At 37.9% G+C, this 142,658-nt stretch overlaps 12 protein-coding genes, 1 long non-coding RNA gene, 1 other non-coding gene and 1 pseudogene across 23 annotated transcripts; 6 read left to right on the plus strand and 9 right to left on the minus strand.

Moving 5' to 3' along the window:
- The first annotated feature begins 5,762 nt into the window (after nt 1-5,762).
- LOC126625948 (protein RGF1 INDUCIBLE TRANSCRIPTION FACTOR 1-like) lies at nt 5,763-8,002 on the plus strand. The gene is made up of 4 exons (XM_050295075.1): nt 5,763-6,040; nt 6,267-6,464; nt 6,638-6,853; nt 7,266-8,002. The coding sequence occupies exons 1-4, from the start codon at nt 6,038-6,040 to the stop codon at nt 7,515-7,517; spliced, it is 669 nt and encodes a 222-aa protein (XP_050151032.1). The 5' UTR covers nt 5,763-6,037; the 3' UTR covers nt 7,518-8,002.
- A 15,063-nt stretch (nt 8,003-23,065) lies between these two features.
- On the minus strand, nt 23,066-24,576 carry LOC126625951 (uncharacterized). Its single transcript, XR_007624543.1, has 2 exons — nt 24,268-24,576; nt 23,066-24,205 (listed from the first exon to the last, which is right to left on the minus strand). It is a non-coding gene; the product is annotated as an uncharacterized LOC126625951 (long non-coding RNA).
- Nucleotides 24,577-44,232: 19,656 nt separating this feature from the next.
- Nucleotides 44,233-46,246, minus strand: LOC126625947 (protein TORNADO 2-like). Its single transcript, XM_050295074.1, has 2 exons — nt 45,516-46,246; nt 44,233-44,693 (listed from the first exon to the last, which is right to left on the minus strand). The coding sequence occupies exons 1-2, from the start codon at nt 46,011-46,013 to the stop codon at nt 44,382-44,384; spliced, it is 810 nt and encodes a 269-aa protein (XP_050151031.1). The 5' UTR covers nt 46,014-46,246; the 3' UTR covers nt 44,233-44,381.
- An 11,184-nt stretch (nt 46,247-57,430) lies between these two features.
- Nucleotides 57,431-60,290, plus strand: LOC126626772 (29 kDa ribonucleoprotein A, chloroplastic). The gene is made up of 4 exons (XM_050296167.1): nt 57,431-57,895; nt 58,060-58,158; nt 58,857-59,147; nt 59,862-60,290. Exons 1-4 carry the CDS (start codon nt 57,524-57,526, stop codon nt 59,994-59,996), a joined length of 897 nt encoding a protein of 298 aa, XP_050152124.1. The 5' UTR covers nt 57,431-57,523; the 3' UTR covers nt 59,997-60,290.
- A 2,346-nt stretch (nt 60,291-62,636) lies between these two features.
- LOC126626771 (RING-H2 finger protein ATL51-like) lies at nt 62,637-64,626 on the plus strand. The gene is made up of 2 exons (XM_050296166.1): nt 62,637-63,026; nt 63,181-64,626. Exon 2 carries the CDS (start codon nt 63,263-63,265, stop codon nt 64,370-64,372), a length of 1,110 nt encoding a protein of 369 aa, XP_050152123.1. The 5' UTR covers nt 62,637-63,026; nt 63,181-63,262; the 3' UTR covers nt 64,373-64,626.
- A 1,137-nt stretch (nt 64,627-65,763) lies between these two features.
- LOC126625220 (transcription factor bHLH71-like) lies at nt 65,764-67,944 on the minus strand. The gene is made up of 3 exons (XM_050294308.1): nt 67,261-67,944; nt 66,458-66,898; nt 65,764-66,108 (listed from the first exon to the last, which is right to left on the minus strand). Exons 1-3 carry the CDS (start codon nt 67,681-67,683, stop codon nt 66,007-66,009), a joined length of 966 nt encoding a protein of 321 aa, XP_050150265.1. The 5' UTR covers nt 67,684-67,944; the 3' UTR covers nt 65,764-66,006.
- A 7,202-nt stretch (nt 67,945-75,146) lies between these two features.
- LOC126627117 (uncharacterized protein At4g17910) lies at nt 75,147-83,348 on the minus strand. 3 transcript variants are annotated; one of them, XM_050296542.1, is made up of 17 exons: nt 83,187-83,348; nt 83,016-83,079; nt 82,874-82,919; nt 82,353-82,471; nt 82,018-82,091; nt 81,793-81,868; nt 81,602-81,691; nt 80,937-81,010; nt 79,352-79,429; nt 79,028-79,115; nt 78,571-78,697; nt 78,364-78,468; nt 76,506-76,635; nt 76,360-76,411; nt 76,228-76,272; nt 75,844-75,942; nt 75,147-75,712 (listed from the first exon to the last, which is right to left on the minus strand). In XM_050296542.1, the coding sequence occupies exons 1-17, from the start codon at nt 83,234-83,236 to the stop codon at nt 75,560-75,562; spliced, it is 1,470 nt and encodes a 489-aa protein (XP_050152499.1). In that variant the 5' UTR covers nt 83,237-83,348; the 3' UTR covers nt 75,147-75,559. The 3 variants fall into 3 exon arrangements, with proteins under 3 accessions (XP_050152499.1, XP_050152500.1, XP_050152501.1); XM_050296543.1 differs by lacking the exon at nt 79,352-79,429; XM_050296544.1 differs by lacking the exons at nt 82,874-82,919; nt 83,016-83,079; nt 83,187-83,348 and having other exon boundaries at nt 82,018-82,081; nt 82,353-82,477.
- Nucleotides 79,539-79,679, minus strand: LOC126627594 (small nucleolar RNA snoR136). Its single transcript, XR_007625080.1, has one exon. It is a non-coding gene; the product is annotated as a small nucleolar RNA snoR136 (small nucleolar RNA).
- A 912-nt stretch (nt 83,349-84,260) lies between the features above and the next one.
- LOC126626835 (RING-H2 finger protein ATL29-like) lies at nt 84,261-86,027 on the minus strand. The gene is given in 2 exon segments (XM_050296239.1): nt 84,261-85,915; nt 85,918-86,027. Coding segments are annotated over 2 exon segments (1,209 nt in total). The 5' UTR covers nt 85,937-86,027; the 3' UTR covers nt 84,261-84,725.
- An 844-nt stretch (nt 86,028-86,871) lies between these two features.
- Nucleotides 86,872-91,464, minus strand: LOC126626838 (zinc finger CCCH domain-containing protein 56-like; annotated as a pseudogene).
- A 7,933-nt stretch (nt 91,465-99,397) lies between these two features.
- Nucleotides 99,398-103,412, minus strand: LOC126627124 (cinnamoyl-CoA reductase-like SNL6). Its single transcript, XM_050296550.1, has 4 exons — nt 103,169-103,412; nt 102,914-103,068; nt 101,130-101,327; nt 99,398-99,963 (listed from the first exon to the last, which is right to left on the minus strand). The coding sequence occupies exons 1-4, from the start codon at nt 103,281-103,283 to the stop codon at nt 99,532-99,534; spliced, it is 900 nt and encodes a 299-aa protein (XP_050152507.1). The 5' UTR covers nt 103,284-103,412; the 3' UTR covers nt 99,398-99,531.
- A 10,727-nt stretch (nt 103,413-114,139) lies between these two features.
- Nucleotides 114,140-120,061, plus strand: LOC126625091 (uncharacterized). Of its 8 annotated transcripts, none has more exons than XM_050294168.1 (7): nt 114,140-114,348; nt 116,146-116,185; nt 116,403-116,670; nt 116,793-116,931; nt 118,754-118,797; nt 118,960-119,103; nt 119,685-120,061. In XM_050294168.1, the coding sequence occupies exons 3-6, from the start codon at nt 116,407-116,409 to the stop codon at nt 119,086-119,088; spliced, it is 576 nt and encodes a 191-aa protein (XP_050150125.1). In that variant the 5' UTR covers nt 114,140-114,348; nt 116,146-116,185; nt 116,403-116,406; the 3' UTR covers nt 119,089-119,103; nt 119,685-120,061. The 8 variants fall into 8 exon arrangements, with proteins under 8 accessions (XP_050150125.1, XP_050150119.1, XP_050150121.1 ...); XM_050294162.1 differs by having other exon boundaries at nt 114,140-114,304; nt 116,132-116,185; nt 118,712-118,797; XM_050294164.1 differs by having other exon boundaries at nt 114,141-114,304; nt 118,712-118,797.
- A 3,220-nt stretch (nt 120,062-123,281) lies between these two features.
- LOC126625090 (uncharacterized) lies at nt 123,282-125,110 on the plus strand. Its single transcript, XM_050294159.1, has 3 exons — nt 123,282-123,812; nt 123,912-124,084; nt 124,663-125,110. Exons 1-3 carry the CDS (start codon nt 123,378-123,380, stop codon nt 124,793-124,795), a joined length of 741 nt encoding a protein of 246 aa, XP_050150116.1. The 5' UTR covers nt 123,282-123,377; the 3' UTR covers nt 124,796-125,110.
- A 3,748-nt stretch (nt 125,111-128,858) lies between these two features.
- On the plus strand, nt 128,859-132,038 carry LOC126625086 (uncharacterized). Its single transcript, XM_050294154.1, has 6 exons — nt 128,859-129,750; nt 129,838-129,896; nt 130,246-130,315; nt 130,428-130,553; nt 130,676-130,804; nt 131,481-132,038. Exons 1-6 carry the CDS (start codon nt 128,977-128,979, stop codon nt 131,940-131,942), a joined length of 1,620 nt encoding a protein of 539 aa, XP_050150111.1. The 5' UTR covers nt 128,859-128,976; the 3' UTR covers nt 131,943-132,038.
- Nucleotides 132,039-134,115: 2,077 nt separating this feature from the next.
- Nucleotides 134,116-136,649, minus strand: LOC126625089 (uncharacterized membrane protein At4g09580-like). Its single transcript, XM_050294158.1, has 4 exons — nt 136,247-136,649; nt 135,136-135,406; nt 134,885-135,055; nt 134,116-134,576 (listed from the first exon to the last, which is right to left on the minus strand). Exons 1-4 carry the CDS (start codon nt 136,465-136,467, stop codon nt 134,451-134,453), a joined length of 789 nt encoding a protein of 262 aa, XP_050150115.1. The 5' UTR covers nt 136,468-136,649; the 3' UTR covers nt 134,116-134,450.
- Nucleotides 136,650-142,658: the final 6,009 nt, after the last annotated feature.

Below are 142,658 nucleotides of genomic sequence, written 5' to 3' on the forward strand. Positions count from 1 at the left end.
ATAGCTTTTCCGCTCCAACCGTTCTGGCCTAAAATTTTAGCCCGAGATTATTAAAGAATAAATTTAGGCTATTTTTTTCTTAAATTAAATTAAAAAAAAAACAAATATGTAAACTATCGTAAATTAATTTTATGAACATTTTAATCTAAAAACATTTGAATTCCTATAAATATTGAAAAATCACTAAATTTTCCACAAAGCAAGTCTTCAACTTTCACCAATCTTTCAACTCTAGGCTAACTTTCAATTCACCAATTTTTTTTTAATTATTTTAGCCGTTGAATTTAAATTTGGGCCGTTAGATCTTTTTTTTACCGTTAGATTTGATTATATTCAATCTCAGTCGTTGGATTCAATAATATATAAATATAAAAACAAAAAAACAAAATTGAATCTAGGCCATTGGATTAACCAACGGCTTGATGATCACGACCGTTGGATGCAAGGCGAAATGTGGCTGACAGGCCCACGTGGGTGGGTCCCTCACGGTCGGAAAGCTTGCGCGTTAGGCGCGTTGGGGGTTGGGTTGGGCTACGTTTGGTGCCCAAACATTGAAAAGCAAACATTTCGGTGGGGCCCACACCGACTTTTGGGCTAAATTTTGGGCGGAATCTGGCCTCACTTCCCTATTTAGCTTTTAGCCCAAAATTTCCCCTTGGGTTAGATTGAGTTTGGGGGGAAATTTAGCCCATAGCCCACCATTGGAGTGAGTCTTAGGGGCCCAACGTCCTCATTAGCACATTTCCAGCCAGGGATTGGCTCTGATACCAAATTGTCACATCTCAGCTCAGGACCCCACCACATTCCGGGCTCGACTCCACCGTAGCACGATATTGTCCATTTTGGGCCCAGACCACGCCCTCATGGTTTTGTTTCTGGGAACTCACACGAGAATTTCCTAGTGGGTCACCCATCATGGGATTGCTCTCGCACGAACTTGCTTAACTTCGGAGTTCCGATGAAACCCGAAGCCTGTGAGCTCCCAACAGGCCTCGTGCTAGGTAGAGATGAGAATATACATATAAGGCTTACAGGATCCACTTCCCTGGACGATGTGGGATGTTACAAACGTGACCACTTTTGCCCGACCAGAGTTTTATTCTGTCGGGCAAACTAATTTTATCTGACAAAATTTGGTTCGTCGGACAAATGACAATTTCTAGTAGTGCACATGGTTTAACTTAAGTAAAATATGTTTTAAAGGACCACATTTGAGATGTCTTGTAAAGTTCATGATGATTTATAGTGAAGTTTCTTGTTATCTAAAACCTTAACAATTGGAGAACGTAGAATTAATAATAATTAAAATAGAAAATTCAGAAAGATTATCTCAAAAGCAGGATTCTCCATAAACTCTTATGTTATCATTATAAAATATTATATCAAAAACATGTTTGAAATTATTCGTATTTTGCCGTGAGTCAAATTATTTTCAAAGTACATTGATTATTTCAAAGAATTTACTGTTCAACTAATACCAAAACTACTTGCCAAAACTAAAATGGTCTTCATTGACCTTTTCAAAAGGATATGAAATGGTGTGCCATCCGGAATAAATATCATTTGGTAGCATCAGTTGGTGGATACCAATTCAAGGCCAGAGACTCCTTGTATCCTCAAACGTTTGTCCACTGTTGCCTGTTGGAGAGATCGTATCTCACCATGGAGATATTCAATATTTCTTGAAAGCAAATGTTGATGGCAATAAAAATAAAACAAATTGAAATAACTTAATCGTTAATGGGGAAAAAATACTGGAAAAGTACGTTTGTGTCCTATCTCTTTCAATGAACAGAGGAAAATAATGTGTACCAATAAAACTGAGAAAAATAATGCTTGATGACATTTCCCCCTATTATTTTGACGAATAAATGGCTTTCTTTCAGAGATGGCCAATCGAAACCAAACTAACATGGTTAGGTCAAACCTTGACATAAACTTGTCTGTCTCACCCCTAATTCATATATGCCTCCACTCTCATCCGTTCAAATTATTTTTGAGACAAATAAAGGCAGTCTCATTCACTAGATATCTTGTACTTAGAATTATGAATTTTAACTTTATCTCAAAGTTTATATCAACTTGCGACTATGGGATATATGTTTGAGCAATAAGGAATCTGTTACATTCTTGTAATTGTCCTATAGAAAGAGCAATCCATGGTAACCACTTGAAGATCCATCTCAAAAATCTTTGCTGAGTACTTTCTAAGCAACCTATGGTTTGTAACAACCGTTTCAACATGAAATGCATCATAGTGATCAAAGATATTCACATGTGATTTGACACTATTTCATATCAAATAAATCTTGATCATGATATGGATGATAAAAGAACCAAATTGCATTTAACTACAACCAAGGTTCGAAACAATATCATGATTAAATCACATATACTTTTATTTAATTTGGATAGCCCTGATATACTGCGAGATGTCATTCATGGCTAGTGGAATTAAATTAATCTATTAATTTACTGACTGCCGGCTTTAGTTTGAACTTAAGAAGTCACACACCTATGATAGTTCTAAGAACGTTATATGGATAATGATGAATATAATTACTTGTTAATTATATTGGATTAAAATACTTGAGCTTGTTGAAATTATTTTAATTAATATAAATTTTAGATTTTAGTGTAGATATATCGTTTGTTCAAAAAAAAAAAAGTTTGTTAAAAAAAAAAAAAAAAGAGGTCTTTGATTTTAGTTAATTAAAAGGGTACAAGCCACAAGCTCAAGTGGGTCAGAGAATTGCATTTGAAGCGAGGAGCAAAACCCTTGGCGTCAAGCCCAATGCCAGGGTGTGGGTATGGTATTATAAATACTTCGTGTTCTCACACATATTCCTTACAGTTATACCATCTCCAACCCTTAGAGTAAAACTTAAGATTTTCCTCAGAGAAAGCGAGAAAACACCCTAGCAGAACTCTCTCAGTGTGCCGCCCACCCTAATTATTTAAGTGATCTTACTAGCTCAATTCAATCAATCATGAAGGGTTAAATACCTTGATCATGTATCATCTGTTGTTAGTTTATCAGTGTAGATACTCCTAGAGGCTAAACACTTTTGAGCTCTACCTGAATCGATTGTGAAGAGGAAGAAAACTAGTACAAGGATGATCCTAAAAAGCAATGCTTGCAAGGCTAAGGAATCTTGTAAGTAAATCTCCTTTGCATTTGTTTGTTGTTGCAATCATAACCAACCAAATATGTAATTGAGATTACATAACACTGTTCTAAAAATTCCTGCCTAAAGCTGCCTAGGCTCTAGGTGGCTAGCAACCACCCCAATTAATCCCTAAGTGTTTACAATTTAAGAATGTGCGCCTAGCCTCCTGCCTAACCCCGCCTAGATCGTAACTCTCACTAAGACAAAAAATTGATAATTTTCATTCTGCATTTTATTTTTTCAATGAAATGTAAGAGACTTGTTGAATACTAGGATGAATACTTATTATATGTCTATTCCCCATGTTTTCAATATGTTTTAACACTTTATAATTTATATGTCATTTTATTTTGTAATTTATGTATACAATTGTGTATTTTTTAAGTACAAATAGGAACTTATTTATACAATATATAATCACTTTACTTATATCCGCTTAGTCTGCTTAGGCCTCTGCCTAACTCCCACTTAACCGTCTAGGCATTAGGCCCCAACCCGACTATTTATTTTCTGCTGTGTATTTCATTATTATAAATAAATTTATTCGAATTATATGTTTGGAACCCCAACCGTGAAATTCACCATTCTTCATTAAGTTTTTCACTTTGCCCTAGTTGGGATTACGGTTTTACCCATGCCCTAAAGCATAACAACTAATGTTCTAAAAGCTGTTAGGCCATAGTTGGGTGGTGAGTAGGGGGCTTAGTCCTAGGGGCCTAAGCGGTTTTTATTTTAGGGTCATTTTGATTCTGGTTTCTAGTCAATCTAATTGTTAGAATGAAACCTTGTGCATTTAAATAGTTTGATCGAGGTCCCTAACATCATTTAATTAAGAGATTTAACAGCTGCATTTACTCATTCAAATTTAAACAAATTTAAATAATATTTTTACAATATAACAATTACTTAAAAATCAATAATAGAGTTATATTGTTCTTCACATAGTTCAAGCAAAAAAATAATGTACGCATATAATTATTAATATATTGTAAGACATAAACAAATACATGTAATTAAATTGGTACATTCACAAAAGAATATGGGTACATATTAAAATTCAAAATTATGGTTTCAAAGTAAATTAAAAAGAATATTGGTACAAATTTAAAAAATGGGTACGAATTAAAAATAGATATATGTGAAAAAAAAATCCTAAAAAGATATATTTGAAAATGATCAATAAGTTTTCTAATTTCAAAATTGATATATGATGACTTGCAAATAATTAATATTCGAATAATGACATGAAGAAAATTCAAAGGACCTTGATAAAAAATGAAAAATGAATAAGGTTTTAATTAATGAGAAAGAAAATTGAGGTTTTATTTAAATTTAATAAGTAACATATGAATAAGTACCTACTTATACTTAAAAAAAATACAATTGTATGGGGAAACATAAATTGTAAGTAGAATGATTTATAAATTGTGAAGCACACTAGAATATATTGAAAACATAGGGAACAAACATATAATGAGTATTCATCTAGGTATCAAACAATTGCAATTTATTGAAAACATAAAATGCAAAGTACAAAATGAAAATGATCTATTTTTCTATCTAAACCCACTTAAGCATATAGTGAGAGTCTGATCATAAACCATTTTATTAAATTAAAAAAATTGATAAAAAGGTCACAAAATTGCCTAGCCCATCTAGGCACCCTTTTTTATTTTCTAGATGCCTAGGGATAAAACGTGGTGGTCATCTGCGTAACGTCTAAGCATAACGTTTTAGAACAATGGTAACAACTAACATGGCCATTTTGAGGGCATGATGCATGTGACACGTTCTAATTAGGTCTAATGATTTATATTTCCACCTATGTTGCTTGATATAAATTCACCGCGAAGGCTTAAAAGCTTTCTTTAGTTAAATTGTGTCATCAATGGAAAATTTTTGAAATAATTAACTAAAAAACGTGAATTCAAAATAGTTTTTAGTCATTTGATTTTGGTTGTCTCTACTTAAAAGAAATCTCATGAGCAACTCACATGAATACGATGCCAAAAAACATTTTACTGATTAATATTTAGTTGTGACCATCCCCATTTAAAATAATATGAACAAAAAAAAATCCCCATATAAATAGCATAATTATATTGTGGGTGCACTTATTCATAAATATCTTATTCAGTTTTGTCAGTTAGAAAATCAGAAAACAAAAATAAGTGAGATTAGCGTTTGGGACAAAGTTTGATTAGGACAATAGAGAATAGGGACCTCAAAATACGTGAATTAAAAAAAGAAACAATAGATGTCATGTCTCGTGTCACATAATTATTAAAAAATAAATAAATAAAAGAAAAAAGAATAGGTACGCCTCCAACAAATCGCTAATAATTAGTGACAATAAAAGCTTTAAATAATAATAGAATAAAATTAAAAAAGAAAATGGAAAAGAAAAGAAAAGAAAAAGAATAATATATGAAAATGAAAGGGAAATTAAAAGGAAAGAAGGAGGGTGGTTCCTTGCGCCCAACGCATCTCTCTTAGGTTCGGATTCGGGTTCGGACTCAGCTTCGGTGGTAGACTTCGTGAGGATAAGAACGACCCATCTCTCTCTCTCTCTCTCTCTCTCTCTCTCTCTCTCTCTAACGCCATCCACCACTCTATACAAGAACCCATTCCCTCCCTCACCGCCTCCACTCTTGCTTCTATAAACCAAAAAACGCCTCTCTTTCTCTCTCCAAAAGCCTTGCCTTTTCACTCGCAAGAACACATTTTCTCTCTCTACTTTCTCTCCTTTCTCTGTGTTCTCTCATCTCAGCATTGAGCAAACCAGTGTTCATTTCTGTTCATTCAAGCTGGCGATCGAGAATCAAGACACCACGGTCAGAGAAATCAAGCCCAAGAGCAGGAGAATCATGGTAAAACCCCACACTTTTACTTCTCATTTCTCTGATTTCTGCTTTTTGGTCTCACTCTCACTCTCTCACTCTCTCTCTCTCTCCCTCTCTCTCTCTCTCTCTGCATTCAGATTTTGGGTTCAACGCTCTGTTTTTCTAGGTTCAAATTTTGGGTTCAGATTGTTTTTCTCACAGATTCTCGTGATATTCCTTGTGGGTTTTCGGTTCTTATTGAGTTTCTTTACAGGGTGCTGGAGGTCCTGACGAGGACGACAATAGGTGGCCGCCATGGCTGAAACCTCTGCTAAAAGAGAACTTCTTTGTTCAATGCAAGCACCACGCTGACTCTCACAAGTCTGAATGCAACATGTACTGCTTGGATTGCATGAACGGCCCTCTCTGCTCTCTCTGCCTCTCTTACCACAAGGACCACCGTGCTATTCAGGTACCCAAATTTGCCACAGCTATTTGAGCTTTTTCCCCATCAAATTTGCCACAGATATTTGTGTCTCAATTATTCGGGAAACCCCAGTTCCCCAATCTGTTTCTAATTTGTTGTTAAATTTTGAATTTTTTTGACAAATTTGATGGATAGTTTTTTGTGATAAATTTGTCCAGATAAGGAGGTCGTCTTACCATGATGTGATAAGGGTGAATGAGATTCAGAAGCATCTGGACATCAGTGGAGTCCAAACCTACATTATCAACAGTGCCCGAGTTGTGTTTCTGAACGAGAGGCCACAGCCTAGGCCTGGCAAAGGAGTCACAAATACCTGTGAAGTCTGTGAACGCAGCCTCCTCGATTCCTTCAGATTCTGCTCTCTTGGTTGCAAGGTAATTATATTGTTCTCCTTTCCCTTTCCATTTTCCAATGTTTGGTTGGTTGCTGAGAAAATGGAAGAAAGTTTCATACTTTTGTTTTGTCTCCAAGTTCCAACCAAAAATCAAACCAATGAGCTCAGACTAAATGTCATGCATTCATATGAGGTTGACTTTTCACTGCCTTGAACACCATAAAGCTTTTGAGTTTCAATGTGAATGTCACACTTTGAATTTCCATTCCGTTTTATTTTACTTTCCCTTCCATTTTCTCACCAACCAAACACCCCCCAACCAAAAAGTAAGCATTTGTGTAAATGTTGGTCATTGGTTCAGGTCAACCCCGCATTTGATCGAATCCAATAATTCCAAACTTTGGGGTAAATACCATACTAATTAATCTCAATCCATTGCATTTGCAAAGCAGATTGTGGGGACATCATCCGGTAATCCCCAGAAGAAGAACAAGTACTCGAAGGCAATGGGGGGTTCCGATTCAGATGACTCGTACAGCAGCAGCAGCCACGGAATTGCAAGGTTCAAAAGCAGCAGCCACAACAAAGTCCAGAGCTTCACACCGTCAACGCCGCCCCCAACTTCCACTAATTACAGAACGGCCAAGAGACGGAAGGGCATTCCCCACAGAGCCCCAATGGGAGGGCTAATCATCGAATATTAAGTCAAGCCCTTGCACTTTTAGTATATTTACCTAAATGCCTCACTTATACAGTAAGTCTATCACAAATGCCCCTCCAATCGCTTGAGCTTTTTTCTCAAAAAGGCCATGTTTTGGAGAAAATTAGAAAAACGCCCACTTAGCTTTCTGGTATTGTACATAGAAGCCGTATAGGAACAAGTGCAAGTGTTGGAAAAGTTAGAGAATAAGACAGTAACAAAAGTGGACGACCGGGAAAAAGCTGTGGACGGTGGAGGGGTCAGAACAAGAAGAAAAATAACGTCTTTTTACTGTTTCACAGTTTTACCGGTCTCCCTGCATAAATGTAGGATGGTTCTTGAAATATGAAATATACGTAAGTTTTGGGGGTGAAGATGTAAATAGAGGGTTTTGGTTGGGGAAAAGTCAATCTACTCCTCGGGAGTGGGTTGTGGAATATGTATATATGTGGAAGGTGAAATAATAGTTTTTTATATATTGTATTTTTATTCAGTGCCATTAATTCTGCCTTTACAAGTTTTTGACCAGGCGATTAAATAAAAAATATAAAAGATAACTTAAGCGGGGCCCACGCCGGCCGTCTCGTGTGGGGTGGGTTCGTGACGCGGCTTCTCTGTCACAGCGGGACACGTGTTGGGATATTATTTGGTGAGGGAAAGGAAGGCTAAGGCGGTCTTGATCCTCGGAATCATAACGAGGTCGCAGCCGCCCTCCGCTTTAATATGTTTTATTGGGTCAGAAATTCAGAAAGGCGGTTCCTTTAGCAAATTGTGTTACGTTTCTTGTGGGGTCCCACTGGTGTGGAGAAACCTGGCCGTTGATTTGATCGTGCACTGTGATGCTGGGCTTTGATCTGTCCACTTATGGCAATCTTGGTGGGACACGTGACGACGACTCAAATGGATTATAGTTCTTGTGAATTATTGGGATTAGATCCTCTTAGTATCTCACGCTCTGAAACTTGCTTATCGAACAATCTGAACTGTTTAATTTAAATCATGCCGTCTTTATTTGTTTTTTTTTTACAAGCCTACTTAATGCACAATCTCTCTCTTCAAGATTTTTTTTTTTAAAGAAGAAACGTTATTATTTGCATTAAAGGGATAGAGAAGTGAGGTAAGTTTCACAAACTAGCAATAATGTAATTCAAATTTACTTTTGGTAAGAATCAAACAAAAAAACCTCTTACTTACAAATGAATAGAAATACCGCTAGACAATAAACTAATTGTTTAGATATCTCTCTTGAATTGTCCGATTGTTCGGTTTTAAAAGGGTAAATTTATAAAAATGCCCCATCTTGAACTACAAACTCTAAGTCGTTAGTCATTGTGGGTTGGAGGAGGGAGGGGCGTAAATGTACCCTTGAATGAGTTAATATAACCTTTTACTGAATTAAGGCAACATTGCATACTTGGCGATTTCATAACATTAGCAATACTCAATTGCCTATGCTAAGGGGCAAGATGTTACTTATGCGACCCATAAAATAATGCCTTTTACTCAGTTACCTAGTTGTTTGAGGTGATTGAAGATGGCACGGATAGGTGTGATTACTTTATTAGTAATAGTAGAATGATTTTTTTTTTTTATCTATTTGAAATACGAGTTGGTACATGACGTATCTTAAAATAATTATATATATTTTAATGTACATCACTAACATTTATAATATATGGTACATGGATTTTGTTTCAGTACCTAGAAAAGTCTTGTAGTAGTACTGTTGGGCCAAATGGACTGTTGTGAGCAAGAAATTTTTAGTGTTACGAGCAACATGGTTTGATACATCAAGTATTATAATACAATTAATTGAATTCTTTTTTAAATTTCTAATTAATTATCATATTATACTTGATGGACTTATAATTAAAATATCAAGTTGTATTCATGACACACTAAAGAATATCTCGATGTGAGAAGGGTGTTTGCGCGTGGCATTCGAAGGCGTATCATCACATAATGAGCTTACAGACATTATTAACCAGATTTTCTTGGGTAATTAATCCTAACCACATATTAAATCGCAATTTTTCGATAGCCTAACTTTTTTGTTGTCCAATTATGACAAGGTCCAAAAAGAAACTTATGATTTTTAAATAGTTCGGCACGAACCCAAAAGAGCTCAAAACAAGGTAAGAAAGCTGAGCACAAAACAAAGTTCAAGACACCATTTATCGTAGCGATACACCCATTTCACACAAGTTGCTTTCGTGAGAAAGATGATGAGCAGGACGGGGGGTGACAGGTGGTGGTGTTCATTTGCATTGTTAACCAAATGCCTTGAAGAAAACGACTTGTACATTATATGTTTATATTATATTATTAGTATAAGACGTTTTATTACGTGTCTTTGTATTATTGCTACAATACACTATATGTTGTAGCGATACACACATTTCATACAAGTTGCTTTCGTGTGAAGGCTGCTGAGGAGGACAGGTGACTGGTGGTGGTGTTCGTTCATTTGTTTTGTTAACCGGCTTTTCCGGTACGATATTTCGTTGTTTAAGAAGGGAGGAAAAGCACTCAGGCTCAGCAGCAGTGAGTAGTTAGTGACACCTTGCTATGTTCGTGCAATGTGGAATGCGCTCATATCGTTCCTCACATTGGGTGAAATATATGCAGCCACGTGTCAGTGAAAGTTCCCAGCAACTTGCATATATTTATATTTGCTTGTGAAAGTTCCCAGCAACATTCTCCGTATAAAAAATTCGAATCAAAATGTCGACATGGGATTGAAATCGTTTAAATAAGAAGAGATGAAATGGGGTAGAAATTAAGAGGGAAGAGAATCTTATTTATAGACGGAACCACCTTAGGCTTTTTGGGGGTGGATGCCCCCACTCACATTGGTTCTTAAACAAAAAAGAGTACATGTAGTATCAAATTTCAAGCTAAAACCTCACTCATTAACCACTCTAATGAAATGGAATATTCACTTACATTTTGCGAACAACACCCCACCCATTATTTTATGCCATACACAATAGAAAAGGCAATGACTACAATATTTATATGTATTTAATATAATAACTATCGAACGATCAATATAATTCATGTAATTAAATGTATTTAATAGAATCACTATCTAACTATCGAAGTGGGTGATTTGTATTAAATATATGTAAGGATTGTAATTTTATTGTAATTTGGAGCTTTTCGTTCTAATTGATTTATGTTATCATTTTTGTTTACTTGCTCTATTTGTTGTGTTTCTTCTTCTTGTTTGTGCATATTATTTATTGGATTTTAAAATGCTTTTGATTTATCAATGTTGGTTGTTTTTTTATAAAAACAGTGATTTCCACAAACATAAAACACTATGACCTAACATATGAGTGGTTCGTTTGTATACTAGGTTGAACTTTTTAATTTTACTTTGTTGTTTTAAGATGTCCCCATTCAAAAAATATATCTAACCCTGTCCCTGATCCTACTCTATTAATATTTGCTGTGAACCGTTCAATACGCTGCTTATCTCCTCTCTCTCTCTCTCTCTCTATATATATATATATATATATATATATATATTTATTTATTTATTTATATATATGTCTAATTTCTTATTCGTTTCAATCCAACTTTCTCTTTCTCAAAGTCTCTCAGGGTCAGTAGTCGTCGTAGGTACGTAGAACCAGAACGTTCTTGTACAATACAGAAGCCTAACTTGGCTGTGAAGATTGCTGGTAGTGGGTCCCAGTCTTCTTCAAACCCCTAGCTAGGGTTGAGGGTTCCAAATCACATACAGAAAATACAGCAAAAATAAAACACAAAACTAGTTCCCCTGAAGAAGGAGAAGGGTACAATTCGGTGTTGTCTGCTATCAGAGGAAGTAGGATTCTCTCATATTTAAACGGTTGCGATTACACCACGTCTACATCTTGTTTTGAATTTTTTATATAGAGAATAAGACAAAAATAAGAGTGTGAGAGAATGGGTTAGAAGGGGATGGTAATAGAATGGGAGAGAATCATATTCTTTATCAAAGAGAACGTTGGGGATTTGTAAAAGGAAATTTTATCTTCTTATATTACACATGTGTATAAATTTTCTAGTAAAAAATTTTAACTGAAAAAAATCATCATCATTAGATTTTATTCATAGAGACTTGAGTAGACTGATAACAATCCCAGACTTTCTCCACTTTTATTTGGCAATAAAAAAACAAAAGTGTCAATTACTTTATTCTACAAATATAGACGTATTTTCGTATCTATCTTTTAGTCGTGCTCTATTTTTTTAGTGATGAATCTAAATCATGCTTCATGGTGATTAGACATTATTCAATTTGTAAAAGTGAGATGCTGATTTCATTAAGTTTGAATATTGTTGAACTTTGTATAAATATATTATCCAAAAATATTATTATGTTTTTAAGTAAGGAGGATTTTATTTTATTTTTTTTTTAAATTTGCACAGAACCTTCAAAATGTCAGAGACGACTTGTCTTAAATGGTTTGCTAAGAAAAACCGGGGAGGTTCAAACTTGTACAGCTAGCTGACTCAAGACACAATTTACATAAATGATATACATATGTCTCTGCTGGTCTGTGTCACTTCATGAACTTATTAATCTTTTGCAAATATCCAACAATTGTAGAGAGGAATGCACGTGACATCCACCAAATTTTGAGGAGTATATTTTTTGGGTACAGAAAACTGTTCTCCAGTCAACTGTATAGTAGTACAGAAAACCTAATCCCACCTGAATACAATGTCTAAACAATGTATTTAATTGTTGATCACGGAAAAAAAAAAAAATTTAACGAAAAGTTCTCGGTACTATTTATTTTAATAAAAAATTATATTTTTAAAATAAAAAATTAATCATGGTACTATTCACTTTACACTTTATTTTGTCCTTATTATTAAAACTCAAAGTTTTTAAACCCTTTTCATTAGTTTTCCTAAAAAAATAAAAAACCAGTGGGGTGTATCTGCAAGTTAATGAATAAACATGAAAATGCTCAAGGGTCTTAGGCAAAAAATAAAACTGCCCTTACATTTATGTGGCTTTGCCACTGCAATTTATTTTTATATAAGCTGAGAAAATTTGCAGAAGTATTTTAGTCTTCTTTTAGTTTCATTTGTGCGATTAACCAGCGGCATAAATTAAACAAAAGATGTACCGTGTTGAATACGCGACTGAAATTCGTGCCCAATGACTGAATTCCCTCGTGGTGGTCGGTTTGCTACAATTTGGCTGCTCGCTAATGTATGGCGGAGGATGACTATACTTTAACAACGTTCTAGACTTCACAAGAACAAAACAATTTGCTTTTCCTCACTATAATCACGTGTTGCTTTTCATCAAATAAAATTATAAAACATCAGACGCATTTATATAGGTATTTTGATATGGGTTCAAAGTAACTAAAAATTGGACTTATTTCAAAAGTTAAAAGTCACTAAAAATTGGACTTATTTCAAAAGTCAGCCTATAAAATTAGACCTATTTCAAAATTTTCCTTTTTATTTTTATTTTTTATAGCACACGTATTTCCTTTAACCCGTCAGGGATCATCCCCTATTTTATAACCCAATATTCCACATTTTCTCTTTTGTATTTAAATGACGGTAGGAAGCTTCCTTGTTAATATACTTTTGAGTTCCCCACAAATGTTCATCTTTTCTTGATTTTTGCAATATCTAGTGGCCCTTGAAAATAATTAAATCATCATGTCCTCAACTTAATCACTTGTAGCCAAGAGCTGTAGAGTTTTATTGTAAAAGCATCCGTGCAATTACAATTGAAACTATTGTATATAATTGATTATTTATTTTGTTAAAACTCCAACGTGGGATTTTTAAACAGAGAGGCCAACACTTATACACAACATGTTATATGGGTCTAATACACTTTTTTTAATAAACAATATTATCTACACTAAGGAAGAAATAGTGGCTTAGCCTTACAATGGACTAGCAATAATGTGGATTAAATTCGCCTTTGGTGATAATCGAACCTAACACTTCGCACTTACAAGCGAAAAGGAATATCACTATACCGTAATACTAAATGACGGGTCTAATACATTTAATTCTTAACTATTTAAACTACATCACTCTTCATTTTAAATGTTATTTTAATAATTAATTTAAAAAGGAGATTACAAAATTACTTGTAGAGCGTGAGAATACAAGAAAGACAACTATGAGGTTGGTGAAAAATTAAACAAGGAAAGACCTAATTAACTCCATTAATCTAATGTTTTACACGTAGTGGTAATGCCGGGAGAAATTTTTAATGCTCCCCTCTAGACTTGGTAGTCATGTCGTGTTTTTCGTTTTCGTATCATTTTCGTGACATACCCTCTATCTTAACGAATCGTGTTGTGTAATATCTGTTAAAGTAAACGGGTAATATTACTTGACCCGAAATCGACCTGTTAATATTATCAGGTAATATGACCGGAGTCGTTACCCGTTAAAGTAAATATATTTTAAATTAATAAATAATGAAAATGAAAAACATAATTTGCAAAAAAATAAATAGAAAACATAATACTAAATTAGTATATGCATACCACATTATCACATAAATATTACTTCAAAACATAAAGAAAACATTTGTCTTTTAAGTATTATATACCCCAAATAAGAGCCTAATGAAAAAACATTAGTACATTACTACAAAATACCAAATGTTCAAGAATATGCAAAATGAAGGGAGTTGCTTTTCAAGGTTGAGGAACCTTGCACTTTTTTACAACAAAACCCTTCAATTTTAATTAATCACTAAGGAAAATGGTATTGAAATTTTGGTTTAATATATTGTCTTCAAGAGTTATATTGGCGATGTTTTCATTAGGCTTTAACGTGTTTTATAATTTTTTTTCATCTCACTCTTTGCCTATAATATACTATAAAAATAAATAAATAAAACTTAAATTTTTTAAATTTATATAGAATAATACTACAATAATACATATTTAATATACAATGTACACATGTATTGTTGGCTATTGTATTTTATAGTAAGGTCTTATAGTATAAAAAATTAAAATCATCAAAATAACTTTTTTATTAATATGTCGAAACGGGTTACTCCAGTTTCACCTTCGTGTAAATCTGACACACCCCGACCTAAATCAGGGCATACTGCCCGTCACGTGGAAGTTACGTAACCATGTGCACAGTGCGGAAGCAATAGAGATATAAGGGAATTGCGAAGGAATAAAACCAAACTACCAGTAGAACTAGTTAAGATAGAGTGCTAGTGCGAAATTAAGTGTGAAATACACAAACAGAGCATAAATAGTCTAAGTGCAGTCAAGCAGGATAAGTACTAAGAATACAACACTCGAGGGTGATCCTACATGGTGATGTTCTATCAGAAGCCCCGTCAAAATCCTCGTGATCCACCAAAGCACTTCTATCAGAAGAGAGCATAATATCTTCTTCATTTCTTAACCAAATTTCACGAATTTTATACCAAAAATGAAGCTTAAGACAAGTAGAACAAATCCTTACCAGTTTTAGGACCTAAAACTCACGGGATCTCACCGGAAAAATCCACAATAACCAGCCACCTCTGCAACTCACTATTCCCGAGCTTCTTGAATTCCAAAACGTCTCAACTCTCTTCTCCGAGCTTCGAGGGAGTGATCTAAAGCTTCCTATAACCTCAAAACTCCCTGAAAACTACACATTCACGTGTGCATGAACAATGCAAGAAATCGATATTCGAGTTCTCACGATCCCGACGTCCTCATGACCAACCAAGGGTACCAATGTGTTCCTGGGCTTGCAAGGAACACAAAACCAACCTTCAAGTCTTCGATCCGTGAATGAAATGGATACTTGAAACTTGTTCGTATGATTTGTACGGAAAATGGGAAGAAAATCGAGAGGGAGAGTCAACGATATTGGATGAGGGTGAGTGTGTGTGGTCCAAATTGGGTTACCAACCAAAACAAATAAAACTTAAAAATTTGATTGGGTCCAAATAGTTAGGAAAGAAAATAATTGGTCCTAAACCTTAGCTCATTTACACACACCATCACCAAATGCTCAAGGGCAATTTCGTCAACTCACGCTATCGATAAAAATAATTCAGGACGGGCTGTGACAAAATCTGTTAAGGACCCGTTATTAATAGGTTCTTATCGTGTAACCCGATTAGTTATCGTGTCAACCTGAAACTCGTTATTTTCGTATCGTTCACATGTTGTGTTAACGGGTTGTGTAGGAAATTTCTAGGTCTACTCCCCTCATACAAGTTGATAGATGAACACTGAATTGTATATGACCTTTAATTTGAGGATTTACTAAAACATGTTCAACAAGACCTACACTAAATTGTTTTAGAGTAGATGAAGTTTTCCACGTGTTTAAAGTTCAAACTCTTTTTCCTCTTTGTAGTCTCACTTAAGATACGTAGTAATATTGCTTACATATGAGTTAGGATTGGGAGATACCCATTTTTCTATACACTTTTTGACACATTTTTGTAGGGCCAATTCCATAAATTTATTTCAAGATCTAAACCGTTTATATTTCAATTCATAATTTATAGATCATATTCTCATAAGAAATAGACATATCTAGGATCACTAAGAGATTCATTTGTACGAAGAAAATTGACGAATACGGTCATGCAAAGAAACACTAAAATGACTACCATTTAATCTAACGGTCATATGGAGTTGGATTTTGTTGTTTTTCTGGAGACATAATCTTTGAATGAAGACCTAAAAGATGCGACCGTTGGATTATATGGTAGTCATTGTAGTGTTTCTTTGAAGAACCTTATTCGTTCATGTTGTTCACTAAAAATAAATGTCCTAGTGGTTTTGAGTTTGTCTATTTTTTTTTTAAATGATGATCTATGAATGATAATTGAAATATAGACGGTTTGGATCCTTGAAAAAATTGCGGAGTGGGTCTTACCATATTTGTATTTGTTTCCTCATACAAATACAAATGTCTTAGAATTAAAATCATTAGGAATAAAATTTGGTGTGACCTTATTTCATGTATCAAATTTAAATGCCCTAATTATCATTTTTATGACTAAAATTTGAGAACATTTAGAAGATATAGTTGATAATATTTTTCAGAAATTATTATTGACACTTCAAAAATTTAATTGTGCATTTTAATTTTCTATATTTAGAAAGAAAACTATACTTCTAAGAAGTGTATGATTAATTTTTAGAGTACTAAATTTTTGGAGTGCCAATAAAATTTTCAATTATTTTTTTTGTTTTTTGTTTTTTATGGTTGGACAAAATAGGATTTTTTTTTCTTTTCTTTTCTTTTTTTTTTTAAATAAGGGTAGTCATCATTTTGTTTTTAACGAGTCTTAGCATATAATATCATATATAACACATGAAATGTGACAAACAATAACAATAAACGGCCATTGGTTTGGACTAGTTGCTGTGATTATTTATTGACATTTTGATCTCATCAGAAACTAGAAATGGCGATTGGCCAATGCTACTTCTAACGTATATATGGCCAAATGGGTTTTCTATGGTTCCTAGAGTATGAATAGTCTAAAGTGCTTTTAACTGTTAAATTTTTGTTATAAAGTATAAAAATAAAGGTATACAAAAAAAATAGAATATTACAAAATTTTGAGAGAAAGTCCCTTACAAAACTTTTTTATCGAAAAAACACTTGGACAAATTTTCTTTTTATTAATGACTTTTTTGTATTATAAGAACCCCCCAAAAAAAAAGTCACACTGCATGATGTTTTGAATTAAAACAAATACCTTTAACAAAAAAGAAAGTATCCTTAATAATAAAAAATGTTACGAAATATTTTTAATCAATTTTTCATAAAATGGTTGTGGGCTAAAAGGCATCAAGTTATAATTTACCATTTCTCTTTTTATTGGTGGTAGCCAAGTAGGAGCACACAAGAAAGACTCCACCATCTCTACTTTATCTTGAGTTGAGATAGATTAGCTTCTTCCTTTTTCATGCAAACGCCCATCACCACCTTCTCCTTTTTCCCCCAAAATAATCAAAGACTCCCAACTTTATATAATAAGATACTACACATGGGCACACACAAAATGTGACAAATTTTTTTATTTTTGTTTTTGGAGTAGAAGGAGAGCGGAAGAGAGTGATAGAGAATGTGGGAGTGATAAGTTTTTTTTTTTTAATTTTTTTAATTAGATATATGTTAGGATTACATGTATGTGAGGCTTTGAAAAAAAAAAAACAGCAAAATTTGGTTGTGTGAAATTACATTTTTGCCTCATATTTCTTATTCATGTTATGTTTTAATTAGAGGGTTAAACTGGTAATTTCATAGGGTTTTGGTTGACAATGAGTGTTTTATTAATTAGTAGAGATTATTACTATTATTTTATTAGTATTATCATTATTCGAGAGGAGCTTTTAAAAAAACTTCATGGCCTGTTTACGGAATTTTGTGCTTATGATCGGAACTATTTATATTATTATCATTATGTAAAAATCATCTCTGCAAAAAATTAATTAAAACTAATATTGTTTAATCAATCAATTATACCAAATAGATTGATGGTTGACAATACTTTTACCGAATTTGTTCATTTGTTTTTATATAGCTCAATGCTAGTTTTAATTGTTTTTTGTAGATATGATCTTTACATAGTGATTAATCATATAAATGGTTCCGATTATAAATACAAAGTTCTGTGGATAGGCCACAAGGTATTTTATGGATGATTTTCTTCTGTCCTTGAAGATCCAAGTCTTTCTCGCACATGATATATCATTCACATGAAACTGAAAGCATCCATATGAATATGAGAAGAGCTTGGCTCCTTAAGGTTAAGGAGAGTTTCTCCTCAAAATACTTTGTGACCTATTTACAGAATTTCATGCTTATGATCGTAACCGTTCATGTTTTAATCATTTTGTAAAGATCATCTATGCAAAAATCAATTGAACTAAGACCGTTTAGTCAATTAACTGCACATAGATAGACGGTTCCCAATATTTTTACGGAATTCGTCCATATGTTTTTTCATACAATACGATGTCTAAATAATCTTAGTTTTAATTGATTTTTTGTAGAAGTAATCCTTACATAATGATCTATAATATAAACGGTTGCGATCATAAATACGAAAGTTTGTGAATAGACCGGAAGATATTTTAAAGAGGATTTCCTCTTCATTCTTTGAGGAGCCAAATGTTTCTCACATATGATATGCGTTTTAAACCCTTCTCTAATATTAGCCAAAAAAAAAAAAAAAAAAAAAAAAACCCTTCTCTAATATTGTTTGTCCTATATGCGAAGATGGCCCCCTCCTTAATCAAGTTGCCTAAGCCATGATGTAAGTTGTTTACCAACTCTTATCTGATGATACCCCAAATCATGCCAACACCATGCTGTTACTGATGATCCTAAATTTTTAAAGTTTCGTTTTATTTTTCCTTAATCAGCAGCTCGAATGGCTAAGCTTTGACTGATCTCGTGTCAGGTCACCAACATTACCTGATTTTTTCACATTTGAAACTGAAAGCTGCTCCCATATGACTTCTTCTTCTAGAAAAATAAAATAATCATTTTCCAGTGATGAATTATTTCTACTATTTTATATTGTTGGTCATTGTTTGGCGGCATTAGGACGGGGTTTTTCTATATACGTGGACATATATGTGTAAGAACCTAAGAGGGTCGTTTTCCAAAGGGTTTCTTAATGAACAATTAATTGCAGTTTTATATGTTTGTAATGTTGTTTCAAGTAATTGCAAGAGAGGTCTCTAAACTAATCAGGAAGAATACAAGCCAGTTAATTTATTTATGGAATATCATATGACACAGTTAGATAAACTAAAAACCAACATCGATCTGATTATCTCTTAATCCAGAAATCGACAAGAGTAAAACCAACATCAAAAGGATTTAATTGTCTGAAGTGCTTAAAAGGGAAGTGAATCTCATACTCCTTTTTTTCTCATTCGTTCCTAGCTAGACTCTTGCTTAGCTCGTAATTTATTGTTGATTGATTCAATATTGTGACTAAAAACAAGACAGAATACAAGGGAATAAAAAAAATGTAAAAATCACTTCGCCCAAAATATTTTCTGATCTTTGGTGTGCAAGTTTGTGTTTTTTTGATACGATAATTTCTACTCGATGACCCCAAAATGAACAAAGAATAAATGTCTATTCCTCTTTATTTGTGAGTAAGAGAGTTTAGATTCAATTCTCGTCAAAGGTAAAGTTTTTTTTTTTGGGTTAAAGCCAAAGGCGAAATTGAATTACATTATTAGGACAAGCACATTGTTAGGTTTAGCCTACTCCCCACTCCCTTAATGAGATACTATCATTTGTTCAGAAAAAAAAAACATAATAGAGCATCTCTGATGTTTTGGGGAGATTTGTGCGAATGTTATAAAGGACCCTCTATAAGATTTCTTTCTCTCTTTTTTTTTATCGGATGTCCCTGAAGGGACATGACCCTCCATGAGATATTTTCTTTAACAATGTATTCATGCAAAATTTAACAATCAACATTCTATCTTAATCGAAGTCGACATCTCAGTCCAACAAATTGAATAGTCACACTCATATGGGTTTCTCAACTGACATGAAATTATGATTTAGGACTAATTCATAAAAAAAAATACGATTAAAAGAGAAATATAAAAGGACGCATGTGCTTGTGGGAGGCAGTAATAGACAAGATTTTTTTTTTTTAATTTTTTGAGAGGATTGGAAAATTAATATAAAAATTATAAGCTCCTCTTAACAATTGTAATATTTAATGACCAACAAGAAAAACTCATCGCCATATGTAAACTGAAAACTTTTTATCAAGTTTTTAATAGAAAATATATGTACACATGTAATATAGGATGTATATATATGAGGTGCAATTTGGGTTGGGTCAACTCGAATCCATCCATGCCCAACTCAATTTTAAACCCAATTGAGTGGATTAAATTGAAGTAAAAACTCGCTCAAACCCAACTTAACCTCAACTCGATCATTTATTGGGTTGAGTTGATTCCTTGCCTATGCATATCAACTTAACCCAACTCGATTTCTAGCCCGAATTCTCTCAAACACATATTACTCATTCAACTTCATATTATATAAGCAAGGTACAGGTTTAGGGATGACTAAATTGAGGATTGTTGTTGGTTTTGATTTGTACAATGGATGATAATGTTGCTTTTATGTTTCTCTTGGTTGAAACTTTGGTATTCTCTTGTACTTGTATTTCAACTTCACATATTTGAAAGATTAAAACTGATCTCTACGCTATTTGGCTGTGTGTGGATGATGATGTGTAAAATTAAATAATAACTAATATATATTGATGTTGTTTACAAAGTTTAATAACATCTTGCAAAATAAGGTTTTAAGATTTAGCTTTATAAAGTTGGACAAACTCGAACTCAACCCAATTAAGCCCAAGCCCTTTAATTTAAATCCAAACTAGAATAAAACCGTATGAACTCGAATCCAACCAAAATCCAAACTGTGAATGATAATTATACAAAATTGAAATTTTTTGAGCCCCTTAAAAATTAGGGTCCATGGGTCGATGCACCCTTTGCAATATACCCAATGGCACCCTTGTAAAAGAGCTCATAATTATTTTTGTGAAAGCCGAGCGTATTTCTTTATACACAATATATATTTAGATTAAAGGGATGAGGAATATTGATATCAAACTCGTCATCTACGAAATTGAAACTTAAGACATCTCACTTACAAGTGAAGAGAAATACAAGTAGACCCTTATATATATATATATATATATAAATTCCGTCCAGTAAAACAAACATTTTCTTGATATCAGCTAAAGTGTGATTAAGAAGCCCTTATGGGAGCTTTTCAAAGGAGTGTTATTATTAAAAACTTGTTAAAATTTTAATTAAAAGTACAAGTTCTTTTCTCGCGGGTTCTTTCCTAGAAAGCGTTACGCTTTTATGTACTTTTGCCAAACCTTAAGCCAGGAGCATTTTTAGTTTTTTCAAAAACATTTTTAACACTTTTAGAAGAAATTTCAAGCCAACCCTATTTACAGAAGTACAAGAAAACATGCCTTTCTTTTTCTTTTGCATGTCGTCCAATCTTGTTGTGGATAGCATGTTGGTTTTCTACATGCGTCATACGTTCGAAACTCCTGATCCTCTAAATTATTGTAATTAGTTTCGAATCATTCTCTCATTATTTAAAAAAAACAAGCCTTTACTTTTCGTTTTATTTTGTTTGTACATTTGATTATAAAGCATTGTTGCAAGAGCTAGTACTATTTCTGATTCTTAATTTGGTGTCAGTCATAGCAAGAACAAGGATTATATTCTAGTAAATCTGGACAACTATTATTAGAACAGGGGAATTGTATAGTAGATGCACAACAGGCCAGTGTTAAAGTGGAGATAAAGATTCTCCATATCTGAAATTCCAATGCCAAAGAGCATATAAAATATAGCACCTTGTAGGTTAAATTTCTCCCCCCACCAAAGAATGGAACATTGAAAATGAAAATGGGAGTTCCAAATAATTGAGAATCTGAGATCAAATGGCTGTGCAGATATAATCCGTGGGCCGAAAAAATAAGCAGGCAGCAGGTGCGGGTGAGTTGATTGAAGTGGGCCCATTAAAATTCAAGAAACAGAAGAATAAGGAGGATAAGAGCTTTGCTAGTTGCTAGTTGCTGCAACTACATTGTGACGTGAAGGTGAAGTGACTCTAATTTAGGTTATGCAGAAATTGTTAGTCAAAGCAGTTAAAATGTGTGATGCATGCAAGTTGCAATCCCATGCAACCCATGTTGAATATTTCAAGAATATATATATATATATATATATATATATATATATATATATATATATATATATATATATTGTTGAATAACCCACCCTTAACCCCACCTGCTTACGGCCCACGCCACGCCCGATAGGGTCGCATTGTCTTCCAGCGTGAAGGAGAACTGTCGCTTCTCGAGTACAAGTTGGAGGGACCATCTTCATCTGCAACTTCAAAACTAGTTTCATTGGACTTGTACATGGATGATGGATTCAATAATAATCTAGCTGAATCATAGGATATTTTGGGATTTTTAAAAGTCCTACATTCTAGATTTGTATTTTAAAACAAAAATCTAACTGTTTAAACACCCGAAGTATCTCATACTTCAGGGTACCAAAAAATTCCTTGAGTGACAAATATTTTATTTTTATTTTAGATTATGTAACGCATGTTATCACTTTGTCATTAGCAACGACGTAGACCCAAATTGTTATTAATTTCTTGGCGATGGAAATACTAGTTTATAAATCGTAGTTAATGGGACAACAAGACTCAATTCGATCGATGTATTGTTCGTTTAAATTCTTTGGTCCTTCTAATAGACCTTAATATGAAGGTTTTCTTCTTCCCTAGTTCACGAGATCAATAAATATCTTTCTTGAAGCTCCAAAAGATTCATAAGAAATCCAAGTGCATTGAACGGCCCAATTTGTCACATACCGGTAAGGATAGCAACCTGACCAATCACACGCAAAAGTACAAGGTGAGAACTTAATTCATAAATAATTAATAAATGGACATGCCAAAATCGAACCTCGCCAATAATAAATCGCAATCATGTAATAGCAAAGCATTGTACAAATTAACACTGGTAGAGAAAAATTTGCGCGACCCAACTTTATGTGACGCATCAAATTTTGTCGCACAATGTCACTTTGTGCGATGAAATCAGAGTATCGTTGTACGAAAACATCAAGGCTATAAAAAATAATTGAAAACATTAGGCCACGAAACCTTTCACCGCGCAAGAAGGCTTAGCATGACAAAATGGATATTTCATTGCACAATATCTGGGTAAAAACGCAGTAAAATGAAGGTTTTGCGCCATCTCGCACGACCAACAATTTTTCGTGCAAAAATCTTGTGCCATGAACTATTCACCACATAAAGAACTTTGAAATGATCGGTAAGACATTTAAGATGGTGTAATTACTGCAAGCTTTGTGCGACGGGGACTTCGTGGTTCAAAGGTTCCATGAGTTCTATTAAATCACAGATCCACTATCCCTTTTAAACATACAATTTAAATTTGAAGACTTAAGTGGCACTTTGACCCTTTTAAAAAATTTCTTCTCCACTCGATATGTCAAACTATTATCTACTTTTCATAATTGTAATAAGTATTTTTAAAACAAAAAATAAAAATAAAAATGATGAAAAGCACTTATTTCCTAAAATTAGATTTGAAGTTGCTGTCAAATTTGACAGCAACCATCTTTGATGTCAATCCGCATCATGTCACATATGAGTTGACATTTCGGTTGAAAAACACTAATGTTGTCTTTTTTTACTGTTATTGTTAATGTGTACTTTTTTACTCTTCCTTTGGAGATGCTCTAAAGTAGTAGTTAAAATGGGAATTTGACTGTTTATTATTTTATTTTATAATTTGTTTTGGTTCTAATTCTTTTTTGTGCGTTTAATACATAGTTATGTTTTGTTTTACAATAATTTTTCCGCCAGTTTATGATGAAAAAAAAAACTTTAGTTATTATATCTCAATCATTTTATAAGCATAAATACCCTCAATTTGTAATTCCGGGAAAAAAATGGTGAGTTATCATTTATTTTAGCAATAAGAGTTGATGCCAAGATAAGGATTAACTTGGAATAGGGAAGTGAACTTCCGCAGGGGTGATTCGGTCGCTTACAGTTACAATCCTTCAGCTTGTGTGTCTCGGAAACCTGCAAGGAAGAAAGGAATAATGACCTTCTTCTATAGATGTATAGCTGGGAGAAGTTATTACCTTTGGTTGATGTGGGACTCTTAAGATATTGTTGTGGGGTTGAGACGTCGGAGTAAGTGAGCTCCATGTAGGAGGAAGTGAGAGCTTACGATTGGTTACAGAGTTAGTCGGTGGCACCTGTTGCCACACGAGGTAGTCAGCCTTGGCATGTGGTGCGGGAGCTAAGTGTCGAGTGAAGAAGAAAGTTGATTCAGAAGGCGTGCTTCGATAGTATGGCTTTAACAAGTAGTGAAGGCTTGACAATTTCGAGACCGATCACATATATATATGCTACAAACAGAAGTAAATAAAAGAGAAGTGGTGAAAACTGTGGCCACATTTTTCTCAAATTAGTTGGACAAATGTCCAAGTTTAATACTTTTCTTGTTGGACAAATGTCAAATTATTTCAAATCCAGCCGTCATATTTGATTTTGAACACATTTGAGTAGTCGTATTGGATACAATTGGTCAAAAAATTGCTAAGAAGGTGAGTGGAGTTGAAGGTCTACAATCTTTGTCAAAGGAGAATTATTAAACCAACTTAGTAAATCTTTTAGAGATGTATTTTTCAGGTCCATTCACTACTAGGTAATCTTGGAGATGAATAAGCTGTGAGGCAAAACTAATTCCTTTCTATTAGTCTCAAATGATCCGTAAAGATTGTTCTATCCCAAATATAGAGACATTTGACAAAATGACCATACTTAGTCATGACATTTGCCAGAAAGTTTGTCTCCCAAGAAATAAAAACAAAATGCTTCGCTGAAAATCTAATGTCTTCAATTCAATGGTTGTCTATAACCTTCAAGTTATGGAATTCACTTCCTTGACATGACTCAATCACTCTATATTCACCCTTATAATATTCTTCCTTCTCGCATGTATTCAAATAATTCAATAGACAAAAAGTGTAAATTGATTCAATTTCAAAATCTTAGAGGGCAATGTGAGAAAATTGAAACCTCGTGACCTATTTTGATAATCACCCAAAACATAGAGGGTGTAGTTAGCCTCCAAGTTTATGACCAAAATAATCACCTCAAAATGAAAACTTTTTAATTCAATTTGGATTAGGAACTTCAATTTTTCTTCAATAGTTTGAAAACTCATACGAGAAATGAACGATCAAGATCGAGTTTAGAAAATATTATTTTTGGGTTTAGGGTTACCCAGTAAATAATAAGAGTTTAACCACAGGTTTGGTTAAACTCTCTTCATCTTCCGGTGTACAATGTAGGAACTGGGCTCATATGATCGAACTTTCCATACAAATGGTGTACATGTCCAGCTTTCTCAGCAGGTCATAAAGTTTACCAAACACAAGGACCTATAGTAACTTGGTAGAAGACACAAGACAGTGCACAGTCAGAAACCCTAAACCTACTCATACTCCAAAGATGGTTTAAAATTGGCAAACTCTTGAAACATCATTGCGAACAACATAACACACAACATCTTCAAATTCTCATTGTGATTCCGAATAAGGAACTGAAGCTTGAAGTCATCATTCTTCATGACAGTAAACATCTTTCTCCTCTTCAGTGCAAAATAACTCACTTGCAAACCACCACAAATCACTCGCAAGCTCTGCCCCAGGTAAAGTCTCGACTACTTTCAACACTTCCTCAGTGCTATAAGGTTGTGCAACTTTAGTATTCATCGATTTTTCAGCATTCTTACTCTTAGCCATGCCAATAAGTTCAATTTGTCGTGACAATTCTGCAGCACCTCCCACATTCTCTTTCTTTTGTTTCGTAGCAGCTGTACTCAGTGGATGAGAAGCTCTCTTTTTTCCTCTCTCTTCAGTACCTATATAGTAACTTGACTCGTTTCATCAGAATCGCCACTTTCTTCCAATGTAGTGACATCATTCTTGGAAGCCCCTCCACTTTCAACTCGGAGTACTCCAGATGAGGGTGCGCAAGAATGTTTACCGGTGGCAGTGGCATTCATAAACATCTGATCTAAATTCTCCTCTAGCTCAATGCCAACATCACGAAATTTTGCAAAGTCTCCGTTTCCCTAATAAAACTTGCATACATATTGAGATTAATAATAAACTCATAACAGTGAAAAAAATATGATAACTCATAAACTAAAAATAGATTCACACCTGAGTTTTATTTTCCCACCATCCTTGAGATGCATCAATAGTACTCTTAATATGATTCCAACCAAGACCAGTTTCCTCTCATTTGAGTTTTATCCACAATGTCCATCCTCTTCTAAGTGAATCCCATTTATTTTTCAATTGTGTTCTATTGAACTGTCTTCCAAGTTCTGCACTACGGTTGTTGATCAAATTTGCGTACCCATCTTTATCCAAGTGTGTACCAGGACGCCTTCCTGCCTCCACCTCTTTGATGCAACCGTCACAGAATACAGATGTTGTATAAGTATTCAAACCCGCCTTTTTCTGTTTTGAATCTTTTGATCCATTCCCATCTTATCATTTTGTCCCCATCTGTGTGCAAAAGAAAAAGTGACAGGTAAAATATAAAAACATATTACAACAGGGATGCTTGCTATTGTTTCACTCAAGTACATGTTATTAACATGATTGCCAACAAACATCAATTTCAAAGACAAACATTTCATACCAGCAGAAAGGTGTATTGTCCCCAGAGCACTGAATAATTTCTCAAAAGAATGACAAGAATTTGATTGTTAAAGAGTTCAACATTTTGAGTGATTGATGCAAAAGTTAAGAATCACATAAATTATGACAAAAAGTTTGGTAAACTGGCACTCTGAAGTTATAGAAATAGTTAAAAACAAACAAACAGTATGGTGACACCGTTGATGATCTTTTCAGGACAAAAGGGAAAACAAAACTTCCCAATCATAAAGAAACCACTAGTATTCCATTCACAAGATTTCCCAAGTCCAACTTCTGTTATATTTCTCCATGATCATGTATGACACTGATCTCTAGAGATTCAGAACAAATTTCTCTCCCCAAAGATATATATTTTTCGCCTGATTTATAAGGGAACATAATCTGATGGATCCCAAAAACAGGAGGAATAATCATGCTGTGAATGCACCGTCGTTAATAAATTTTCATGTCACTAACACTGAAGAACACACATCCAAGAACTACATATGAAAATGATTTCAATTACAGAACAATTATATATGTCAAAAAAGAGCTATTAAGTGATTACCAAGCAGTCCTTATGTGGTTATAAATTCATCGTTCTCTTAAATTTGAGTAAAGAAAAATTATTAATTTACAACCATCTCCCTAGCATGATTGTGCAGAAAAATGATACACAAGTTTGGTAAAAAAAGATGTATCTTGTAAAGTTTCATCGACTTATAAGTCGGTGGTTTCCATTTCATGTAAAGGAAAAGACAAAAAAATGCACAACATAGTGAAAGCCAAGTACAAAAGAAGCAAACCCAGCAACCCAAAACACGATGAGCAGTATGTACCTAACCAAAAACAGTAAGCACCTGGAGGGTGTGAAATTGAGTTAGCTGTTGTTTAACATGGATTGCAAGATTGTTTCATTGAACGAATTTGTGTACTATTCTTGTGTTGGTTTTATTGACAAAGCACAATTTTTTAACACATCCCACTTAAAATTTCAATATTGAATGATATAAATGCCTTAATATAGAATGAGTAAGTGTTACACTCTTAAGTTAATGCCTACCGAAAATATGCACAGCTTTGGTAGGAGGCTAACTATATATAGTTTCGACAAATACTTGTGGAAAACTTGCATTATTTTGGTTCCTAACTACTGATGTTTTAAAACAATTTTAATATTGATATGCTGAAACCAAGGTGCTAAAGATGTTAGTTGCTAGTCGGACGTTCAGCTGGGGCGTAGTGCCTAAGCGGCTAGGTGATGCCTTATCGGATTAGGCAGATTTATGTAATTTCTTATATATTGTATAAATAAGTGTCTATTTATACTTAAAAAATACATAAATGTATACATGAATTGCAAAATAAAATAAAATAGAGATTATAAAGTATTAGAACATATTGAAAACATGGGGAACAAGTATATAATGAGTGTTCACCCGAGTATTCAACAAGTGTCTTACATTTTATTGAAAAAAAATAAAATGCAAAATGAAAGTTATTGATTTTTTGTCCAAGCGAGAGTCGCGACCTAGGCGGGCTTAGATGGGCGGGCACCTAAGCGGGATTAGGCGTACTTTCTTAATTTTCAAACTCTAAGGACTAATCAGGATGGTGACCAGTCACCTAATGCCTTCGCAACGGTAAGTAGAGATTTTTAGAACAATGGCTGCAACACCAATTATTTAGATTCTTAACGAGAAATGTAAGAAGTTTTGGGAAAATATTGTTGAAGCTTATGCAAATCCAATTGGAAGCTACAAAAGTTATAAAAAAGCAGGGTGTGAGTGTGAGAGTAGTTTGGATAAGTTAAGTGGGTGTACAAAAATAATTATGTATTTAAGAAAAAGATGAGGAGTGATTTCGGTAAGTAAGGTTCTAAAAGACGCTAGGCTCTAGTCGGGCGTCGGACTGGGTTCTAGCGCCTAGGCATCTAGGCGGGGCTTAGGCGGGTGGCTAGGCGGACTAGGCGGATTTAAGTAAATTTATTATATTTCATGTAAATAAGTGTTTGTTTATACTTAAAATATATATAATTTCATCATAAACTACAAAATAGAGTGATATTGTTTGGGCCCAAAATAATAGTTTCGGCCGAAGGAAGGATCATCCTCGGCCCGGGAGGCTGCGCGGCGAGAGGGCCATGGATCGTTCAACTCGTGGGCTTCCAAGCCTAGGTCGGGTAGATCATAACGCAAGTCAAGTCCTAGTACAATAAGGAGTCTCGGCGGGATCAGTAACCTAGAAAGCGAATCCGGCTCAGTTAAGGACTAGGTTCACAATCCTAGTGAAGATAGGACTGGTCGAGGTGGTGTTGATCCGAAGAGGAAGACCTAGTCCGAGTAGGATTTTAACTCGGATTCAAGATACAGCGCTATAAATAGGGGAAGCTGTGCGTCAGAGAAGGCCCCCTGCAAATCAATACAAAATTGCCCTGCGTAAATTCTCACAACTTGTGATTTTTCTTTTTCCTTTTTCGCTGACACATCTTCCGTTGGCATCAACAGCACTGTGGAAGCAACCGGTGATATCTTAAGTCGGCATAGATAGCTCTGTCACCGTAGAATCAGTCGGTCTCGCAGTATCTTCCGTTGGCATCAACAGCACTGCAGCGAGAACGATTGATTACCTATCCAAGTCTTGGTCGAGAAGGATTTCTGAATCCTTGTTGGTCGAGGTCATCTCATCAGCCTTCTCGGCGAAGTGAGGTGTCACAAGTGATTACATTCGGCACGTTGAAAGCCGAATTTGATATTGAACTTCGTAAAAATAGTAACCTTGTCTTCAGGTTCGAGAGCCCAAGAGGCCGAGACGTGTTCCTTTCTCGGCCGCAATTGCAAGACGCAGAGGTCAGCCGCGCACCCAACGCAACATCAACAAATTTACTCCTCTGCTAGACTCGGCCGACGAGTTGGCACGCCCCGCAATCACCGAAGGACGTAGTTAGCTTATAGATTACTCGGCCTACGCGCCACGTAGGCTTTGTAGATTCTAGGGTCAACATTTTGGCACGCCCAGTGGGACCCAGTGCTAGACTACGAAGTTCATGCCAATTGAAACACGATCGGTAAAAAAGAAAACAACTATGGGAAAGTCGACAGTCGATTTGCCGAATCAGAGCATAGGACAAAGTGTGCCACAGGCGCAGAATCCCCTTAGCGCTGTGACACCTGAGTCCACGAGCGCGACTCGCCGAGAGAGAGAAGTTAATCTCGGCGGTCAACTACGCGGTCTAGAAATCCCTAACAAAAACACTTGCGTTCTCAATGAAGGGATAGTAGAGGAGTGCGATGAGGATGGTGGTGAAGGATCTGATCCGCCAACAAGGTAGTTTCTTCGAAAGCGACTAGACGAGCAGTCTCGGTCAGTCGAGCAGACGTTTAGTCGAGGCATTGACAAGCTGCATGACGTGATACTCAGTTTCAATGAGCAACAAACCAGATTGTTCGAAATGCTGGTTAGTAAAGTCAGTGACAGCAGGCCTTTCGATCTTCTCCAGCACTTACCACCAGGAAACAATCCGTTACCAATTGTACCGGCCGAGCCTATTCCTGTTCGGTTCAAACAAATTGACTTGGAAAAAGGAGGAGGGTCGAATAGTAGGTCAGACGGAACCGACCAGAGGGTCGAAGCAACACCTGTTGACATGACCGAAGTTCAGCGGATGATCGACTCAGCCATGAAGAAAGGGCCGAAGTTTCCTAAGTTTATCCATCCGTACCCGGCCTACGTGGAAACGTTCGGATACTCAAAGGGTTTCAAGATCCCAGATTTTAGCCTTTTTGCCGGTGAATCGTCTCTGTCTTCGTTGGAACACGTGGCTCGTTTCACCGCGCAATGCGCGGATGTTAATAGTGATTTCCATAAGTTACGGCTGTTCAACTTCTCATTGACCGGTTCAGCATTAGCTTGGTATATCAATCTCCCTCCTAATTCCGTCCAAAACTGGGAGGAATTGGTTGAGAAATTCCACGAGCAGTTTTATCGGCCAGGGATGGAGATGTCAGTTTCCTCATTAGCAAGGATGGCTCAAGCATCTGATGAGTCACCAATGGATTATCTTACCAGGTTCAAATCAGCCAGGAATTGGTGCCGAGTACCTTTACCCGAAGTCGAATTTGTCAGGCTTGCTTTGAACGGCCTCGACGTCGAATACAAAAAGAAATTCTTGGGGGCAAACTTTCGGGATATGTACGAATTAGCCCAGCATGTCGAGCAGTATGATTACTTGCTCCGCGAGGAAAAGATTTCGAAAGTTCTAACTCGGGGGACGATTTACAAGAATCCTACTGTCAATTATGCATCAACCGAGGATGAATGCGTTAGTGTGGATGCAGCTGAGATAATGATAGATAAGCCATACGTCTGCAAGGCACTGACTCAAGTTGATTCTAAGGAAGTCAAAACCCGCTCGGCTACTGAAGGAGCACAGAAACCGTCAAAAGTTTATACTTTTGATATTACAAAAGCCGATGCAATTTTTGATCAACTATTATCAGCAAGGATCATCAAACTTCGACCTGGGCATAACATTCCCAAGGCCGAAGAGCTTAAAAGGAAGATATATTGCAAATACCACAATTCAAGCAAACACACGATAAACAATTGTGTCGTGTTTCGAGACAACGTCCAAAGCTGGATTGATAATGGCAAACTGAAATTTCCAGAGAAGAAGATGAATGTTGATACTGACCCATTCCCCACGGCAACAGTAAATATGGTTGATGCATGCCTACCTAAAGACAAAGGGAAAGGGAAGGCCGAAGATGTTGCGACGCAACGCTTTCGGAATCAGAATTCTCGGCCACGTTTCATGGCCGATTTTCGTTCAAACAAACCGCCTACAGCTTTAACGGGACCCGCTATTGTCAAACCTATGATAGATTATACCACCGATGAAGACAGTGGGGTAGCAGTTTTATGCAGCAAATGTAGAGCCAAGGTCGGCAGTGAGCCAGAGGAGAAACCCTTTTTGCTTGTAACCGAACGACCTATGGACGCAACCCGGCAAAAGGTAGCCAACGTAGGCCAACATCAAGGGGTTTTTGATAGGCTCAGTCCTAAAGTACGGATGGAAGAGACACCCCCGGTCAGGCGGCGCCTCGATTTTGATGCTTCATTCTATGACGATGATTACTATAAACGCAATTCTAGCAGTTCAGAATCATCGCGGAGCCAAAAAACCTTCAAACCTCCCAGCCTAGAGATCAACGTTGGTATACATATCATTCTTCGAAAGGCGTCTACACCGCGTTGTCCAAATCCCAGAAACGCCGGCATCAAAGGATAGATTGCATGGCCCGCCGACGGGCAGCCTAAGAAATTTCGGTCCCTAAATGGCGGCCGAAGGACACAATTGCTACTGATGATGAATGACCACCTCCAGCCATTATGACAGAGTTGGCTCAAGGGAAACGGCTGGTCGACCAAGATGTCGAAACCACGTTTGAAGAGGCCGATAAACGGATCATCTTCGACCAGGGGAGATGAAGGCGCGCCTTGAACATTTCAGGCAAGAGGCCGAAAGAAAATTAGCCCCGCCGGCTATACAAGGACCTTTGATCAAGATCTGACGGAATTTGCACCCCCCGTTCCTTGGGGAGGCTTTGGAGTACATGCGAGAATTCCATAAGAAACATTCGGTCAATGATCTGTATGGCTTGCCAAAGGCATGCCAGGACACCATTGATCTAGTCCTGACTTGTCCTGATGCCGAGCGAATCATCCAGAAAACCTCAGACCCAGGATTGAAAGCAAGGTTCCAGCACATACGAGAAGCTCGTGTCCTTGGATTTGAAGTCGACCCATACACTGATATTGATGCAGCTGACCTTCCTTTCTCAATGAAGGACCTTCAGTATTTACGATATCACTTCGAAGTATTCTCGACTATTTCGCTCTTCGGCCTTACGACCGATGAAATAGCACATGTTGCACGTCTGGATGCTTATCTTGACACTAGGGATACCCGGCTACACTACCAGGAGCAGGTCCTGACCTCGAGCACACTGTCGATCTCAACCTCACATGAGGTAGGTACGCAGAACCAACAAGTTGCCGAAGCAGCACCACAGGATCAAACCATCGAAGAAGGAACAGAAGAGTCTCGTTGTCCAACCTTGACAGCAACAGAGTCCGCGGTTGCCGACCAGATAAGAGATGAGGCTAGTGAGGAGGGTCCTAACCTGATGGGCCCGTCAGTCCTGGATAACATGGAAATCAGTATGGTCCATGTGTTACCCGCTGATTTTCAATCAAGCACGACCCAACCGAATTTCCTCGATGGTGACGTAGTCGCCGAAGAAGTCGGCCATGTTGATTTTGTATATGTTGCTAAAGTTGAGTCAACGACAAAAGATGATAGTCTAAAGGCGGCTTTGGCCGAATTGTTTCCTCGTTCATCATCGGCCAAACTTCACCATTTAAAGCCTTTGTATGTGACAGCCCATATCGATGGGTATCCAGTTTCTAAAGTTTTCGTCGACTGTGGAGCTACAATCAATATTATGCCTCTGAACATCATGAAGGCCTTACGTCGCTCGAATGACGAACTTATTCCGTCAGGGATCACAATGAGTAGTTTCGTCGGCGACAAATCCCAAACCAAAGGTGTACTTTCGTTAACTATGAATGTTGCCGATCGCACTCACATGACTGCCTTTTTCGTGGTTGATTCCAAAACCGAGTATAATGCACTGCTCGGTCGAGACTGGATTCATCAAACCAGCTGTATTCCTTCATCATTGTATCAAGTGCTTGTCTTTTGGGACGGCAACTCGGTCACTGTTCACCCGGCCGATAGCCAGCCCTTCGAAGCTAACATGATCCAAGCACGGTATTATGATGACCACGTCGGCTACATTACATTGCAAGGCTTCAATGAAGAAGGACGGCCGACTCGGATTTCGGTTCAGAAAGCTATCGAGGTTGGCGCCGAGACTGTCCAGCAGGATTCGGCAAGACTCGGATTAGCCAATTTCCTCCCCGAAGCTGATGTTTGACATCGATCGGGAAACACGTAGGGCCGCGATTTCATCTACTATGGAACGCCTGCTGGCCCATTGGTATACTATATCTAAACAACCAAATTCGGGCGTTAACCTCGTCGAGTTCCTTGCCGAAGGAGATAATGGTCCTATCTTATCTCTTGATAAAATTCAAGCCGCCCCGGCCAAGCTCGAAGATCATCGGCCCCAAGTTAAGGACCCCTTGGAAGAGATTAATGTTGGGACAGCCGATGACCCACGACCTTTGTTTGTTAGTGCGTTACTTCCCCAACAAATGAAGGACGAGTTTCGTGCCTTGCTTACGGAGTTCAAAGATTGTTTTGCTTGGAGCTATCATGAAATGCCCGGCTTAGAGCGTACTCTGGTCGAGCATGAATTACATATTAAGCCCGGATGTAAACCTTTCCGTCAGCCACCTCGTCGATTCTCGACCGAAGTGCAACTCGGCATCAAGGACGAATTGGTTCGGCTTTTGAAAGCCGGGTTCATTCGGACAGCTCGATATGTTGAATGGTTGGCAAATATCGTGCCTGTTTTAAAGAAAAATAGTGCACTACGCATCTGTATCGATTTCAGAAATCTGAATCTGGCAACTCCCAAAGATGAGTATCCAATGCCGATTTCAGACCTGTTAATCGATGCTGCGGCAAATCATGCAATCTTATCCTTTATGGATGGACACGCCGGGTACAACCAAATATTCATTGCCGAAGCCGATGTGCACAAAACTGCTTTCCGTTGCCCGGGGGCACTCGGCACTTACGAATGGGTTGTTATGCCATTCAGCCTCAAGAATGCCGGCGCCACATACCAGCGGGCGATGAATACCATCTTCCATGATTTAATTGGAACCATCATCGAAGTTTACATCGACGATGTTGTCATCAAATCTAAACGCCGACAGACACATCTGGACGATCTCCGACAGGCTTTCCTCCGCATGCGTTGGCACAACCTCAAGATGAATCCTGCCAAGTGTGCCTTCGGCGTATCGGCCGGGAATTTTCTTGGTTTCCTCGTGCATCACCATGGGATTGAAGTCGATGAGAATAAGGCACGCGCAATCATCAATGCCCCGCCCCCAACGACGAAGAAACAACTCCAGTCCTTACTCGGACAGATCAATTTCCTCCGCCGATTTATTGCCAACTTCGCAGGTAAAATGAAAGCGTTTTCCACGCTTTTGAAACTCAAGGACTCAAATAAATTTGTGTGGAACGACGAGCATCAGGCGGCGTTTACGTAAATCATCAGGCGGCGTTTACGTAAATCAAAGTCTCCCTCACGAATCCACCTGTCCTGGTTCCTCCTCGGCGTGGTAAGCCTCTTAAGCTCTATATCTCGGCGGCCGAAGAGTTCATCGGCTGCCTCCTTGTGCAAGATAACGATGCCGGACGGGAGCATGCTATTTTTTATCTCAGCCGCAATCTCAGTCAACCGGAGATCAATTATCCAGCCGTTGAGAAGCTGTGCCTGGCCGTATTTTTCGCCGCTTCCAAGCTTCGGCATTATATGCTCCCATCGATCACCCAAGTCATTGCTCAGACCGACGTCGTCCGCTACATGCTCACCCGACCAATCGTAAAGGGCCACATTGGGAAATGGACAATGGCACTGTCCGAATTTAGCTTGGAGTACGTAGCCCAGAAAGCTGTCAAGGGCCAGGCACTGGCTGATTTCCTTGCTCAACACCCCTCCCCATACGGTTTTGGGGGCAACGACGTTGAAATCGGCATGGTCCATACGCGCGACAACCACTGGACAATGTACTTTGACGGCTCCAGTACGTCATCTTCGGCGAGCATGGGAATTGTCGTTCAATCCCCGAACCACGATCGCTGGTTATTTTCGCTTAAGTTGGATTTCGAATGCACCAACAATCAGGCCGAATACGAAGCCCTAATCGTCGGCCTTGGAATCCTTCATGACCTGCGGGCGACCCGCGCCCTCGTCTTCGGCGACTCCGAACTTGTGATTAACCAACTCAATGGTTCTTTTCGTTGCATGAGTTGTACCCTGGCACCTTACAACATGGTCGCCAGCTATTTGGCCGAATCCTTCGACGGTATTACATTTAAACATGTTTCCCGGTGTCACAATACCGACGCCGACGAATTGGCTCAAATTGCCTCCGGCGCACAACTCCTGGGGGGCAAGCTAGGCCGAGATATACCGGTGTTACGACAGTTATATCCGGCCTTGGTTAACCAGCAAATCCTCCCACGCGACGACGTGATACGCACCAGGGTTATGTCCTTACCTTCGTTGTTGGATCGGCAGGACTCTGTAGAGATTTGCACGACCGAGGTAATACCAGATGATTAGAGAACACCCATTATGCAGTACCTTGATAATCCTAATGGAAAACATAGTTGCAGGACACGAGTCCACGCCACGAACTATGTCACGTACCAGAACGAGTTATACCGAAAAGGCGATGATGGTTTGTTACTGCTATGCCTCGGCCCCCAAGAGAGTGCTCGGGCGATTAAAGAAGTCCATGAAGGGGTATGCGGAGCTCATCAATCCAGACGGAAAATGCGATGGTTACTTCGACGACACGACTATTTTTGGCCGAGAATACTAAAGGATTGTATCGAGTTTGCACGAGGATGCGTACAGTGCCAAATCCACGGGCCTATACAAAGGGTCCCGGCCGAATCACTGCATTCGGTCACTAAGCCATGGCCGTTTAGAGGATGGGCTATGGACGTAATCGGCAAAATCACGCCATCTTCTGGAGCTGCTAAGCATGCATGGATAATAGTCGCAACTGATTACTTTACTAAGTGGGTCGAAGCAAAATCATATGCCGAGTTAACATCTAAGGAAGTTTGCGACTTCGTGGAGGAACACATTGTGATCCGATTTGGCGTACCGGAAACGATCATAACCGATAATGGAACAATCTTCACAGCCGAAAGGTTTAAGGAGCACACGGCAAATTTGAAAATTCAACTGGAACAGTCCACACCGTATTATCCACAGGCAAATGGGCAGGCCGAGGCAAGTAATAAAGTGTTGATCGGCATCCTCAAAAAAATAATAAAAGAAAGGCCTGGCATGTGGCATTTGAAGTTAAACGAGGCATTATGGGCATACCGAACGTCGCCCCGATCGGTTACTGCAACAACCTCATACGCATTAACATACGGACACGATGCAATGTTGCGAGTCGAGTTAAGTATAAATTCGTTGCGATTGATCGAACAAAGTAGTTTGTTTAGCGCCGAATATAATCAGTCCATGAGACAAGAATTAGAAGATTTGGAAGAAGGGTGACTTAACGCTTATAACTTACTGGTGGCACAAAAACGGATTGCCGAGCGAGCATATAATCAAAAGGTGCGACGGAAAACATTCGGCGAAGGTGAATTGGTTTGGCAAACGGTGTTACCCATAGGACTAAAAGATCCTAGGTTCGGCAAGTGGTCGCCAAATTGGGAAGAACCGTTCGTCATACATAAAGTATACGGAAAAGGGGCGTATCATCTTAAAGACCAGACCGGTTTGGTTCACAGATTACCAATCAACGGGAAGTTTTTGAAAAAATACTACCCGGTCATGTGGGAAATGAGGGAATAGAAAACCATTTCATTAAGATTGATAAGTATATACAAAATAAGCAAGTCGGTCGGTTTACATTCAAGTACATTCAAGGGGAAGGAGGTAGAAGAGTGCTGAGCAGGGCCTTCAACTCCAACCACCGCACCTCGCCCATGATGACCTCGGCTTGCCGATTCTTCTTGTCCAGCTTCAACCGCTCGACTCGTTTTGTGGTCACCGCATACTCGGTCAGGCAATCTTTTACGCCCGATTCGAAGTCCTTAGCAAGATCGGAGGCAATGGCCGACCTACGTTTCACTAGTTCCACCATTTGACGGTCAAGCTCGACCAATGCTTCTCCTTTTACCTTTAGGGTGTCGATTTTCGGGCGGAGAGTGTCTTGGACAGCCGTGGCAGCTTGCAGGTCTTGTTCGGCCTTTAGAGCGGTCTGGAAGATACTAAATGTCTCCCGAACCCGCTCCAAGGCCGACGATGCCCGAACGATAGCATCTCCGCTCAGACGACCGTCAGCTCCGAGGTCGTTCAGACATGCGTCAAGCAGATCAAGACCATTACGCTCGAGCACTTGCGACGTTAAAAGCGACAAGACTTCTCGCAACTGAGACAGAGCGGTTGAATCGGCAGCTTCAGTCGTGGGGGTCGAAGGACCAGACCCGGTAATTGTGCTGGAAATGAGGGCTTTGAATTCGACCTCCCACGAAGCCTGCACATACAAATTAGGTTAAGCTCAAAAGAAGTCATGACAAGGATAGCAAGAAAGTTGCATTTTTTTAACCTGCCGAGATGAGACCTCGGCCATGTCTCCAGGATCGTTGCTCGAACCCAAAGAACTCAATGGCCGAGCCCAGTGTCTTAGATTGCTTCTCAGTTCACGCGGCCGATGGAGGTTATCTACGTTCGATGGCCACTGAGGCGGCCAAGAAATATAGATAACGCCATTCGGTGTGTAGAATTTTCGGTGAAAAGAGTGTACAGGCACCTGACATTTAGTATTTTCCTCGTTTAGAATTCTAAAGCAGAAAAACAATCAAGGAAAGACGGTAGAGGGTACTTACGAAGGCTGAAGTAACCTCATGCGGATGAATGTGGAAGCCCTGGTCTTGAGGATGAACGGGCGTTTCCGCTGTTGCCTCGGGTTCCTCGGCCGGTCGTTTGCCACGGTCGGCCGCGGAAGGGCCGACTGGGACAGTCGCTTCGGACGCAGGATGGACATCCTGGTCCTGTGGAGGAGCAAGCGTTTCGGTCGCCGCTACTGGTTCCTCGACCGGTCGTTTACCACGGTCAGCCATGGAAGGGCCGATTGAAACAGCCACCTTAGACCCAGGAAGAGGGTGACGGCGGGGATGAGGGCGACTCACCACTGGAACTTCGTCACTCCTTTCGCTCTCTTCCAGAACGACGACCGAAGGCTTTGGAGGTGCGGGAGAAGTCTTCTCGGTCGCAGGGACTGCCCTTTCTAGGGCAGACGTAGCCCCAATCGATGGAGCTACGACTGCTGCACCAACCTCAGAAACAGGCCGTACTTGGACTGTTTTTGCGGTTGGAGTTGGTTGTTTCTCGACCTGGCCGACGGTGAGAGAAGGGGAAAAACTGGGAGTCGTTGCCTCCGGAGTCTGACTGGAAATGACGTGGATCTCCCGTGCTCCTTTCTTCGCCAACTTTTTGACCCGCTTGGCAGGCCGAGGGAGCTCGATGGTCGGCTCGGCCTCTTGACGAGACCGTTTGCTCGGCAAGACAGGCCCAGCGGTTTTAGCCTTCTTCGAGGTGACCGATTTTTTCTCAGCTGCAGCTGCAGCGACCACTTCCACATTTTTCAAGGACCGGCTACCTGAGGAAGCAAAAGCAAGTCAGCAAAGCAGATCAGTAGTTCAAAATTGAAAGAAAAAGGTAGAAATAAACCATTACCTTGGGTTTGGGGGGCAGAAGCCTTTTTAGGTCGACCACCGAAGAGTTTGGCGAGAACAGTTTCGACCGGGGCACCAAAGAACTGTTGGGTATATTCTTCCCACCAGGCACCGAAGGTATCAGTGCAAAGAGTTTCTGGAGTGGCCGGTCGAATGCGGAATTTCTGGCACCGCTATTGGAACTCCCTCTTTGCGTCGCTGCATTCCTTCTCTGAAGAACCAGTTTCGCGTCCACGGCTCAGGACGGACCGAGAGGAGAGAAGGGGGACCGGGCAACCTTGGAGGTAGCCAAGCTGCCGAGCGAGGAAGTTTGGGTGATACACTTCCCAACTCGCTCGGCGGCCCTCACAGCCGAGAGGAAGGTCGCGGGCAAGCACGAAAGACCCCCAGGATTGACGAAGGTCAGCCTCTTCGTCCGCGCCCCATGCTGATGTTAGAAGTCTAATCGACGAAGGGTATTCTCGACGACGACAGATCAAGAATTCGTCATCAGAAAGGTCGTCGAGAGCGAAAAAGTATCTGAACACTTCTTCAACTTGGTGGGGGGGATTGGCCGAAGAGCCAGTTGGGGGCCAAGCGCTTCCTCGGGCGAAAAATCGGCCATCGTTGGCCGAAGAGGGGCAAAATAGACCTGCAACCAGAGCTGGAAGACCCTGAGGGGCCCATTCTGCTGCGGATCGACCTTGTCGAGAGTGACTTCGGCCAAGCAGCGTAAGAGATGTGCGAGTATGGCCGGGCTGAGGGCCAAAGTGTGACCACTAGCTAAGGCTTCGGCCACTGGCATATTCTCGACCAGACATTTGTTAGATTTGGTACAACAAATAAATTTGTTGTACTAATAAAAGAGGAAAGCCTCGTGCTCCCATTCTCGCAGAGCCTCATCTCTTCGGCCGGCAAAATGGAGGTAGAGGGTGTTGTAGTTGAAAAAGTTCTTGTGAAGCTTGTGGACCTCTTCCTTCGAGGGTGTTTGGCCATCACCGCTCAGCGTCTCAAGGGCCCGCTTGTCGAAGAGCACATTCAAATTTAGGTTCGACGGGTGCCCAGGGAGGGCAGCATCGACTGGAATTCCAGTTGGGGAAGTCCCCAAGATGGCAGTGAGGTCGAGGATGGTGGGGCCAATGGGGCCGAGAGGGAGAACCATGGTGTTAGTAGCCGAACACCAGAAACATGAGGCCGCCAGGAGAAGCTCCTTGTCCAGGATGATATCCATAGACGAAAGGCGAATGGCATCATAAATGCCTAGGGCTTTCCATTGCTCGCCGAAAAGCCTCTCCATTCGTACAACCCAGGCTGCCCAGGCTGCGGTGGTCGAGGGCCAGGAGCCCTGAGGCCTCGCCACCTCCCACTTCAACCATTCAAATCCTTGCAGCAAGGATGACAAGCAGTGCTTCTGGAGAAGCCCGGTGATGGTTGGTGGCACCGCCGCCTTAAAGAGAGGACCCAAGATTTGGTGAGAGGTACTCATGTCACTCTCAAATCGGATAGTCTTGATTGAACTCCGATCGATGATTTTCTGGCATTGGTTGCACTCCTTAGAAAGCTTGGAGATAAAGGAGGCCATGGTGAATGGTTTAACAAGAAGAGAATTTCCTGGGTTTAAAGATTGAGGAACGAAGACTTGGGGAGAAGAAATATGTGCTGGAGAACAAGGGCAAGAAATTTCGGAGTGATTTTGGAAGCGTAAAGTATGAATGAGGGATTTCAGTATTTATAGGATTTTGGCAGGAAGGGCAATCGTTGGAAATTCAAAACAGAGGGCAAAATCGACCGAAGGAATTGCTGATCATGATTAACATTTGGGAAATGCAGTTGAGAAGACCGAAGGTCTCAGGTTTTGGGGGCGCACGATTGCGTGTGACGGCGAAATTAATGGCGGAAGACGTTTCGACGCCTGCACGATGACAAGTGACTCACGGATTGAGGTAGTGGCTCGCGGATTGAGGTAGTGGTTAAGTTCAGCCATAAGATCATGATGGCAGGACGGTTCAGGCAGCCGCACGCCTTAGACGTCATTATTGGGGATTGGCCGTGTTGGAGGACGCCACGTGGCGAGTTTAGTTAGCGGGATCAAGATCGTGCAATCATGTTCAATAAACGCGCCTTGGAACTCGGGCACTAGGGTTCTGAGTGGTAGATTCGCTTCTTCAAGGCCGAAACTCGGCCGAAGAATTCAGGCCGAGGACCTCAGAAGCGAGGGGGCAATGTTTGGGCCCAAAATAATAGTTTGGGCCGAAGGAAGGATCATCCTCGGCCCGAGAGGCCGCGCGGCGAGAGGGCCATGGATCGTTCAACTCGTGGGCTTCCAAGCCTAGGTCGGGTAGATCATAACGCAAGTCAAGTCCTAGTACAATAAGGAGTCTCGGCGGGATCAGTAACCCAGAAAGCGAATCCGGCTCAGTTAAGGACTAGGTTCACAATCCTAGTGAAGATAGGACTGGTCGAGGTGGTGTTGATCCGAAGAGGAAGACCTAGTCCGAGTAGGATTTTAACTCGGATTCAAGATACAGCGCTATAAATAGGGGAAGCTGTGCGTCAGAGAAGGCCCCCTGCAAATCAATACAAAATTGCCCTGCGCAAATTCTCACAACTTGTGATTTTTCTTTTTCCTTTTTCGCTGACACATCTTCCGTTGGCATCAACAGCACTGTGGAAGCAACCGGTGATATCTTAAGTCGGCATAGATAGCTCTGTCACCGTAGAATCAGTCAGTCTCGCAGTATCTTCCGTTGGCATCAACAGCACTGCAGTGAGAACGATTGATTACCATCCAAGTCTCGGTCGAGAAGGATTTCTGAATCCTTGTTGGTTGAGGTCATCTCATCAGCCTTCTCGGCGAAGTGAGGTGTCACAAGTGATTACATTCGGCACGTTGAAAGCCGAATTTGATATTGAACTTCGTAAAAATAGTAACCTTGTCTTCAGGTTCGAGAGCCCAAGAGGCCGAGACGTGTTCCTTTCTCGGCCGCAATCGCAAGACGCAGAGGTCAGCCGTGCACCCAACGCAACATCAACAAATTTACTCCTCGGCCAGACTCGGCCGACGAGTTGGCACGCCCCGCAATCACCGAAGGACGTAGTTAGCTTATAGATTACTCGGCCTGCGCGCCACGTAGGCTTTGTAGATTCTAGGGTCAACAGATATATATATATATATATATATATATTATGAAGTATTGGAATATAATGAAAGCATATGGGGAACAAACATATAATGTGTGTTCATTTAAGTATTCAACAAGTCTCTTACAATTTATTGAAAAAAATAAAATGCAAAATAAGAGTTATCTATTTTCTATCTAAGTAAGTCTCAACCTAGGCGGGTCTGGGCAGGTTAGACAGGTGCCTAGGAGGTATAGGCAGGCGCCTCAGCATGTCTAGGCGTCATTTCTTAATTTTCAAATGTCTAGGCATTAATCGGGACGGTGACCAGCCGCCTAGCACCTAGGCGACGCTAGGCAAGGATTTTTAGAACAATGTTGGTAAGTACTGTGCATTCAACAAATTATGAGGAGTAAATAAAACAACTTGATGTGTGCTCTGTTTTCTCAATGTTTATACCAAATTATTAGAGTTTTTATGACAAATGGTCCTTTATGTTTTATATATTCATCAGTTTGTTACTCAATGTTTCAAATTCATCAATATCGTTCATTATCTGTCGCTCTACTCATTAATGTTGTCTCTAACAGAGTTAGATACCAAGAACAATATTGATCTGTAGCGCAATAGATAAGGGACCACAAATGAATTTACAAAACATAAAGGACAAATGAATTTAAGAACCCCGACATTATTTTACAACATTATGTACCAGCTTTCTCATACGTAGAGCCCACGAACAAAGTACGGCTCTGCTGAAGATGTGGTGCACAACATAGCACAATCATGCACTCTCTTTTCATACGTAAATGTCTTTTTAGCAGCTATGGCCTACAGTTGCACAAATTCTTACATGCATAGTTGATTTTTACATAAAAAGCATCCCAATTTCAAAAGTAATAACCTGCTTTCGGTTCCCTCCGCAAATCATGCACGTACACCTTTGTCAACATTACACAAAAATCGAAGTTGGGCAGCTCATATAAATTAAAATTAGGCTTATTTCTAGTTCCATCTTTAAAACTTGATTTTTTTTTTTTAAATTCATTTTATTTATATAACTCAAAAGTTATCAATTTACTATTTAAAACTTAAAATTCGATACATTATTTATAGAATTAGATTTTGATCTCATTTTGTCCTTTAAAACTCAAAAGTCGTCATTTTACATTATAAAATTTAAAAGTCGCTCCACATTGCCTTAATTCTGTTAATTCCGTTGTGTTGGCTTGATTTGAGTGCACCAAGCTAATCAATTTCTTTTTTATTTTATCTCTGCAACTCAAGCACAACAACCCAAAAAAAAAATCAATTCTTAATTTCTTATTTTAAACTTAATATTTTTTTATTGATGAATGCTAATGGATAGTGGATATTTATAATCCAATTCATTGGTTCATGTGACATAGGCTTATTCGGTAGTGGGTCCCATATATAGGTTTCAAGGGTGACTTTTTAGTTTAGGGAGAAGAGAAGGGACTTGAATTGTCTACCCTACCATTTCGGTGCCCTCCCCGTGCCCTCCTGTTTTGTGTGGTCACGGTTAAGCCACGTCAACATTTTATATATTTTTTTTTATAAAAATAATAAAACAAAAAGAAATAGTAATATAAAATGTTGACGTGGCTTAACCGTGACCACACAAACAGGAGGCACGAGGAGGGCACCGAAATAGGAGGGTAGACAATCCAAGTCCGAAGAGAAGATCTACAAGTCAAAGTAAAATAAATTTTAAATTTTAGATAATAAAATTGTGACTTTTGAGTTAGAATGAGTAAAGTGTGATCAAAATCGAATTTCATGGAGCATAACTAAAAGCAACCTTAAAATTAACCAATATGATAAGACCACACCACCTAGTAATGTTCATGTCACGAGATAAATAAAATTAATTAAACAAGCTAGAGAAAGAAAAGGACTGAATTATTCATCCTAATTAATATAGATTATATGATAATTAGGTATAGCCTTGCTTGTATTTGCGGAAAAGGTCTTCGGTTTTGGCATTCCGAAAGGCACAGCAGCCTATCAAATAAACGGCAACGAGAGCAATGAGAGTGATGAGCAATATAATGTCGGCTCTTCTCCATTCTTTCTTGAGATTAGCAAGTAATCCAGCTTTGCAGGAATCGCAGTTGAAGCAAAGTTGGGTCTGGTCGTTGTTCCAATTCAGGCAGTCCATGTCGGCTGCGTTGTTGATGGGACTTATCCAGTACGTTGGATTCACGAACGTGTAACCACATTGTGTGGGTGGCTTACAGCATCCTGACTGTAAAGATAACAAATTAAATTAAACGAAAGAAGAAGCATCGCCACGAGGAATAAAGCATAAAGATGTATGAGGAGTTGCACTAACACAAGGAATAAAGCATAAAGATGCATGACGATGAGGTTAGAACATCTCTAACAATCTTGATTAATTTACAGTTTAAAACAAATTGATTTTTTTTAAACGATAATATTAGTGGGTTAAATTGTTAAGTATTAGGAGGAGAAGGATCGGTGGAGATCGAATCTGCACCAAGTATATATATATTATTGTTTTCCGCCATTTAATAAAAAACCATCTCCAAAACACATTGAACTGAAGTACTTAACAGTTAAGTTTTTGGATCAAACAGAAATGAAAATAATCATCGTTAATTAATTTGAAGACCTGGAAATTATAGTGGGAATTGGAAAAGAAAAAGAATTTTCAACTTTACAGAAATCCAATATTGGGCCTATCAAATGTGAATAGGACTCGAAAGAAAAAGAAAATTAGCGGGATTAGTTTTCTAGCTTGCCACAATAAATTGTACAATAAATTACAAAAAATAGCTAACAAAGAAAGTATGTTCAAGATCTTATAGTATTCTCTCATTTAACCGATCTTATATATATACACCTACGAGATTAAAACTATTTTTCTAAAATCTCTATTTTTATAAATAAAAAGCCCAATTCCTTAAGCACTCCAAACACGTAATTGTTTCATTAGAAATTATATTCAAGCTGACTTTACATCGGATCCATATGAAGAAAAACAAGTGAAAAAGAATAAAAATTTAAATTAATTGATGTTGGAAGAAAATGATACAAAATTGTTTACCTGTAAGGGGGTAATGTGAGCGTTAAAAAAATCTTGAGCCATGCTGTAACTCTGATTCAACTCAGCGCACATATTTGTAGAACTAAGACAAGTTCTTATGCGTTCCCACTTAAAAGGGCTTCGAACTCTACGGCGAAGCCAACCGGAGTAATCATCAAGATGATATTCTAGGTAAGACCGGCTCGGTTCAAGGTGGCCGGAGCCTCTAATAGTGACCATGTAGATGAAAACCACCAAAGCAGCAAGCAAGATTATAAGAACCAGCATGGCAATGAGGTAACAGATAAGGAGCCATGGGATCCTCCAAAACGCTCCCACAAAGCCGGCGATGGCCACAACCAGGAACAAGATGCCTAAAATTATGACAGGCCATTGTAAAAGTTTTACACAAGAATTGTCTGGCTCTGTTGCGAGCCAAATTCCTGTACCAATGATTGGGATTGAGAGGAGCATCGCAACGAAGTTGATGGCTCCGATGACATTGTTGCTAAGTGCCATTTCGGTCTCTAGATCGATATGTTCCTCTTCTGTTTAAAAAGAAAAAATCAAAGGGTAGGGAAAAGAAATTAAGGTAGGAGTAGCAAAAGCCAGAAGGGCCAAATTCTTTTATTATACAAGGGACTATGGGAGAGGAAAATCAAGCGCAGAACCTCGAGTTCAGATTTAACCTTTAAACCCTATTGGCATCAAAACCAACACTTTTTGTTCCTTCCCTTGGATCCATGTAAAGATAGTAAAGCAAGTGGGAATGATTTCTTTTAAAGCGGGTTTTGATCTTTAGGTTGGACAATGTTATTCACACATCTATTTTTATTTCTCACACTCTTATAAATTTTTTGTTATTGATATTCTTCAATACATTCAATACGACTACTAAAATTAAAAGAAATGTATGTAAAAAGTAACAATTGATGTGTGGATAGCATTACCTATTAAGTTTTATCTCATACTTTGAGTGTCACGTTTTTGAAAAAGAATACCTTGAACAGGATGAAGGAATTAAATAAAAAAGACGAGTTGCAAACAACTAATGCATAATCGTGGAAAGATTTAGAAGGAAGTAGTTATCTCTGTAGAATAATGCTTTTGGCAGCTGCATTCACATGAATCGGGCTTTGCCCTAGAAATTTTGCATTGCACAAGGAAAACAATTTGTATGGGTTTACTGTCATCGTGGCTTCCCATGCATTCCAATAAAATAATGATATAAATAAGATTTAAAAAAAATACATTATACCATTAGAACATGACATTATGTGACAATAAATTCGTTTTATTTAAGTCATCTGCACAAGACCCCAACTAAAATAACTCATGGTTTTAAACTTTTCAAGTCTTTGGAGTTGGCCCAGGTGTAGAACTTGATATTAATATTTTCAAATTCCTTTAGATATGAGGGATTACATTCTTTGTTTTACCATAAATGTTACGGTTACGGTAACATACTAAAAAAATATTTTATTCGTCCATAACAGCTAAATAAAACAGCTACCGTGGTGGTGGTGTTTGTGCACCTTGGTCAGTATGAGGCTTCTATTCTAGGTTAATTCATCAACTTTTATTATAATAATGCAATAAATTTTTCCAACAAAAAACAACTATAAAATTCATACAAAATTGAGTATTACCTATCCGATATCCTTCTCCTTCATATGTCATGATTGGTTTCTGTCTGATGCATGTTCGGTTGGAGCAGCAGCAGAATTGAGTATCTGCAACATCATAATTTCCATATATTCGAAAATGCACAACTTATGAGACACCATTTAAAAATAAAATTAATTACTAAAACAAATTTGTTCTTTATTTGGATGTATAGAGACTTACCTTAGAAATCGAAGATCGTCGACGGTGAAAGTATAGGAAAAAGGAAACGAGAATTGGGATATGAAGGGAGAGAAAGTTTTGGAGTTTGGAGGATAGAAAATTTTGGAGTTTGTTGATACACAAAATCAGCGAGGACTTTGGTACAACAGAAAGTGTTAAGTTTGTGACCTTCGCTAGATTGCTCCGGTCACTAGTATGGATATGTATGTAAATAGATAGAGACATGGAAGCAAACACAAGATGTACGTGGTTCACCCAGATTGGCTACGCCTACGGAGTAGAGGAGTTCTCAATAATTGTGAAGGGTTTACACAAGTACATAGGTTCAAGCTCTCCTTTAGTGAGTACTAGTGAATGATTTAGTACAAATGACATTAGGAAATATTGTGAGATAATGATCTCTATTTATAGAAGAGAGTTTCTAGTTTCATTTTGACATTGACACGTGTCGTGTTGTGATTGGCTTCTGATGTTGACACGTGTCGCGCTATGATTGGCTTTTGATGTCGACACGTGTCGTGCTGTGATTGGCCTCTTGGTTGGAGGGAAACTCTTCTGGGTCCTTGACGGTATAACGTTGACCGGTGCTCAGTAGTTTTGGGATTGGTCAAGTATGGTACAAACAATGCTCCCCTAAGTTCCCGAGTGAGGGAAACTCCTCGGTTGGGGACTTGCAAGATCCAAGCTATTGAGTAATCATGAAACTTCTAAGTATCGAAGTGTGGTATCATTTTCATTTACCTTATTTGTCTCATATGTAGATGTGACATCTTCTTTGGAAGTACTTTTCCTCCATACAGGGGTGGTATCTTTAACCGATGAAGATGCACAAGGTAATGTATCAATTTCACTTGAAGCTTACTTGTAGTTTTAGGCTTGGTCAAGTGCGATACAAACCCTATAGTATGAGTCCCCCAAGTTGTCGAGCTAGGAGATTTGTTGAAGGAGGCAACAGACAAGGTAAGCAATCAGACTTCCAAGCAAGAAACCTGGATCGGAGGTTCAACTTCGGCTTCCGGTTGATTGTTCTCCTTCTCCTTGTGTCGTAAACAGCAACAAGGATAAGGAGAAGCAAATGGAGAAGAGATGATATGAGATACTTTTGCTTTTGAAGAAGTAACTTTCCACAAGCTTATTCTTGAACTGGGCTGGAGGGTTTTCTGGTTTCCTCCAGAGTATAAGACCGACTCAAGAATTTGAGGGTCAAAACAAGTCCATCAAATCTAGAGTACGTTCAACCCTGATGATATTGGATACTTTTGCTGTTAACAAAGTAGTGGATGTATCGGCACGTGTTCTATTACGCTTGTCTCCACATGCTTCCTTGTATCCTTCTCACTCGCACTATCTGTTCCTCAGGCAGATGTGGTATCTTCTCTGGAAGCATAAGATGTTGAAGATGAGTGCTCGAGAGCAATGCCAGGTAAGTAATCAGGCAAGGGGTTCCAGGCAGTCAGTTCCTGACTAGAAGCTTGATTCCAAGTGCTGACTGATTACTCTCTTTCTTCTTGTCTTGCAGGTAAGAACAAGGTCAAAGGAAAAGATAGGGAAAAAACATGATATGGGATACTCTTGCTTTTAACCCTGATGATATGAGATACTTTTGCTCTGGTGTGGCTTGTTTGTAGAGGTATTATCGAGAGGAAAAGAAGCTGAGTATTTCGAGAGACTCTGCTGAGAGTGCCTTCTCAGATGTGAAGAAAAGTTGAGCATTTTTTTTATTTACAAGTCTGCCTGGCTATGGAGAATGAAGGTCGACATATATAGGAGTCTCCCTAACAACAAGTAGTAGTGTTATTCCTTTACCATTCTTGGTCATAGCAATGTAGTGGGAGCTGCAAGCTTCACGTGTTTTAACTTTGTCAAAGCATTTTGAAAAAGTGGTATGTGGTATCTGGAAAGCTAATGTTGCGTGTAAAGATTGTAGACAAGCTTTATCCAAGGAAATCTGGCTTCAAAGTTTGGAGAGCGGTGCCTCTTTGGTTTTCGAACAAGCAATCCTGTCCGGAATCTAGCTCTCGAGATTCAGAGAACGGTGCCTCTTCGATTTTTAAAACAACAATCCTGTTGGGAGTCTGACTCTTGAGATTCGGAGAGCAATGTCTCTTCGATTTTTGAGAAAATAATCTTGTTGGGAGTCTGGCTCTCGAGATTCGAAAGGCGGTGCCTCTTCGATTTTTGAGCACGTAATCCTGTTGGGAGTCTGGCTTTCAAGATTCGGAGAGCGGTGCCTCTTCAATTTTTGAGAAAGCAATCTTGTTGGGAGTCTAACTCTTGAGATTCGGAGAGTAGTGTCTCTTCGATTTTTGAGAAAGTAATCATGTTGGGAGTCTGGCTCTCGAGATTCAGAGGGAGGTGCTTCTTCGATTTTTGAGCAAGCAATCTTGTTGGGAGTGTTTTCTCGAATGTGAGTAAAGGTTGGGCATTTTTGCCAGTCTGCCTTGCCACGGAGGACAGAGGTTGACACACATTGGGACTTTCTAGTTATCAAGCAGTGGTGTTGTTCCTTTACCCTTGTAGGTAATAGTAGGGTAGCTGGACCTTCAAAATTTATGTGTCTAAACTTTGTCAGAGATCTTTGGCAAAGTTATCTGTGGTACCCGAAGAGCTGATGTTGCATGTGGAAAGTGGTGCCTCTTCGAAATCCGGAGAGTGGTGTCTCTTCGATTTTTGAACCAACGGCCATATTGCCCTTTCTTTTATAAGGGCACCAATTGTGTGCAAGAAGTACATTCAGAGAGTTATTGCTTGTAGGAATTTTCCCCTTACTTCAAAGATTTATTGCACCTCATTTCTCCTTCATCATTTATGAGAATGTCTGGCCCATCCGACCGTCGTTTTAACTTGAACTTTGGCGAAGAGGTAGCCATGCCTTCTCAAGACAACATATGGTGCCCATCCTTCTTATCCCATACTGGTCCTCTTACTGTTGTTAGGGACTCTGTGATGAAGAATGATATGACCGCTGCGGTGGTGGCCAGGAACCTTCTCACTCCCAAAGATAACAGACTACTTTCCAAACGGTCTGATGAGTTGGCTGTTAAGGATTCTCTGGCTCTCAGTGTTCAGTGTGCAGGTTTTGTGTCTAATATGGCCCAACGCCTATTTGCTCGAACCCGTCAAGTTGAATCATTGGCGGCTGAAGTGATAAGTCTCAAACAGAAGATCAAATGGCTCAAGCATGAGAATAAATAGTTGCACAGGCTTGCACATGACCATGCTACAAACATGAAGAGGAAGCTCGACCAGCTGCATGAATCTGATGGTCAGATTTTACTTGATCATCAGAGGTTTGTGGGTTTGTTCTAAAGGCATTTATTGTCTTCGTCTTCTGGGGTTGTACCGCGTAATGAAGCTCTAAATGATCAACCTTCGATGTCTCCTCCTTCTGGGGTTCTGCCTAGTACTGAGGCTCCGAATAATCACCCTCTAGTGCCTCCTCTTTCTGAGGCTCTGCCGACTGCTGAGACTTCTCCTGAGTAACCTTTGTGAAGGCTCCCTCTTGTTTGTTTATTTTGATTCATGTATATGTACATATTTGTAACTTATCGGAGATATCAATAAACACGTTTTGCTTCATTTCAACGTATTGTGTTAAATACACCAAGGCATTCTTCACTAAATTCTTTGAATTTTTCCTTTTGTTGAATCTTGTATGTTGAAGCTTTGTGAGTGAAGCATGTAGGTTGAGGTAGTGCTTCCTTAATTTCCCGAGTGAGGAAAACTTTTCGGTTGGAGACTTGAAAAAATCTAAGTCACTGAGTGGTCGTGAGACTTCCGAGTATCAAGGTGCAGTAGCATATGGTAGGAGTCCCCCAAGTTTCCGGTCGAAGGAGTTGACGAAGGAGGTGTCTTGCTAGTAGCCAAGTTTTCAAAGTAACAAAACTTCATCATTTTCCTTTCTAAGTCGTAGCCCAAAACTCCTCCTTCATATATATTTGTTATGAAAGTTGTTAGGCTCAAAGAAGAGGAGGCCTAGGCATTTTTTTTTTTTAATTTTTTTTTTTTTGAATTTTGAATTTTGAATTTTAAATTTTCGAATTTTCGAATTTTCGAATTTTTGAATTTTCGAATTTCCGAATTTCTGAATTTTCCAATTTCTGAATTTTTAAATTTTCGAATTTTCGAAAAAATATATATATTTTAAGCTTTATAAGTGAAGCTTTAAGGTTGAAACTTTGTTGGGTACCATGAATTGATTTTGCTTCACACTATCTTGATCAAGATAGTGTGAAGCTTTTATAGGTGAAGCTTTGTAGGTGAAGTTTTTGTAGGTGAAGCTTTTGTGGTGGGTGAAGCTTTTGTTGGTGAAGCTTTTGTTGGTGAAGCTTTTGTGGTGGGGGAAGCTTTTGTGGGTGAAGCTTTTGTTGGTGAAGCTTTTATGGGTGAAGTTTTTGTAGGTGAAGCTTTTGTGGTGGGTGAAGCTTTTGTGGTGGGTGAAGCTTTTATGGGTGAAGCTTTTGTAGGTGAATCTTTTGTTGGTGAAGCTTTTATGGGTGAAGCTTTTGTAGGTGAAGCTATTGTGGGTGAAGCTATTGTGGGTGAAGCTTTTATAGGTGAAGCTTTTGTGGTGGGTGAAGCTTTTATGGGTGAAGCTTTTGTAGGGGAAGCTATTGTGAGTGAAGCTTTTGTAGGTGAAGCTTTGGAGTTGAAGCTTTGTAGTTGAAGCTTTGGTTTGTTGGGTACCATGAATTGATTTTGCTTCACACTATCTTGATCAAGATAGTGTAAAGCTTTTGAGAATTTGTAGTTGTCCTCCATTGATGAAGCTTTTGTTGGTGAAGCTTTTGTTGGTGAAACTTTTGTGGTGAAGCTTTGTTGAGTACCACGAATTGATTTTGCTTCACACTATCTTGATCAAGATAGTGTGAAGCTTTTGAGAATTTGTAGTTGTCCTTCATTGATGAAGTTTTGTTGAATTTCCCTTTGTTTTTTTTTTTTTTTAGGAAACTAGAAATTTGAAAATGTGGGAGAGACAACATATACAAATTTTGCTTCCACACTGTTGAGCAAGAGATTATGATGCAAGCCACACCTTGTAGTAGTCGAAGGTTTGGATGAATCATATAAATTGAATTTGCTTCGAACAGTCTTGAATTTGCCTCGAAGGTATGAGAATTGTAGTTGTCCTCCATTGATGAAGCTTTTGTTGGCACCATAAATTGGTTTTGCTTCACACTGTCTTGATCAAGAGTGTGTGAAGTTTTTTAGAATTGTGGTTAACTCTCTTGATGAAGCTTTTGTTGGCACCGTAAATTGGTTTTGCTTCACACTGTCTTGATCAAAAGTGTGTGAAGCTTTTAAGAATTGTGGTTGCCCTTCATTGATGAAGCTCTTGTTGGCACCATAAATTGGTTTTGCTTCATACTGTCTTGATCAATAGTGTGTGAAGCTTTTGAGAATTGTGGTCGCCCTTCATTGATGAAGCTCTTGTTGGCACTATAAATTGGTTTTACTTCACACTGTCTTGATCAAGAGTGTGTGAAGCTTTTGAGAATTATGGTTGAACTCTTTTGATGAAGCTCTTGTTGGCACCATAGATTGGTTTTGCTTCACACTGTCTTGATCAAAAGTGTGTGAAGCTTTTGAGAATTGTGGTTGCCCTTCATTGATGAAGCTCTTGTTGGCACCATAAATTGGTTTTGCTTCACACTGTCTTGATCAATAGTGTGTGAAGCTTTTGAGAATTGTGGTTACCTCTATTGATGAAGCTCTTGTTGGCACTATAAATTGGTTTTGCTTCACACTGTCTTGATCAAAAGTGTGTGAAGCTTTTGAGAATTGTGGTTGAACTCCTTTGATGAAGCTCTTGTTGGCACCATAAATTGGTTTTGCTTCACACTGTCTTGATCAAGAGTGTGAAGCTTTCTACAAGTTGTAGTGTTTGCATTGTTACAGAGGGGAAATGTTTGAAGCAGATGCAAGAGGGTTAAATAGCTTGATCTTCATATGCCATGCACTGAAGTTGTTGTTGGCTTGCAATAAGACTTTGTTGGTGACTATAACTCTTGTTGGGCATAAGTGCTCCCCTAGTTGAGTTGTCAAGCTTGAGGGTTTTTTATTATTTATGAATGCTAGGAGTTCCTATGTACAAGTTGTACCACTTGTCTTCTCGTAGGTGGAATGAATGGTTAGTTGCTTTCATCACTTGGTTGGTGGTACGAATGTGAGTTCCTTCATCACCTTTCATCACATTTCATCACCTGGTTGGTGGCACGAGGATGAGTTACTTCTTCACTTGGTTGGTGGCATGAATGGCAAGTTGCCAAATGATATTAGAGTAGGGTTGTACATTTCATCACCTGGTTGGTGGCATGAATGAGAGTACAGGTTGTACATTTCATCACCTGGTTGATGGCATGAAGATGAGTTCCTTCTTCACTTGGTTGGTGGCATGAGTGGCAAGTTGCCAAATGATATTAGAGTACTGGTTGTACATTGCATCACCTGGTTGGTGGCATGAAGGAGAATACGGGTTGTACATTTCATCACTTGGTTGGTGGTATGAAGATGAGTTCATTCTTCACTTGGTTGGTTGCATGGGTGGCAAGTTGCCAAATGATATTAGACTGGTTGGTGGCATGAATGAGAGTACGGGTTGTACATTTCATCACCTGGTTGGTGGCGTGAAGATGAGTTACTTCTTCACCTGGTTGGTGGCATGAGTGTCAAGTTGTCAAATGATATTAGAGTACGGGTTGTACATTTCATCACCTAGTTGGTGGTATGAAGGAGAGTACGGGTTGTACATTTCATCACCTGGTTGGTGGCATGATGATGAGTTCCTTCTTTACCTGGTTGGTGGCATGAGTAGCAAGTTGCCAAATGATATTAGAGTACGGGTTGTACATTTCATCACCTGGTTGGTGGCATGAATGAGAGTACGGGTTGTACATTTCATCACCTGGTTAGTGGCATGAAGATAAGTTCCTTCTTCACATTTCATCACCTGGTTGGTGAGAATAAGGGCAAGGTGTCGAGGCACATTGTAGCAAGTGTCGAAGACACAAAGTATGTTGAACCCTTTTGAAGCACAGTTGGCTTATGTATGGATGTGTTGGAATGTATGATGTTTATGTATGAATGTGTTGGAATGTATGATGTTTATGTATAAATGTGTTGGAATGTATAATGTTTATGTTGATTGATATGAGTGATGCTTATGAATGTTTTGCTATGCATGAAGGGATCCATGCTTTTGATATGTGAACCATGTTGGTTGTAACAGTTAGTATCACATACTTTGTCTCAAAGTACGCATGTTGAAACTCTGAGTTGGAGTATAAGGGTAGGTCAGCGTACCTAAGTGCAATCGGCTCTGTATTATACTTGGTTCAATGCACTACACCAGACATCTTATTCGCTGTGAATCTTTTGGCAAGATACATCAATGCACCTACATGCAAACATTGGATAGGTGATAAAGTCATCCTCCATTACCTTAAGAGTACAATGGGTATGGACTTATTCTATCCCTACACATTACCGAGTGAATCCAACCCCTGATCCACCGAGTGATGTTTGTTTTATTGGTTATGCTAGTGCTGGTTATTTATCTAACCAGACAAGAATCGTTCTCAAACGGGTTATGTCTTTACTGTTAGAGATATAACAATATCCTGAAATCAACCAAAAATGAGTTTGTTGCTATGTCTTCAAATCACGTTGAGATTCTTGCCCTACATGAAGCATCACGTAAATGCTTTTGGTTGAGGGGTGTGATTGATCGCATAAGAACCTTATGTGGTTTTTCTTCCATCATTGTTGTTTTAACAACGATTTATGAAGACAACGTTGCATGTATCGACCAATTAAAGAAAAGATACATTAAAGGTGAAGATACCAAGCACATTGCTTTAAAGTTTTTCTTCACTGATAAGCAACAAAGGCATCACAAGGTCGAAGTTAAGCAGATCTGATCCCAAGACAATCTTGCCGACATATTCATGAAGTCACTACCGAAATCTCTTTTCATAAGGTTGTTCACGAAATTGGATTGTGCAAACATTCAGATTTGTATCACTGGAAGTTCTCATGGGAAGTTTTGTTGAACTCAGAAAGAGTATCCTAAAGCATACTCACATGATCTTAATGTATTATTTTCCCTACGGAAGCACTTTTTCCCATTGCATTTTTACTAACTTGACGAGGTTTTGATGAGGCACCTACTTTAAACTGGTCATACCTTTGTGTGCATCAATGATCATCCTGAAGCTGTGATATTGACATCAAATATTAACTCACTTTTTCTCCTTAAGACTGTAGGATTACTATAACAAGGTTTTTGTGAGATTTTTCTTTTGATTTGCACCCGTAATATGAGACACGTGTTAGCAGTTATTGTACTTGGCAAGAACTGACGACAACAACTACCACCTCTTAATCATATGAAGACCTGATGCGATTAATTCTTAAGTTATACACACTCAAGAGAGAGTATTAATTAGGAATGTGAATGTGTAACTTAAGGTAGAATCCCAATATTATTTGGAGATCAAATCCTCATAGGTTTATACTTGTAAGGCAAGAAAACTCATCATGATTACTTTGGGTATAATGCTAGGGAGATTGAAATTTTAAACCAAATTTTGTGAACCAAATGATATGGGTATTGATGATTGGATTATTACTTAATTGTTGATTAACGTACTTATTTCCTATTGGTGGAGAAAAACTTGTGCGGGGCTTTGCTTGCCACTGGACTTTATTGAGTAACACTACAACCCACTCAAAACTCACCACATGGCCAATCTTATATATTTTTTTATATTTAAAACTCCCATAAATATTTTTTGTACTAATTATTATTCACTATAAGATTAATCTAATAGTTAAATTTTTTTTTCCTCTTAGATATGCATTTGAGTGTTTAAATTGGAATGCCTTTTAACGCTCTGCTAAGTAACTTAGTTTTTGTAATAATTCAAGTATTTTTGGAGTAATCAATTATGAAGAAGCGCCATAGTTAGGCAGTCTCCCACAACATCAAGAAGAGGCAAAATACTGTTTCCACGATTTTGGAGTTAAATTAGATGTCTGCTTTACAATGATAAAAAAAACACAAAATAGTTGTGAAACAGTATTTTGTGTAAAATATGGATATGTAATCGTTTTTTTTTTTTTTTGTAGCATCGATCATTTTGACCAAAGAGCATTTCAACGAGACATTTGGAAATTGATAGCTCTTCTTCGTTATGTTTCTTAAATTAGCTACTATCATAATACTTGATTCAAATATTGTTATTCAAGTATAAATGCTTTCGTAGAAATAGCAGGAAATGAAATCCCACATCCGTTGTGCTATGATTCAAGCATAAACATCTACCTCCATTTTGTTGCCCTTGTGACCATATTAATTAGTAGGAAAAATAATTATAGGAGTTTTAAATATAAAAGATTATATTTAAGATTTGCCATGTGGCGAGTTTTGATTGGATTGTAGTGCTACTCAGCAATGTCTAGTCGCAAGCAAAGCCTCACATAAGTTTTTTTTCATATTGGTGACATTATTTGGTTTAAACTTTTGATTTTCCTAGCACTATTCTTATTATAAATAAAGGTACAAGATTAAGAGGTGAAAACACAATTCTTATACATCTAAATCCTTCTCTCTGTGTCATCCCCTCTGTCTCTTACCCCTTTTTATAATTAGTTTCACAACATAAGAAGTCATGGAAAGTAATTTTTTTTTAACTAAATGTAATTACAATGTCGACTTCGAGCTTCCACCTATAAGAAGAAGTAATTATACGTGGGGAAGTACATATCATTATTTGTAAATAATGTATCTTAACTAAATAAATTCAATGATCGAAATCATTCAATATATTAACTTTCATTTGAAGATCACTCCTAAAAAAAATTGAATTAATGATTATTTAATCATCCAAACATATCAACAAACAAATGGACGCACATCATGAATACGTTACTCGGTACCCTACACCTCGATTTGTTCTATACATTTCAAATGACTAAATAATCTTCGATTAAAATGATTTTTTTTTTTTGTATAAATGATCTTCAAATAAAAATTAAAAAATTAAACAATTTCAATTATGATATTGTTCAAGGGAATGAGGTCATTCGCAAGTATTGTCCGAATATGAAATAGTGAGTGTCCACCAGGACCGCCCCTTATCCACTCCCTCCCTACTCTTCTGCACACAACATTCAAAACAATGGCGGCATTTGAGGCTGCACTCTCTGTCCCCTTCCTCTACTCCTCTTCTTTTCCTTGTTATGCCTCCATACTCAACTCGTCCCCCAGACAATCGGCTCCCCTCAAGCTTCATATGCCCAATTCTACGCCTCCCAATTCCCTCAATTTTCTTCTTTCCGGTCCCCGACGCATCCCCACAAGAAAGCTCCGTTTTGAGCTGCTGTGCTCTGCGGTGGAGGAGATTACAGCAGAAGAAGAAAAAGCAGCAGTAGAAGAAGGCCATCAGCAAAACCAGAAGAGAAAGCTGTACGTAGTGAATTTGCCATGGTCTCTGACTGTGGTGGATATCAAGAACCTCTTTGGCGAATGTGGGACTGTCAAAGACGTCGAGGTGCTTACATTTCTCTCCCTGTTTTGTTCCTCAAGATTTGTAATTATTGTCAGGGGGTGGGATCGAACTGCACCAGAGTGTATAGGCATAATTGCTTTGCGTCGCTTTGTAGTTGAAAAACTGAAATGTTGGGTAATAATATTAGTAAATGTTGGATTTTTCAGATTATAAAGCAACAAAATGGGAAGAGCAGAGGCTTTGCGTTTGTGACAATGGATTCCGGGGAAGAAGCTCAGGCCGTCATTGATAAATTTCACTCTCATGTAAGTTATTCAGGTATTCTATGATTGCCTTCGTTGTTGGTATTCTACTCGCAATCTCAAATGAGGTTTTATTAATTGGAATGTTAAGCATGTACTCGGGCGATATCAATTGAATTATGGGTTACAGAGCTTGTGCTTTTGGGTTTGATAAGGAAAGTTTAGGTAATTTACGAGATTGGAGTGGCGTGCGATAGCTACAAGTTTATCTCCTTCTGTTCAAATGGCCAACACAATGAAATTAATTGTTTCTTAAGAACTTGAAAGTTTTGTTCTTTTCGAGTTCTCTTTCATTCATTGAAGTGGTCTAAATAAATGAGTTTGGTAATGGTTCGAACTGTATCAAAGTATCCTTGTATGATATTTTCATTGCAGAGACGGAAATGATCGTTAAGATTGAAAAAATATAATTACCGGTTGTTTTATTCACAGAGGCGGTACTATGTTGGGTAATTTAGCAGCTATTTTGTTGCACGCCTGACATGCACTAGGCTTTCTGCATTGGCTGTTCTTATTTAGATAGAGTTTATCGTTTATGTTGTATGTTAGCTAGAGCTTTTCTGCATTGGCTGTTAGTATTTAGTGGATACCTTGTCCACAAGAATTGTAATAGTATTGACTCATTAAAATTCTATTTCTTATCAAAACAAGGTATCATATATCTGTAAGCATATTTTTCACTTCCGAATTATTTGATACAGGAGGTGTTGGGTAGGACTATCAGAATTGAGTTTGCAAAGCAATTTAAGAAACCTTCCCCACCGCCCTCCAATCCCCAAATTGGAGAGACACGATATAAGCTTTACGTGTCTAATTTGGGATGGAAAGTAAGATCAAGCCATCTCAGAGATTTTGTCTCTGAAAATTTCAAAGTTCCAGTTTCAGCCAGGGTTGTCTTTAGTGGCCCTTCTGGGAAGTCTGGTGGTTATGGATTTCTTTCTTTTACAACAAAGGAGGAAGCAGAGGCTGCAATTTCTTCTTTGCAAGGGAAGGTAAGAAATGTATATCTACTTTGTCGGTCATTGTCATTCTTTTTTGTTTCTCTGCTCAAGCTTTTATAACAGCAGCTCATATGGATGTGTCATTTTGCTTCCCTAGGTGATATAAGTTGGTTTAGTATCTTAACTTTCAAAAGAAGACCGTAATATGGATTCCTTTTATGTTGCACACATACATCTATAGGTTCTGGGTGTCTGCACTTATTGTAGAGAAAATTGTACCACTTATGTAAGCCAGGAGTTTACTCTTGGTTCAAAAAGTTGGGGTTGGTAGTATCTGCTCGGTAAATACTTGAAAGCATGATATATGGAATTGGAATCTTATTAATTATCCGCAGAGCACTATATTAATGTGTTGTTCAATATTGTCGCTTGTTTTACTTTGGATTCTGTTACTCGAAAACATTTTAGACCAAGAAGAACCAAGAAGAAAAACGACAGTGCATTTGAATGCGAGGCTTTAAGTAAACAGATTCAGATTTCAGCGGTAGTCTACATTGGCAGAAAGAGTCATTAATATACAAGATATATGGATAGGCTAGATGCAGTGAATAATTTGGCAGTATACATCAAATATGTTACCAAAGGAATTACTAACCGGAATATTTTATGTCATTAACGTTACAGTTAACTATAAAAATATTAAGTGAAATTCCTACATTTAATGTTTTACATTCAAAATGGCACATAACATTTTATCTTTGGCAGGAATTGATGGGCCGACTAATTAATCTAAAATTTAGTGAGAAGAATGTTGGTGATTCTGGAAGCCAAAATGTTGGTGACTCTGGAAGCCAAAAGGAAGAGGGAGATAGTTTTGAGGGTCAACCTGAAGAATCGTAAGTCCACAGACAGTCTTTTGACCAAATTAATCCGTTTTTATTGCAGATTATAATTGGATTCTTGGGAAAGCAGAAATTTTGACCTCAACCCCCCATGTAGAGATGGAAGGTGTCCTCCTGTTGTCTGTACATTTTTCATTGTCATTTCCTTTCATCAGCTTTTCAGTTCTTGGAACAATGGTTGTTTTCTCTGTCTTTCTAAAATGTTGACATACTTGTTACTAGATTGTACCACATAGAGAGTAATTATTTAACCTTTGTGATTACTCAATGAAATCCTCTTTACAGAGTACAATTTAATCCTACATTTTAGGGTTTAGGGATAAATTTCCAACATATTTCTCTTTTCTTCTAACATATACTTTCAGACGTTTTCTGGACAAAACTATTGTTTTGGATGCTAATTGTATGCATAACAAAGTTGACCCTTTCTTGGGACAGAATGCCTTTGGATACTAGAATATTTGAGTGTGCACACACAGGTGTCCATGTGCTTTGTTATTTATCTTGTTTGGACAGGAGGTAGACCTTCAGATTTTACAAATAGAAAGATTTTTGTTCGTTGTGTTTCCTTCTTGGGGATTTAATTGATGAAAAAAAGCAGTCGGAGGCTGCAGGGTTGATGAGCACTGAAATGGGCTAGCATAACCTAATCATAGCTGTATCAAGGCGGGAGCATAGCTTAGGGTAGTAGTTGATGTTTTCTTTGCAAGTCACAATTGATCATATATTGAAGGGATTCATTTTGAACTTTTAAGTTACTTGTTAAATTGCAAAAGTTCCACAAATCAATCACTTTGTTTGTTGTTTTGCATTTTAGAATCGTAAAAATTCGATCAAAAGCATGTCAAATTTTATTCAATGTTTTTTTTTTTTTTTTTTTTTTTCTGTAAATTTTTTTTCATAGCAGCATTTCTTTCTATTAGTTGATTGGAACCAAACTCTCTTTCTCACATCTCATCCCAACTGGACCACGTGAAAGGAAGCTAGGGACTGACATTATGTTGCTTGTTGTACTGCTGCAGTCTTGAGATTAAGATCTTTGTGTAAGCTCGAGCGGTGAGAGATGGGTTGGGATTATGATAGGTCGAGGGTTCTTCGATTCCCTCCAATGCAATCACTTTTTTTCTCCTTCTGAAATTGGAGTCACCTTTGAGGACATTCTCATTGGTAGGTTCTTTATATTTAGTAAAAGGCGAAACAATAGTTCGCTTTGTGTTCAAAGCACGGCTCCGTCTAGGTTCTCAAAATTTAGATTTTGTGTGAAAGAAGGTACAAATTGTTTACAGGCTAAGATGAATCTAGGATTGGCGTGACTTTGGAAAAGAGGTGGTCCAAAGTTTAACGAAGTTGTATAGCAGAGAGAGAATTAAGTCGTCCTTTGTGACGAAAGATAGCTTCGTAATCGTCTCATGATACCTTAATTTAATGTATAACCTCTTATTAAGGTTTTTACTCTACCTTCACATGGAAACTGGAGAAAGCAAAAGTTTGCCAAAGGTTGGAAAGTTTGGTAGAGAAACAAGTCTTCCTTAAGTCTTAAGGCTCCTGACACAAGTCAGCTTTTTTAATACAATATCACATTTCCTTCAGTTTTTGACTTGCTTGACCAATAATATGCTGGGTTTTACCCAATTTTAAAGTCATGCTTTATTCTCGTTTTTTTAGGGGACTGGGATTTGTTCAACAATATGTTGGGAAAAAACGTTGGTCCCTACAACACTCTCTAAGCCCCCTTTTTTGAGACCCACATTTTCACGTTTGTGGATTTTGAAGAGAGAATGGAGCAGCATTACATATCCCATTGGAGGATGCTAACTAATCTTCTCAGTCGAACTTTCTCATTCTACATTCTCGGCTTTCCTTCTCATTTTGTAAAGTTCAACCATGATGAGAATCGTTACTTTCTCCTTCACTCTTTAAAGATAAACCCTGCAAAAATTAATCAAATCAGAAATTGTGCTTCTCAGTTTGTTCTACCTTCTCAACTCCTTTTTTTCTTCTACAATGTTGCATCATGATCAAAATCATAGACTTTCTAGTGTTGACTGAAAATTACGGTTCTTATCTTTATTGGATAATCGTTAAATGACCAAAAGATACCAGATTTTGTTGATTTTTGGCAGAGTTGATTTTTAATGGATGGTTCGGATCATCATGCAACATATGAAGATTAGAAAGAAGAACCGAGAAGGTGGAACATTAATGTTTAAATGAGAAGGTCATCTTTGCGATATTGTTTCTAACATTATGTTCTTCCTTTTTCTTTTCTTTATTTACCCAACCTAGAAAGGCTGTGTCATCATTGACTCATATGTTCTCTTTGGTCTAAAGTAGAGAATAATCAATGTTTGTCACAAGCCATGTAGAAAACCTTCCCTGCATACTCCCATTGTGTCACTCTCTCTCTTCTCACAACACTTTACACGATTCACGGAAGGACAGAGAGAGTAGCAAAATGGTGATATGCAACCGCGATATGAAAGGTAGTTGTGTAGATTTCTTGCAAGAATGCAGTTGAAAGTTTGGTACACCCATCATGGCGGCTCTAGTTTTAGTTTTTGGTACAATGCCTCTTTCACCTATTTAATGGAATGCGATATGCTCACTTGCAAATGCATTACTACCTTAATTTAATGAAACTCCCAACCAACACCAGCACGTTAGTCCACAAGTATATTATCTCCCAACCAAATTGAAAAAAAAAAAAAGAAAAAGAAAAAAAAGAGAATGAACAAAGAAAAAGAAATGAAAAGAAAAAGCAGAAAACAGCACACCTCTCGTCTCCTAGTCTTTGAATTTTGATCTGCTTTTGCTTTCCAAGCTGCTTTTTTCTCCCACAAGTCCCAACCAATCTTGTCTCCCTTCAAATAAACTTAAATAGCAGAAACTCTCCTATTGTGTACTTGCTGTTCCTGCCTTGACAACTCTGCAGAATCTCTACAAATTCAGTGTCTGTTTAGGGTGTGCTCATAGCTAGCAAAAAAAAAAATCCCCAACAAATCCAATCAAAACAAGAAGCAATCTTCAGGTAAAATTTTGGTCATTTCGACAGCCTTTTCCTCGACTTTGCAGTCTTAAAACTTAGCACCTCCGCTATATTAATTGTCGAACAACTGTTTTAACCTCAATTATTTTTCTTCTTGTTAACATCATTGTCTTTTAATCTTTGTGCTGATCTCTAGGGCAAATTGTATTGACGAATGAAACAAATGATATTGAGAGTGTGACCAGAAACTTGGGCGGGTTTTAGAATTTAGATTAGTGATGGGGTCTCAAGGCAGCCATAAGACTTGGATACCATATATGAACACCAAAGATTGTTCCCAAGGCTTTTGTAGTTTGTATTGCCCACAGTGGTGTTACATGGCAGTACCACCCCCACCTGCCTTTGAGTTTCCTCAAGAAGATTCATCATCTCCCATTTTCTCTCCTCTTGTTATTGCAATTATCGGCATTTTGGTCAGTGCTTTTCTTCTTGTGAGCTACTACACCGTAATTTCCAAGTACTGCGGTAACGAGGACCGGAGGAGAGCAAGAAGAGAAAATCATGGCCAGAATGAGGAGTTCGATGACGCTCACACCCAGTCGATCCATATGCCGTGGCATATCACAACGGCTGGCTTAGATGAGGCTTTGATTAAGTCATTAACAGTTTGCAAGTACAAGAAAGGAGATGGATTGGTCGAAGGAACAGATTGTTCGGTTTGTTTGAGTGAGTTTGAAGAAGATGAGAGCCTGAGGTTGTTGCCGAAGTGCAATCATGCTTTCCATCTCCCTTGCATTGATACATGGCTTAAATCTCACTCCAATTGCCCCTTGTGTCGTGCTACCGTAGTTTCTGCAAATGCTTCTCAGTTGCCTCCTAATGCAGTGTCTGAAAGTCCTCCATTAACCGATCGCGATACATTATCATTTGCTGAAAGCCAAGGAGCATATGAAAATGTGGTAACGGCACAAGATTCAGAGAGGGGTTCTTCTCAAAACGTGGAAGCAATACATGGAGATCATACTATTCCGAAGACATCACTGGGACTTGCTTTTAGTGATTTGGGAAATGCAGAGGGGAGAGATAGCACCATCATTGAGATTGCAGGAGATCATGAGGTATATCATCAAGCAGTTAGAAGGTCGGTTTCCATGGACGGTTCAAGTGGGTACCGTGTTTTAGTTGCAGATATTCTTCGCATGAATGACGAAGATGATGAGGAGGACAATGATATTGATCATGTGGGAGGCTCAGATGACGTTGCCGGTTCTTCGAAACAGTCAGCTGGAGGAGCTGGAAAATCTAGCCATACAAAAGGAGTACTCCTGCATTGTGTTATGAGTCCAGTTGCAATGAGGAGATCATTTTCAAGCGGAAGATTCTGTTAAACTAGGTATTTGGATTAAAGTGCAAAATCAAAGATTTTGCTCTGAAATAGGTATTATATTGATCTGTTTACAATCCTTTGTTAGACTCCGTGAGCTTTTAAATCCATAAATTGTTGCATATGATGAGTGTATAGAACATCATTTTTAGGGTATAAAACTAGTACACGAAGTGTGAATATTTTTTAGACGGATTGATATACACTCGTGGTATGCAAATATTTCTCCGATTAGTATATTGTTGCTTTTGGAGTAAATTTTACTGTTTTCTAGCAAATTTAATTAAGTTTCACGGGCTCTAAGTGACGGGCTTGGACTTTAACGTTCCTAAGTCAATTAAAGTATATACATTATCAAAGAATTTTCTCAGGTCTTACGGACCTTTGTAGCCTTTCACACTTAACCTCCCTGGCAAGCTTGTGAAACCACCTTTTGGATATCTGGATAGGTATCTAGTTTAAAGGAATGTATTTCCCTTGCCGTGGTGGATATTTACATGGTTGATAATGGATACTAGTAATTGTACACATGATATGCATGTGCTTATTAAAATTTTGAAAATAAAATTTACAAAGAGAGAAAATATAAAATGGTTGCTAAAGCTTTTTAGTTACGACCTTCAAACGATTTTTCGTTGCTGAAGGGGGTTCATATTTTTAGCGGTTGTTCCTTGATAACTATTTCATCACTAAAAGTTATTTTATTTGGGAGAAAAACGTGAAAGAGAAAATGGAGGCAATTCATATGGTTACCTGGGTGTGAGGCTTTGAAAAAAAAAAAAAACATTAAAACTATTTTGTGTTTAATTTACCATATTGACCGTAACTTTTATTTTGGTTATTGTTCTTAGTTTGGTTAACATGTTTAATTTGGTCTTTTCACCATCTTGTAATTGACAAAGAAGATTTTGTTAATAGGTAGTTTAGATTAACAATACCAATTCGAGCCTATAGGATCGACCAATAATTTGAAGTCCAACATAAGCTGAACTACTCGATGCGCACCCCTACTCCACGCACATATATGGCATACTCTCAGGCAGGACTCCCTTCTATTTGTTAAAAGACATGGGAAAACAAACGGGTGTAGCAACTGAAAGGAAATTGACCCACAAAAGCTACCCGAACATGCCAAGCAAGTCGAGAGGCAAAATATAAAGGCCTCATGCACACGAGACATCATGATACTATGCCGTTTTGGTTCCTTTGAAGTTTTAATGACGTTTACTAGGCCAATTTTTATAATTCTCATTTTTATTTTTATTTTGGAGCTAGGCTTAACTTGGAGTATTCAAATAACTTAATATGTTGTTCTTGAGCTGTCGTATCATTTTTTTCTTATAAACCTTACAGTGGTCTTCTGTGCTAATTAATGATTAAAAGACATGTGTTAGCTTCTTTGCATGTGCCTTTGTATCATTAGTACGTATGCCACCATGGCGTTATCCCCGTTTCATACAAGATGCTCTTGTAATTGAGGGTTTTTTTTTTTCTGGTTACATGTGGAAACCGTGCACTAAACAACCGAAAAGGAAAACCGAGTATTAACTCAGTAGCTACTAGCTTACAACTACAAACCAACAATAAAGAAATTGAGAAGCCTAATTCACAGCAGTTGTGGTGATTCTAGTCAGATAATTAACACAATAATCTGGCAGCTGCTTCCTCTATCACTCTAAGCATGTGGTGAAGTGATGCTGCTATGTCATCTGCCGAACTTAGTAAGCACCCTTCTTCAATCTGCACACACATGTATATAGAACGTTAAAATTTTAGACCAATTTATTTAACTCATTGAATTCTTACAATTATATGCAAACAATTTTTTGCAAATACACCACTCATATACACAAAAATGTAAATCCAATTATTAGTGATGAGACCATCCTAAGCAAATGACAAAACTGCCCCCCACCAAATGTTTGCAAATTATGTAGTCTTGAGGCCTCTTCTATTAGAAAGTGTGACAACAAGCGTGACAATTTTATGTGTTCAAACTCCAGATAGTACAATTACAGAATGTGAATTAACTAACTAAACTTTGGTTCAAGTTAATGTTAATTATTTCATAAATAAGTAGTATACATACCTTGAGACTAATAGAGTAGAGAACAAATGGATCCACGGTTGAAACAGTGAGATGAAGGATTGTGAGGTGAAGTGAATGAATTCCAGCGATCAACTTGGAAAGCTGTGATCTTGCTGCAATATTTTTGCGTGAGAGAATTTTAAGGTTTGCATGGGTCTCAATTAAAGTGACCTCAATGTCAGCGGTAGCCCCCTTGGTTTTTGAAGTGTACTTATTGTTAGGGCAATGACTGTGAGACCACGAGTGCTTCTGAGGGTATTCCAGTAATTGTGTAAAAGGGGATGATGGCACGATTTTGGAGGGGGTGGCGACAATATCTTCTGGATTATGCTGTTGTTGATGTTGGAAAAGTTGGAGCTTTTGAGCTTCAAGGGACAGTAGGAGATGCTCAAGTTCCTTCACGAATTCTATGGCACCACCTACTATAGAGGCCTGGTCACCCTGTATGCAGATGCAGTTGCACAACCAAAAACAATGAGAAGAAAACAAAACATACAAAAATGAAGGAAAAAAGTGAGTTTAAAAGTACTATAATGCATATGTGATGATGAAAAGGTGGACAGGTAAACAGATATATACATGCATGCATACATATATATAATATTAAGATAGATTAGAAGTTATATTTAACAAAGAAGAAAAAAAATTGTGTTTCCCCTGTAAAGCTAATTGGGAAATTAATATATAAATTAAAATTATGCATCTCGACTACTCTTCCTAGATAGAGTTTAAGCTAATGGAAGAGAAGAAATTGATGGATGAACATGCAGTAGTGAAGCAGTAGTAGGCTAGGCTTGGCTTACCCTTTGGGCGTAAGAGTCGGGCATGAGAGAGCGGAGAATGGCAAGATGGTCGTTCATTTGTTTTCTGCGGTTTCTTTCGACAGCAATGTGAGTCATTCTCTGCGTCTCAGCTTCTTCCTTGTTCTTGCAAACCCTTGCCTTTCTCCTTCTCTTCTTCCTCCCTTGCCCTTCCCCTTGCCCTTGCGGCTGCTGATTGCTGCTCATCTGCTTCGTCTTCTTACCACCACCGCCACCTGCTGCTTCCAATATCACACTAGTATTACTACTTTTGGCGGCAGCGTTATTGCAGTAGTAGAATTTTTTAGGAGGTATGAAATTATTGGTGGTTTCTGAAGAGTAGTCTTGAGCTTGGCTGGTGTAGGGGGTTGCAGAGATGGTATCATAGACGATAAAGTTGAAAGGAGGATCTTCTAATAAAGGCATTATTATCTTATGTATTTGTGTGTGTTTCTCTCTTCTCTTCTCCTCTCCTCACTTGTTTAGCATTACCTCCGGACTTTGATTCTTTAGCTCTTTTTCTATTCAAATACCACAATCATTTTATATACGAAACTCAACTCATCCTCTCTTCAGATTAACATGCACATATCAGAGAGAGAGAGAGATGGTGCACGTGAGAGAGGCAGAAAAGGTGAAGTGCTTTTCAGCTTCGGAAAGTGAAGGAAAGAGAGAGGGACTCTCCTCTCTCTCTCTCTCTCTCTCATCCTTGGTTTGGTTTTCTGTCCAATTTGAGAGACGGTGTTAAAAAAAAGCTGGGCCATGCCAGTTTCTGCAAGAGATGAGAGAGAGAAGGGAAGAGTAGAGGGGGACCCAAATCTATATAGAAATATGCATACAAACAACATAACAAGCTGTGCAAAAGCTACTCATCACATTCAAATCTGTGATGTGTTTTTGCAGCAAAGGACTGGCTCGCGTACATACTCTTAACCTAGCTAGATTCTCTTTTCTTGTATACATATATACATATATATATACATATATACGTATATATATACATATATATATACATATATATATATATATATATATAGAGTCCCGTTCTTTTAGACCTCTTGGTCTAAGAAAACTGTGGTTATCCATTGTTCGGTATCTTAATCCGATGGTAGAGAAAAAGGTACAGCAAAAATTGAATGACACTTGGTTGATTTAAGATCAAACGATGAGTAAATTCTCTTGCAGCATGAAGTTTCGAAACTGGTATTCTATATATTAATTAATAAAATCTTCTTATGTAAACTAAACATGCATGTGCTTGGTATTGCAATGTCTTGCCATCTGGGACCATTTGTCATGAGGTCCCTCGATCTATTGGTAGATTTTCATTTTGTTTAATTTATTACTTTGTGTACATATTTAGTGCGAAATAAAACGAAAATGTATACTGGTGATCACTTTGGCACTCACATGTCAAACACCAGCAGCAACTACACCTGGTGGTCATTGCAATGTCAATTGTCAACCCTGTTGGTGAAATTGACATATTATTCAAGATATGTGAACACTCATAATAAAAATGAAACATCACTCACCAAGGGTAAAACCTCATTGATTAACCCTAAAATCAAGGGAGTTTTAACGAAAAGCTCGCGGTACTGTTCACTTTAACGAAAAACCACATTTTTACACTAAAAAGTCAAACCTGGTACTTTTCACTTTATCCTTTATGTTGTCCTTATCATTAAAACTCAAAGTTTTCAAGCAATTTTCATTAGTTTTCCTTAAAATCAACCTCATTATCACCTTTAGTTGACAGCACGAGAGCTTTTCTGTGTACTTAGAACACCGTCACATGATGTTACAATTCAACTCAAATTGTTAATATGTCCAGTAGGAGTGGGAAATATAAAAATAAATAAATAAAATCTTGATGAGTGTTCCAAGTACGCATAAAATTTCTTGACAAAGTACATATATAAATGGAGCTACCTCTGTTTATATAATTATTCGTTTATCTATTTCATCTCGTAATAAAGTCATGTAATTAAAGAGTAACAAAATTGTATCACCTAGGGATAGGCGAGAAATATTCTGAATAACCACTTCCATTCTTACTATTATTTTATTTTTTGTTACAAAGAGAGCCGGGGGTCCAACGTGTGAGAAAAATTATAAACAAGAAAGTTTCAATTTAAGGGCTTAAACAACATAGCCCCAGCCATAACCACCCTACAAATATCATCAAATAAAGTTTCAAATGAACAATCGATGGGAGATCGAGGTTCATCAATCACGACATTGCCAAGGTTGAATGAAACATGCAATTTACCAAACCATCAGCTACCATTTTCCATTCAGTACAAATATGACTAAATTCACTTTGATCAAGCTGAGACATCAAGCGATGACAACCATATATACCACCAAAGGATGTAAATCCTGCATAACACCTTTGAAGTGGGAAACCAAGAAATCAGACTCAGATTGCACGGCCAGCCTCCTTACACGCTTATCCAAAGCCACTTTCATCTCTTAAAAGAGTATAGGATTTACACGATACGAGTACACCACAACAGTGATGTTTTGTACAAATAAATAATGACATGTATAAATTTTTATCCACGTACCGTTGTTTCATTGACACAAAACACCACATGGTGGTACTTGTGCCATTTACGTTGTTCTCCTAGAAGAGACCTCTTGACTACTATATATTGTTAATGCTTCAGTGGTTAGTAATTGATATTTGCCTAACTTCCACTAGTCCTTAATTATGTCACTTTGTACTTGAATTATAGAATAATTATCACCCTATACATCCAGAAAAAAAAAAAAAAGCCTGTATTATCCTTGCTAGTACAATCATCAATAATTGTAATAAGATGATTTATTATTTGCTAATTACAATTAGAAAGTGAACAACCTTATTTGAAAAGGAGAAAAGATGTATTCATCAAGTAACACCACCGTCTCCATCTGTTCAATTATGAATTATCTATAGAAAAAGTGAGATAAAGACTTGTCCATCTGCCTGTGCAGCTTAATTTTGCACCTTGTCCATTAAGGATTTTGGTTTTGTCTTCTACATACCAAAAAAAACCTGTGTGAGATCATCGTGAGCCTCAGTATTCGGTAGTCATGCACCGAAAATTGGGTTTTCATTCAATAGGGAACAACTGAAAATGCTCAAAACAATTGGTTGCTTTCTGCCGAATACGGTAGCTAGCACCCAGCGCCTTTGTCGTTCACGGTAGGGAATCTCGGAAGAGGATCCTCTCGATTCACTTTGTGGGGATTCTAGAGATTCCCACATCCTAACTGTTCATCGTACATCGTATGGTCAGTTTTCATCAAATATTATTTGTGTTTCATTTTAAATAAAAAAAAATCAAATAATTTCTGACTGCACGATACACTATAAATGACTAAGATGTGGGGATCTCTAGGATCCCCACAAAATGGATCAGGATGGGATCCAATTCCAGGAATCTCATGGGTTTAGGGAGGAGTTCACGAGCTAAGTTGATCAAAGTGTCATGCAGTGTTATGGGGCTTTCATGTAAAAAGGGGTTTAAACTAAATTAGTTAGAAATGCACTCTAACTCTTAGGGCTCATTTGACAAGTGCTTTTAAATGAATGAAAGTTTTCAAAGAAAATGTTTTTAGAATCCAAAAACACTTGAAGTGCTTCTTGCTAAAAGCACCAGTTATGTGCTTCTTGCTAGAAGCACTTCAAGTGCTTTTTCATAATTAACCCTAGAGGCAAGGACTTGGACTTCCGTTGACCATCGTTAGAGAAAAGTATGACTTATTCTTTTAGCGTATTTAAATAGTACTCGTTAGTACGAACACATAGGCGAAAGCCGTTTGCGAGTCCAATTCATATCGGTATAGTTACAAACATTTGAAATTAGTTACTTTAAGTTTAATGTTAATTAAATTGAACTCCCATCTTGTGGGAAGAGGAACCGATCAGTTTTTAGAAAGAAAGGAAGAAATGGGAGGCTGCCTGATGGCAGCGAAGGAGAGGGGAGGAAGAGAGCACAGGAGGGAGATGGACGAATTGGGAGAGGGGAGAGGAAGAAACTGCCCAATCAGAAAGAGAAGAAAGAAGGGCAAGGAGGAAAAGAGAAAAGGAAGGGGAAAACGGATCATCCCATGACCCGCGCGACCCGAAGAGAACCATGGCCAAATTTGGCTATTTTCCAGCAAATCAAAGCAAACCACTACCTAGAAACTACTCCCTAGTCTTCCCTCTTCCATATCCACCTAAAATTTGAAGGAATTTGAGTGTAAATTCATCAAAGGGCCGACGGCGAGGCTAAGGGTTCGTGGTAGCCATCCCTCAAATTCTTAAACAAAACCCTCAAATTACCACCACCAAAATACTCCTCTTAAGCTCAGGAATAAAGCCCAAACAAGTTTGGGGGCGTCGGAGTTGCTATGGAGCCAAATTGAGGGCACCAAAAACTAGGGTTTCCGACGGGTTTTAGCAAAATTGGGGCTCTTCCAGGCCAAATTGACCTCGGTTGCAGGTATGAAAGTTACTCTACTCACTGAGATCTTTATTTTTGTAATTTTTGAGAATTTTTAAATATAGTTGAGTTTTCGACGAGCCGGAGCGGCCGACCGCCATCAGCGGTGGCTGGTGCGGCGGCGCACTGTCAGGGAGCCGACATGGTGTTTTTATGTGAATTTCATTATTCTAATTATACTTTTGAAACCTAACTGCAGTGGTTTGGAAGTACGAGTATAGTATAGGTTAGATTAAATGATTATATATTTAGTTTTGGGTTGAACTTTGGAAATGTGAACTATGAATGGCTTGATCCCTATTTAGGGTACATAGGCAATCTAACGAGACGTTAGATGCAACCATACAATAAATGAGACTAAATAATTGAGACACTAGCCTTGTTTGGGGAATTGAGCAATGTGAAGGGCATTGGTAGAAAATGTGAGTTTTAACCTTATTAATTAGTGATTGGATGTTGGTCATAAATCATTGTGTGAGGGATTGAGAAATTGAAGTAAAGAATCGTAGTATTGATAGTTAGTTAAACTAGTGTTCAATTGAGTTTGTCACCGATAATTATTCCTGAAAATAAATAGTTCGAGAGTAGGGCGTTATAGATTATGCCTTTTACGCCACATTATAGGTGTATATATATATATATATATATATATATATATATATATATATATATATATATATATATATTTGGAAGCACTACGATATGGTTAAGATTTGGATTATATCATGGCATATCCATAAGTATATTACTGCGTATAATTACTGTGAATGCTTTGAAGTACAAAGGTGAATGTAGCATGCATAGGTAAGTTCCAATAAGTATATGTTGAGAAATGTGGGATGCATGGTTATGATTACATTTTATTTGGAATGATTGAGTTATGGCATAACTATATTTACGTTTTAAGCAACTCCGACACTGTCATACAGGTTACAATAAGAGGCAACTCCAACATTGTCGTATAGGTTGCCCATGAGTTGTATATGTCATATTAGATGCAGTTAGAGCTCATAAACTTGCACCTCGGTGTTAGTGCTCTCACCCGAGGACAGGACCTAGCCTTCACGTGATCGTTCACCTCCCGCACCACACGCTCACCTTGAATTCAAGGTAGGTGTCAGCCTGTCGTACAGACCACATTGGGTGGTTCCGACTCGTAGGTGACTTGCAATACTTCGCACAGCCGTCACGTGATCGTAGCGCTTGAGAGTATTTATTTACACACAGCCTATTGTACAGACCACTAGAGGTGGTTCCGACTAGTATGCATGGATATGTGATGAGCTATGGATTTAGCCGTACAGGCCACAAGAGGTGGATCCGATTGACACATTACTTGGATATTGGATGAGTTATAGGTTCAGACATACAGGCCACAAGAGGTAGATCTGGCTGACACATTACTTGGATATTGGATGAGCTATAGGTTCAGTCGTACATGCCACAATAAGTGGATCCGGCTGACATATTACTTTTCATGGATTTATTTCACCTGGTTTACTTATTTCATTATGTTGAAATATTGAGCATGACATACATATGGATGTTACTATTCCGAGCATGGTTTCGATATAGGTATATATTCTATTTTCTGGGAAATTATACAGGTTTTATGGCGAGGGGTTATTATCTTTGATAAGTGAAACGGTTTGAAAAGCTTTGTTTTTGCCCACTCACACTTTCTATCTTGCACCCCTCTAGGTTCTAGTAGCAAAGCTTCCGTATCGAAGAGGATCTGTGGCACTTCCCAGTATAGGTGGCTTCTTATGATGGTATAATCATTATCTTACCTTACTGTACTTTAATTATGCTCTGTATCGCATGTGAATAGGTTCATGCCCGCTCACTAGCGCACTCTGGTATTTATGCACTCTTAGGTTCAAATGTATTCACATTTTTTTTCATCATCGTCACACTTTATAGCTTCGTCACCCTCTAGGTGTCGGCCAACACATCTCGATTTGGAATCTTAGTGGACATTCTGGGTCGGGGTGTGTCACGTGATCTGTGTTCCGGGCACATTGAAAATTCTCTCATCATCTTTACTACTATTAGGAAACAACAGCACAAAAATAAAACTGGAAAATGTATGCAATTTGAAGTCTTTCTCTTATTCTAAGAAGAAGAAAAAAAACAAAAAACAAACAAACAAAAAAAACAACAAACAAACTCTTAAGACACCAAGGAGAAAAAAAGAGTGGAAAGGGAGGGGGTGGGTTCGGGGGTACGCACGCTTAGCGCATGTGCTGTATTTTATGTTTTGTTTTTATTTTTATTTTGTCTTTATTATTAATAAAGTTAGTAGATAGTTTTTTTATTAAAATGCAACGATCTAAAGTCTTTTTTCATTAGTTTTCTCTTTTATGAATGAGAAAAAACCTAACAATGTGGGCCTAGAAAATGAAAATGCTACAAAACCAATATAGAGTCTAAAATTTTACATAATTTATTTTAAAAAAATACCATATTATTGAATGTTTATTTATATTATATAGTACACTTAATTTAATTTATAAGATTTATTACTTAATACCGCCTAGTCTGCTTAGGTACTACATAAACACTTAGGCGATAGGCACCAGCTTGCCGCCGACTAACGCTTAGTGTTTTCTGAAATCTAACAATGATCGAGAACTATGGATATTGAAAGACTTCATTTCAATTTCAATACATAATCTTAATTTGAGTGAAGCAGACGATGTAGGTTGACTGTCTGCAAATCTTTCTTATAGTGACTGAACGAGGACATATGGAAAGAAGGAAGACGGTGGCCTTACGAAGTTAGGATGGTGGCCTTCGGAGTTGGGACCACGAACCGATCCAGACTGTTGCCTCTCTGCAACTTAATCCATGTGACCATCTGCTTCTGCTCCTCTCGATAAACTACATTTCCTACGATGCCCCATAATCTAAGTCTACTCAAAGACCTACTCAAACCTTTTCTGCCCTTTATTTTTTACTTTCACTTTTACTTTTACTTTATATATTTTACCACAAAAACGACGCCATTTTGGCTATTTTGTCACACTTGCTTTTCTGATTTCTCTTGTAGATTTCTAGGGTACTGTTTTTGTACAATTGAAGCTTGGAAGGCTACATCTTCGTCTCCATTGCACAAACCAAATCTTGACTTGTCATCGTACTCGACAACCGATGCCACATGCCTATACCCAAATTACCATACCATTTCAATCTGCATGCCTACATTCACAATTCTGCCTACCCATCCAAACGTTCTCTTGGGCACCAGGTGATTGAAGAATGCATAATACCACTTACCATTAGATTTGCTTACGTCATTGGTTGAAATTAAATTTTAGGACATTAAAAACACAGCTATTTATTCTCCAGCTTTGACATCAAGGGTATATGACCGTGAAATCTTTGTTCACCGAGTGACTAACAACATGATTTTAATGCCCAATACATCATACTGCACTAGAAGAGAAAGCAAGATTAAACTCTGGCGTTAACTACAAATTCTTTACCCCTTACAATGAACACCAATTGACTAATTTTTTAAACCCGCAACAGCGCTAATCAATTAGTATGTTACAAACTACAAAGCGTTACAGTGTTTCAGGATACGAAGCGTTAATGTTTTCAATCTCATTCCAGAAGTGCAGAAGGACCTTCTTGTCTCTCTGCGTGTGTGCGCGCTTGTGCGTATGCATGTTGGGTTGGGTGGCTCAGTTGTTAACATAGGTGGCTCCGAGAAGGAACATAAAAACCATTGTCATCAAGAGTAACAACTTCATAGGATTTCTGGTGATTTCATTTGATTCATGTCCTTAACTAATTAGATTGCCAGTTTGATGGTCGACCTACCAAAATTTCAACCGGATGCCGCAGTAATCTAGCAGTCCAATGATGAAGGTCGTCGAAAATGTATAGGCAATTAAAATAAAAAGGGCTTTGACTGCCGATGCAAACAGGGTCTCCACCATCAAGTTCACCAAACCCGTGAGCAAATTCGCCTGCAAGGGAAGAAGAATCAGATTGTGTTACGCGTGCAGCAAGAGAGAATGGAAGCTTGCAAATGTTGATTAAACCAGACAAACATTTGTTGGTCACCACAAGAAACTTAAAAAAGTTCGTTGTAGTATACCAGAAGAAATGTCCCCAGCAAATTGCGGTTATATGCTTCTTCCAGCACTGAAGTTTTGCTTCCGGGGAGAAAATCAGAGAGAAGAAATATTGCCAACACCTGAAAAATGAGTGACAACTTGAGTTGGAGTTAAACAAAAAAGTGGGAAGTTGTTTGAACTGATTCTTTCTACGGATACTACCGATAAACATATTCTAAATAATTTTCTATTTTAATAATCTTATAAACAGAAAATTAAAGCTTCTAAAGACGAGTGAGGATATTTTCAATTACAACGACAATTTCAGAAGGGGTCATGCCAGTTAAATTTTATACATCCAAATCAATAATTTCAGAAGGGAACATGCCATTTAAATTCAAATCAAAAGAGGAAAAGGGCTTAACCTGTAAATTTACGGCCAAAACCAGTGTAACATAAGCCAGGTTGCACTGCAAAAATGCATACATACTTTAGTTTCCTTAAAAATTACTATTCAAACACGTACAAAATTTGAGTAAAAGCAGAAGTACACATACCATCCGACGGGAAACTCTCTCTACATGGCGGTCTATAATCACAGTTAATAACCTGAAACAGAAAAGAATTTAACACCTTCAGCAACCACCTTATAGCTCCAAGAGAGAGAATAAATTTGACAATAAGACTTGGAGTAGAGAAATACCAAAGGAGAAGTGAAAGTATCCAAACTCTAATTGTTGCCCATTTATTGCTTCCCATTGTAGCAGAGGAATGGTAATTGAATAGAAGAAAGTTTCCCAATTGGACACCAACAAGGTACATGCCCCAATATCCTGGGTATGAAAGCAATAAACTACTTTAAGCAATAAGAAGAAAACCCAAAAACATCACGATTGAAAGATTATAACTCAGCTTTCTCTCAGTGCTAACCAAATTCATTAGCACTCATAAAAAGACAGGTACTAATGCACAGCAGAAGATGGCAATCTTTCCAGTTATATCACAGATGTTTACAGCCCCCAAATACCCACGATTGGATTATTCAATGAATTACATCATATGACTTTGTTGTTTGAGTTACAGATAACACTAGGAAATATAGAGGTGGGATGAATTGAGCTCAGTGGAAATGGTGATGATAATAACGATGATTAACTTTCAACTTCCATATTTGAAAGGGATACCATTGTAAAAGATATAATTTGTGTATTGTATTAAAAAAAGGCAATTGACATACTTTCCTTTAGTATTTTGATTTAATTCATTTTCATCTCCTTTTCTATTCAGATTTCATATCCTCTACATTTTCATAATAATGAGAAAATCTAAAAGCAGCAACTCAGTAGCAAGATACTAGTCTTAGATCCTAGAACCAAATACCATTAATTAAAACCCGACTTAACCATGAACTGCTATACTCTCAATCTAGAGTACTTTCTCCTGGTTACTTACAATATACTATAAACTAAATGTGTTCTAGGGACATCAATCTTGGTTCGGTCAATAGTATCAATCTTGAGATACTGACACTTTTATCTCTCAATATATGAGCATGGAGAAACATCATGATTATATTCAGGGGCGAAGCTAAAAAAACATTTATGGGGGGCACAACTAAGCAATAGCAGATTAGGTCCTTGTGGAATTCCAAAAAGAGCGCATGAAGCGCCAAAATGTTTCTCAATTTTAAGTGAGGCATTTTGTCGAGCAATTGGCCAACCCATAACCATTGTGTGCTTAGCGTACATTCCCACCCTTTGTGCCATTTTAATTGTATCTTTAGAGTCAATATTGTTATAGTGAATAGGTAGATAACTTATATATGTTACAAGGCTAGGACGTCAAATTTGTTAGACATATGGGAGGAGGGAATTCTTCTTTGTGACTGCCAGAATCAACTACACAACTAAACAATTTTGTGTTATATCCGCCTCTTGGTGGTTTTGGATGAGGACCGAGTGATAGAGTTGGTGGTGGTGAGTTGATTATTGATCTACGTCATATCGAGCGACGGAAAGCGGCTGAGATTTAAGCAGGGCCCTGGGTCCTGCTCAGACCACCTTTTTTTTCCAAGCCAAAAATTTGAGGGGGGCACGCGCCCCCTCTGGCCCTTAATAAGATTCGCCCCTGATTATATTATATATATATATATATATATGCAGAGATTACAATTTAGTGTTGGCTCTTCCTAAAAAGTAATCTGGGTGCAGCATTCAATTTGGTTTTAATACTACTACTTCACTTGGGCCAAAGTAAGTATTAAAATGGAACACATTTGATGTTTTCTTCTGCGAAATTACTTGCTATGATATAGCATTATGAAAAGGGAAGCACATATCGCTTACATCATCCAACCTATGTCAGTTTATGACCAAACCAAAGAATGTATACTTCGTTAAGGAAACTCAGTCATGAGAACATTTAACAACTTGATTAAATAAATGAATCCCATATTTTTTTTATTGATGTACCAAGAAAACCTGTCCTTTGAACTTGACGGAGAGTCCAAACTATTCAAAAGATCAAATAAGCATGAAAGGTATTCAAGCTCAAGCACTTACCAAATATGCTAAAAAACCCCTCCTTATTTTGGCTGATTATATCAGTTCCCCTTTCATTAGAAAGCAGATACGAGTTTAACCCATGCATCAAGCAAACTTGGTAACCTGGAGGATAAAAAACCAATTAGACTATAACTTACATCTACTCGAAGGATAAAAGTAATATAACACATACACCAAAAATAACATTGTACAGTACGATTATACCTACTAGAATTAGTGAGCCAAAAATGCCAGAATACTGCGTGGGAATATTAATTATGGATGTAAGAATTGATATCGCAGCAAGCGTGAAGAAGAAATTCCAGTGCACTCCATATTCCGCCACATGAAGCTACAATGTGTAAACATAACATGACAAAGCGGAAACATAAGAGCTGATAAGGAAATCAGGAAAAGCATAAAAATATATAATATACGTGTGTGTGTGTGTGTGTGTATTCAGTTAATGGATCAAAAAGAGATTAATGCAGCATTGAACAACCTATTGAACACATTAAAGTATTGACATGACCACGATAAACATCAGTGTTTAGATGGACTGACTTGTTACAATAGAAGCTGAATGGAGTGGTCACCCTTCATTGTGAAATTGACTTAAACTGAAAACAAGACATGACACCAGTGAACATACCAAATTGACCTGATAACATGATAAACCTACCTGATAGTCCACACCTGTGGTAGAGAGAAGACGGGCAAACCCAAGGATGATTAGTGGACTAGCAGATTGAATAGCAGTCTTCCATGACCTTAACAAGCATAAACAGACAACATGCCATCAACATCATATTTTCACACAACAACAGGAGAATACTACACATGTGGCCAATGACTGGGAGCCACGTGTCATTAAGGGGTCCACGTGGAAATTCAAAAAAAAAAACACCAAAATTTCAAAAAAAACCAAAAGATTTAAAAAAATTAAAAATTAAAAAAAAATTAAAAAAAATTAAAAATTAAAAAAACTAAACAAATGAAAAATGACCTAGGGATGCAGGACTTCCCTTTCCTCCACCTGCACCAACCCATTTTCTTCTTCTCTTCGACAGCCACCAAAGCTGATCTGAAAATCAGCACCACCACAATCATTGTCTACATGAGCTGCAGATCGACGGGGACTCAAGATGTGGGTAGGCAGGGCTTCGAATAAAAAAGAAAGGAAGTGGGAGATTGGATTAAGTTTTCTGACGTCCAAATACCACATAGAAATTGCGGCATTAGATAGCGAGGAGAACATCTTTCTCGGCTCATCTCAAAGAATAACACACACCAAATCAAATCAAGTGCACGTTCAATACGATATTCAAAGCCTTTTTTTCTTCAATTTTTTTTTTTCCAAATAAAAAAAGAAAAAGATAAGATGCACCTAAACCCTTTCCTTTTCATCCCAAAAGCCAGAGCTTTCTTTTCCAGCGGATATGGCGGTGGCAGCGCAGGAGCAGGAGGAAACAGTGGGGGAAGGAGCCGGGGCCAATTCCAACAACTCTTTGTCCTCATTGGTTTCGGGATTCGAAGTTATGGGTATGTTTCTCAACGGATGGAACTGGAAGAGCAGCCGTGGCAGTAGATCTACGTTTTTGGCGGCGCACGGCGTCCTCGTGGTTGCCCAGCAGCTCAACAACTTCTCCAGCGTCAAGCTCAGCGATCCCTCCACCTTCCAAACGTTCAAAGTGATAATTTGGACGTTGGGTTATTGGGGTTTCTGCTTTTAGGTTTTAAATTTTAAACTTTAAATTGGGTTGATCTGACGAGAGAGAAGGGAGGGGAGGTGAAGAGGGTGGAGGAGAGGGAAGAGGTGGGTCGGGGAGGCGGAGGGAGGAGTGGGAGGGATCAGGGGAGTGAGGGAGTGAGGGTGCGAGAGAAGGGAGGTAGAAGGGAGGGAGGGTTGGGGAAGGTATGAGATGGCCCAAAAGATTTTTTTTTTAAATGTTTTTTAATTTTTAATTTTTAATTTTTTCATTTCCACATGGACTACTTAATGACACGTGGTGCCCAGTCATTGTCCACATGGGCGTCACGTCATCAGTTAACGTAAGACTTAACATCCAAACTAATGGATATATGAGACTATCCTAAAATTAACACTTTAGGTATGACTCTGGGACGAAAAAAACTTCATATACTAAATGTTGAAACCCACAAAACTTGAGGATAGTAAACTGAGATTAACCCTATAATATATATAATTTCATCATAAACTACAAAATAGAATAATATATATATTATGAAGTATTGAAACATAATGAAAACATGGGGAACAAGCATATAATGTGTATTCATTTAAGTATTCAACAAGTCTCTTGCAATTTATTGAAAAAAAATAAAATGCAAAATGAGAGTTATCTATCTTTTGTCTAAGTGAGTCACAATCTAGGCAGGTCTAGGCGGGCTAGGCGGGCGCCTAGGCGGTTTAGGCGGGCACTTCAGCAGGTCTAGACGCCCTTTCTTAATTTTCAAACGCCTAGGCATTAATCGGGGCGGTGACCAGCTGCCTAGCGCCTAGGCGGTGCTTGGTGGGGATTTTTAGAACAATGGTTACATCCAAAACAACAAAATTATAAATGACTAACCTTGATGATATATTTCGTGCTTGCCGGGAAACTAATGAATTTGCTATGACAAATGAGCCAACCCCAAGATCCATCTGACATATTCATGTATGGAAAAAATTTAAAAGAGGTCATTTCTCAATTTAATTTCCTCAACAGATATTGATTGAGTAGATATGTTTATGTTCAGCACATTTGACGTAGGTCTCAAAGAAAACAGAATATCTAAATCACAAAATATAAATTAAGAGAAAGTAATATAAGGGCACAGGAATAAAGAAGAAAAAGAAGTGATAGAAAGAATATGATCCAAAGTAATTCCACAATTCTTCATTTCAAACAAAACTTGGAACTAGTACCAGAGAACCAGTGAGTGTCAGTAACTTATGATTGCGTCCCTAAGTCTTGTCCTATATTGGCTATTGATAAATAATGAAAGAATTATTCAAGAGGGTATTGCTATCAAACAAAATTCAGACAGAATTAAAAGTTCGCTGCAGATTGGAAACTACTCATCAGTTGATGGCAACCCAGAAGAAAACGATGGTAATCGAACAGATGTTAAACATATGTTATTTGACTTCTCAATTTGAAGAGTAAGGTGGTACAAGATATACTGTAATGACACTACAACAATGGGCTTAAGAAGACTACAATTGCGTTCCATATTGCTTGCAAATTCTTACCCAGCCAGTACCATAAGTCTCAGTCTTGGCATATCTTCTAGGGAATATTGTGAAGTCAACAGCCAAGATACAGACGCATGTTATGATCATCTGCAGCAATTACTTTTGTTCACATGAAAAAATTGTAAAAGTTACAGGAAAGTTTTTATAGTAAAAAATTAAACTACGCAGACCTAAGTGAAACTGCATACCGTAGCGACTCTGTAAGATGAAAAAGTTTGCCTTATAGAAAAGGGATCTTCCTTCAAAGTAGAATAGGAACCAAACCTACATTTAACCGCATGCAACTGTGAATTAGTATACTATATCCAAGCATAAAAATGCTCTGCTACTCATTCAAACATCTTCTAGCATTGTGAACATGGCATGAATGACTCCTCGTGATGAGGGGAATACTAAAAGCAGTATCATACTACCTTTTGGCTGCAATACTGAAAAGTAGTAACAATATCAACAAAGTTGCCCAGATATACATCCACTCTGCCAAAACCTGACATGAGTTATGATCATAGTGAATATTATAGGACATGTATCCCTATATAAGAAATAATGTGACCACAACAGGAGACCCATCTACAGAATATACAGTTAGAAACTATAAAGGTTAAGACACTTTGACGATTCATGGGCAACAGCCCTGCTTACAGAAGCTTAAAAAGTAGTGGGGAAAAAAGGATTGCAGTCTCCACTCCAAAGATTACCACTTGGATCCTTCCTAGTTTTTATAATTAGTCAAGTAAAGAACACTTACAGTGTAAACTAAGATGATTGGAACTATAATGAGAAGAAAATCAAGAGACATTGAAGCCATGTAAGCTGCCCATCCCTTAGAACCAACTACTGCATCATCATTTTTCTTCGATACAACATCTATTGGTAAAACAATCACATGAAAAAGATTAATATCAGACAAAAAATCACATGAAAATGATTAATATCAGAAACACAAACATATTAGCTGCAATGCACATCAAACAAGCTTGGGGATGAGAAGCTTATGGTAAAGTGAAGGGATCCGGTACAAATGCTAAATTAAATTACTCCATTTTGGTGCCAAACTGTGACCGCTAACACGCGCACACACACAGGAATGCAGCAACAACAACAACACCAACACCAACACCAACACCAACAACAAGTTTACAGAAGCAATGTTTAGTTCAATAACCAAACAATTACAAGACCATATTTTGGTAAGTTGAGAATAAATTAGAAGGAAAAAAAAAAGAAAAAAAAAGTTAGATTGGTAAAGCAAAAGTCCTTGTGGCTTACCGACAGCACGATGAGAGCCAACTGAGTGCCGGAGAAGTATCAGAATCTGACAACAACGTATAAACACATGAGCATTTTTTTCTAAATTTAAGAAATGCTAGACGGAAAGAACAATGGAAGTCTGAAATTAGGCTATATTTACAGGGATTATCGTGGTAAGCGCGGCAATCTCCATCATCGACGATCCACTCAAATTGCTCACAAACCTGAAAATTCATCAAATTCCGCAAAAACAAAGTTAAATTAAATCAACACAGTTTGGTGAAGCAGAGGATGTTAGAGAGAGAGAGAGAGAGAGAGAGAGAGTATTAACTCTTCTTTGAGACGTTTGTTTGGATTGAAGGTGTTGGGAAGAGAATCCATGGATGAAAGAGAATAGAGGTGAACTTCGCCGGAGGATTTTGTGCTGGCCGGAGGCAGAGGTTTGCGTCTCACTAACTGGTTTTACGATTCTTCTTTGTCCCAAATTATCCTACTGCTATTCTTCAATTTACATGCATAGCCATTGGGCTCAATTTTGGCCCATTATTATTAATATTATTTTTTAAAATGATTACGCTACCCACCCTATTTTTACCTTCCACACAATGATTGATATTCTTCAATTCATCCGATTCGACGGTCAAAAATTAAAAGGAGTGTGTGAAAAGTAAAAATGAAGAACACAATTTGATTTTTTGAGTGCAAATAATAGTTCCTTTATGTTTTTAGGAAAAAAGCCCATTAAATTTTCTTTTCGAGCTTAACAAAAAGGCCCCTCTTGTAAATCTCAACCACCGTGTATAGTGCTAATTCTTGACAAATATGATGGGCAAAACTTATATCGCATCATCACTTAACAAAGAATTTGACGGAAAACCTAAAACGGAGGTTTTAAAGTGTCAGAAAAATCAAAGTTTAGGCATGAAACTAAGATGGAAAAAAAATAAGAATAGCAAAGTGTGAATTTCACGATACTTGAGGGTAGTAACGTGAGGATAACCCTATAATAAAATACGATTTTTTTTTAACAATACTCTCAATCACATAATTAAGGTGTCGTGAGTAATGTCAAACCCCTAAGCAATCTCTCTTTAAAGACATGATTCCTTTTAAAGACTATAAAACTTATTCTCAATTGCTTAGTACATTGGTCGTGAATTTACAGATGGTTGCAAGAAGACGGAAGATGAGATTATTGCAGCATGTTGAGTCCTTGAAAATAATATTTGAGACTAGGTCATTGTTTTTGCGTTAAACTTGGACGTTCGACAAGTGCTTGAAGTCAAGGTATGGGAATGTTGTGCTTCTAATTAAGAGCAGCTTTCAAATTGGGATGTCAAGATTATATTAGTCACGTATGGAACTGCACTATTCAACAGGAAATGTTAAGGAGACTTTCTCAAAGTAGAACTTTCCGTCACCTCACAGTTTACCATTAATTTTCGTGTCAACATTATAAAATATTGTGCAAAAAATTTAAGATGGCAGAGAGCCTATGGAGAGTCCCACGTTTGAGAGAGTCTCCTTAGCATCTCTTATTCAACATATGGACAGAGAATGTAATATGGTGCCAGACCTTCTTGCTGATCTAGGAAGCAACCTTGAGTTTCGTGGCCCTTGTATTAGATGCCATTTGAAAGATGATTTGCTAGATGTTTTTAGGGCTCGTACCATCTTGGTAATTCCTGATCTAGCAAGATGATAAGCAACAAACTAAGGTAATTAAGAGCAAATGAGCTATGAAAAACCGACTAAAATGCATTGCGGTAGCATCTAAATGGCTAGCTACCCACCCTAATGTATGTATTTGGGAAATACAAGAACAAAACTAATAATAATGGAAAACTTTAAAGAAAATAAACAAAAATAGTTAAAACACAGAAGCTAATTTGTTAATATCTCCTCCACCGGCGGAGCCGGAGGCCTCTCCAAAGCGGGAAGCACCTGCATTGTCTCCTTGGCGAGAGAACTCCCCAAATGTAGTACAGCTTCCTGTCCAGTTATGATGTCCTCTTATAAGTTTTATCTTCACATGCTCTGGCAATCTCAGCGTATATCTATCCTCTTCTGCTCTAGGCCTAACTATGGAGTGCCCCGTTGAATGCGACCGTGAAAATCTTTCGGTTTCATTCTCTTCATTTCGATCATGATTCTGATTGTGATCTTGATCTCGATCTCGATCTTGAGTAGTGCTACTGCTATTTTGTTCACCTTGTGAAACCATAATGTTATTACTACTGTCATTACTTCCTTGATGGCAATGATCTTGGCTTTGTTCATCTTTAATGTCGATGCGGACAGCATCCATATCCAACAACACCGATTCATGCCCAACATGAATGTCTTGCATGGCGTCGTTCTCATGAGCAAGCACCGGAGACTTGTCCGCTAAACTCGGGGCTACTACTTCGAGATTTCCACGGCAAAATGGACAAGTTTTATGAGACTCGAGCCAAAGGTCGATGCAATCTTTGTGGAAAACATGGCAACACTCGGTCAAGAGGCGTAGTATGCTATCGTCCTCAAACTCCACCAAGCAAATTGCGCATTCTAGGCCGTACTTCTCTATCCGGAAATCATTGACACTTGCGTACTCGAACGTTGGAAATGATTGTATGAGTGAAACGTCAAGGCCTTCTTTGGGGACAACCGCCGTGCCCACAAGGTCTCCGGAGGGCGTGTGCTGAAGGGAGGTAAGGATGTGATCCATGAAGCACTTGCAAAAGTAAATAGAAAAGAAACCCACAAAGAAGAAGACAAGGAGGAGGACGGTCAGAACGATAGTAATCGGAGGGGAGACGACATGTTGTACCGGTGAGTAATTCGCATTCGTGGTCGATGCTGACATTCCCTGCATAACTAAGACGAAGCAGCAATACCTTGATGTTAACCCTATGGCCGGAGATCGGCTTGCACTTCCGGCCAGCCCTAGTGCATGGATATTCCGAGACGACGGAAAACAACAATAATAGTAATAGTAATATTGACGAGAAGAAGCTACGAGGAGAAGAGTGTGATGTTGTTTGTGTTGGTGTTGGGATCGGACTTTGTGTGTGTTGGTTGCTTCCTCCAGTCAGTCATTGGCAAGAGAGAAACAAGGAGGCATGCATGTTATCAATGCATCTCCTCATGTTTTGTGAGCACACAAAATTGTTGCCTTAATTTGGAATGTTGGTGATGTGGAAGTCTCTGGTAAGAAGAACCAAAACTTCTGAGCTTAATTTGAGCGAGTCCTTGTGAGAAGGATGGGGCTCAACTAATTACTCTCTTCACTATTATTCCAAACCACCAATATATTTATCACCAAATCCCACCAATATATACACACACACACATTTTCTAACACACATTTTTCACTCTTTCTTGTAGACTTGTAGTTCCCATTTCATAATTTTTTAGGTCTTCCTTCAGATATCATCTCTACTATAAATCACTCAAACCCGAATTTATATGAATGTTGGATTAAATGGTAATCATTTTAGTGTTTAATTGTAAAACCGTATTCGTCCATTTTCTTCACTATAAATTACTGTCTTAATAATTTGAGATTTGTCTAATTTTTACAAGGATGATCTATAAATGATGAATTAATATATAAACGGTTCAGATCCTTAAAAAATTTACGAAATGAGAATCGTGTGTCAAAATGTGAGTAAAATTGTGCCACCCAATCCTGACCCTATATATACACCAAAAACCGCCAATATGTTGCACCACCATCTTTGGCTCTTGGTGCAGTGGCAGTACTTTCTTTCCCTATATATACACCAAAAACCGCCAATATGTTGCACCACCATCTTTGGCTCTTGGTGCAGTGGCAGTACTTTCTTTCCAATTTTGCAAGAAGTCCCAAATTCGAATCTCGCCTGCCCATTCATCGAATAAGCAAGACAGACTCAGTCATCTTATGTTATTATGCAAGTCATCTGAGAGAATAAAGTTTCAAACAGCAAGAAAGAACCTCGAAAGGCAAGAAGACTAGATACAAATATTATGACTAATTCGAGAATAGGGAATGCAAGATAAATAACTTATTTAACTGATAGTTCGAACAAAGTGTTATAAATTAAGGACCGTCGTCTCTTCCGGACAACGAGTGTCTGTCACATAATTATATATGGTAACAAGAACCGGTCGATACTAAGACTAGGAGAGTGATACAAAGCTTCAAGTTCTATCTGTAACAACAAAATTCTCACATGAAATAAACACATGGGACGTGACTTAACACGCCCGGCATCAACCTGAACTTGAAGCGAGGATACAGAAACTTCTACAGAAAAGTTACAGTTACATGATGATACCGTAATCTCTAACAAAGACTAGGTATCTATTTTTCTATCTAATTCCAGGAAGGATAATGTAAGCGACCGCATTGCATTGCGGGCGAGCAATCCCAAATTCTATTCGATGTCATCAATCCAGTCACCATATATCCTACTGATTTTGTCTGGTCCCTTCCATTTCTGATGGGCTCGCGGCCCTGATCTCTGAATTACAATGGATGATCTTTGTGACGGGACTCCAAGGTGATAAACATCAGAATGAGAAACTAGAGGAACTGATACTACCACAGCATCTCCTGGAGTTTTCGAAAGCATTGCTCCCTGCTTATTGTCAGGAGCAACTGAAGAAGAATCTCTAGTTTCTCCCTCCACAAGCCCACCACCATACCGGTGTAATTCTGCAGTCAGAATTTCAAAATATCAAAGTCAGATACTGAAATCGTTATATGATTAGTCATGAGAGATATTGCACACGCTCAAACCAAAACAGAAAAACAATCCTCAGATAGCAGGAGACAAATCATCCATGTTCCAGACAGTATATTAGCATGCTACTCTTCAGTGGCAGAAAAGTTTTAAATCCAACAGATGATGTCAAGTGCTTTCACATAAGAGCATATTTGCATTTATTGTCAATTAAGTGTGAAGACTTGTGAACTTAACAGAAATATCACCATGCAAATTTGTATGAACACTTTCTTTTCTTTCATTTTTTGGCCAGAACATGCACCGATATGTCGGTAGCCAATAAACTAAAATTTAGAGAAAACAAGTAAACAAACAAATGCACTATCTACTATAACTACCAAACAAGCTCATAATACAACAGTAACAGCACAGCGTAGCCAAACTAGATCAAGTTGTACAACAATAGTATGCATCTACGTGATCCTTGCTTAAGCGTTATATCTTGTGGGTAAATTCCATCTGCGCCTCCTCTCGTGGAAGATGCAGGATTTTGCCTAGATTTTGATGCACAAGTCAAACCACCAATGACCAAAAGTTGATCAGCTCAAAAGTGTGGGCTGGCCACATCCTCTTAAGCTTGTCCCTAATTTGAATTTATCCCCATCTGTATAGCTGGTCAGGTGATATACAGTGTTGGTTTACCACTATTCCCAAAACCTTAAGTTCTTAGGAATGTCAATAAACTAACCCATCTCACGTGCAAGCCCATTCTGCACGTGGAGAGGCAGAGGTATTCAGAGACAGAAGCATACAGGTCCAGCCCCACTCTGCACCTTGTAATCCTACAATGAACTGAGAATGGGGATTGGATTTTGTACCAAGGACCTCTGACTGCCGATGCTCTGATACCATGCTAGACAACCAGATCCCAAAACTTTAAGCTGTTAGGATGTGAAGCCAATATTTGTTTTAAACATTAACAGTGGGAATACGCCCCATGTTTCTGAGAAATTTCCACTGAAGACACTAGAGAGAGTGGATTTGTCTTCTCCCTCGTTATAGACATGATTGGAGTTAGAAACTTATATCGCTTATGTTTGTTTATAAAGCCCACATCAATGTCCTCTCAAATAGGAGGAATAAAAAGGGGGAATTGTTATTGGTACTCCAAAATTCTCATTCTACACTCCAAACTTTCTAGATTTAGAAAGAAAAATACACTTGTGAGGAGTGTAGAATGAGATTTTTGAAGTGTCAATAACACTTCCCTAAAAAGAAAAAAGAATATTACTAATAATATCTGTCTTCTCATAAGTTTGTTAGTATCTAAGAAACAAATTATAAGCACACACATATATATGCTCAGGGGCAGATCCAGACAATAAGAATTCCACAACTATCTCTGCGTCAGCAGGGTAGAGTCGATACACCATCTCATTCTCTACCGCTAATTATGTTGAAGCTTTGTTTCTTCTAAACTTATGGAAGCTCAGGTGGTATGTTTTAAACAAGCAATGAAAAAAATGGAATAGAGCTTCTAACTAGGAACTTCCCTAGCCTACAATAAAAGATGCTTTTATTAATAATTCCCATAATACGAGTGGCCTTCCTAGTTAGATGTAAGCCTCTTTTGGACTGATTATTCTGTACCAGCCTCTCTGTTAAGGTTTTTTTAGTGGGTTGGGGAACAACTCCAGAACCCCTGATGACTTGATGATTGTTCGAGGGTATTATTCAGCTGTTCTTCCTTCCTATTCTCTAATCATACTCATGTAAAATTATATTAATAATCAAGAGACAGACAAACTATTCAGTTGTCCAAATCAGCATAGGCAACTTCAATAACACCTCGGTTCAAGGCCATAGATTTCTTCCTTCCATGCACAATAAGTTCACACTTTCCTGTCATAACCAATAACATAGGTGGACAAGTAAGCAATAATTCAACAATTCAGCTTGCATATTTCTGCTCAGGAACCTCTTCCTCTAAATTCCCCTATAAGATTGGATCAAATAAAGGATGGGATGAGCGGTTTTGAATAAAACCTCATGATCTTGCAATCCAGAACTTCTGTCCTAACATTGGAATTGGGCTTTCCCAGGACACAGGTAACTAACTCTTTGTTAATGATGCACCAAAACAAGAAGTAAACGAGCACAAATTTTGAAACTATTGGAAAATAAACTTAAATAGTAGTTGCCATAATTGAATCACTATAACATACTCAGTTTCTTCGCAAAATCAAGAACAAAACAATGGCGGAAATTGAGAACATCAAGCATCCATGTAAAGAAACTGGAACCAGTATATCAAAATCCTAAAATGGAAGCCCAAGCAAGATGGCTAGCTCTATTTAAAATTTAAGTGAAAAATGACAACAAGGAATGATTTACTACTATAGAAATTGAATTATTCTCATCCTCAAAACAGATACATATTAGAGCATGGAAAATTGCTGAATTTCAAAACTGGAGCTATAAAGACAAACACTAGCTTACCTAACGAATTAACATCAATTGCTTTCGTTGTCTAAGCAAAAATGGAAAAAGTAAATGAATCATACCTGCTACACCATGAGCAAAATGGCACTTGCTTCCAAATGGGCAATATCCTGTCAATTCCCACTTATTGCAAATCCTTGTTTTCCAGTTTGATGGCTTGTTATTTGCTCCATTCACAGCAGCAGCAGCACCGCCATATCCCCCAGGACCTAAACTTATTGCCACACTCTCTCGATTCTTTGACTGCTCATCATGAAGAAAAGTGCAATTATCCCCATAAGGACAACCTTCCTCAGTATAAAACTTCTTGCAATGCCTCCCTTTATAGGATCTTGGAGTCTCCACACCATAACCTGTAGAGACGATTGGAATTTGATACTCTTCCCTTGGCTCTGAAGATACAGCCTTTTCTTCCTCATGGGCAGCCACAATATCTTGCCAATTTGGTGGCGGTCTCCGAAGCTCCTCAATGCTATGAGCAAAGTTACAATTGGTGACATAGGGGCACGTCCCAGCACGGAATTTGCAACAAAGTTTGGTTTTGAAGAACATTTTCCCAATGGCTTTCGACCGGTTAGATGAAGTTGCATCTTGGGAGTTCCTTGATTTCTTATTTGGAGGTTCGCTTCCAGAGTGACTTTGCGATTGCCTTTGATCATAACTTGAGTTGGACATGGTGTCCGCCATCGCGTCACCATTATTCCAAACTCGGTACTCATCCTCAGTAGCCCAAACCGCTTGGTCACCAGACCAAATATCACCACCACTATTCCCAGTGATTACCTGGACCGCATTGCTCTCTCTACCATAATCCATTTGAATTTGGAAGTACAATTCCTCAACAACAAAGTAGAATGCTTGAAACAAAACAATACTGCTCTACAAAAACCCTAAGACCAAAATACCCACAAGCTGAATTCACCAAAATTCTATAAAAAAATAATTCTGAAAATCCGAAAAAAAAAACAACAATTGGGAAATGGGTATATTTCAAAAACACATCTAACACACAAATTACAGAGCTTTTAGCTATGAAACTTCCCCAGAAAATAACAAGTACCTACTACTACTACTACAACAACAACAACAACAACAAGTACAAGAGATCAAAGCAAGATACAAATAGGAGACATAGGAAAGTGAAAGACTTTACCAAGTTGGAATTGCAGTTGGATCTACAGCCTCAAAATGTCCAAAAGATAATTGCCAGAGCAAAATGGGAAAGTGCATAAATAAAGGGAAAGTGGTAGAGAAATTGATAGGAGCGATGAAATTAATGAGGCAACGAAGAAAGAAAGAATGAGAATTTAGATATAGATTTGATTCAGAGAGCCCCCAAGAGGAGGAGGAGATTTCCCTAATTTTCACATTAAACGTTGTAATTTTTGGAGGAAAGACTTGGACGAGATTCTATACTTTTGTTCCATTTTTAACCATTTCCAGTCATTTCCTATTTTATTTTCCAACTTTTTGTCTTTTACCACTGAAGACATCCTGAGCGTGCGTTTGTGTTGTAGGAGATTTTCAGGAAAATGTAAAATAGTTGGTTTTTCTGAATTTTTACATTTCTTTTGGGCTGATTACACAGAACAATTTATATAAAATGAATTTATCGTCACAGAGCGTTTTAATCTAATAATTCAATGTTTTGTATTAAAAAATTTATAAATATTTTTATTTTATTGAAAAGAGACAACATAGTAACTGTGGACACACGAAAACTTACTCATGTTGTTATTTTATTAGATACTAGCATATGGGCACACCCAGAGTGTGAGAAAAATTTTTATTTTTGTTTTTGAAATAGAATGAGAGAGGAAGAGAGTGATAGAGAATGTGGGAGTGGGAAGTTTTTTTTTATTTTTTTTATTTTTTTAATTAGAGATATGCTAGGATTACATGTAGGTGATACTTTGAAAAAAAAACAACAAAATTTGGTTGTGTGAAATTACATTTCTACCCCATATTTCTTAATTAGAGGGTTAAATTGATAATTTCATAGGATTTTGGTTGACAATGAGTGTTTTATTAATTAGTAGAGATGAGATGACATTAGTTTGCTCATTTCTACTCAATTTTCAATTTGGTTTGACATAATTTTTTTTTTTGGACAAAAGTAAATTTTATTACCAGACTAAATAACTATACACAAGAGGTCCAAATACAAGTTAAGCACATCAAAAGAAATGAAACCCAAATTAAGCAACACAACAAAGGGCACAAACACACAAGTTGGAGCCCGAAAACAAAAACACACCAAACAAAAAACCTAGCATTCTGCAAACACTGACACTGCTTAAACAAAGCATCTCCACAAGCATGATCCAACACCCTCGACCACTACCAAGAATCCAAACTCTATAGAAGAGGAAAATGGAGACTCCAACATCCTGTATTGCACACCACACCAAACACAACCACGGATCGAAAGAAGCCAGTGGACAACCCATCAGCGACAATGTCAATAAACGCAAATAGATAGAAGGTGGTGGTGTATACACTTGTGTCAGACCTTTACATACCTTTTGGAAAAATCACAACCAAGCACAGTGAAGAAGAATGATTGCAGATCGAATTTGAGGTTGAAATGATGAAGGACGGAGCCAACTCGGAAAGGGAGTGGAGAAAATGGAAGATTCAAATTGAGGATGATCGATGAGAGACATGGATGTGGATGGACAACAAGGATTTGAGGAAAGAAGAAATCGGGGTTGCGGGTTTAGATGAGAGACATGCAAATCGAAAACGGGTCTAGTGCTGAATAGCAAGGGCGATGGCATGGCAGACAAAGGTAAAAAGAAGCAGAAGGAAACAAAAAGAGAAAAGAAAGACAAGATAAATAACAGGGAAGGACTGTCACTGATCATGGCCACATCTAGGTTTGGCAGCGACGTGGTTGATGAAAACTAAAAACACTCACATGACGGTGAAAAAGCTCCCATAAGAGGAGATAATAACTCTCACATACGGAGCACAATAACTTTTCTGGTATCATTATTGCCTATATACTTTTAGTTTTGACAATCAAAAGCATCTATTATCACATCCCAATCTCGACTCCGCCGTAGCATAATATTGTCCGCTCTAGGCTTACCATTCCCTCACAGATTTGTTTCTGGGAACTCAGACGAGAACTTCTCAGTGGGTCACCCATCCTAGGATTGCTCTCGCCCGAACTCACTTAACTTTGAAGTTCCGATGGAATCCGAAGCCAGTGAGTTCCCAAAAGGCCTCGTGCTATAGGGAGGGGAGCATGTACAGCACATCACCCCATCTCTGTTAGTCGATGTGGGATGTGACAATTTGGTATCATAGCCACTCTGTCATTCGGTGCGGATGTGTTGGCAAGGATGTCGGGTTCCCCTTAAGTGGGGTGGATTGTAACATCCCACATCGACCAACGAAGAGGGGGTGATGTGTCTTATATGTACATGCCTACCTCTATATAGCACGAGGCCTTTTGGGAATTCACTGGCTTCGGATTCCATCGGAACTCCGAAGTTAAGCGAGTTCGGGCGAGAGCAATTCCTATGATGGGTGACCCTGGGAAGTTCTAGTGTGAGTTTCCAGAAACAAAACCGTTAAGGCATGGCCAAGGCCCAAAAATTTATCTGAAAATTTGTGTAGCTTCGTGACGTCGAGTAGATTGATTTCATGTATTTAAACCCTAGGTTTGAGTAAACTATGGGGGTTTTATTTAAGTTTCTGTATATGTGATTTAATTAATTCTATTATAGTTATTTCACATATAGAGGAAACGTATCCAGAAGACGTACGAGGCCAGGCTAGACTCAGGGGCTACGACCTTGCGACGTACTTGTGAGTGGGCAGTTTATTTAATACCTATACATATTTATAGTTTCCCTTAATGCGTAGTTACTTCATTTTTACGCTTATATTTTCCAAGTATTCGTTATTATGATATTAAATGTGATAAATGCAGTTATATGGTTAGGATATTACTGTCATGACATTTATACATATTTGTACATGATCATCTTGCTGCACCGGTGTTAGTACTCGCTCCAGGGCCAGTCCTTCACGTGTATGTTCACATCGTACCGTTCACTCACCTTGGATCCAAGTTAGGTGACAGTCTTGTCGAGCAGATTGCATTAAGCAATCCGACTTGTATGTGACCGTGCTTCTGCACCAGCCTTCACGTGATTGTAGTACTATAACGTATTGATTACACCCAGTCATGTTCATGTCAGAGATTATCTGCTTGAACTCGTGTGTCAGCTTAGATGGATGAGCACTTAACTATACTTGATTATCACATGATTTTTATTGTTGTGGCATTGATATATCATGACTTGGCATATTTTCTGGTTATATTGTTGTTATTGTTGTTTACATACCTACGTAGTATGTTTTAAGGAAACTATACTTGTTTTACGGCGAGGGGTTACTATATTCGAAAATAAAGGTTTTCGTATGAGCATTGTTTTACTGATCCACTCAACTTTGTTTTTCGCCCCCTCCAGGACCTAGATAGTTGTACTCTCTGTGGCATTTGAGGAATCTCGACAATTCTGACATTCTCTTTGGTTTAGAAGTATGAACTTATCCATTGTTGTGTAATAAGTGTACTTAGCTACTTTGACTACTCTGCAGTAGTCGTACTATCTATTATACTCTGAATAATTGTAGTGGGTTATACCCACGATTGCGCATTCTTTCACTGTTTAGTATAATTAGTTCTAATTAGTTTTAAATTTATCCACTTTTTCACATCATTTACCCTTATGGTTACGTCACCTCACAGTGATGGTCAGTGTGGGAATAAACCACTACAATTATTCAGAGCATAATAGACAGTACGACTACCGCAGAGTAGTCAAAGTAGCTAAGTACACTTATTACACAACAGTAGATAAATTCATACTTCTAAACCAAAGAGAATGTCATGACAGTAATATCCTAACCATATAGCAGCATTTATCATATCACTTACCCTTATGATTATGTCACATCACGGTGATGACCAGCATGCTTCGATCTTCCTAGGTCGGGATGTGTCATCTATTTTACTTGCTACTTAATTGGTTAAAAACATTTAGCGCTCAATGTCATGTTTCTTAAGTGTTTGACTCGTATCTCCTTTAAAAGAAAATATGTTCTTTATTTAAAATTACAATCAACTCAAATTCGTTGAATTTTCTATATAAAATGAATCGAAAAATGAGCTTAACAACACATGGATAGCATGCAGATGGCTAAAATAAACGTTTTGAGTAAGGAGAATAGCATATAATAATGTCATATTTGATCACATGATAGATAGAATCAAGGGCTCTTTTAATTTAGATACCAATTTTAAGAAAACTTATAGCAATTACACCATACTTTTAGTTTAGATACGAATGAAGAAGTCAACCAAAATAATTGTATCAATACTACTATAATTAAAAATAATTACATGGTTGCTCAATTCTATCACGTTTTCCAACCCACTAAGTTTTTTAAGCGATTAGATGATCAATTTGTCTGACGACCAACCGATCAAATTTTTTCGGTCTCAAGGTCATTAACAATTACTTTCAAAAAACATGTTAACAGAAGAATTTTCTTATAAGTTCTGAAATTTTATTGTGTATATATGTAAAAATAATAATAAAATCACAAAACAAACATAAGTTATAATTATTGCTATTTTTTATGTCACTGTTAAAAATTGACTTGAAGTCCTTACCTTTTTGCATTGGTAATTGATGAGTTAACGAAACATATTCAATATGATATCCCTTGTTTTATACTTTTTGCAGATGATATAGTGCTGATAAATAAACGCATGGGGGAGTAAATGCGAAGTTAAACCTTTGGCGGGAAGTGTTGGAATATAAAGGTCTTTGCCTAAGTAGGTCAAAGACAGAGTATATAGAGTGCAAGTTCGGTGAGAATGTGGGTTCAAATGAGATAAGGGTGAGGATTGCAGATATGAAGTACCAAAGAGTGAGCGCTTTCGTTATCTTGGATATATCTTGCAAAAGAGCAAAGAATTGGATAGAGATCTCAACCATAAAATACAACCTAGATGGATGAAGTGGAAAAGTACATCGGGAGTATTGTGCAACCGACGTATATCACCAAACCCCGTACCCGGATTTCACAATTCAATGTTTCGTATTTTACAATTATGGGAATTTATTTTATTTTCATTAAATTTAGAATTTTTTAGTTACAAAGTTTGAATTTTTGTATATATTCATTAAAGCTTTCTAGATCTTTCGAGGTCACCTTTTTTTTTTTAATAGAACTCGACCCCACGAGTGCGTAGGCGAAACTATTCGCAAAACAAAATTGTAACAAAGGAGAAATTAGCGAACAAAGTCAAGGGCATTTCCATCAATTGGGATTTATTTATGTGGAGGGCTCCAAGAAGGCAGGAGAAGACCTACCATTTGACGGTTGACCTGGAACCCCTCTCGACTCGCTCACAACCCAAGTTCTCATGTGATCTCGTTATGTGGACTAAAATCTAGTGAGACATACTCATTTGTTTTCATTGAGTAATTTTGGAACTTTATGTCCTTGCCAATTAATATATTCAGAAAATTTAGAGCTTAAAAGAAGGGTGAACTAAGAATGGCTTGATCTCGTTTCAGTAGGCAATTTAACAGGAAGATTAGATGTAGCATGTGATAAAAGAAAAGTTACTACGCGTTTGGACCAATGATTTGTGTATTATTCATGTCTCAGAGGCAAGACATAATAGATGAACAAGTATGTGCCGACGTCACGTGTCGACCTTAGACGTATCTTGAGAGATCGGAGTGTGACATTATAGGACGACGATAAGGCCAACAACACTTTATGGCACAAAATATTGGGTGGTCAAGTATCACTACATGCAAAAATGAGTGTAATGGGGATGTGAATGTTTCATTGGATGTGTGGGCACACAAGAAAAGACAAATTTAAAAACGATGATATTCGAGGTAAAGTAAGAGTGGTCGCAATTGAAGATAAAATGAAAGAAAACCGGTTAAGGTGATTTGGACATGCGAACCGAAGACCTACATATGCTCCTATTAGAAGTTGAGATTATGAGATGGAGGCTCAGGATAAAAGGAGTGAGGAAGACCTAGTAATACTCGGAAATAAACTCTAAGAAAAGACATGGATTACTTGGAACTAACAGAAGACTCGGGGCAAAACCGAGAAGAATGTACTAGAATTCATGCAACCAACCTTACTTAGTGGGATAATGCTTTGTTATTGTTATTGTTGTTGTTGTAATGCTTGTGGCTTAGCGCCAGTAGTTTATATATGGGTCATTTGCAATGGGGGGTAAAAGTGTAAATGTCCCTATGCTTATAAATATTTTAGCCCACATATGTTGTGGCTTAATTCAAATTAAATGGGTTGAGCTTGATAGTTTTCATTTCAAAGCCTATTGTTTGGTGAACCAAGAATCAAACAAAAGAAGTAGAAAGGGAAGATGTTGTTATATATTTGAAGAACACTCTTTGCATATGCACTTGCATTTGCAAAGTATTTATTTAAGAGAGGGCCTTCACTCCTTGCTACTTTCTCCTTTAGTGTTGAAATCTCGAAAGCCCCAAAGAAATGAGACCTCTAATTTCTCCATATCAAGGTGAGATATGAATGAGAGATGATTGATCTAGAAAGAAGTTGATGATAGTGAACTTCCTCCTGATGGTCGTTCGTATGTCATTTGAAAAGAATAGTGATATTTTTCCTGTTCTCTTAACAAAGCCTTAAAGAAGGCTAGTATTATAAGTTTATAACCCCCCTTATATAACTCTTCTATTTTTAGTGATTTAAAGAATAAACTCTAGAACTATGTGGTCAGCCTCCCCATAGTTATTGGGTTTTTTGGCCTTTTGGGTTCATGCTGTCATACACTTTGGTTTACTGAGCCTAATGAAGCCCAAAGCTTCCTTGAAGCATAATTCGACTCATTCGTTTAATTAATTAAATTATTAATTTATCTCAAACTTAAACAATTAAATTATTTAAACTGTAGTTAACCATCTCAGTTAAGTTTCTTCAATCTCTACCTTACTCAGCATATGATTCATTAGATTCTAATTAGATTCTAATTAGCAGGAAAGTGGATAATTAGAACTCTTACTAATTCATTTTGAATTAAAACTTCTTTTAATTCTCCTTTTATTGATAATTAGTGTTTACTAATCTTTAGGGCTCCCAAAAACCGTGATTGGCATCTAACAATATGGGACCTAAGGTAACCAAAAGCGGTGGAAAACTTATTCAATTGGAATTACAATGCAACATGATAATTTTTCTAATTCAATACTCTTGATCACATTTTTTTTTTCTTTTCATTTTATTCATGTCTATTATCCAATGTGATTCACTCATCTTTATGAATGTTGTGAGTGTGATTTGGAACGTACTTCTTGAATAACATTCATGTGCTATGGCCTGAGCTTCTTAAATCATATCATAGAGTATTCTCGTTCTATGGTTGAATGTTAGAGATCCATTGTTGTACATTTAATATCAATTTAGTAAAAATGAAATCATTTCAATGTTCTTTACATGTTAGTAAACATGTCATAAATTTAACATTTGTCAAGAGTGCTAAACTAATTAATTAGTTAAACAAAGAATTTAGAACTTTGAATCATGGAGAAATATAATAGAGATGAATGAGACCGGAACTACGTAGCCATCATTACAACTTACAAAAACTTTGATTTATTTTTATTTTTTGGAAAATTGAAGCATTAGTTCTTAAACTATGATTGAATTGTAGCTTTATACATGTTTAACAAAGTGTGGAACATTAGTCCTTCACGCTAACTTTGCAAGAATTTATGTATATCAATTTTAATCGGTTTTTAATTCAAAACTCAAAGCTACAATTTGGTCATAATTCAGATGTTAATTAATGCTCCAATTTATTCTTTTGACTTCTAAAACAAGCTGTTTATATCATACTTAGGGCCTCCGTATTTAGATCTCGTACAAATACTCGGAGGACTTAAATGTAATTATGTGATAAAGGAAGGGGTAAATATGTAATAAGTGAGGAGCCCTTATTCTATAAAAGGACTCCTCATCACCCTCACAATTAGGGAGGCCAATTCCTAGGCCCTCTCACCACCTCTCAAAGCTCTCACTCTCAGAGCTCTCTCTCCCTCAGAAATACAATATCAGTGTGGACGTAGCCCAAACCTTGGGGTGAACCACGATACATCTTGTGTTCTTTACTTTTCTTGTAGATTTATGGTCGGATTTACGTTGTTCCAAAACCTCTAGTTTTGTGCTTCAACACAAGCAATATGAAAATTTCCAGCTTCAAACAAAGTAAAAGAAATGAGATATATATATATATATATATATATATATATTTTAACAAACGATATTATTAAGCACACAAATAAATATAGCACTTACAAAAACATGCTTTCTTAATAATATGTGCCTTTAAGTGACCAACATGTCACACACACACACATACATATAATATAAGCAAATCGCCCTTCAACACTCTTGAGATTTGCTCTTAAATTCCACCATCAATTTATTTAATTTCTTGTTGCTTATCCTCTGTTGAGGGATCCTCATATCCTGATCTTGGCTTTGTGGGTATGAGGGGGCAGAAGGAGTCAACTTCCGAGCAAGCTCTAGAGCATCTTCAGCCCGATTGATGATGTTGTTGAAGCACAGATATCGACCGTAGGACGAGACATCTTCAAAAACGCAGATGTGTGCATCGACTAAGAAATCAGTATCGACGGTCACGAGCACGCCATCTTCGTACATCTCAGCTGCTCCTTTCAAATACGGGTTGGTGATGGACAAATCCGGAGCCATCAGCAAACCTACATTCATAGACACCATATTCAAGCTCCTGTCCATTGCAAGGGCCCATGCTGTCTTCTCTGCTAGGGTTTTTGATAATGCATGCCACAACTGTCCAACAACAAATATATATGGGTAAGTTTCCCTAAAAAAAAAAAAAAAAAAATATATATATATATATATATATATATATATATATATATGGGTAAGTGAAGTTTAGTAATTTGTTGGTTCAGGTTGAAAGTGGGATCGGATCACATTGCATTTGTTGGTTCAGGTTGAAAGTGGGATCGGATCACATTCCTACCTACTCACAACACTCTAATTACTGATGGACATGGATCTCTTCTAGATCCATTGGTCATAATCCATCAAGTCACATCATCCGGACCATAAAAATTTAATTCAACAGCTACAAACAGGGGTTCGTTTTAAAAGTTATAATAACTTTAGCCGTTGGATCAAAATTCAATGGCCCGGATGATGTGACTTGGTGGATTAGGTCCAATGGATCCGGAGAGGATCCATGTCCACTACTGATCAACATTGGGTCACGAATCATTTATGACTGTTGAAAACGATGAGAAATTTTTTAACGTGTTGGAAACACGGTCTGGAAGTATAATATTACGATTGATTGGAAACTTAAAAAAAAAAGCAACTAAACTTAAAAAAAAAATCAACTAATTATATTATATGATAATTGGTGTAATGACCCGTTTTTCCTACATACTGAAAAATTTCTTCAGAATAACACTTTTTTTTTGTTCAAAAAGTAGAATGACACAGTTAATATCACTAATACTATTTCTAACTTAACAACTTATTATTGAGTCTCGGTGATATTTAGTAATAATTCATATATAAATTTTCACATATGTTTTCTTCAACAGCTCGATTAAGATTTGAACGGTAAGTGATTTTAATTTTCTTGAACCCGATGTCTAAATCAACTCTATAAACAACATATCAATTATTTTCATATGGAACCCTCATCTCCAAATAATGCATCTCATCAAGAGTTAGAAATGGTCCACGCGCGTGGCGGCAGAATTCCTAGTTTCCCAAGATGTGGCTGCGCAACGGGCCACCAACCCACTGTACCAAAAAGTCTTCGTTTTTTTTTTCTGTGTTTTTTTTTTTTTTTTAATTTTTTGTTGCGGTTACATGTACGTAGAAGCATTTTACAAACACACTTGACTAAACGACTTTTTATTTTCTTTTGTTGGAATGGACTAACTGATGGGTTGACAAATTTGTAAAGATACCGTATTTACCTTGAAACTACGACAGAAATTGACATCGCTCCAGTGCCGTTCATCCAAATCCAAATCGAGAGCCGTCGACTTGCGATCGTTTCGCCAACAGACGGCAGCGGCGGAAGATGTAAACACGATTTTGTCTATTGTTTCAGTTCTTGCACATGCTTCTAGTACGTTGTGCGCTGCCCGAACCTCCACTTCTGCCATGTATTCCTGCACGCAACATATATATAACAACTGGTGTAAATTTAATCCTACGTAATATTGAGTGCCACAAATATTTCAGTTATATTTGATTTTTATAACTGTTAGAATTTTTTATTTCCACAATTGATTCAATCCAACCCAGTACATTGAAAAGGTTTCTCGTAAAATATTCAAAACCTGAGAAAATAATCAATGTATGATGTCGGACTTTTGACTAGTTCTCGTGGAAAAATAATTTAAGAGGCTGATTGATTGTGTTACGTTGATCTAATTATTAAAAAACATACCGTGTATTTCCCTCCGCCTCCCGGTAATGTTGATATTTTAATAAAAAATAATAAAAAATAATAAAAACTAAAAAATAGATATATAGATACAGTGTATGGTTTTTGAAGATGGACGTGAATTGTATGCCCTTCTCATCTCATACCCTTTCCATCTCCTTCTATTTCTGTGGTCACAGTTAAGCCACGTCAATATTTTATATTCTCATTGTTTTTTGTCTTAACCATGACCACAAAAATAAAAAGGGATGAGAAGGGGATGAGATGATGGAGGGCAAACAATCCAGGTCCTTTGAAGATAAGGATGTGTTTCCCTAGGATAGTTGGGAGCTGCTTAGTTTATATTTTTTCTGTTACTTCACAGTTTAATTTCAATTTTCTTATTAATATTATAAAATATTATGCGAAAAACATGAAGTGTCAGAAAGTACATAGAGAGTCTCACTTTAAAGAAAATCTCCATAGCATTCTTGTTTATAATCTAGCTGATGATGGTAATGTATCGACTTAGCTTTTGAATAGTCTAGGTGCTGATATTAATGTACCGACTCGTATTTGATCATTAATAATCAGTTTACTATTTAAAAGAAAAAAAACATAAGGGCCAAACCCAGGAGAGAGGTTAACTGCATCTGTTATAATGCAAAGATTAAAGTTTCTCTTTATTTCTTATTCACCAAATATGTTCCTTTTCATTGGTTTATTGGTCACATGATATATACAAAATCTATACAAAATCTAGAAAAAGCAAACGATATATATCACTTTCAAACTTTCTTTCTTGCCACAAGAGAGCACCTCCAATCATTTCAATAGAATAATTATGTAATCATTATTTTTTTGGACGAAGTGACAACTTCATTAGGCAATTACGTGATCATCTTAAAATGTCTGAGTGTATAATAACTTTACGTTAAAAAAGATTAGTTAGTGGTTTGGTTATGTTAGTTTATTGTTTTAGAGGTCGAAATCAAACTTAATCTGAAATTCGTTCTCAACCACTAAATCATCATGTAATAATTGTTCATAATAACTTGTTTAGACTGCTGATAATAACTCTCGTTATTTATTCTTTATTTTTATCTTTTTTATTTTTGTTATGGAAAAAGGGTTTAAAACACCACAAACACAAAATGAATAGAGAAAATCAGCAAATTAAACACAGAATTTCTAGTGCAGTTGATTAACAAAAGGGTTCGTTTACTAAACATTTCATCTTTTACTAAACTATTTTCAGTTTTCAGCTTAAAAAAAACGAAACCAAAAGGATTATCAAGTGAGTCAATTGGGGAGAAAGAAGGTACATACATCGCAGTCAGGCTGATCTTGTGGAGGCTCAAATGAATAAAACAAGCCGGAACAGCCTTTGAGAGCGTCCAGGATGCTCTGGTAGTCGAACGGATCCAGATCGAAAACTTTGAGCTTCGTTTTGTCACAACAAATCCCACCCAACCGCGCTTCCCCTAATTAATCAACACACCCCAAGAACAATGTTAATTAACGATAATAATCCAGAACTAAACAAAAGTAAAAAGCTTCATTAAGCTAAATTTAAAAACCCACCATGCCTCTGAAGGGCAGCATGGACTGTGTAACCCTTTTGCAGCAGGCGCTCTGTGAGGCTGGCGCCTACGTGGCCTGATGCATCCATTACACATACTGCTGCTGCTGGTGCCATTTGTGTCTCTCTGTATGAGAGAAAGAGAGAGAGGCTTTTGGGGTTTGAAGGTTCGAGCTGGCAATATTAGGGAGGTTGCAGGTTCTGGGTAGATGGAGAGGAATGAGGTTTATATATATAGGCACGACAAGTAGTCCCACACGCTACCAACCAAGCGCCACATAGCAGCAACAATTGTAGAAAGTATGTACTGCGCTCGTCACGCTCTTGTTGACGTTCCAGAGATCGCGATTATTGCTAATTTATTTGCTTGACAGTTTGCGTTTTAACGATTTAGCAGTTTGTTTAATACGGTATCAGAGTTTCAAATTTAGGGGTATACTTAATTAGTTAAAGATTTTAGCGTCACTGAGTACTACGACATATTGGTATTTATTTTGGCATTGGGATTGTTTAGCCACTCTTGGTGGTTACGAATAATTATAAAAAAGTGATATTTACATACTTATTCTTATCTTTTAAACACACTTATTAATATTTGATCATTAATTTGACGATTGAAAATTAAAATCAGTGTACGAGACGCAGAGAAGGGAAGGCATATATAGACGGGTGGCTAGCATTCAAAGAACGTGGAGAGGAGAGGGGATTAACTCTAGTTGGGAGGTAGTTGCTACTATGTGGGGTTTGGTAGGAACATGTGTCTCCATTAAATTTCACACATGTAGTTATACTTTCACATACCTACTTCCTCCTTCCCTACCTACGTGATACAAAACTGTAGTTGTTTATTCATATATTTATTTTTAAATCATTTCCAACTCATCTGTTCAAGCAAGTTTTCCTTTATTACAGTAGTAAAAAAGAGTTGAGCCATGACATGACGGCGTCGATGAAATCTTGTTAATGGCTAATCTAATAAAATTTATCATAGTGTTATAATTACATAAGTAAAATATCTCATATTCAATTCATATAAAAGATGATGACATGTTTATGTTGAGTTCGATACATAGTGGCTGATGCATTGAGTATCTGACTCAAATCTTTATTCTTCTAAAGTAAATATTGTTATTTATAAATTTAAAAAATGGAGTTTTAACGAAAAGCTTACGGTAATGTTTACTTTAACGAAAAATCACATTTTTACACTAAAAAGTCAAACTTGGTACTATTCACTTTACCCTTTATTTTGTCCTTATTATTAAAACTCAAAGTTTTCAAACCCTTTTTATTAGTTTTCCTTTTAAAAAATAAATCAATAGAAAATTACACAACTGTTTGGGAGTTTAGGTGCACTGCACAAGAGACCAAAATCCTTTTGTCAAATTTTGGGTCAACAAATAGATCAGTTCTGGTCTGACACTTTACGCGACCATTTACTTTTCGATACGGAAAAGCTGGAACTGTGGCCATTGTCTGCGTTGTGTCCGAATGTATGAAAGTATAGTTTGAATTTTGGTCACGGATGGACCAAGAAAATATAGTGATAGCATTCTACCCTAAAATATTTCTCTGTGTTGAAACTTCATACAAATTTCTAGATAGACATGGACTGAGATATGTTTAAAATTAAATCAACGTTTTAAAAGGAATGGAGTTGATTCACAAGCCACGTGCATTGAAGTATATAATTTTTTTCTAGTATTGCAAGCGGTGATTGCCGTAGTTATAGTCTTTTTCTTCAATTCAATATGTTTTGTGTCCAAAATTTTCATCTACCTTACCATAATTTAGTATAGAATATCAATTGTAATAAAAAAAATTAAAAAACCCTTTCAAGCATTGAATTTTATGGGGCAATAGTTCTCAATTCAACATAATAATAACCCTTGAACAATATTTTCAAGAGAGAAACGTTTGGGAAATGGCCTCTTTCCTTGAAAAAAATACTAAAATGAGATCATCTCATTTAAAATTCCTCATCAAAACTCATTGTTTAATACACAATACACTAATTACTCTATACAACGGTCTAGTGGTATTTCTCTTGTAAGTGAGAGGTCATAAGGTTGAAATCGTAGATGATGAGTTGGATACCAATTTATTCCTTCATTCTTTAGACCAGACATATCATTGTATAGAAACATTAAAATAAACAATACAATAATTTAAAACCAAAAGCAAACAACATTATTTTCTTAGATTTATCAAAAAGGATATGAATTTTTTAAATAGAGCGTTAGCATTAGTGGATTAAATTCTAGTTGTTATGGGAAGGAAAATTGATGAGGATCCAACCCTCATCATGGTGCATATGAATGATTGTTTTCTGTCACTACCATTTGGAAAAAGTACATGACTTCTTTGTTAGTGATGTCACGCCTAGAACTCGAGCTCACATTATAGTGGCATGCGCCTTGATAGTTTCAAGAAGGCAATACTCACTTGTTCAAGTATTGTACTCTCAAGTATCTTAAAACATGTTTGTTGATGCACAAAACGGGTTAATTTTAAAATAACGTAAAATGTCATGTTTGTACCATACTTAGGGCCTCCGTATTTAGATCTCGTATAAATACTCGGGGGACTTAAATGTAATTATGTAATAAAGGAATGGACAAATATGTAAAAAGGGGAGGAGCCCTTAGTCTATAAAAGGGCCTCCTCACCCCCTCAACCTCTCAAATTGAGAAGAGCTCTCTCATCCTCAGAAGCTCTCTCTCTCCCTCTTCAACATCTCAGAGAAATACAATATCAATGTGGACGTAGCCCAAACATTAGGGTGAACCACGATACATCTTGTGTTCTTTACATTTCTTGCAGATTCACGATCGGATTTACGTTGTTCCAAGACCCCTCCGATTTTGTGCATCAACATTTGGCGCCGTCTGTGGGTAACGACATGAAAAGCTATGTCGGTTCTCTTTCATTTTTTCATTTCACCACCGTGAAACTTTCACAACCTCACCAGAATAGCCACCGTGAATCTGCAGAAACCAAAGAACCAAACAACCCGACCCACATTATTTTTGTCAAGTTATAAGTTCCTCATCCTTCCAGTTTCGTGACTCTGGGTTTCAATTTGTCCAAATGTCTTCCAGTACTGAGTCTGAGCTCTCTTCTCCTTCTTTTTCGTCCTCACCTGGGTTGCCTGACACATGTCGTCCTTCCACTTGTCCAACTGTGCAGTTGGTCCCAAAATCTACCTCCGATCGACTTCTGCAGAAGTTCTTCGATGCCACGGTGTTCGACTTTGATTACGAGCAGAGCGGATTAAGCTTTCTTTGCCATCGATTTACCTATCCTTCCATCTGGATGCCTCCGAATCCAATTGCAGTTTCCAATTTCTGGAATTTCAGGTCCTGGCTCTCCACCGTCATCCTCGTTAAACCCAATCACCGCATCAACAACAAACCAACTGATGCAAATCGCGAGACTGGTGGGGCCCAAGGAAGCCGTGAAATTGAGCGTCGTGTGCAGAGCGTGGCGGTGCGTTGTCTTCGAGAACGAGCTGTGGATTTTCTTTCTAAAGAATCAGAAGCAGGAGGAGGAGAATTATTGGGAATCCTATGCTTTCTCGGAAACCCATTTGAGATTCGGATACCCACTTCAAACATTCTCAATTTGGCTGGAGCAAATACGCATGTCCATCAGGCCGGTCAGTAACCTTTTTAGATGCAGGTGAAACCGTCTTCGCAGCCCATGGTTTTATCTATACCAATATGCCATTACAATGATACTGAATCTGCTAAAGCATCGAGACGGCAGCTCAAAGAGGCTATATACAAAGTACTTTTTGACATGAATGTCCCTGCTGTCTGTGCCATTAATCAGGCAACTTTTGCTTTGTATGCAGGAAGACGAACTTCAGGGATTGTTGTAAATATTGGTTTCCAGGTCACTTCTATTGTTCCAAGTTTGATGTTTCCTGTTTCGAAACTCATGCTCTACGGATTCTGAAGATGTGAGAACTTGGAAATGTTTGCTAAGCTGAGAATGGTAGCATTCAAGATGTAACAAAAGATGGAATGACATCTACCGTAGAAAGCATCACAGAGAGCCTTTGCCATACTCGTCAGCTGATGGGTCAGGAAGTGGAACGAAGTACTGGCACACTCATGACTTTCGGTCCATTTAGAACGACCATTCTGTTTGCAAGTGGTGCAGTCATGTGCTCACATGACGAAAAAGCAAAAAGAGAAAAGAAAGAATTATGCTTTCTTTAGTTGAAAGCTGAAAATAATAGCGGTTGGTGCTTTCTTTATTTTGTCAACCACCCACAGAAAAGTTACGGATAACAGGCACGCAAATCTGCAAAAGCAAGGAATAAAGGGAGCAGATCATGCCTGCTGACCAAACCCCATGATGTAAATCTACAATGGGAAGAAAAGGAATATAAAAAAAGAAAAAGAAAAAGATGTCTGGGGAGAAAAGGTGTCGACCACTGGAAGAAGATAAAGAACTCTATTATCTTTATCAGGCAAAATGATGTAATTTATTTTTCTTATCTTTTAGAGACATATGTATAAACCCCATTAAAGGGTAATAATAAAAAAAAATAAATAAAAATAAAAAATAAAAAAAGGGCAAACCTAAAATAATGGGCTGGAATGTTATGTGGAGGGCGAATACCCATATGCTCAGAAGAGCAAGGCCCTCTATTATCACCAACCAGATGATCAAAAGTACGCCTAGTACTCCAAAATTATTCGGCAGCCTGCCGCTATTATCACCCACTAGGTGATCAAAAGTACGCCCAGTACTCCAAAATTATTCAGCAGCCTGCCGCTATTATCACCAACCAGGTGATCAAAAGTACGCCCAGTACTCTAAAATTATACATGAGCATCACTCATGTCATTCATACATAAACATTCATGAGCATCACTCATGACGATCATACATAAACATTCATAACCATCATTCATGTCAACATTCATGAGTGATGCTCATGTTAAACATTCATGAGCATCGCTCATGTTAAACATTCATGAGCATCACTCATGTCAACATCCATGAACATCACTCATGTCAATCCACATAAACATTCATGAGCATCACTCATGTTAATTGAGCTTCAAAAACTTCATTTACAAAGCTCTAGCTTCGAAAGCTTCATTTACAAAGCTCCAACTTTGAAAGCTTCATTTACAGAGCTCTAGCTTCAAAAGCATCACTTGCAAAGCTTCACCTATAAAGCTTCAGTGAAGGATATATAAATACCGTATTCGAACAACCGCCACTTCGGCCCATACATGGATTCAATTTGAAGTCTCTAGCCAACATACTCTATTGACCGAAGACTTAGAGGACTACATTATGTACCATATATTAGGCCTCAACTGGGCCTCATGAAAAATACTTGGGGGACTTAGCCCATTATTTATGTACTGAGAAGCGAGCCCTTATTTTATAAAAGGGACTCCCTCACCTTCATTAGAGAGCATCGCCGCCAGCTGAGTAACCGCCTCGCCGCGAGCATCACTCCTAACCTATTATTCATGTACTGAGGAGCAAGCCCTTATTTTATAAAAGGGACTCCCTCACCTTCATTAGAGAGCATCGCTACCTACGGAGCAACCGCCTCGCCGCGAGCATCAACTCTAGCCCATCATTTATGTATTGAGAAGCGAGCCCTTATTCTATAAAAGGGACTCTCTCATCTTCAACGCCACAAGCCGAGCCAACCAAGGCAACATAAGACACAAGCCGAGCAGCCTAGTAACATGTGCTACTTCTAGTTAAGCATCATTTCAGATTGAGCACCGTCTCATATCGAGTATCAGTCCTAGACGACATCTAGTTACTTCGGCCTACACATGGACTGAATTTCAAGTCTCCAGCCAAAAAACTCTCTTGACTGAAGACTTGGGGGACTACTGTTTGTATCATACTTAGGGCCTCCGTATTTAGATCTCGTATAAATACTCAGATGACTTAAATGTAATTATGTAATAAAGAAAGGGCAAATATGTAAAAATAGGAGGAGCCCTTAGTCTATAAAAGGGCATCCTCACCCTCACAATTCTCAAGCCTCTTCACCCCCTCAAACCTCTCAGATTGAGAAGAGCTCTCTCACCCTCAGAAGCTCTCTCTCTCCCTTTTCAACATCTCAGAGAAATACAATATCAGTGTGGACGTAGCCCAAACATTGGGGTGAACCACGATACATCTTGTGTTATTTACATTTCTTGCAGATTCACGGTCGGATTTACGTTGTTCCAAGACCCCTTCGGTTTTGTGCATCAACATGTCAAGTTATGACCTTCGCAAGGTTACTCTGGTCACTTAGTGAGGGTAATATGTAAGAGATAGAGATAGGGAAACAAACACAAACTATACATGGTTCACTCTAAGTTGGACTACATCGATGAGGGTAGAGAAGTTCTCATTAGTAATGTAGAGTTTACGTAGTAAAATGGTCTAAGCATAATCATTATTAGTAGGTTCTAATAATGGGTACTACAATAATGGCGTTAGGGAATAATTGTAGAAGAATGGTGTCCTTTTATAGTTGAGGAGAGTTGCATGCTTTCGTCCGTGGTCAATGTGGGACTCTAGGAGCTTTATTTTGATGTTGACACATGTCACATTATGATTGGCCTCCTGGTTGGAGAGAAAATCTTGTCCTTTAGCAAGAGTGCCTCAACACGAATCCTTTCAATGGGCTTTGAAGGTATAAAGTTGACTGATGCTTGTTAGTTTCGATTGGTAAAGTGTGGTACAAACAATGTTAAACCCTTTCTAGGAACTTTCAAATCCCAATGGATTGAGACCAAGTTAGTTAGGAATATACTACAAAGGTTTAGACATGACGTATTAGGGATGTACCACATGAGTCCTATAAAGGCATATACAAGATTCATGTGAATCATATTTACAACTGATTACATGTAAGGAGTCATTTACAAATATTTCTTAATAGTGTTTTCTAAAGCCCGTTTGGTGAACCATTAAATTGGACATAACGTGGCCTATTAAAACATTACAATGTCATAGACAAACTCAAAAATTTATTGCAATGTCATATATCTATTAGTTAATCAATTTATTTGACCGTTAATTGATGACCAAGTTAGTTAGGAATATATTACAAAGGTTTAGATAAGACGTATTAGGAACGTGCCACATGAGTCCTATAGAGGCGTATACAAGACTCACGTAAATCAGATTTTGCAAATGACTCTTTGTAAGAGCATCTCCTTGGAGATGCCAAAATCCTAGGTGGAATGCCATTGTGTATATTTGACATCAGAAGTCTCTCCAATCGGTTACTGAATTTGAAGGCTTTGTGGTTTGGAGTCAAATTTGACATTTGTTGATCAAAAATTGTACATAATATGTAAACAAAAAATTCACTTGACACAATTTCACCCTCATTCATTTTTCCGAATAGGGTTTTATTAATTTGAGTTCGACCTATTCTATACTATGCGTCTATTAATTACAATCCTTCGTTACAAGGGAAAAACCCTTTGATTCCAACATGAATATATCGTAACTTTGATTTTGCGACTGCACCTTGGTCGAGCCCTAGATTGCCTACGTACCCTCTTGAGGGATCAAGTTACTCGTAGTTCATTTTGTATTTGTTGGGGTTTGATGCCTTGTGCAGTTTCAATTCGTGCAGGGAATGAGCATTTGATGCCTTGTGCAGTTTTAGCTCGTTTGGGCAAGGATTTTGAGCCATTGAAGCTTTTGATGCCTTATGCAGTTTTAGCTCGTGTGGGCGAGGACTTTGAGCCATTGGAGCTATTGGTGCCTTATGCAGTTTCAGCTTGTGCGGGCAAGGACTTTGTGCCATTGAAGCGGGCATTTTGATGCCTTGTGCAGTTTTAGCTCGTGCGGGCGAGGATTTTGAGTCATTGGAGCAAGGATTTGATGCCTTGTGCAGTTTTAGCTCGTGCAGGCGAGGACTTTGAGCCATTGGAGTAGTACACAGCTTTGTGTCATTTGAGACTTAATACAACTTCATGCCATTTGAGATTTTCCTTTGGCTTCGTGCCATTTGAGACTTATCACGGCTTTGTGCCATTTGAATTTGAAGTGGCTTTGTACCATTTGTAAAGGCTTTGTGCCATTTGGGATTTGATACGGCTTCATGCCATTTGGTATTTGATACATAGCATGAGTTTCACCAATTTGAGGTGGTGAGTCCATCGAGTTTTGTACTTTGAGATGGTTCACATCCACGGTATTTGGGGTAATTTACATCCACGAATTTGGTGTCATCGATGTTATCTCCATAATCCCTTATTTTGGATTGGGTGGACTCAATATGTCTCCATCACGCTATTAGGCTCCTGCCATTTGGTGCTTGTCCTCGACTCTAATTCATAGGGTCTACATTTACAAAGCCCATATGAATTTGTTATCTAGGTGGGCAACATTCCCATTTAACTTAGATAGATTTTGTTTTGCAGCAAGCTTCTTTCTTCTATTTGAAGACTTCTAATTTTCTAAGTCCCAAATAGGGCTTCAAGTGGTGGTGTTTGGAGAGGAAAACCATATTTTACCTTTCTATTTATTTTGAATTTGCATGGAAGACAACTGCCCATTTTTTTTAAGTGACCATGTGCATGGTTTAGAAGACAAATTTCTTTCTCCTCTTCTCTACCGTAGCTTTCCTTTGCAGACTTTGCAATCTCCATTTTTTCCTTATCTTTCAAATTCCTGGCACAAAAGGCTTTGGGTGGAACTCTTGTATCCCATGTTAATTTTGTAACGAGAACATTAGATTAATGCCTGCTGGTTTTCCTACAAGTGAGGTTGATCTCGAAGCCATATTTTTGCTACGTTTGTCATTTAGTCAAGTATAGTTGTTGCACATCTCCGAGCAGCGTCCTTGCATAGCTGTTGTTGGTGGCAGAGGCAATGGTCCTTTTGCTATTGTTGGCAGAGAAACAAATATTTTTTAGCTATTTATTTAAAGGTGTGGCAAATTTCCCTTCTTTCCTTTTGTCTTGTAGCATCTGTCAGTTTGATTTTAATGCTTTTGGTTAATATTTTTTACCCAATATTTGATCAAAAAGATAACCACATTTAAGTCATTTGAAAGACTTCTTCCTCCTTTCTGGTTAATTCTTTGAAGCACAGTGCCGCTTACATGTTCTTTGTTTTATGCCCAAAATTTAATCCATGAGGCCATGCTCATAATGCTCAAGTGAGTGGAAAGTTTTGGAGGAGTTTTTGTTTCCCTCTCTTGCTGTAGCCTTTTCCTTTCTCTATTTTATATATTTTTTTCTCTGGCATCAAACAGACTTATAAGAAATAGTGGAATTAAAATATGGCAGCTCAACAACTTGTTTCTTTAAAAAAAACTAAGTCTTTGAGATGCCTTTTTCCACCATGTGTGAACTTGAGAGAGAAAGGCACAAGGACTCTTATGTTGTGGTTTAAAAAAAAAAAAAACTCGCAGCAGTAGTTCTCTGGGCACCAGAAAATTGTGACGCTAATCACTTTGCAGCGGAAGAAAATTGAGGGACTCGCTGCTTTCAACTTTTGCTTCCTTCAAACTCGTGCTATTTGTGGGAGTTTGGTTGTGGTGAAGACGGAGGACTGCACACGTCTTCTTTCTTAGGACGGAGCATGGACAATGGAGAGCATCGACCACTCTCATGGAAATTCTTAGAGCCGATGACGATGGTAGGGAGCATAGAGCATGTGGCCGTGGAACCTCATCCCAAACTTCGTCGAGTGTTCTAGACCACTTAAAATTTCATTACAGAGACGACTCGGCAGGGAGTGACACCAACTGCTCCTTTCTTTCTTGGCATGGACGGTGAGCATGGATCACATAGATTTGATTGGAACTTCACGAAGTAGTTTAGACCACCCCGAAGAAATTCAAGGAACTAACGACAGTGACAAGGAGTTAGGTTGTGGTGGGAAAGATGAAGGACTTAATACAACGCTTGCCTGCAAAATTAATTTACTGGAGAGAAAATGAAGAGAAAAGAAACATAGCTTTTATACCTTCTGATTGTTGTTTGTAGTTTGCTCTCCTTCCTTGAAATGCTTGGTTCGGAATCGCCAGTAATGGAATTACTTCGTCTTCTCTTCCGGCAATACTTCGTTGCTTCTTTTCTTTTCTCTCAATTTCTGCATAGTACCTTTTGCTTTCCTCCTTCCCCGTGTACTGCGGCTAGTGCCTATTTATAGGCATCCAAGAAAGGCCCTAGAATTTTACATGAGGCAAGGTAGAGGCCATGTTCTCCACCACTTTCTCTTAACTTCTCCCACCAATTGTATGCAGTCCCCCACGTCCTTTTGTTGCAGAAAAATAGGGAGCACATCATCTTCTTTTGTGCAAAGAAACACATATTTTCTTACTATTTATTATTTTTCCCCCTTTTTTTTACATAACCGACTGCATGTCTTCTTTTGTTGAGGAAGCCATGTTTTTCACAGCTTCTTCCCTTGTAGAAGCAATTTATTTATTATTAATATATTTTTCTTTGTGAAAATATATGGCTCAACAACATTAATGTCAAATTTATTTTTAATTCATTTTAATGGTGGGTCCCTTTTTCCACTAATTATGTTTCAACATTGTTTTAATAATTATAACCATTTCAAGCTCTATTTAAATAATATAATAATATTTGACAATTCGGTTGGAAAAATAAAAAATTTGACATAAGACTTCAGATTGCCATATTAACCATCAATTATAATTTGACTCTTATAATTTAACATTTCTTTTGAGATAATCTAAAGATTCATTTACAAATCCTTCTTAATTAGTGTTTTCTAAAGCCCCTTTGGTAAACCAAATTATACATAATGTGGCCCATTAAAACATTTCGTAGACAAGCCTACGAATTTATTGCAATGTTATATATTTATTAATTAATCAGTTTATTTGACCGTTAATTAATGATTTAGCAAGAATGAAATGCTGATGTGGATATTTAAAATATGCCACGTGGAAAATGTGAAGAACAATTAACAAAAGAATCAATTTATCAAAGAAAATGAATTTTGATGTGTGCTTCATCTTCTCCTTCGCCTTCATCATCTCCTTCCCTTTACTCATTGCCATCATCGCCGTCTCCAACTCTCTTTGATCTTATGCTCGATCGCCGAAACGCAACTAGAGACAGCGGGCTGAAGACGCGTCTAACCGGCACACAAAGGTTCTATTTACCATCTGGATATTGTCTATCTTCTCATTTTCCAGGTACCCAATTGATTATTCTTTAATTTGGTTATTTGGGTGTTGAATTCGGATCTAATTTGATACATTTATCATCTTTTGGAGTTTCCAAGGTGTGATTTTGATTGGTTGGCTGAATTCGTTTCTTTCGATTTCGTTTTTTGGTTTTTGGTGAGATTGTTATTGTTTCAATGGTGGCCATCCTTGAGGTTTGCCTCCTCCTCCTCCTATCTGTCAAATGGGTCTAGTAGCAACCGTGTATCTGCCTTGGCCATTTTTGAACATTATTTGAATCTAAACAAACTCAGTGGCTATCTTTAGAGACCATTAATTGAGCTTTTTTTCATACGTTGAAATATTTGGAATCTTTATAAGGTTAATGCTATTGTATTGTGCTTTTTGTTACCAGAAAATCAAGGGGTTGGTAAATAGTCTTGGTTTTATTGGGCTCTCTACCTAGCCAAAGTAGGGAATGGGGAGTTGGAATTTTTTGCTAAAAATTCACATGTAGATTCGCGGATGGGTATGAACTTTTTGTTCTCATGTATCGGCTCGTAACTGTAAATAACAAGCGCTACAATTACATGTTTACAAGGCTCAGTTTTCATTCTCTTGTTATTATTTTCAATTCAAGTAGTTTTAACCGATCAAGTACTAATCATCATTTCTCAATTCTCATGTGTTGATGGGAATTTAGTGTCTGTTCTATAACTATTTATGTTAGTTTCTATGAATATATCCCTCGCAATCATTAAATATGCTAATGCATCGACGATTTAGTGCTTATGAGTTGTGGATATCTTTTAAGTTAGGCACAAAACTTGGCATACTTGCTTGCATGGGTCTCCCTTATAATTCAAATAATTTTACTTTTAGTATGTCATGGATTAGCCAATTGGAAGATACAAATTATAAACTTGTTTCATTTTACTTTTATGTATCATACCAGTTGTTCTTTGTTCTGCTCCCCTTGAAAATTTTAAGGGAATATGTAGACATGGTTCGAATGAAAAGAGAGATTATAGTTGATTTACCAAGTATCATGGCTGTGTGAGTTTGTGGTGTTTGATGGTTGCTGAAGTGAGTTTGTTCAAGAAAAGTTAGCAAAGGAAAACAAATTGATGGTGTGTGTTTATTTATGTGACAAACGGTAGATATCCAACATTAAATTCATCTAAACTAAGATCAGAGAACTTCAAGTTTAGTGTAGACGGAGATGCTGCTCTAACCAACTTAGCTAACCCTAGGTCCGTAAATTGATGGTTTACAGTGAGCTTACAAGGTGGATCTAGCTGTGCAAGCCCGTTCAAGTCCTTTATAATAACTGACATAACAAAGGAATGAGGGAATCAATTCCCATCAAATATGTTTCTCAAGCATTTCAAACAAACAGTCTCTCTTGCATGTGGATAGATACACATGTAAACATGACCCGGTTAAAGCTAATCTTGGCCTTTGATTCTTTAGTTATAGAAACCAACGTTTCAGATTTAGTTTGAAGAGAATAATTGCAGACCTTCTAAGACCACTTGAAAATTTTACCTTCTCCATCTCCACTGTCTTCACGAGGAAGACCTGAAAACACAACTTACAGAGCCCTGCTTTTCCTTCTCTTTCTTCCTCTTCCTCCTCCTCCTCCAAAGTCAAGATTGATAAGTCTTCACCACCAATTGGATCGGTGAGGTTGCATTTCCCTCTGCTTCAATCAAATCCTCGCCGACCCCATTGTCGAATCTGGTTTTCTTTTTCCCGTATTCCGGTTAATAGAATGTTGGTATTGAATGTTGTTTTCTGATTTTCTTTTCAGTTGAATTTGTGCAGGTTTGGAGTATTGAGCTCAATTGCATAACACCTTGCCGAGGTAATTCCCATGTTCTTGCTCATTGGTTACTTTTTTTATTCACTTGGACAGTTGTGTTTTGTAATTCCTGGGTCTTTGATGATAATTTGCATAATCTATTGTTCTTACAATCCAATTCTTAATTAAGTAAAAAGAAAAAGAATCCACCATTGTTATTAATATTGTCTTGAAAGTTGGTCATAAATTGAAGCCCTATGGTCTTTTTATAAAATCACAGGAAAATGAGCAGTGATCCGATGAACCCACCTGGACTGGTCGTATCGATCACCGAACCCATCCTCTCATTCCTCACCTCAGCATCCACAGACCCACACCTCTCTCATGAACTCCAGCAAATTGCTTCCAATCTATCCTCCAAACCCACTGTACCGTACAAGTCTCTCCGAGCTCTTTGGGTTGCATCTGATGCCTCGACCCGACCGCACTTGGCCCAACTCTTCTCCGGATGCGAGTTCGTCCTCACCAGCCCCAAACCCAGAGAAAAGGTGAAACGCAAAACACTATATCACCCCTTTGTATTTTGTTGGGTTTGCAATTGAGCTTTGTTATTTTTTCCTGTATTTTCCAGAGATTCCAAATGAAATGTAATTGTTCTTGTTGTGTTTAGAGTGAGGAGTTGAAGGCTAGACTTAAGAAGCTGGCTGAAGTTTTGGAGAGGAATGCATATGCAGAACTTGTGAAGGATATTACACCTAAAAAAGAAACCACTGAGCCTTTCTCTTCTTACAAGGATCAACTTGGCTTTGGTAAGATAAAGAGTTTATACATGTCTAACATAATGTTTTATTGCTTGTTTCTGAATGATATTACTGTGGCAAATGCATTGAGCTTGGACTTTTTCAGTTTTGTGATAATGGCGTAAGTTTCTTTAATTCAATGATCTTATCAGGAAGAGTTCAATTTGTAGTTATTGCTTTGGTCCATTGATGGAAATTGATTTTTATGTGAATGGATTTGAGGGGAATGCGAACAAAACTGTGATATAATACAAGGATGTTTTTTATTTCAAACAATTTTTCATCCTCTGAAAGTGTAGAGTCATGACATTTAGAGGGGGTAGAATGGTTGGATTGGTATGCTTGACAATGTCAGATTGGTTGGACTTAAACATGGTAATTCAAATGAAAACTGTGAATCCATTCTAAAAGGTTTAATGGATAAACTCTGAGATGTCACGTATCAGGTGTCTTCTTTGGTTTCCTTTGCATGTAAATGTTGCTCATCGGTCATCAGAGACGATATTGATTCCATTTTCATGAGCAGGTCAACCAATAATAGTATTTTACCTTGTGATTTTATCATGCCCTCGACATGGAATGCATATAGAATATATTTTTTTTTTCCATTCAGCACATGTTCAAATTTTCTGTCTTAATAACTAGTTTGGATGCCTACGTAAGCATGAAAGAACTATGTTAAGGGTGAAGCTTGAAATGTTAAGCAAGAAAGAAACCAGATTCTGTTTCAGTGAATACTTTCCATTTGAATGAATACATTTTCCAACTGCTCAAAAACTTAGCTCCTGAGGTATCTAATGCTTATATGGAATTTCAAAGAATAATGAAATTTTGGTGAGTCCTAGGATGCATTCGGGCATATGTGATCTGTACAAAAGTTCTAATTATTTGTACGGGTGTGCAAAGTCCTTGCTGGTTTTGTTGACTGGGCAGTTTGGTGTTCTATGGCAGTTTGTTGATTATGTGGGATTACTCTAATGTGTTAGCACTTGAATGATGAAAGAAATAATTTCTTCTTTCCTGTGTATTAATGCCAGAAATTTTATGACCGTTATTTTTTGTCATATTGCTGTTTTATTTTCACTCTATGCTTGCCATTACATTCCCAGCTGATGATATTGAAAGGAAATTGGTGACTGATTGAGAAATTTGAATCTAGGATATATATGGGGAAATTACTGGCTGGTGGTAATAGGGAGAGCATTGGGTGGGGGGAGTATTCTTTGATAATTTCTGGACCAAGTCATAAGAGTATTGGATACATTTGCATTTTAAATTAACATGATAGTAAACCATTATTTATGTAAAGAGTACATGAAATCACGTTGGAATCGAATTAGTTCGCAAAACTAGAGATTTCTTTCTAGTTTGGGTGAACCGTGAAACTGGAACTAGTTCACAAAACTAGAGATTTCTTTCTGGTTTAGGTGAAACTGGAACTGAAAGGAAGGCAGTACAGGCTCCCTAGCCTAGAACATTTGCTTCATGGGAAGCATTTTGTGTTAAGAATTCATTGAAATAGTTTGACTACATATTTGAATCTCTGTTTAAAATTCATTCCTCTTATTTCCGAATAGAGTTGAGTGGTTTATTTTTCTAATTTAAAGCATCTATTGTTGTGTTTAGAAAAACAAAATATATTTATTATCCCTTTGTTAGCGAATGTTTGATAATCTTTTAATTTCTCCTTTTTAGTTGTGTTTGTTGTGTAAATTTTCTGTAGAATTTTTATTCTCTTTGAAAATATGTTTTGGATGCTCCAGTGCTAAAACAGTCAAAACTTCTACAGGTTTACATGTTGTGGTGACCATGTTTACCTGCTATTTGGTAGGATATGCTGCATTCAGAGCTTTGTTTAACCACAGTCCCGTCATGGTATGTATCTTCGAGAGAGTAGTTTCTATTTTATTAAACTATTTTTTGGTTTTTGGGCATTGTAATATGTGATTATTGTTTGGTTCCTATTTTATCTGCATGTTCTTTTTTTTATTTACAGTATTATATAAGTTGACGGCGCTCTAATTTTTCTCATCTCAGAATGCTGCTGGAGGCATTCTTGGATTGGTCATTGGCATGCTCGTGGAAACATTTATTTTCATTATTAGAACTTCTAGTCAAGATCTCAGATCATCTTCTTCCACATCCAAGCTAAAGAAGAATCAGTAGGCTTGGTCTTTGGAGGTTCGTATACTTTTATTGAAGGTTTTATTGATAGTCCTTTTTTGACATCCTAAATACAAAGAGATCTGAGCAATTAAAGCAACCTTACATGTACTATCGTTATCAGCTTCACACTCCATATTAGCATTGTTGTGAAGCTAAGGGCATTATTAGCTAAGTAGATAACAGATGAGGATAAGCTTCCAATTTAAGGGTGGCATGGCTACCAACTGTAGCAGAATGGAGTAGTTAACACACAACTGAAATTCGTTATTCCTTTTGCGAAAACTGGTTGACATCTGGCCAACCGCATTTATAACGGCCCTGCTTAGGCATCCCTGCATTAGAGGCTTATCTTAATCTGCCAACTTCCCTGCTGTCACAAGTCGGTAACGACTTCAAAATTCTAGCAGCTAATGCATGCTCCTAGCCAAATTAACAATCATGCAAACATGGATGCTGATATAAGTGATGGCTGACATATAAGGTTGCAATCAATCTCGTTCACGCTTGTATTTGACTACGTAGTAGGGATGGTTCCATTCACTTACAAAAGTTGTGTCTTTCTGATCTTAATTTTAGTCTATTATCTTGAAATTTAGGTTTCGATGCGGAGGATGAAACGTAAACAGAGGAGAAATGTCTATGTTACTAAATACACTCGTATACTTCAAACAATCAGGTACATTCTTGTACTCATAGAGTTATCCGTCGGCCTGATTTGCATGAAGCCGGACAAGTATGGCTGTTAGTTTTACAGATCGATCGTGGGTTTACCACCGAAAGATTAAATCAACGTATTATAGTGGACCTTTTTTTTGTATTACCATTACATCCCAGTGGGATGTTTTTTGGATGGTGGTTTGGGATCAAGATCTTTGTACCCTTTTCAATGTTTTCGCAAATTTGTGCCACAAGAAACACTTGAGACTAACATCTGCAGATTATTTGAATCATTATGCACACATAGTTTAACAAACGATATACACTAACGAGGTGGGAGAGTGGGCTAAACCTCACAATGGTCTAACAATAATGTGGTTCACATTCACCACTAGCGAGAATCGAACGTAGGACTTTTCACTTACAAGGAAAGAGGAATACTATTAGACCATAGTATGTACACTGAATTGACAGTTGCGTTAACTAGAGAAATTTGATACCAAGTTTACACCCGACAACAGGTTGTGTTTCTCGGGTTCATATGGTGTGAAAAATAGGCCCAAACACGACCCCTTAAACCCCAAACCCTAATTTTGTTGAAGTTACTTCATATAACAATAATTCGATAAGCAATCGAAAACTGTTGGTTTGAACCATTTCTTTTATTTCTAGTTGTTAGGGTTAGACAGAAGTTGGTGAGAGATAGAAAGCCTAGAAGGGAGAAATGAAGAACATGTCAAATGAAAATATGTCAGTGAAAACGACTCCTCCATTTTTTCATCTGAAAACTAAAATATAAAAACGAAATGATTATTAAACGATAAAATCACGACAAAGCAAGCTATCATAATAAAAACGACGTTAGAGTTACTTGGTACATACTTTATCTTATCAACTTGAAATATTTTATTAGGAGATAAGATAAACCGCACTTTATTAAGTTGATTTTGGGATTTGACATTTACCCATTAAAAAGTCGATCAATTTTCTTTTGTCTTTTCTTTACAAGTGACACTACTATTCTTCTCTTTATCAATTTAGATACTCTTGGAGAGTGTATTATTTTGGAATTTTCAACTATTTGTTTAATTGATGCAAATTGGGACCCGGATCTTGCAGATATTTTGATTCCAACGAATGGTGACGCTATAGCTTCAATTTGATTAATTCTTAACAAATTAGAATTTGCAATTTGTAAAGGTTATTCTAGCTATATACGAAATTCTTGGTGTGCATTTGTCTTATTATGTGTGTCAAAAGTAACAATCTAATAATAATTAGATGATTGATCAATCAAGCGGTTAGAATCTTCTTCTTTACAAGTGTTTTACGAGACAAGAACTTACATGACATTAGTATAGTGTAGTGCAACGTCTCGTGTCAAAAGAAAAATATGTTTAAACAAAAGTTAACATGAAACTTCACAATAATATTGTACATGTACTACGTAAGTTTTATGAATCATGACCTAAAATGGGAGAGATTTTTCCATCCATCCATTGAATTGAAAACATAAGTCGGTATCTCATATGTCATGATTTATATCGACTCGTATTTGAAAACTTTGAAAAAAATTCTCGTAAAGTGAAATGAAGGAAATTGTCACCTGATATCACATGGGGCTATAAATCCACGTGGAGCCTAACGTGGGGTAACGTGGGGACAGGTGGGACCTTCCCTAAGTACATTAGGTTAGGATAAACGCACCGTTGCACTGTGTCGGCAACTGCATACAAAATCGAGGGATCAAGGGCAGAGGGGGGGGATCGATGGAATGGAATCAATGGATGTAGCCCTATTTCTGTTTCATTCCAAACAAGTTAAGCTAACTTGGGAGAAAATCACGACAAGGATTGTCTACCCTTTTTGTTTCCCGTGTCTTCCCATATTTTCCTGTTTGTGTGGTCACGGTTAAGTCACGTCAACATTTTATATTACTATTCATTTTTGTCTTATTATCTTTAAAAAAAATAATATAAAATGTAGACGTGACTTAACCGTGACTACACAAAACTGGAGGGCACGGGAACAAGGAGGGCAGACAATCCTTGTCCGAAAATCACATGCTAAAATAGTAAAATAGTCATGTCTCAAATTAAATATAATGACGCTTTAATTGTTCACAACTCGTTAATGTGAGTGTTTTCTTAATTTTTAGCTCTTTAGGATTAGAAATGCATGTTTTTAATTCCCAATTCAAAAAGTTTTGGATATGAATATCACACAATTTTGGAATCAGAATCTCAAAATATACTCTTGGCGAATTTGAACTTTCGAGATTGGCTCAATTTCGGAATTTTGTAATTGTGGGAGTTATTTGGCTTCATCCATATCAAGATTACATAATATATCATCACCACGCTCTCTCTACATAATATATATTCAGGGAGTTATATGTCTTCATCTGAAAAGTTTCGAATATGAATATCCGATTTTACATATATTTGAGTATTTTGTAGAATATATAGCAAGGAAACCTATTTAAAACATAATTAAGTGGATGTAATGGAATTAGAGAAGTTTCGGAGATTCGGAATATTCAAATACATTTCAATTCGTATCCAATTCTTCTCATATTTTTTCGGTTTTTGGTTTCGAATTTGGATTGGACAAGATACTTTAGAACTTATCGGCTCACGATTGATCAAAATCAAATATTTCTATCCAAGTTGCAGCCTATGTGAGTGTTGGCAAATCCTTGTACTTTATTTAATAAAAACCAACAGCATGGGGCAGGGATGGGAACACAGAAATTATGCCAAAACCATATGCTGGGATGGGAACACAGAATTTATGCCAAAACTTCTGAGCGACCAAAAAAAGGGTAACGTGAAATCTCAGTTACTTTTCATCACACGGTCAGAGGTGGACAATCTAGGAAGGGTTCCTCCGGTCTGTCCCACTACCATCGGGGGCTTTTTTTTGGAACAAAATTTAGCTGCTTAAAAACAAACAGTAGCTTCCGCTCTCACTCAACAATAATTTTATGAGTGTTTAAGTTATTAATTCAAGTTTTAATTTTTTAGACGCTTGTCAAGTTATAAGTGCCAAATCATATTACAATTAGTTGAAAATAAATTTTCTAAGCGTCTAACTAATTTTATTATTACATTTGGAGGAAAGGTTCATCAAGGCACGCAATCTGAGTTTTTGAAATTTGATCAAACGGCTAAAGTTATTATAACTTTTAAAATGAACTCTTGTTTATAATCATTAGATCAAATTTCAAAAGTCTGAATTGTGTGCGTTGGTGAACTTGGTGAAAGGAATCCGAAGAGAATCCGGAGAGAATCCTCTCTCCACGTTTGGAATACATGGATGGGACCCACAAAGATTTGTCGTGAAACCTGCACTTGGCTTGGCACCGCTTCGTTCCTTACCTGATTCACGATCTTCCCGCCTTCCCCATCGGAGTGGCCTACTCACTAGCCATCCTCACGTGCAAATTACACACGTGTCATCATCCCGATCCACCCCGAGTCAACCCCGTCAGCGCATCCAACGGCGCAAAGTGAATTATATATACACGCCTTCACTTCACGGATCTCTCTACAAAAAGCAGAGAGCAAAACTACAGAGTCTCACACTTTGCTCAGACACTGCAAAGTAGGCAAAAGCTTCAATTAGCACTCATGATCCGAACCGGTTCGATTGCGCTCCAGTCACCGGCCGTTTCCGGCTCGCCCAGAGTGTCCCTAGCCCGGAACGATTCGCTCTCGAGCGTTTTCTCCGGCGAGAGGAGCACCGTCGGATCTCCCATGATCTCCCTGCATTTCGACGTCAATCGCCGCCGAGATAAGACGATCCAGAGAGCTCTGTCGGAAAGCGACATTCTCCGATCGGCGCCCGACGGATTTCGAGCTCTGCCGGCTAGTTACGCCGGAAAATTGGCGGGAAGTGGAATTTCGACGGAGGAGCTGGTTCCTGGCGGCGGCGATCGCGGAGGGAAAACTGTAACGGTGGAGGAAGGCGAGCAGAGGAAGATCGGAGCTTATTATCAAGAGATGCTGAAGTCAAACCCCGGCGATCCGTTGCTGCTGAGGAACTACGGGAAATTCTTGCACGAGGTAATTGATTAATTAATCGAATTATCAAATTGATCTGCAAATTAATTATGATTAATGAGAAAAGAAAGATGATAAAAATGATTGAATGATTTGGATTAGGTGGAGAAGGATGCGGTGGGGGCGGAGGAGTGCTATTGTAGGGCGATATTGGGGAGTCCGGGAGACGGTGAGTTGTTGTCGCTCTACGCAAAGCTAATCTGGGAGACGCAGAGAGATGAGGAACGGGCTAAATCTTACTTTGATCAGGCTGTTTCTGCCTCCCCTGACGATTGGTATGTGTGTGTGTGTGTGTTTTTTTTTTTTTTCAAACTCTCTTGCTTGGGTAGATATTGTGATTAGAGATTTTGTTATCAATTTTTCTTGAAAACGAACGAGTAAATTGTCGATTTGGTCGCTGAATTATTACTGGAGCATAGATGAAGTCTCTAAGTTATTCTTTTTCGATATTAAGTCTCTAAACTATTCTGTTCAATTTTTCAACTTTTTAAGTCACGTTACTTCCACGTAGTATTATATCGTAAATTCTTTTACCCATAATCCACTAATTTTGCAAATCAAACTACTATTTTATCTTCCAAACTTAATTCCATAAACTATTTTTTTCAGAAAAATAAGTTTAACTTGATGAATTTATGTCAATATACTCTTTAAAAGTGTGTCACGTGTACTTAACTTAAATTCACCAAAAATTGAATATTTGCTTGTTGTAATGCTTAATATTTTTTCTATCACTTGTTTAAACTTGTAAACAAGATTAAGAAATAAAGCGCTCGGAGCTTTGCCCAATTTGGAAGCGTCGTCTTTTCCTAAGCGTAAGAAAAAAGTTTTGTGTATGTTATGTTTAATGCAGCATGGTGTTGGGGTCCTTCGCTAGCTTCATGTGGGAAGCAGAGGAAGACGAAGACGAAGACGACAGCAAAGAAATCAACATTTACGACGGAACTCAAGTCTCATCGGTGCCGGCTCTGGTTCCTGCATTTTAACTCTGTCAATTGGATGAAGAAGACCGCGAATTCGACGAAGAGAGTTCAGCCGCGCCACTCGCGTTCCCTGGAATTCAATTCCCAACGTTCCTGATGTTAGTATAACTATAACCACTACTTTACTTGAAGAACAAGACATAAACATGTATATGTGCTAAATGCTTAGCATATATATCTAATATGTAGAATGTACTTACCTACCCGGCTGAAATCTCTAGCTTGCTAAGTGAGAGGTTGAATGTGTTAATTTCATTTGCTTGTCTGCTTTCCTTGTAAATGTTTATAAATAAAATTATAACGTATTCTAATCTGTCACTTTTCTGCATCTTATCGAATGCATAGACTTTTTAATACTTTGCCTTCATTCATGCTAACGGCTTCTTATTCAATTTGAAGTTTTGAACTTTTGGGACATCAAACAAGTGCTTGTTTGAAAGTAGTTTTAAATTAACTAAAAGCATTTTTGGTGAAATTGATTCAAGGCCAGCCCTGTGGCAGGGCAAACGGGGTGGCCGCACAGGGCTCCAAATCTTGAGCGGCACCAAAATTAGTTTACAAGCATATGTTTATGGCAATAGCTTTGTGGGAAAGAACAAACGGGGGTGGCCGCACAGGACTCCAAATCTTGAGCGGCTTCTTATTCATTTACCCATGTTGTTAATTCTTCGTTCCCTCCATTCAATGTATAGAAACGGCGAATTCCCTAACTAAAAATTGGGTTTTGGGTGAGGTTGCATCTGCGCCCGGGTATCGGTGGGATGGGGAGGTCATGCCACTCCAACCCCAATTCCTCCATCATTACGTGTCTCTCCCCACCCACTCTCTCGCTCTTCTCTCTGCAACACATTGAACCAAATTCAAGTTGTTACCAACCCTTTTATCCTTTCCCTACTTCTGTGTAATACAAAAACAGAAACCCAATTCAAATTCTTCATTGCCGCTGCTCTTTCTCGGCACATTCATTAAAATGTAGATAAGTTCAGTTGTTGGTATTTGAAATATGTCAATTTTAGCTTGAATTTATCGAATTGGATTCTGGGTACCTCAGCTTTTCAGCCATGCCAGGTTTAGGAGGAGATTGGGTCAAGAGGGTAGGTCGGGGTTCAAAAAGGGGTTGGAATCAAATTATATAGGACTTTTGATGTGGCAGGAGGTGGAGGCTTGAGCTGGGAATGAAGTTTCAGGTTGGGGATTGGGTTTGGGGCGACGAGTTGGGAGTGAACGAGGGGGTGTCAAGGTTGACTGTTCAATACTTCACTGGTGATGAAGGAGATCTACAGTAATTTGGTGGAATGAATAGTTATTTGGTCTTTAAAACAAATAAATTTACTTAAATCTGCCTAATCCATCTAAGCTCGTTGCTTAGACCCCGTCTAGCCGTTTAGGGGCTAGGCCCCTGCTTAGACCTCGTCTAGCCGTCTATTCTATACCTTGGCTTACCGTCCGACTAGCGTCTAACGTCTTTTAGAACCTTAATTAAGAGTTCAATCATGGGGAGCATTTTTTCATATTTCTGAATAAAAAACCAAATGATCTTTCTTATGTGGACCTTTACAAGGGCATTATAAAAAATCAAATGATCTTTCTATGTGCTTTTGTAAGAAGTACTTTAAGTGTTTTTTTTACATGATCCACTTAAAGCTTGTTTAGAATCGCTTTTAAAATAACTAAAAGCACTTTTAGAGAATATTTTTGGATTCCAAAAGCACTTCCAAGTGCTTTTCCAAGATTTTCTTAAATTTCTACTAAGAATTGGTTCTAAAAATATTTTTTCCAAAAACACTTACAATCATTTTAAAAACACTTTCCAAACGAGCACTTTGATTTTTATTAAGGATTGATTTCAAAAATATTTTCACTAAAAGCGTTTTGAATTATTTTAAAAACACTTTAAAACGAGCCCTAAAATATTAAATGTGAACAATTGAAGTCACACTAGTTCAAATTCTTTGGCAAGTGGATCCACATTTGAAGGGTGTACAATGTAAGAAAAATTCTAGCCACAGGTCCTATTTATTTTTCCGTTCTATCTTTTACACCCATTATGTGTTACATGAACTCTTCTATCACTTAGAGCATCTATAAGAGCAACTATAATCTGAAATACATAAAGACTTGTATGGGCCTCTTTATACCTCTCATTGCTGAAACATGGTACGACCTTTGAGACATATAAATTGTAACGTGTACTGATAAAATCGGCCAAACACGCTGAGAAAAAGGTAGATATACATTTAGTTTTACAACTAACACCACAGGTTGACGAAGGAAAAAAAAACAGGAGAGAAAAAGCAAAGAGTGATGTGAAAAGGGGAAAGTAGATGTACACTCATGCAATTGTTAATCTGCTACACACAAGTACCTCTTCTCGCGCTCTCTCTCGCTGAAACCTAAGCCTCCATCTTCTCCCACCTTTTCCTTCTACCTCCCTTCCTCATAATGCACCCCTACCCTATCCTATGCTCCGATATGCGAGCTCCAAATAAAAAATGGATGCTAGATCCATCTCCCTTGCTTACATCCCCTCCCCGACCAGCATGCCGGTATCCCCTCGAGGCTAAGTGTTTTGCAGTTTTAGGCCAAGTAAATGTATTTTACATACCCCTTTAGTATCACCTTCTATCCATGTGTTACTACATTTGTATATATATGCAGGGGTTAGTTAAGGGGATTTGGATTCAGTGACTATTTCTTGGTTTTAAGTTTTTGGTGACGAAATCTGGTTGTGATGTACTTTTGGTTGTGGATTTGTAAGTTTTCTGTTATGATGTCTTGGTCGAATTGACCACTCGGTTGTTTTATCTAGTGTTGTTGCTTTGGTGGCTACTAGCAAGACTTTCGTCACACCAACGGCGGCATCTGCGACGATTACTTTTTGCGTTTGGAATATAGGGAATCGGGTTTTAATGTTTGTTTGTTTGCTTATTGGGATGGGCTTTTATGTATCTGAATTTCCCAAATATGTTTTGGATATTTTGCTTTCCTTTGGGTTGGCCTATAACTTGTTTTTTACTTAATGAATGTTAAGGATAACTTAGAAAATAACTTATTCTCATACCTCTCTATTTTATTATTCTCTAATACTCCCTCCTTAATCGTGACTGTTGAAAAAAAAAAAAAACCAAAGCTATTAGTGGTAAATTGCCCTTGTGGTAATAGGGCATTCGTCTTCAACAACTATTTCTTGAGTTCAAACTCTTCCCCATTCTCTTAGTCTAAATTAGAACTGTAATATCGCTTGTATTACAAAGAAAACAAATTATCGACACTATGCACAAAGCGTTGGTATCAATTTTGTTCAAAGCAACTTCATTCAAAAAATAAACTTTTAGGCAACACTTACTCAAGTGGTCATTAGATCAAGCAGTTAATTAGTTGTTGGGAAATCAAAAGAGATAAAGTCAATCAGTCGTTTCTTTCACTCCTCTCGTTTTGAAGAAAAGCGATAGAGGTCTTTAAGAAATAAGAACAACCTAAAGGCAATAGCACGACAAGGTGGCGTCGCGTAGACATTAATAAAAGGTCTAAAGTTTCAACTAATTTTCTTCATAATTCTATGAAAAGTCTAAAATAGCTCTGAATACAAGTTCCGTGCAAGACAAATACGTTATTTTGGATGAAAAGTTTGAAGATGACGAATTAAGAATGCTAGAAAATTGAGATGACAATTCACTTAGAAATCTAGTTCAAATGAAAATGGAAAAGCATTCTCTTTATTAAACACATTAAATATTTTAATTCTAAGTGATAGTGGAGTCCACGTGACACATATTGAGTGAAAGGTATGAACATGAAAATCACTTGCCATGTGGTATATTTTTTCATGTCTTACTATATGAGAGGAAGACAAGGTTGATATTTCTCACATATAGGTTTTATTAATGCATGACTGTGTTTTAGATACAACGGAAAATCTCTCGTGAAAATGCGCCTACTTATGTATGCAGTTTTATCTTTGGGCCCATTTGATCTCTCAGCCCACCAAATTTATGAAATTTAACTTGATCCGGCCCACTTTTGCAACCACTTTCAAATACTCCCTCCTCCTGATTGAAAAATAGAGGGCTCTAGGGTTTCGAAGCCCACCTTCCCTTTTCTGCCTGCAACGCTTTGAAGTTAAAGAACTTGCGCTTTCTCTCTGCGTCCTGATTGATTTCCCCACTTCCTTCAAACCAAATACAATGGGTAGGAAGAAACCCAAGGACCCAGAAACCGACGCCGTTTCAGCAGCTCAGTCCGACGTCTTCATGACCCTATTCGGCGAGGCCGCCAGCCACGACGCCGCCCCTGCCATCTTCTCCGAGAGCAACCCCTTCAGGAGAAAGAACCAGGAATCCGGGTTTGGGTTTGTTGCCCCTTCGGCTCAACCTGCTGAGAACACCAATAATGGCGAGTCTGAGAACAATGGTGATGACGGGGACGGCGAGGTGCAGAAACGGAAGCGGAAGAACAAAGAAAAGGCGGCTTCCGGTTTGATTAACGAAGAAGCTCCACAGAGTCATGTGGAGTTGGAGGGCGAAAAACCAAAGAAAAATAAACTGCCGGAAACGCTCAATTCTGAAAACCCTAATTTGGGCTCTGAGTTAGAAGGGGTGCCAAGACAGGAAAATGATGAACCCTCAGAGACGACGAATGCGGTGGCGAAGAAGAAGGATGGGAGGAAGAGGAAAAGGGATGAAGTTGAGAGGGAATATGAGGTGAAGAAGTACGGCGTGAAGGAGGGCGAGGAGGATCGGGACAAGGAGAAGAGGACTGTTGGGGAGAAGAGGAAGACAGTTGATAATCCAGCTGATATGCTGGTTTCCAACGAAGGTTTCGACGACGAGAGTAAGCTCTTGAGGACTGTTTTTGTTGGGAATTTGCCCTTGAAGGTCAAGAAAAAAGCTTTGATGAAGGAGTTCATTAAATTTGGAGAGGTGGAGTCTGTGAGGATTCGATCCGTGCCAATCTTGGATGTGAGTTTTATGACTTCTTGTTTGCAAACTGTGGATATAAATGTATTGTTGGTTACTGATTTTGTACATTTGGTTCTTTTTGTTCAGACCAAAAGGCCCAGAAAGGGAGCAATACTCACAAAACAAATCCATGATAAAGCTGACAGGTAATCATTTTGCATCACTTAAATCAGTTGGTTTAGGAACTGCTTGTTGCAGTTATAAGCGTTTTTGAAGCACCTAAGGCCCTGATTCCAATTTACAATTAGATTGTGGGTTGGGGCTATAGGTTTCTAGGTGTGCTATTGGAATCTATCGTAGCTCAAATAAGGCTTTACATTGGAAGGTTGGCTCCCTCAGTCACCAATTTGTTAGTGATTTAATTTGGTGTGACTTTAAGTTGTTAAATTTACGTAAAATGATGTAGATTTTAGACCTTTGATACTTGTTGACATGAAAATTTCAAATTTTAAGCGATTTACGATTGCTTTTGAATTAACAGATTTTGTGTTGCAGCGTTAATGCCTACATTGTTTTCAAAACCGAGGAATCGGCACAGGCTTCTTTGTCCCATAACATGGCTGTGGTATGTTATTTGCATGAAGTTGGGTGATTAGTATCATTCTGCACATGCTCTTTCTTACAATAAAGCTTAAGTTGTTAATCTTTACCTTGACTTGTTATGCATGTTGATGTAGGTTGAAGGACATCATATCCGTGTTGACAGGGCTTGCCCACCTCGTAAGAAGCTGAAAGGGGAGAGTGCTACTGTTTATGATCACACGAGAACAGTTTTTGTGGGTAACCTTCCATTTGATGTAAAGGTGAATTGCTCCTCTAGGATTTGTTTTCTGCTTCTTTTTGGAACTGTCCACCTCCCAATTTGCTTTTTTTGTTGCATACTTTTAGTTGCAATATGTGGACAACAATTTCTTTTCTTTTGCAGGATGAAGAAGTTTATCAGTTGTTTTGTGGTATCAACAATCTTGGATCCGGCGTTGAAGCTATTCGCATAATCAGGGATCCTAATTATGGTATCGGAAAGGGCATTGCTTATGTTTTGTTTAGAACAAGGGTATGTGATTTTCACCAACAGTTTATCAAACCCCATTTACCATCAATAATTCTTTGTTACAATGTCATGCATTTTGAACTCAGATATGTGGTTGTTTAGTTGATTCTATTCATTTTCTTCTTGGATGCCGTGCTCTACCTTTTTAATGATAGTCCTCATGGGGATGTCAATAGGACCCCCGGTTGTCTCCTGGAACATATGTGAAACATTTGTCTTTTCAACCCTAAAAATATAAATTTGTTACTATGGCATTTTGGCGGTAAGCATATAATGACGTTAATTTAGGAAAAGAATGACTACAATCAATTCTTTAAATATGCATATTGGGATGCTAAGGTGTTTCCTGCCATTATCTTTATTTGTATTTATCTTAAAGTTGGACTGAGGATAGAAATAAGAAATGATTGATGGAGTAGTTTCTGTAAGTGTAAGATAATATTTTATCCCGAACCTTCTTGTAGCATGAATATTTCATTTCAAAATTAGCGTATTTGGAATTGAATACGTGCATGGTTGACTAAACTAAATAAATTACTTTGTTTGCCATGAGTGCCATCATGATGTGAAACTCTGTAGTTAAATTTGTACATGCTGTAGTTTCTCAAGGTACACCTGTTTTCAATTTGTATCATCTGAGACGGTACATTATGTGTTGTCTGTCAATTTGGGCATCCAGGAAACTGCAAATTTGGTCGTTAAGAAGCGAAACTTGAAGCTTGGGGATCGGGAGCTCAGGCTGTCTCATGCAAAACCAGAGTCCACCCCAACTAAGAGAAAGAAACCCTCATCAGCATCGGAAGCTAATTCTTCAGCCAAAAAGCGAGCTGTGGACTCGAGGAGTCCAGATTTTAACAAGTCGAGTTCAAAGGCATCTTACCAGGGCCTGCGTGCAGGTAAGCCTGGTGTCCAAAAGAAGTTCAATGCAAAAGGCAGTAGACCAGATAAGTTTGAATCAAAATCACCAAGTGGAATGAAGCCGAAAGAACGTAAAGATAAACGACCATCCGTTGCTGCTAGAAAGGCTAAAGAAGCACATAAAGGTGGCGCTGCTTCAAAACAAACAGGTACAAAGCGTAAGCTTGATAGCCGGACTCCAGATAGCTCCCAGCAGAAAAAGAAATTCAAGAAATATAGGTAGGAATACACGAATATTACAAAATGTGCACGTTTTCCAAATTTTTATTTGTTGTACAAGCTATAAATTTTCAAATTGGTGATATGGTTTTCCTTACAATTTTCCCATTTTATTTTCCTTGTACTGGTTCCCAATCTTTTGATAGAGACGTGGATTAAAATCCGTGTTAACGGATAGATTGGAAGATTAGGGCTGACAAAGAACGTTGATAGGATTTTTACCACTTACAAAAGTAGGGATAAAAACACTTAAAAATATTTGTAAGAATACAAGGTTGTCGTAGTATAGCGGCTCAAGCAAGGTCGTTTTCCACAGGGATTGAATGAATAATTTGTATTTAAACTAATTCTTAATTAATTATTTAAAACAAAGATTGGAAAATGTTGATTTTAGAATTTAACAATTAAAGAAATTAACTAGAGGACAATTTAAAAGAAAATCAATTTGTAAAAGCCTAGGGTTTCGTCATCACCAAAACAATCCTTTGCAATTTTACCAATTACTTATGAATTTCTACATACATACTTTGAAGGTTAGGTTTTCCTAATGCATATTTTCCTTGTGATGTTCAAGCGAAAACGTATATCTAACATGCAACCTGTCTATGATGTTCAGATCAAATATAAACATGCAAGACTTATTAAGCTTTGTAAAAACCCTTTGAAAAATCATGCAACCCTTAAGAGCGTGATGTTTGCCTTAAGTGAACTTACAATTACTAATCACAAGAAACTCTCCTCAATTTTCAGGGTGATGTTCCAACATAAATTGCATCAAACTACTTGTCTAAAAATCCTAATGGTCTCGAATCACTAAGACAATTATATAGTTTTAATCACGGTGGTTAATAATTCAAAGCAAACATGCATCCATTTATAAGCAAATTAATAAAATCATATATTCATGCTAAGACTCAAGGCATCGCCCTAGCAAACGGAAATTAGTTACGAACAACTATAAAAACTAAAGAAAATATATTAACTAGAAAAAGGATTGAAAACACCTTGTAGGTAAAAAATCTGAAGTTCTCCAAAATACTGCGTGCCTTCTCGCCCCTAAACCTAATGGCTAAAAAGTCTTATTTATACTACTCCAAATTAAAACCCTCATAGAAAAGGTTTTCTAAAAACTAGGAAATAAAATAACAAAACGATAACTAGGAAATCTGCCTAAAAAAAAAAAGCCACGTTTCTGGATCTTCAAGGTTTTAAAACAGGCCCAAAACGGCTAGAATTAAAGATTAGGACCTCCTCTTCAAGTTCCAAGAACCCAAGTCCAAAATCCATCATCTTCCAACCCAAAAGTCGCAGATAAGCTCTGCCAGCACTACACGCTGGGCATAAATTAATTCGCCATGATCTAATGCTTCGAGATAAAATTATGAAATTTTGACACAATCTTCTTGACAGACTCACGAACCCACTCCAATTGGAATTAGTCAAAAAATCCACCGTTTGATTACTTTATGCTCAAAACAAGTTCGCATGTCCTAAAATAAAAACATATAGCAAAACATCAAAATCTTACCAAAATAATAATCAAAATATACCAAGAATAGGGAATAATATATAGTATAAAATCGACTCATCAAACGTCATTCCCGGGAATGATAAACACACACCATTTTTACTCTCCCACACGCTCCTGTTTAATTTGATCTTTGTTTTTAATTGATTTGAAATCAAGAGGGGCATGTGAAGCTAAAATGAATGGGAAAGCCACCTCTCTTTGTATTCACATTAAGAATATGAAAGAAACCGAAAAAGCCCAAGAGTAGTTTGGGTGAGTTGGTTTGCCATTTTCTTGGGCGGCGATGAGTCGATTGTAATATGAGCCTATTGGGTTGGGCACAGATTGAAGACCAACCCGACCAAGAAACTAATGCTTTTCCTCTACAATTCTGAGCTTCCATGCCAAGCAATCTTAGATGCTTTAATGCCTTTGCCAACTTCATACTTTTACTCAATGATTAAGCCAAATTTGAGATGGAATCGTGAGAACAAATGTTCCTGCTCACGCGCTAAGCATCTTAAGGACCAGTGCTTTTTTATGAAGCAATTGCTGCCTTTCCTTGGTTATACCAGGCAGCCCGCATCGACAAACACTATGTCAAAATTGTAAACATTGCCGAAAGACAGTTACGTCAACCTCATCCCCACGTCTTAGTCGTTACGTGTATGAAAAACAATACTAATATCATATTGGTACTTTCATTATTCAACACTAGAGCTGCGACTAGTCAGAAATTGACTAGAGAATGCCTTTACATTTTTCTTGATGATGATGCACATACCCTATAAAATCTTACCGCTGAAATCGAAGTTACATACACATTTAACCCCAAACCCACAGCCCGAATGAAACATGACAGTCAACAAATTCCATCCAAGGACACAGACACGCCTTCTACATAACGAGGCAGTTATATCCAACGGCGGACATAGGTACCCAAACGGCTGCAAGCAGAACAAGGTCCTCATGTACACCAAGCAAAGTTCAGTAAGTGAAATACTATGCCTTGTTCTTGCTCACTAGCGTGGGAGTAATTGAGACAACTCCAATGAAGAACAAGGTGGCTATCGAGTTGAAGTCATAGAGATCCCCAAGGGATCGTAACTCTCCAAGAGCTAATCCAGCCTGCAGCACGAAAACAGAGTCAATTACAGAGGCACAACCAGTGACAATCGAGTAGAGCATACGTAGACGAAACGATGCAGATAATTATATATTTTTCTGCAGTAGTCAAAATGTGGATTGAGATGGCGTCGAGAGGATGGTATATTGTATTTATCTCCCTCTATGACAAAAAGGGAAAAAAAGATGTTGATTTTTATTTTGGATCATTTGGCCATAGAACCCTTCAGGTGTTGCATAGACGTCTGATGTTCTTAGACAACAACTAAACTTCAATATTTAACCAACTTTTTGAAGTGCAGGATACATACCCTGACTGTGACGTAAGCAGCTGGTATCAGACCAATTGAAGTTGCCAGTAAGAAAATATGGTAAGGCACATCAACTATTGGTGAAGCAAGATTAATAAATGTATTTGGCAAGGTCGGAGTTAATCGTAGAAACAACATATAGTTCAATAGTCCCTGCCTTCTTTTAGCTACCTGGAAGCAGAACAATAAATGATTCACTCATATTTTGAAAGTTAAGTATCAATGGGAGATATGAAAACATTTGCATATACCTGGTTTTGGAAAAATTGCAGCTTGTCAGGCCAAAGAGAGATGACAATGGGCCTCCCGATCAGCTTCGACAAGAAATAACAAGAAGATGCACCAGCAGTGGCGTTAAACACCACCAAGGCTACACCTTTGAAGACTCCAAAAAGGGAACCGGCAAGCAGGGACATAAATACGGTACCAGGGATCATGAAAGTCTGCATGAAAATATAAACCATGCAGTACCCTAACAGAACCTGCGCGGTGTAGTCACTTGTGTAGTCCTCGAGGTGAACTCTAACCAGAAGAAGACAATGACAGAAAACAAAATAAATAGAACCGCATAGTACCATTAAAATCATATTCCACAATTTATCTGTAAATGGAGCACATGCAGCTGGAACAAAACACAACGCATCAGTCATCAACTAGGGGAGTACACAGCTACACTCAACCGATTTCATAACCTTTTCCGACAAGGCAATTTAAAACGTTTCACAAAATGTGAGTAAAAGAGTCATCAAACTTAAAAGTTTAAGGTCACAATAATGCAACATTCCATGGTCAGCATTAATCTCTTCTCTCCTCCCTTACACAAACCCTTAAGGTCACACTAATGCAGTACCCCGTATCCTTCATTGATACCATAACCAATGAAAAACAAAAATAACTAATGTAACAGTTGCACACGGTTATATCAAATTCCTCAGAACACAAATCAAAAGCCCGAATCAAAAGCCCGCTTAGACGAATACCTGGTGCATAACGTTCAAGAAAAGAAAAGGCCAATGCAGATAAAGAGAAAGCAATATTCTGTTCATTAATTTCAACTCCTAGAAAACGATTTGCGAAAATAAAATGCTTCAAGAATATGGATCCATGCAAAAATCAGGTCTCTTCCTAAAAAATAAATTTTGAGACATGATTTTTTCCTAATTAGTTTGCAATTAATTGGATTAAGAGATAAAAATCAATAATTAACTAAAAACTAACATAATAATCCCAGATTGATATCACATGCATTAGAAACCCACAAATTTTCCCATTAAAATTCGTGGCCTTTCCTGGAAAATTCAATCCTAAAAACCCAATTCAGATTCATGGGAAATTTACAAGAAATTTTATTCAAAAAAGTACCTGAGGATTTGAAGCTCTTGGAGGCTACGGGGAAGCTTGAGGAAGCTGTAATCCGATGCGGGCATGGTCAGGTAAACACCCAGAAGGCCAAACAAGAAGCCCAATACGACGGTGGAAGCCACAGCCACCTCCCAGAAGCTCAACGGGAACTTAATATTATTGGGTCCCACTCCCCCGCCAACCACCTTCACGTCCACCCCATTGTCGTCTCTCTTCTCCATCTCTCTCTCTAAATTTCCCTTTCCTCTTTCTCTTTCTGCAATTTTTCTCGGGAAAAGTTAGAGAGGATGAAAATCAAGGAGCCCCTTTTCTCTTCTTTCTTCTCTCTCCTCTGCTATTTTATGGTGTTGGAGAGAGAGGGAAGAGAGAGACAAAAACGAAAGAAAGGATATTCGCTGGTTCCTAAACCAAGTCATTCTTCCCAATACAAGTTATGTGCAATTGGAAAACGATGTTAATTACCATTAAAATAAGGATGCAATTGTTATTACCACTTCAAAAATCTCATTCTATACTTCAAATTTTTTATATTGAGAAAGAAAAATACACTTGTGAGGAGTGTAGAATGTGATTTTTAGAGTGCCAATAATACTTTTCTAATATAATAATACTTGTATCTCTTTATAAAAATACAAATATCTTGTCTTTTTATTGTATAAATTCGAAAACATTTAATTTTTTATTTTTTTCGAGGAAGTTCAAACATCAAAATGTATTTATATAAATTACGGATGCAACTTGGGTTGGGCCAATTCGAACCCGTTCATGTCCATCCCGACTTTAAACCTGAACAAGTGTGGTTTTTTTAGTTATAAACCCCGAACCCAACCCAATTTCAACTCGTTCATTGATTAGGTTGAGTTGGTTTGATTATTTGTCCGTCCATCCCCAACCCAACCTAACCCGACTAACCAAACTCAATCTAACATGATTGTAACCCATATCAATTAATGCTCATACTACATCTAAGTGTGCCAAGTCTAAAGACCAACGCTCTTTCTAATATTTTTTTAATAATTACCCTTTATAATTACTTAAGCTTTTAGGGAATAAGAGACTTTGATTAGTCAGCCCATATTCGTAATCTCTAAATCCTAAAACTTTATAGTTGATTGATTTATGAAATTAGAGTAAGCTAGCTTTGCTGATGCTTGGCTTAATTTTTTTAGGAATTCTTGAAAACTAAGTTGTTACAAGATTAAACTTGACAAAATTGGGCAACCCAAACCCAAGCCAAGTAAACCCTAACCCAATAAAACCCAAACCTAAATGAACCCGAATGAAACCCAACCTGATCTGACACACCCCGATCCTAGAATCAAGGCATGCTGGCCGTCACGTGAGCGTGACGTAGCCAAAAGTGCGACACGGAAGCAAGATATAATAGAAATATGAAGGAATTTAAAACAACCACTAGCATTAATAACCTACTAGCATAAAGGAGTGAGTTATAAAGTAAAACACACGAATTCAGAGCGTAGGTATCAAGTGCAGTCAAGTAGGACTATAATTAAAAGTGTAACACCCGCAGGTGAGTCCTACATGCAGAACGTCTGTCAGAACGCCGAAAAAGACCTCGTGAGCCACCAACTGCTAACTAGAACCTGGAGGGGCGCAAAACAAAGATGAGTGGGTCAGTAAAACCAAAGATTTTCCAATACATTTCATTTAAAACGTTTCTAACCCCTCACCGTAAAACCTGTATACTTTCCCAGAAATTTATTATAAAACATATATACATATATCATCAAACTTAGCTCACAATCTTTCAACGCTTTTCAGAAAGAATATGCCATGCCATGCCACGCCAAAATATAATATGAATGCATCGATATAAATCAGGTGAAATAATAAATCAACCGGAGACCCTACAGTGGTCCTGTACGGCTGATTCTATAGCTCAATATCCCACTCAGCCGGAGTCACCACAGTGACCTATACGGCCCAACTCTGCACGTCACTCGGAAGTACGTAAGGTAGTCTGTACAATGAAAGGTGTAAGAATACGCTCTAGTGCTTATCTCATCAATCATCGGCGCACATAACTAAGGTCACCCACTAGTCGGAATCACATCTAGCGATCTATACGACTAGCATGTCGGAACCCTCACATGTTCTGTACGACATTCACCTACTTGGATCCAAGGCAAGCGTGCGGTGTGGTGAATAATATAAGCACTAACACCTAGGGTGCAGGTTATGAGCTTTCAATGCAATTCACATAAATAAATCGTATCAATAATGTAAAAACTCACCTGTGCGTCCACAACGTCAATTCATATATATATGCATCAATTATCAATTCAAATATCTCATCAATTGCATGTATGGCATTTTAAAACATATTTTCATATAAATGCATTTTCTGGGAAAAACAGTAGTATATAGGTAATACGAAAACAAAACTGCCCATTCACTGGTAAGTCGATGGGTCGTAACCCCCGTGACGTCCCTGGATGCGCTCGTCCTCGGGATAGGTGTCACCTATATGCGAAACAACTATAAAAACGTTAATTAAAACACATAACCAACAATTCGAAATAACTTCTCATACGGTGCTCAATTTGGGTATATGAATATACCACAACGACCTACTCGACGTCACGGACGTTGAGGAATTTTTAGAAAAAATTTTGGGCTTGTCATGCGCCCCCACGCGCCGTGGGTGGCACGGACCTACGCGCCCCCACGCGCGTCTTCTTCCTCAGCCAGTCGCCAGACTGGTTTTTCTGGTGGCCGGATTCCGGTGAATTTTGTAATTGCTTGTTCTCCTTCGTTTCTCAACTGTTTTCTTTGAATTTTATATCAAAATGAAGCCCTAAACATGTAGTTTCATGCTATACTACTTTAAGGCTCTAAAAATCACGAAATCTCACCGGAGAAATCCCACGAAAACCGGCCAACTTTGAACGTGGTGATCCTGACGTCCAAAACTTCCAAACGAACGTCCCCGAGCTTCCTTAGAACCTCACAAAGCTCACTGTGAGGTTGGATTGTCCTAAAAATCAACCAACACAAAGTTCATGAATAGTGACACATTCGGTCCTCAAGTTTTCAACGTGAAAACGAAGGATTTCTTACCTGAAAATGGTATCTTTGAGTTCGTAGGACACTCACGAACACGATGGTGCTAATCTCCACTTCGATCCACGAAGTTTTGAAGGGTTTTGGTCTTGTCCGTACAGTTCGAGGGTGAGAGAGTGAAAGAGAGTCGTGATGGAAGAGAGAAAAGACACGACACGGGGGAAGGAATGAGAAGTGTCCCGTGTGTGTGGGTGTGATTCATCCAAAAATAACAAGTCCAACTCACATCCCTAGCCACCCAAACATACATATCACTTTATTAAATCAAACTTAGTTCATTTCCAAAAACTTAGGAATGTATGTATTTAGACCAAAAATATATGTCTCACACACATACCTTAGTACCCGCTAAGGGTAATTTCGTCATTTCACGCTCCCGATATGAAAATCTCGGGACGGGCTGTGACATGATCCCAAGCCCGAATTGTAAAAGTTGGGTTAGGATTAGGTTGACCTTCCAACCCACCCAACCCCGCCCGAGTTGCACTCCTAATATAAATAGATGAATTATGTATATGATATTTGGTACTCAACTCCTCGATTTTGTTCAGTATATTTGAATACATAAATGATTTCTGAATTGTATGATATTTTTTTTAAAGTACGATAGTTTAAGAAGGTTTCAATTATGAAGTTTTTTTTATAAAATTTATTCTTTTTATGTTGTAGCCTATATTTAATAGAGAGGTGCGGAAAAGGGAAGAGAGAAAGATGGAGAATAGACTTGAGGAATTGTGTGTTCATTCCCCAGTCCTTGTGCCTTTATTTATAATAATCAGGAGGAGAGAAACTTGCTCTCCAAGTAATACAAAGTATATTAGGAAAGATCTTCTAGATCCCAAAGGATTCCTATTCTATCTCTACTTAGGATTTACACAATCACATATTGATAAGAACATATGTCACAACACTCCCCCTTGAGTGTGCAAATACTCAAGTAGATGGTGCATCAGATATTCAGGCAAATGTAGAAGCAATTGATGAAGTCGTCTTGTTTAGTCGACACAAGTAGCGAATGCAAGTCTCAAAATGAATGGAAGAATGCATGGGTGGTAAAACTTATAAAACCTTGTTATGGAAAAACCCAAGGTGGGAGAAAAAGCCATAGGCTAAGGAGAAAAGTGAATAGTTGCATTAAGTCGAAACTATACGTCTTCTAGACGCAAGTAAAAGAGCTCACAAGGGAATGACCAGCTCAGGATGGGTGCCTCGTTAGGTTTCGTTAAAACCTAGTTAGGTAGCAAAAACCCAGTGGGAAAAATGCTCATAATCTAGGGAAAAAAGTACATTAAGGTTAAATGAGTATACTTCTGGATACTCCCCTTGAGTTTAACAAAACTTCCAAATGAAACTATAAGCATCGTAAATGAGAAAGTTACGTATACTAATTCCTTGGACAAGCTTCTAGAATGGTAGATTTCGGCAGTGACTCCATGTAGATGTCGGCAAGGTTATCTGGGGATTGGACTGCTTGACTTCAATCTTCTGATCTGATGCTCATGCTGATGTAGACACAATGCGCTTGGTGTTGACTTGTTGGATGTATCATGATCTGGTCGATACATACAACGTTGTATTTATGGATCGTTGTTGGGACTTAACGATTGGTGAAAAATGCAGGAATGATGAATATGCTCAACAAGAGTTCTCGACCATATCTCTCATGTGATGAGACATAGTGAGTCTTGGAACGATTCAAAGGTTTCGCAACAAAAATGTCTATCTGGTTGACCTCCAAAATATTGCGATGTTCCTTAATGACAAAGATATAACCATTTAGGAACGCACCTTGTGCTATCAGACAAATGGTCTGATTCAGCGAATCCCACAAGGTAGGCATCATTCTGAAGACCAAGGGGGTGTGATATATTCTGAGATGCATAGCGATAGATAAGCTCAAATCCGTAGTAACAGAAAAACATCTTTAACACCAAATTGGGTGGTGGCGTGTTAGGCGCAAAGCTGCTTTATGCCATAAGATTATTAGCACATAAGATGTTTATGCCATAAGATGTTCGATTCTAGTGCATTTGAGCTAAATACAACAAACGCCAATGGTACTTAGATATGGCTGCCTCACGTTCCAATATGGAACCTTATGCTTCATACCCTTCGTAAAGGTCTCATTTGCATCTAGCATACAGACGATCAGGGTATACTTAGATGTAACATGTTCTGGGTCTAGTTCGAGTGGTGGACCAGAATACCATTAAAACTAGGTCGAAACTTCAGGTTGAGGTAATGTCGAGTTCTCCCAAGATCATTCATCTTAAAGTCCGACTTTAGGTGCGAGTTAGTAGTTTTAACTCTAGCAATTTTGGATTTTGTACACGTAGGGGCATATATCCCTAATTGATCAAATATTCACTTGGACGGGTATACCATATCCACCCGGATAGTTCTGCATCTGTAAAGTGAAGGCCTTTTGAGAACTGAGATGATGTTCTTGTGGTTTAGAACTATTTGAATCAGTACATGTAAGTTATTTGGAAACTCCATGTAGGTTTGTATCACGATCCCAGAGATACTACAACCACGTTTATAGCGCTGCAATCAATCACATGGCGTATAAGAGAAACCTTGCGCCACAAGGCGTCATATTGCACTATTTCATTCATCTCATTGGTCATCAATTGATTCTTCTAGTTGACTAATCAGTTCTACGTTGACATTAATCAACGAAATGCGGTTCGTTATCGTCGTTTTTCATTTATGTCGGTAGTTACCATATAAATGAAACATCATCTATGATAATCTCATTCCAATTCCATATCTCATCCAAACTAGTATACTAGACTAAGAACTTCAGGTCTCGGGAGTAATCTGGATTTAATCTCATGAGATGAAAAGGTTTGAGACAACGATTGAGGGGAGGATTTGTTTGTGCCATATTCCTCTTTTTTTAGGGAAGTGAATCCTCGAACCGAGTGATCTGCCATGCTTCTGGCGCATGACAAATTGATTGGCTAGCCGCCAATGTATGAGGGTCGGCCACAATTGTGGTGTTCCTTCTTTTGGGACAAAGGTTCATTATACATTTGGTATATATCTTTGCAGGCACATTTGCAGCTGATATATGTGACCTTGTCACTTTTATTAGATCAGAGGAAATGTTTAGTTAAACATTGATTATCTAGATTGGGATTGAGATGAGACATAGTAGGGACGTCCATGATAATTCGCGTTGTTCTTGTAGGAACGTTGACTTTCTTATCTCCCCCTAATGATGGGAAAACTGTCTCATAAAAGTGACAATCCGCAAAACGAGCAGTAAAGAGATCACCTGGCAAAGGTTCTTAGTAACGAATATTAAAAGGAGAATCATAAC

The sequence above is a fragment of the Malus sylvestris genome, chromosome 6 (genome assembly GCF_916048215.2).
Source record: "Malus sylvestris chromosome 6, drMalSylv7.2, whole genome shotgun sequence".
In the NCBI taxonomy this organism is placed as follows: domain Eukaryota; kingdom Viridiplantae; phylum Streptophyta; class Magnoliopsida; order Rosales; family Rosaceae; genus Malus; species Malus sylvestris.

Bases quoted from the DNA above. Each gene is read 5' to 3' on its own strand.
- LOC126625948 (XM_050295075.1), top strand. The intron at 6,465-6,637 runs GTACCCAAATTT...AAATTTGTCCAG, and splicing joins AGGACCACCGTGCTATTCAG to ATAAGGAGGTCGTCTTACCA. The intron at 6,854-7,265 runs GTAATTATATTG...TTTGCAAAGCAG, and splicing joins TCTGCTCTCTTGGTTGCAAG to ATTGTGGGGACATCATCCGG.
- LOC126625947 (XM_050295074.1), bottom strand. From the start codon at position 46,013: ATGGCACTTAGCAACAATGTCATCGGAGCCATCAACTTCGTTGCGATG. The intron at 44,694-45,515 runs GTAAACAATTTT...TTATCTTTACAG, and splicing joins CTCACATTACCCCCTTACAG to TCAGGATGCTGTAAGCCACC.
- LOC126626772 (XM_050296167.1), top strand. From the start codon at position 57,524: ATGGCGGCATTTGAGGCTGCACTCTCTGTCCCCTTCCTCTACTCCTCT. The intron at 57,896-58,059 runs GTGCTTACATTT...TGGATTTTTCAG, and splicing joins GGACTGTCAAAGACGTCGAG to ATTATAAAGCAACAAAATGG. The intron at 59,148-59,861 runs GTAAGAAATGTA...TATCTTTGGCAG, and splicing joins TTTCTTCTTTGCAAGGGAAG to GAATTGATGGGCCGACTAAT.
- LOC126626771 (XM_050296166.1), top strand. From the start codon at position 63,263: ATGGGGTCTCAAGGCAGCCATAAGACTTGGATACCATATATGAACACC.
- LOC126625220 (XM_050294308.1), bottom strand. From the start codon at position 67,683: ATGCCTTTATTAGAAGATCCTCCTTTCAACTTTATCGTCTATGATACC. The intron at 66,899-67,260 runs GTAAGCCAAGCC...ATCTGCATACAG, and splicing joins CCGACTCTTACGCCCAAAGG to GGTGACCAGGCCTCTATAGT. The intron at 66,109-66,457 runs GTATGTATACTA...ATGTGTGTGCAG, and splicing joins TCTACTCTATTAGTCTCAAG to ATTGAAGAAGGGTGCTTACT.
- LOC126627117 (XM_050296542.1), bottom strand. From the start codon at position 83,236: ATGGATTCTCTTCCCAACACCTTCAATCCAAACAAACGTCTCAAAGAA. The intron at 76,412-76,505 runs GTATTTCTCTAC...TTTCTGTTTCAG, and splicing joins ATACTTTCACTTCTCCTTTG to GTTATTAACTGTGATTATAG. The intron at 75,713-75,843 runs GTATACTACAAC...CTTCCCTTGCAG, and splicing joins TGCTGGGGACATTTCTTCTG to GCGAATTTGCTCACGGGTTT.
- LOC126627124 (XM_050296550.1), bottom strand. From the start codon at position 103,283: ATGGCACCAGCAGCAGCAGTATGTGTAATGGATGCATCAGGCCACGTA. The intron at 103,069-103,168 runs GTGGGTTTTTAA...TTGATTAATTAG, and splicing joins TGCTGCCCTTCAGAGGCATG to GGGAAGCGCGGTTGGGTGGG. The intron at 101,328-102,913 runs GTATGTACCTTC...TGTTGCGTGCAG, and splicing joins AAGATCAGCCTGACTGCGAT to GAATACATGGCAGAAGTGGA.
- LOC126625091 (XM_050294162.1), top strand. From the start codon at position 116,407: ATGAGCAGTGATCCGATGAACCCACCTGGACTGGTCGTATCGATCACC. The intron at 116,932-118,711 runs GTAAGATAAAGA...AAACTTCTACAG, and splicing joins CAAGGATCAACTTGGCTTTG to GTTTACATGTTGTGGTGACC. The intron at 118,798-118,959 runs GTATGTATCTTC...TTCTCATCTCAG, and splicing joins TTAACCACAGTCCCGTCATG to AATGCTGCTGGAGGCATTCT.
- LOC126625090 (XM_050294159.1), top strand. From the start codon at position 123,378: ATGATCCGAACCGGTTCGATTGCGCTCCAGTCACCGGCCGTTTCCGGC. The intron at 123,813-123,911 runs GTAATTGATTAA...GATTTGGATTAG, and splicing joins ACGGGAAATTCTTGCACGAG to GTGGAGAAGGATGCGGTGGG. The intron at 124,085-124,662 runs GTATGTGTGTGT...TGTTTAATGCAG, and splicing joins TCTGCCTCCCCTGACGATTG to CATGGTGTTGGGGTCCTTCG.
- LOC126625086 (XM_050294154.1), top strand. From the start codon at position 128,977: ATGGGTAGGAAGAAACCCAAGGACCCAGAAACCGACGCCGTTTCAGCA. The intron at 129,751-129,837 runs GTGAGTTTTATG...CTTTTTGTTCAG, and splicing joins GATCCGTGCCAATCTTGGAT to ACCAAAAGGCCCAGAAAGGG. The intron at 130,805-131,480 runs GTATGTGATTTT...TTGGGCATCCAG, and splicing joins ATGTTTTGTTTAGAACAAGG to GAAACTGCAAATTTGGTCGT.
- LOC126625089 (XM_050294158.1), bottom strand. From the start codon at position 136,467: ATGGAGAAGAGAGACGACAATGGGGTGGACGTGAAGGTGGTTGGCGGG. The intron at 135,056-135,135 runs GTATATGCAAAT...TTCTGCTTCCAG, and splicing joins TGCAATTTTTCCAAAACCAG to GTAGCTAAAAGAAGGCAGGG. The intron at 134,577-134,884 runs GTATGTATCCTG...TTCGTGCTGCAG, and splicing joins CTGCTTACGTCACAGTCAGG to GCTGGATTAGCTCTTGGAGA.